Source organism: Pelodiscus sinensis, chromosome 20 (assembly GCF_049634645.1).
Source record: "Pelodiscus sinensis isolate JC-2024 chromosome 20, ASM4963464v1, whole genome shotgun sequence".
In the NCBI taxonomy this organism is placed as follows: domain Eukaryota; kingdom Metazoa; phylum Chordata; order Testudines; family Trionychidae; genus Pelodiscus; species Pelodiscus sinensis.
Genome location: NC_134730.1, coordinates 13,111,430 through 13,228,205, shown reverse-complemented (window position 1 = coordinate 13,228,205; position 116,776 = coordinate 13,111,430). Strand labels below are relative to the sequence as shown.

General features: G+C 47.5%; 2 protein-coding genes across 6 annotated transcripts; one reads left to right on the top strand and one right to left on the bottom strand.

The window, feature by feature from the left end:
- Positions 1-1,933: 1,933 nt before the first annotated feature.
- Positions 1,934-8,567, bottom strand: NAT9 (N-acetyltransferase 9). Of its 2 annotated transcripts, none has more exons than XM_075903710.1 (7): positions 8,459-8,567; positions 7,909-7,997; positions 6,247-6,356; positions 4,280-4,420; positions 3,944-4,003; positions 3,625-3,719; positions 1,934-3,522 (listed from the first exon to the last, which is right to left on the bottom strand). In XM_075903710.1, exons 2-7 carry the CDS (start codon positions 7,983-7,985, stop codon positions 3,376-3,378), a joined length of 630 nt encoding a protein of 209 aa, XP_075759825.1. In that variant the 5' UTR covers positions 7,986-7,997; positions 8,459-8,567; the 3' UTR covers positions 1,934-3,375. The 2 variants fall into 2 exon arrangements, with proteins under 2 accessions (XP_075759825.1, XP_075759826.1); XM_075903711.1 differs by having other exon boundaries at positions 7,909-7,995; positions 8,470-8,488.
- Positions 8,568-8,713: 146 nt separating this feature from the next.
- SLC38A12 (solute carrier family 38 member 12) lies at positions 8,714-91,536 on the top strand. Of its 4 annotated transcripts, none has more exons than XM_075903708.1 (10): positions 8,714-8,888; positions 12,273-12,440; positions 18,113-18,234; positions 23,082-23,163; positions 24,271-24,370; positions 25,046-25,126; positions 32,385-32,484; positions 34,000-34,105; positions 62,328-62,421; positions 87,129-91,536. In XM_075903708.1, exons 2-10 carry the CDS (start codon positions 12,396-12,398, stop codon positions 87,887-87,889), a joined length of 1,491 nt encoding a protein of 496 aa, XP_075759823.1. In that variant the 5' UTR covers positions 8,714-8,888; positions 12,273-12,395; the 3' UTR covers positions 87,890-91,536. The 4 variants fall into 4 exon arrangements, with proteins under 4 accessions (XP_075759823.1, XP_075759822.1, XP_006136458.2 ...); XM_075903707.1 differs by having other exon boundaries at positions 8,715-8,888; positions 33,997-34,105; XM_006136396.4 differs by lacking the exon at positions 8,714-8,888 and adding an exon at positions 9,397-9,630 and having other exon boundaries at positions 33,997-34,105.
- Positions 91,537-116,776: the final 25,240 nt, after the last annotated feature.

The window sequence follows — 116,776 nt, the reverse complement described above, 5'->3', positions numbered from 1 at the left end:
GGACTGAACTCCTCAATCGGCAGGCTTCTTCAGGATCTTGTGAGCAGGAGGGAAGAGTTTCCAGTGAGAGACATTCCAAACTGCAGGCCCTTCTCTCCCTCCTCCTTCCCCTCATCTAGCACCATATCAGGACCAGCTGTAAGGTAACTTTACCCCTGCTTTGGTCCACTATGGAGCCAGTCTAATTTTAATAATGCCCCGGCACAGATCACATGATGGGGAGCAGATGAAATGGCTCCACTGTTTACAGAGTTACGGGTTACTTATTTCCATTAGAATGTAACTAGTTTCAACTAGTTTCCAGCCCTAGTGTACAGGCCTTAACCCACTTTAGCACCACAGTGGCAGAACAAAATTAGTTCCACTCAAACATTTTTCCTACATGCCCTGTAATACATGTAGGACTTTTAGCCCACTGTGTTTCTACAACACTGTCCAGCAGCCCCAGGCCTCTCTTCAGGAAATTGGGAGACTTCTACATAGAAATTTGAAAACACATTCTTTTCCTGACCCACTTCAGTTCATTTGGCTTCAGTGTTGCTGACAGCAATACTATGCCATCGACTTCTCATGGCAGCAGGAACAGGCAGACTGTTCATATGTGCATTTCCAGCCAGCAACTGAGTGCAGACATGTTCATTACTTTGCTGGAGCAGCACCAACCTCCTTTCAATAGCATCATGCTGCGAGCAGTGGCACTTGGTTTAGTGGAAGCAGAGAAAAGCCCATAATGCACCTGGCCAATTGTGCAATATTGTACCACGGAGACAAAATTCAGGCCTGACCCCGGCTGTTGATCAAGCAACATGAGGATTACTAGCCCTTATAACTTTAATCCCAGCTATACATAAAGCTCCTCTTCACTTCATTACTGCACATGGCTTTTGCTATAACAAAATCCACACTAAATACCTACTCCCTGATTAAAATGCCACAATATATTTCTACTGCACTTGATTTTAATATACATCATAAGAATGTGGGCATTTACATGAACTAAAATCAGCATGGAATGCCTTAGGACTAACACAAACAACAGCGGTAAAAATTCCACAAAATGATGATTAAAAATATCCCAGTTTAAACCTGCTACCCTACCCAGCAGCAAAACCAAGCCTGTGAGAGCAAACCGCCTTTTCTAAAGAGGGAATGTTACAGGCACTGTCTGGCTACACCTACCTGACCTTGATGAGCTTAGCTCCCAGTAGCTTCCTAACATCTATTGCTGCTGGGGGGAGATTTGATTGTCCTTCAGAATGGCTCGCTGTATAAACAATTCTATTAGAGAAATCAATCAGGTTTCCCTTACTGAGTTCTAAATCTTGCAGTCAAATAATGTGACTATTAAATGCTCACCCTCAAGGACACCACCTCAAAGTAGGAGGCACTTTTTCCCCATCCATCTTACCCGGAGTGCAGTAATTGAGCTGAGCTGCCTTTGAGAACTGGACTGTTTGTCCAGTATTGCTTGTCCCACTTTGAAAAGCAGTTTTATAAGGGTGAAACCCACCATCACTTCTGATGGGACAAGTGGAGGTGACCAGAAACCATAATTCCCATTGCATAAAAGGCTGAGGCTTCAACATGTGTTGTTCTTCTAATGCAGAAGAAAACTGAGACCTTTCAAAAAAAGTGAATAGAGCATTTACCTGGGATGCTGGAAACCCAAGTTAGAGTCCCTGATCTCATGGGTTCATTCAGGGAGGGTGTCTGTCCTGGATCTGACAAATACACTTATATCAAAACTGAAGTTTCCACAAAAAGTTCTGGTTTATACAAATTGGCATTTTTTAATTAAAAAAACATTTAATTGAAAGATTCCCAACCAACTCTAGTGGTGACTAGTATAGTATCAGGATGCATGTTCTCATTCACCTGACCACAAATCCCATTTTGGAAAGTTAAACAAATGTCAGCACCCATCTTGCAGCAGTCAGTTCCACAAGTTTTATTTATCACTCCCTTAAAGGCTGGGCTCCAGGGTAGCCATTCTCTGGTTGCCTTGTAATGTAGATCATAGAACCATAGAGCTGGAAGACACCTCAGAAAGTCATCAAGTCCAGCCCCCTGCTCTAGACAGGACCAATCCCAACTAAATCAACCTGGCCAGGGCTTTGTCAAGCCGAGACTTAAACACCTCCAGGGATGGAGACTCCACTACTTCCCTAGGTAACCCAACAGTTAGTTATAGATAGTTATACATAAGCAGAGTAGCAGCTCAGCTGCTTTATTCTTTACCTCCTCAGTGTAATTTAATTTCCTCACTACCTTTTTATGGAGATTCTATCACAGCAATGGCCCTTTTGAGTACCTGTACCAAGCAGACCTGGAAGAGGCATTTCTACCCATCAAAAATCATCCTCTGGTGAAGTCTGATGCACAGAGATAACTTAGCACCTCAGATTTTATCCTCTTTGTTGCTGTCTTTACATGCTGGCAGGTTAGCATGTAGTTACTAACCTTTTTAGAAGTGTTATAGTTTACCACTGCAAACTACAACGTGCTCACAACTCAGATTCACTTCAATGGGAGAGAAGGACACTCAACCCCTCTCAGATCTTAACCCCTCTCTCCCATTAAGCTGTGCTCACACTTGGAGCTGCAAGGAGCTATACAACAGGTTCATGTATGTGCAACCAAATGAGGGGCAGGCAGCAGTGATGGAAAGCCAGGACTAAGTGCAAAGGCCATGAGGGGAAAAGCTGGTGCCTGCAATACCTGCAATGATAACAACTTGTGTAGCAGACTCACTGATAGTCCCCACTGGTTATTTTTCTTTAAATCTTGTAGCCACAGCTTTACCTGCCAAGGATGGCAACTGAGCTACTTTTCCTTCCAGATCATGTTAAGATGACATCATTTATGTCAGTTTGCATGTGACAAAGCAGGCCAGAGTCTCCTGGGGCGTCTCCATCTGTGACACTAGGAACTCTGCTGCTAAGGATGGCAGTGGTTTAGCAAGGAACCCAGTCTCCTCTGCTCATCCAGAGACTACTGGCCAATTCACTGATGTTTATAAGTCCTGGAGATGTAGAAAGTCCCTTCCTAAAACAGAGCAGAGGGAGCTTTGTGGCCAAAAGGGCCATTCACGGCCAAGTTGTACTTCTATGCTTATCCTGTTGGCATCTGTTCATCCTAGCCAGCTTCCAGCACGGTTTCAAAGGAATGCCCCTGTAGATGCTGCATTGTGACTGCAGTGGAGGCTCAGCATTTCACAGGTGGCAGACCAGGTGTGGTGCAGTAGCAAAACGATTTAAGTTTGTTTGATCTACTCTTGCTGCCCAGGTGTTTTTCCATACTTGCACTCAGGAATGTTGTATTGTTCCTCCCTGGAGACTTAGCAGGAGTGTGGCCTGCCTGTCTCTGGAAAAGCTGTCAGGTCTCAGAGGCATGAGTCTGTAGGTTCAATGCACTATAATTTTTCTCCTCCACGTGATTAGTTTGCTCCAAGAGCCACTGTCTCTGCTGCTCATTCACATCCAGTCTTAATGTCACCTCCTGGAAGACCCTGTTCACGGCAACCTATGTACAAGGTAAAAGAACAACCCATGAATCTCAAGTTCTAGTTAAATGTTCTTTCAAAAGGAGGGAATTCCATCTCTCCTGAACAGGCTGGTACCTTACCTCCTTAAAATGAAGCTTTTTGAACATGCAGATACTAGTTTCATTTTCTTGTTTAACCTTTGCCTCAAATTTGGTAATTCCAAGTTTTGTTACTCCTACAGAAGAATCCAAAATGAGAAATAAGAACCCACGTCTGTATACACATATCTCCAGAACTCTGCATTCTGTCATAGCTATGGACAGGCAAGATTCCCATGCTCTTTAAATATGTGGGCTGGTACATACCCCCCATCCAGATACACAGAGCAGCTACTGGGAGCATGTGCGCTTGCATCACTCATCACATCACTTCCGTCCTTCCCCATTCAGCCATTCTTACCGTAAAACATCATGATCAGAGTTGTTTCCTTGCCAAGCCCTCGTCCACGGCAGCTGGGTTCTAAAAGGGACAACAGACGTTGGAGTCCATCTATATGTAAGTGGCACACTTTCCTCAGAAGAGGTTAGGGCTGCATTTGCAGAAAAGAAGTGGCAGATGGGTACTTGATTGCACTGGTAGAGCTCTGAGTCAAGTGGCCACTTTCTGATAAGACTAATCAAAAACCTCCTGAAGACATTGGTATGAAGATGCTTTTGTACCCAAGATCTACTGCAGGGCCGAGGGGAGTGTTAGGATGAAAATGGCATTAGCAGCATGGGGCTGTGCGTAAGGTACCTGCAATCATGACTTCAATCTCTCCCAGTGTTGGATCTTCCATATCTGTGAGGAACAGGTTCACGTCCCCCACCATGCAGTCCTCCTCTGTGCCTGCCTGCCCAGACCACCTCTCAGCATCCAGCACAATAAACGTGCATTCTGGGGAAAAAGAGACAGCGGCAGAATTCACAGCACATGTTTAAGAAACATTCACAAATTACTGAAGTACATCAAAAAAGTAAGACATTAAAAAAGGACAATTAGCATGTGCAAAATCCTGCACGTTAGTTGCCTATATGAACTAGTCATCCGGGCACCTGGGACAAACAGGCATGCTTACCACCCTCCACCCCAGAAACACCCCAGGAAAGCTATGCTGCTTTCAGTTCGGCTGGGCCCAGTGCTCATACAGATACTTGTCTGATGCAATATATAAAATTACTGTGGATTAGCTTCCCCCACTTCATCACCTTTTCCAGTAAACTCAGACAAAGAACCTTGTACATAAGAGACTGAAGCAACCTGTTGAGTTATCTACTCTGTTCCTTGTCTTCCCATATCACCAATGACCAAGACAAGAGTTAGTTTCTGATATGTCCCACCCTCCGTGTTTTGTGACTATAAATTTGTAACTGATGTTATGGGCAGTAACTCACTCAACCTTTCATAGAGCCAGGCCAATAATTCAGCCAATGAATCCAAACCTGGTCATTATATATTGTCAAATTCCCCAGGGAAAAATTTCAAACTTCTCCCTCACTTGTTCACAAAGACTGAGCTCTCTGCTCTCTATCAGAATTGATGGGATTACTACTGCTCAGGTAATATTAACAACTTAACATTAATTAACAGCTGTACAAAGCAAAACTTCAGCAGCCCATGCTCCCTCAATCCCTCCAATGGGTGTGTATGTATACACAATCTAAATGTATTCACTGCCCTGAAACATCAGTAAAACTGAGATAAGTTTGATTGGAACTACCTCATACCTCCCAGAATACACAATTGACTGGGCCTCTGATTTAGCTCAGCATTTACTGGTTTTCAGAGGCTCAGGTGACAACAGTAAGACCCATAAATAATTCATGTTCCGTGATTTTAAGAGTTCTATTCTGGAAACCTATTCCTCAAATGACCCCACACTTGAACCATTAACCCCCTTCTACACATCCCTGAGACAGCAATTCTCAAGACAATCTGAGTAAGCGGTGGTTTTAGCATGGGCAACACTTGGGGAGCACAAGCTCCCTCAAATGCCTGGCGCGGAAGGGGAAAGGGACAGCCAGCAGCATGGGGAACCAGTGGGGGAGGGGAGTGGAAGCAGCAACCAAAGCAAGAGTCCACCCCCACCCACACTCACTGGCAGCAGTGGGGAAAGCGAAGCAACACAGCGCCAGCTTGCTCTGGTTCTCCAGCTGCATTGCTCAAGGGAGGGTGGGGATTGCCCAGCACTCACCAGTGAAAAGCATAGTTAGAGCAGCGGAGCAAGCTGGGGCTCCATTGCCCTGCTTTTCCCTCTGCTATCAGGGAGCACGGGGCCTGACCACTGCTGCCAGTGCTGCACTGCCCCTGCCCTCTGCACCACATCCCTCAGGAAAGAGGAGGGATGGGGGAGGGGACAGGCAGAGCAAAGACACGGAGTGGGTGGAGGACAGGAGGGAAGAAGCAGGGTCTGAAGTGGAAGGAGGTTGTCCAGGCCATTCCCTGGTCTGGGAGGGTCTTGTGTCCAGTGGTCCCCTGTTTGGCCCCTCACCAGTCACCCCTGGGTTTTAGATCACTTAAAACAAACCTAGAAGTTAAACAGTCAGCTAGTCCCTTAATGCGAGAGGGGCTACTGCCCCGTTACAATGGCTCTCACTCCTTACAGCACAGGGCTGCAGAATTGCACATGCCAGAAACTCAGAGCTAGCTGTGATTCCTAACAAGGCTTAGGCAGAAGTGCTCCCCACACCTTCCCGCGCAAGGGAAACAGTCAAACGCCTCACTATCTGCATCCTCCTGCCAGCTGCGCTGCATCTCATACTCCTGCTCCAGGCTCAGGGGCTCGGACGCGGTCAGTCGCTGTAACTCCTCCGATTTCATCCACTCATGGTATCTGATGGAGAGTGGCACAAACAGCATGTAGATCTATTTAGAGAGCCACCTGTTGTGTTCCACTGAAACCTTTAAGGGTCAAACTGCCCTTTCCCACATCAAACTTATTCAGGAGACTCCAGGTTACTTGTAAGTGCCCCAATGGCCAGCTGCTGCAAGGTTCACTTAACTTCCTGACACATCATAGGAATCAGTACACAATCTTCCTCCCACAGGCACACAAAATAAGATACTAGTAAAGGTGCATGTGATACCCTACCTGGGGTCTGCTTTTCAGTGAGAGTGCAATCATCGAAGTCTACAGCTACAAATTCACTGGTTAACATATGCATTTTTCAGAAACCAGTATTGTTGATCAGCTAAGGTTTCCCTGTTCACAAGCAATGGGGAAAAGCTAATAGCAAGTACAGAAACAGCAGCATATCCTATGGCTGTTTGGTGGCCATGAAATGAGTTAGAAGTGGGCTGGGCCCACTAACTGGATAAGTGTCTACATTAGATAAACAAAGTTCGCCACTGGCATTTGCTGTCCATCTCTGCAGTAAGGATGTTAAATTGCAGACTACTTGATAGGTACTTCTGCATTCCTCCTTTGAAATGTACAAGAGCCTTTGTTGGGGCTCTTGTACATTTCAAAGGAGGAATGCAGAACTCTGTGTGCAGTCATGCCAGCTGGGACTGCTCCCAGGCGTGCCTGCTTTGAAATGTACAAGAGTCCCCAGCGGGGGCTCTTGTGCATTTCAAAGCCATGGTGCCCAGTGTCAACGGGGGACTCTGAGTCCTCCATTGACCCCTGGCTCCATGCTGCGCTGCATGCTATGCAGAGCCTGGGGTCAGTTGGGGATCCCTGGCTCACCTGTGTGGCACTGCCCCTTTAAAACGCCACCTCTGCATTTCAAAGGGGCAGCACAGTGGAGCCTGGGGTCAGCTGGGGACTCCCCAGCTGATCCCAGACTCCGTGCGGCATTTTAGAGGAACCCGGGATCAGCTGGGAAGTCCCCAGCTGACCCTGGGTTCTAAGCAAATGCCACGTGAACCTGCGGTTAACTGGGAAGTCTCCAGCTGACCCCAGGCTCCATGGCACTTCGGTGTTTGAAAGGGGCAGCGCCGCACAGCTGATCCTTGGCTCAGCTGTGCAATAGCTGCCGCTTTGAAGTACCCCTTCTTCCCCCCCTTTTGCTGCCTCTATCTGATAGAGGCAGCAATGGGGGGAATTGACTAGTCTACTGCCTATCCAATAAGCAGTTGCTTATCGGATAGATAACTAGTCCCTAACATCCTTACTTTGCAGACAGCCTCAACAGAGGAATCACGGACACTCAGTGGCCATTTCACACCTAGAGGCAGCTGCTGTGGAACAGAACCAAGGAACATGGGCAGGCCAACACAGGCAAAGCTACACTGCTGCTGTTACTGTTGTGTCACTCACACGGACAGCAATTTCGCTCCCCAGGCCTGCTAAGCCAGAGCCTTCCATGATTAGTACATTCCCTTAAAAATAAAGCTGATTAAAAAAACCAGAAACAGATGGGACCATGGGTGTCACTGCATACCGAGATACGTGAACCGAGGTGTACGGTACCAGGGTCACCTTCTTCCCCTGTAAGACCGTGTTCTGATTAATCTTCATAGTCTCCAGCCTGAAAGAGAAACAAAAAGTAACTTACCCAAGCCTAGGACAGGGTACATCAGCACGGAGCTATAAGTGCTTTGCTTCCCCACATGTTGAAAAGTAATAGTGAGGTAGCCATGTTAGTCTGATCTTGGTAAAACAAAAGGAAAAATATGTAGCACTTTCAAGACTAACAAGATGGTTTTTAGGTGATGAGCTTTCGTGGGGCAGGCCCACTTCCTCAGATCATATTCTGAAAGTGAATTGGCATGGCCATATACACGTCAATTCACTTTCAGAATATGATCTGAGGAAGTGGGTCTGCCCCACGAAAGCTCATCACCTAAAAACCATCTTGTTAGTCTTTAAAGTGCTGCATATTTTTTCCTTTTGCTTCCCCCTTTAAATAATAGGCCCCCAACCGTTCCTTATCCTTGCACCTCCCCCCCGCGCTGCTTCCCCCTTTAAATAACGGGCCCCCAACCGTTCCTTATCCTTGCACCTCCCCCCCGTGCTGCTTCCCCCAAGGGGCTGATCCCCAGGGCTGCAGCTCGCGACTGCCGGGGCTACAAGGCAACTCCTGTCGGAATGTCAGCGACAGCTACCCCACAACGCGCGCATGCGCAGAAACCTACTCCAGTCCCTCCCTAGGGTCGCGCCCAAGACCTGTGCAGGGCCTAATTCCCCCACGTGATCCAGCGCGTCCAACCGGCGGAGCAGGGGCGAGGTTGCCCTGGTCACGCATGCGGAAGGCTTTGCCGCTGCGTTGTGGGTCCGCGCATGCTCTGTACATAGCCCGGTATGAGGAGGGATAGTGCTGGGCACCCGGGCCAGCCGGCTGGGTCTTTCGGAGCGCGGGTACGGGACGGGCTGCGTGTGCAGAGCGACTGAGCGCTGCGGCTGGAAGGTGGTGGCTCTGGGGTGAGCAGTGGAGCCGCTCTGGTTGGGGGGGGGGGGTTGGGCAGTGGAGGGATTGGAAGTGGGGGGGGGTTGGCAGTGGAGGGATTGGAAGGGGGGGTTGGCAGTTGGGGGAGGGGGGGTTGGGCAGTGGAGGGATTGGAAGTGGGGGGGGGTTGGCAGTTGGGGGGGTGGAGGGATTGGAAGTGGGGGGGTTGGCAGTTGGGGGGGTGGAGGGGTTGGGCAGTGGAGGGATTGGAAGGGGGGGTTGGGCAGTGGAGGGATTGGAAGTGGGGGGGTTTGGCAGTTGGGGGGGTGGAGGGATTGGAAGTGGGGGGGTTGGCAGTTGGGGGGGTGGAGGGATTGGAAGTGGGGGGGTTGGCAGTTGGGGGCGGTGGAGGGATTGGAAGTGGGGGGGGTTGGCAGTTGGGGGGGGTGGAGGGATTGGAAGTAGGGTGGAATGTGGGGGGCTCAGGTGGGATGTGGAGAATGGGGGATGGTCTGCTGGGCAAGTATTTCTCACTTGTTTCTCTCTCCCTCCCCTCCTCCCCCCAGTTTGTACTTTGGGCAAAAGAGTAGGAGGTGTCTCCAAATCAGTCAGTGTCCCATGACCCTGGGTTTGCTCTTTGCTTCCTCTCTTTCCACCTCTAATTTATTGTCACTGACTGCATTTGGGAAGAGTCTGTCTTAGATTTGCACTTTTCTCTGGGGTGAGATGTTTACTAGTGAGATTATTCTGGCCCTGGTGCTACAGCCATCTCACTTGGTTTGTATCTGTTTTAGTGTTTTTAGCATCACTATCATGGAGGGTGGAGGGGGTTTGCTCCACTGAATGGGAGATTAATACTGTAGCTTATATTTGTGAGCTGATTTTAGCTTTTCATCCTCTTCTACTCTGCTGTCGATGGAATGCTTGCTGTTTTGATTGAGTATTCTCTTGTGTGTCAATTAGGAGTAGGTTTCTACTGGTAATTTTTTGCCAGCTAGTGTAGTTGATTGGTAAAACAGGGCCCAAACCTTTGCTCTTATATAGTAGGATATGTTGGATTAAGGTCTTAAGTAACTGGAGTAGTAAAAGCAAAATGCAGGACAATGTAGCACTTTAAAGACTAACAAGATGGTTTATTAGATGATGAGCTTTCCTGGGCCAGATCCACTTCCTCAGATCAAATAGTGGAAGAAAATAGTCACAACCATATATACCAAAGGATACAATTAAAAAAATGAACACCTATGAAAAGGACAAATCACACTTCAGAACAGGAAGGGGATGCGGGGGGGGGGGGGGGAGGAAGGAAGGTAAGTGTCTGTGAATTGATGATATTAGAGGTGGGGAGAGTGGGATGTTTGTGAGCTAATGGTATTAGAGGTGATAATTAGGGAAGCTATCTTGGTAATGGGTAAGATAGTTTGAGTGTTTGTTCATTCCTTCTTGGAGAGTGTCGAATTTTAACATGAATGACAGTTCAGAGGATTCCCTTTCAAGTGCAGATGTAAAAGGTCTTTGTAGCAGAATGCAGGTGGTTAAGTCATTGAGAGAGTGTCCTTTCTGGTTAAAATGGCAAGAAACTGTTTTTTCTTTGTGATCTTGTCTGATATCTGTTTTGTGGGCATTAATCCTTTGGCGAAGTGTCTGAGATGTTTGTCCAATGTACATAGCAGATGGACACTTTTGGCACATGATAGCATAAATTATATTTCTGGATGCGCAGGAATATGTGTTCTTGATCTTATAACTCACTTGGTTAGGTCCAATAATGGTATCAACAGAATGAATATGTGGACAAAGCTGGCAACGGGGTTTGTTGCAAGGGAAGGTACCAGGGTTGGTATTAGTGTGGTATGTCCTGTGGTTGTTGGTAAGAATCATCTTGAGGTTAGGTGGTTGTCTATAGGAGACTATGGGTCTGTCTCCCAGAGCCTCTTGGAGTATGGTATCCTGTTCCAGTATAGGCTGTAGTTTATTGATAATGTGTTGGACAGGTTTAAGTTGGGGGTTGTAGGTGATGACAAGTGGTGTTCTATTGTTGGTTTTCTTGGGTCTGTCTTGAAGTAGATGGTTTCTAGGTATTCGTCTGGCTCTTTCAATTTGCTTTTTTATTTCTCCGGGTGGGTAGTTGAGGTTTATAAATGCTTGGTGGAGATCCTGAAGCTTCTGGTCTCTGTCAGTGGGATTAGAGCAGATGCGGTTGTATCAAAGGGCTTGGCTATAGAAGATGGATCGTGTGGTGTGTTCTGGATGGGAGCTGGAAGCATGTAGGTAACTGTATGAGTCGGTGGGTTTTCTGTAGAGAGTGGTGTCTAATTTTCCATTGTTGATTTGTACTGTGGTGTCCAGGAAGTGGATCTCTCGTGTAGAATGGTCCAGGCTGAGGTTGATGGTGGGGTGTAGGTTGTTGAAATCTCTGTGGAATATCTCCAGTGTTTCTTGGCCATGCGTCCAGATCATAAAGATGTCATCGATGTACCGTAGGTAGAGAAGGGGTGAAAGGGGACGGGAGTTGAGGAAACGTTGTTCTAGGTCAGCCATAAAGATGTTAGCATACTGTGGGGCCATGCGTGTACCCATGGCTGTGCCGCTGATCTGGAGGTATAAGTTGTTCTCAAACTGGAAATAATTGTGGGTGAGAACAAAGTTACATAGGTCTGCTATCAGGTTGGCAGTAGTGTCCTCCAGATCAGCGGCATCTCTTAAATTCTTCAGTTTTTCACTTTTATAGTTTTTCACTGTTATAGTTCCCCAAAAGCTTTTATTTTGGAGGGCTAGGTTTGTATAATTAAATGTATTCTGCTTCTACATTCAGAATGTTGGCTGGTTGTTTTTTGGGAAGTGTATGAGTGGGGAATTGGGATTGTTGGATGTCTTTTAGCAGCTTGCAGAATAACTTGAGTGTTGCAGTATATTTCTAAAAGGTATTAATTCTTACATAGGAGATAATATGGTTTATCATCCTTTTTTAGGATGCTTGTTTTCCTTCTGAGTGGGTTAGTGGAAATCCTAGGTTAGGTAGCTGTTTCAGTAGGGTTGGCACATGCCATAATAGGTCAAACAGATGGTCCATCTTGTCTAGTTGCCTGTCTCCAACAGTTGTCCATATCAGAGCTTCCAATGGGAGTGTACAGAACAGAGAAATTATGGAATAATACTTTCCTGTCTTGCATTGCTGGCTTTATGCAATTGGGAGCTGGTAGAGATCTGATGTGCAGGGAAAAAAGAGTAAGGCAATTGTTTAATATTTGTGCACTTTGCAAAAGCAGTAAAGATTTACTAGGGTGTCAGGACAATGTTGTTGGATGAGTGGGCATGTGAGGTATATTCATATGGCAGGACAGAGGATTTATAGCAATTCTGCAATTCTGTTTACAGTTGGACAATGGGTTGTCCTTTTTTGTCCCTCTGTCTTTCAGTGGCATCCTGAGCTGCTCCTGTGATAAAGATAACCAGGCTTGGACACATTGTCTCTTTAGGCCAGACGTAGCAGAGACAGAAGACGTTCGCTTCTCCATTCCAGGGTCCCTCTATCCTTAGACATGGCAGGTGGCATTACTGACACAGGGGAGCTGTATTCTCCTTACGTGAGTATTACCACGGTTGCACCACTGCTGCTTATTCAGTGCTTTTCTTCCCAACCTGGGTTATGCTCAGGGCATGTTGTTAATTCACTTTGTCGTTCCTAGGAAACAAGGTAATTAATGTTAAAGTTGTAAGGAATGCTAGAAGATATTAAGGTAAGGGCTAGGTATGTTAAGGGCTAGTCAATTCCTCTCCTTTGCTGCCTCTATCAGAGGCAGAAAAGGGGACTAAGAAGTCAGCATTTCAAAGGGGCAACTGCCAAGGAGACCAGGGTCAGCTGGGGACTCTCCAGCTGACCCTAGGTTCCAAGAGACATTTCTCTAGAACCCGGGATCAGCTGGGGACCCATCTGACCCTGGGTTCCACTGCTTCGTGGAGCCCAAGATCAGCTGGAGAGTTCCCAGCTGACCCCAGGCTCCAGGCGCTGCCCTTTTGAAACACCAGATGTGGCGTTTTAAAGGGGCAGCTGCTGCACAGCTAATCTGTGGGACACAGTCAACCTAATATTTAATTGGTTTGAAAAAATGAGTTTAAGGTAGTTTGATAGTACACCTTCCCTGAAGCTCCCTTACCCATTTTTATGGCTTTACTTCCACATTCAAAAAAAAAAAAATTGCCTTCTCTCTCGATTCTGTGTGAAAGACTAGCACAAATAGGTGCAACTGGGTGGGACGCTGAAATTCACTGTTTACAAAGCATTGTCAAATATAAAAAGAAAACAAGACGAAAACTTAAGGGGAAAATCTTTTTCCTCTGATCTGTAGGCTAGGCATTTTTATATACAGGCAGTCCCCGACTTACGCGGATCCGACTTATGTTGGATCCGCAGTTACGAACGGGGCTCCCCCGGAGGACATGGACTGCGGGACCTCGCGGTCCTGCCGCCCGTGTACTCTGGGGCTTTCTCCGCGTCTCCCTGGTCTGCAGACCAGGAAGACGCGGAGCAAAGCCGCGGGGGGGCTCGGGCAGCGAGGCAGCCCAGGCACGCCTGGGCTGCTCCGCTGCTGGCTTCCCCGCGGCTTTGCAAAGCCTCGGGGAAGCCGGCAGCGGAGCAGCCCAGACGCCCAGCGGCTGTCCCGCTGCTGGCGTCCTCAGAGGCTTTGCTCCCCGTCTCCCTGGCAGACCAGGGAGACTGGGAGCAAAGCCGCGGAGGACCCAGGTGGCGGGACTGTGGTGCGTCTCGGTCCGCCGCCCGGGTCTTCCTGGTCTGCTGGGGTGGGGGGGGGGGGCACAGCTAGTAGCCCCCCCCCCCCTCCAAGCAGACTAGGCTTTTCTCCAGACGCCTGTGGCAGAGCAGCTGAGGCGCTGACGGTTGGTCCCGCAGCGCCCTCTGGGCGCTACTGGACCAACCCGGCAGCACCCCAGCTGCTCTGCCCCAGGCATCCTGATTCAGCCGCTGCTGGTCAGTTTCAGCAGCAGCTGAATCAGGACGCCTGGGGCAGAGCAGATGGGGTGCTGCTGGGTTGGTCCAGTAGCGCCGAGGAGCGGCGCTACTGGACCAACCCAGCAGCACCCCAGCTGCTCTGCCCCAGGCGTCCCCAAGTCAGCTTCTGCTGACTGCCCAGCTGCCCAGCTGCTCTGCCCCGGGCTTCCTGGAATCAGCTGCTGATCAGTTTCAGCAGCCGCTGACTTGGGGACGCCTGGGGTTCTTAAGTTGATTCTGTATGTAAGTCAGAACTGGCGGTCAGTTTCAGTAGCGGCTGAATCTGGACGCCAGTTCCGACTTACATACAGATTCAACTTAAGAACAAACCTACAGTCCCTATCTTGTACGTAACCCGGGGACTGCCTGTATTTATTGTAACAATGATAAATAGAATTCAGACAGAAGTGAGTTTTTTGTTTTTTTAATGTGATGTCTGTCCCATACAATCAGTCCTCATATCCTCTATGAGGTAAGTAAGTATGATATCCATTTTACAGATGAGGAAACTAAGGTATTCAAGTAAAATGACAGTAACTTTACCAGTGCTAAAATTTGAACCTCAAGTATTTCTGCCTCATAGCTTTGTGCTCAGAACTCTAGACCTGATCTCTCTTGATCCTTGGCCTTGTAAAGACAAGACAGCTATGCGAGAGGAAGCTAGTCTATTCTTCCTCAAAATTAGCAGTTAAATATGGATTTCTTGGTTTATTATGGTGATATAAATAGCAAAACATAGTTTAGGAGTTTAAAATATTAGTCTAAAGTGTGGGATTTGCTATATTAATTCCTGCGTATTAAAAATGCCTGAATTGTCTGGGAAACTACTGACCATTTTAAGTTCATATATTTCATGAACCCACAATTCTCGCAATTAGTTTTGTATATCTCTGGAAATGCTTGGTTTTATGTCTAATGGGGGTTCACAAAATATTAAATAATAAAATTGTCATTTTTAAAGCAATCATAGTGATCATCTCAAGAGCCTTTCAGTAGAGAACCAACATCTTTCACCACCTGAGAGCCAGGAATCTCTTTTTTTTGAAATGCTAAAAATATTAATCTTAAGTTTAGGAACCCTCAATAGCCAAGGGTAGAATTGGGCAATAAGTATTCATAAGAGTATTGGCAGCTAAAAGAAGGCCAGAACTGAAAACCAAAAGGGGCTGGCCAGGAAAACAGTAAAGCATTTCCTACCTGATAACAGTTTGTGGATCATTTTTGTTGTTTGGGTTTTGCATTGTCTTGTAGTCTTAAGCATTTCCATGTTAAGTTATGTCACATTGGCTTAGTTAAGTGGAAAAAATGTCAGAGAAGATCAAGATATCACTTTTAAAACTTGAACTACAAATGATATTCATAGTGTGAGCAGCTCAGATCCTGCTACAATCAGGAATTGAGGTATCTTTTGAGGGGGTTTTCTTGAAACTATTGACACTTTTTCATCGTAAACGTTAAAAAAAAATCACTAATAAAGTAGATGTCACGCTCACTTTCTAGGTCTAGTAGTTTGTGATTTATCGAGCAGAAACACTTTGGTGAACAAGTATCAAAGCTTTCAGGACTAATAAACTTTTAAAGACAGTGCTCCTGAATCTGTTGAGAAGGAAATCTGTTCTCTTGGTGGGTTTTGATTTCCTCATCTAAAGTTAATTTTCAGTACTAGCATTCAAAATCATCTTTTGTCTAGTAAGCCAAGCCAACTTCATCTTTGCCATTGGGGGGGGATATGGAATCCTGGTATGTTGTTTGCAGTTGCTTTTTGTGACAACACACATAATTCAACTGTTAGTGTTGCAGAAAGCTCCTGGAGTCTGAGCTCTAGGGAACTGTAGCAGTCTCATTTCCTCTGAGGATGTAAGGGTATCTCTACCCCAGAGTCCAAGTACAGTAACATGATGCCAATCTTGGCATCTGTTCAGCCAAAGCCAGGAAAAATGACTTGGGTTTCTGTCCATAAGTCCTTCATAACAGTGAGAGCCATGCCTCTGGGCACTCAGGAAAGGAGGGGATGTATGCAAGAAATGACAGCCTGCCAACGGAGTGAAAAGAGCCTTTCTGCAAACCGGGAAGGCTGTATTTTAGTCCTTTGGGAGGCTGGCTGATGTTCATGCTTGAACAGCAAAAAGGTGTAGTGTCTCCTGCTGAGCTTAACAAAAAAGACTTTGTGATGTGTTTTGTATAATGTTTCCAAGCTTGGTTCCTGTTATCTCTGGCCACCCCAAGCACTACTTATGGGTTTCTCCCTTATTTACACACAAATTCCCATATTGTGTTCTAAGGAAGCAGGGAGGACTCTCAGGATGCGTCCTGTGCCATGTTTGCATTAAGAATGGAATGATAGAATCTCTTTCCTCAGTCTTCAACTTCCTCCTTCTGCACAGCGAGAGGTAGGGTTGCCAGGTGTCCGGTATTTTCACCTCCTGTCCGGTTTAAAAAAAAAAACCTGAGATGTCTGGTATTTTCTGAATTTTTCCCCAGCCAGGAGGTGAAAATGCCGGGCACCTGGCAACCCTACAAACACTCAGCACCTGGCCTCTCCCTGCCCTCCAACACCTCCAGCCCCCCAACCTCAGCCCCCATGCTTACCTGGTTCCCCAAGGCTGCTGGTACAGTATGGCTGCTGGCCAAAAGACCTCGGGGAAGCAATGACTTCCCTGGGTCTTAGTGCTCGACCGCTCCCCTGTTCCTATCCTTGCACTCACTCTTAAAGGAGACATGCTGTTTTAATGTTTTTGTTTTGTTTTTTTTCTCTCGCAGCAATTTTGGTCTCTTCCCCCCCCCCCCCCTTTTTTTTCCCCTTCAACAGAATTTTTTCCCTGGTGGGGTTTTTTTGGGGGGGGGGGGGGGGGGAATGTTCGGCATTTTTGTTTCAACTATCTGGCAACCCTAGCAGGAGGTGGGGTCTTCATTGCCACTGCATTGTGGAGACTCTAAGCACTATGCCTGACTGAAGTGGGAACTATTCAGAACAGAAATAGTGAAACAGGAAGTGAGAGTAAATTGTGGAGGAACCCACCCACTGTTTCTACAATCCCCGCTCAGTGCTTGAGGAAAAAGAAAGCCTCAGTCATGTATCATGGAGGAAAATTGTTTCCTAGCCTCCAATCCATCAATTACTTTTGCCAGTTTACAACTCTCAGGGCTTGTCTATATTAAACCCCTGTGTGAACACCCTTAGGTTGATTAAAAACCCTTGTTATTTTTTTATTGCAAAGCGACCCTCACCCCCTGCCCTCCCCCCCCCCCCCCCCCCACTCCCCACACCATTCTGGGCTTCCTAGTACAAAGATGTTGAGTAAGAGATTTATGTGTACTAAGCTGAGGGCTTCCAACCACAAGTATTGTTCAACAGCATAAGTCACATGATGCTTGGAGACCAGTCTCCCCTGGTAAGCAGATCTGTTTTTGCTGGCTCAGCCATACTTTACTAAGAATAGTAATAGGACAGTGTAATTTGAAAGTGTCTGAAGCTTCAGGCCATTTCAGCTCCAGACCTTTGGTTGCAGTTTTAAACATTAACCTCACTATTGCAGCCTGTGTATGTGGATGGTGCCTCTTGCATTCATACTAGTCAACAAAGATGTAATCCCTGGAGTCTACAAGACTTGCACATAACCCCATAGTCTCATTGCCTGACTGTCCAGGGTGGTTGGAAAGTGCCTTCTCTCACTAGCTGTTGATTTACTGGCTAGCCAGTAAATCCCTATTATTTCCCTTAATTAGAAAAATATAATTAAATAACTTTAATGCTTCATGAAAAGCAGATTGGATGATTCTGGCCACGACCAGGCATAGTGCAAGGAGGCAGGAGTGCAGGCTTCTACCATAACGTCCATGTATCCCATTCCTTATCTGCAGAAACCCTTGCTCATATGGACCTGGGGCCACCCTTAAAAACGGTTGTGGTACTAAACTGTTGTATGGGGAATGACTGTGGTATAGTCAAATGTATATTAATGATATTGTTTTTTTTTTTCTTAAACGTTCCATACATTGCAAATTGAATAAATGTGGGGGAACATCAATCCCCACTAGTGCCATGTTGTGCTAGTGGACTAATTCACTGCACAACATTTCTGATTATCAGTGTTTCCCTTCACCCATATTTACTTTTAGCTAGTGATTATCCTTACTAGACATACACATGGATTACATTCGCTGCACACAACCAGCCACATCAGTGAGTTATCTTAATTGATCCCCAGGGCTGCTGCAGACTCTTAACGCTGATTATCTGGATGATTGCAGGTCGGTCTGGTGTACATGTTCAACCTTATTGTTGGGACGGGAGCCCTAACCATGCCGAAGGCCTTTGCCACTGCTGGCTGGCTCGTCAGCCTCATTCTTATATTGTTCCTGGGCTTCATGAGGTACGATTTTGGTGTCTGTTCTTTGCCTGTCTTCAGCATGCTGGGAGTGTGGTTTGGTTTTTTTAACAAGAGCTACATGTAAGAGATTGGGGGCAGCATGCTGGTGAGAAGCCCAGCCCCTCTGCTACCCAACTACTGTCAACTTCTAGCTAATGGCTATCTACAATGTGGAGCTACATCCCGTCTGGGCTGTGGAAGGGAAAGGACTTGTCTCCACTGCCCATTCTAGAGACTTCTGGCTGCTGCATGTCAGAGTTTAAGGCCAGAAGGGATCACCAGATCCTTTATTCTGATCTTCTGTATATCAATGGCCTTTGATACCTTCCAGCAACTTAAATCAGACCAACATATTACAGCGCACAGGAGACTAGTCTATTATGTGCCATAGGGATGTCGATTATACAATTAACCAATAAGCCTAGGCTATTTCTCCCACCCTTGCTGCCTCTGTATCAGAGGCATTTTCCCCACTCTTACTGCCTTCACCCCATAGCGTTGCTGCCTCTATCAGAGATAGCAGCACCGAGGGTGGGGCGGGGTGGAAGGCGAGGCTGCAGTGAAGCAGCCTCTGTCCACAGCAGGCCGAGCTCCCTTCAGAAAGAGGCTGCTCCTCCTCCCATCAAGCAGCCTCTGTCAGTGGTGGACCCCGGTTTGCCATGGACAGAGGCTGCTCAAACACCCTGCAGACAGGGGCTGCTGCCAAACCAGCCTCTGTCTGTGGCTAGCCTGGGCTGCCACAGGCAGAGATTGCTTTGTGACTGCTTTCTCCACCCCTGCAGCAGCCTCTGTCCATGGGGAGCATCAACCCCCTCCAGACAGGGGTTGTTGTCACCCCGCACTGCTGCCTCTGTATCAGAGGCAGCAGCGTGGGGCAGCAGCCAGCTAGTCTGTGCAGGAAGCTGGTTTTTTAAACTGGCTCTTCTTGCATACTGGCTTCCACCTGGCCGATAGAGAGGCAGCAGTGCAGGGTGTCGGGGGTTCCCTAGGAGTGGAGCCAGAGTTCACTGGCTCCGGGCCCTGCCCCTGGGGATTATAGAATAGCCAAGTAACGGACAAGAATTCCTGCAGTTACTCAACTATTCAGTTACCCGATATCCAACATCCCTAATGTGCCATAAGCAGAGACTAGGATGAATTGAAGATCACCACTAGTTCCCAAGGCTGCCCCCAAAGGCAGAGAGTAACAATAATCCTGGCAAGTGACTTGCATCAACACAGCCCCCCAAAACCCTCTACTCATTGCCAGTCTGACATGGGGAAAAATTACTTCAAACCCCCACGTGGTTAGATGTGAGCAGGAATCAGCCAGTCAAACACTTGAGATAGAGAGAGCAAATGCTTTGTGCCAACTCAGAGCCTTGGCCTGCTGTACCCAATGCCCCATCTCTAGCCAGGGCCATACCTCAGGTTTCTAGAATATATCGGGCATGGAGATCCCTGCTGGTAGCCAGTAGAAGCCCTGTAACATGAGCTTCACTTCTCAAGCCTTGCCACAACTTCTGTCTTCCTTCTCTCCCAGGGATAATGCCAGTGCTTATCTCTTTGCTAGTGAGATCTTTCTCAATCACCAGAAGCATCGCAAAGTTGATGTGATTCCTGACAAATTCACTTCTGCTGACTGCATTTTGAATGGTGGCTGTGAACCTGATCTGTCGTGTCAGTTCACTCTGGTTCCTGGTAGGGTTCTGAGCAAGGGGAACTGGAGCTCCCTCTGCCTACAGACTCTCCGAGGCCACACTGCACTGACTTACATTTGGAAAAAAAGGAGGACCCTCAGATTAAGAAGGAAGAGCGATTTAAAAAAAAAAAAAATTTAACTGTAAATTGTAGTGCTGGTGCTAATGAGGCTAATTGAGTAGGCTGAAAGTGTCCCATACTTCGCTTTTGATGTTGATAGGATGTTAAATGTATGGAAGGCTGGTGTTATAATATATTAACCAATTCAAGTGTTTGTTCAGGTCAAGAAAGGCGGTGTAAAATTTGCATGTGAAGGTTAAGTCTGCATTCTCTCTCTGTATTTGGCTTGTGAAATTCCTTTGTAGAAGAATGATTACTTTTAAGTCCATTTATGAGTGTCCAGGCAGGTTAAATTGTTCCTTTAGGGTATGTCTACACTAGCCCCCTAGTTCGAACTACGGAGGCTAATGTAGGCATTCGAAGTTGCAAATCAAGCCCGGGATTTAAATATCCTGCGCTTGATTTGCATCTTCCCGGCCGGTCGCCACTTTTTGAAATTTACAAGTCCAGACTAACTGCCCGCGTCTACACGTGGCAGGGACCCGGTATTTCGAATTAAAGCCCCTAAATCAAACTACCTGTTATTCCTCCTGCAAGGAGGTTTGATTTGCAACTTCGAATGCCTACATTAGCCTCCCTACTTCGAACTAGGGGGCTAGTGTAGACATACCCTTACACGTTTCTGTGTGTTACCATTCCTGATATATGACTTATGTCCGTTTATCCTTAGTTATCTTCATGGTCTTTGGCACCCATGCCCAACAGAGAAGGCAACTTACTCCCCAGGAACCAATAGAATTTTCAGATTTTTCTCCAAGTCTGCAGAATCAGCATACTCTAGCTCTAGAACTCAACTAAATCTTGATTGGATTGACTCAGATTATAAATTCTATATTTGTCAATAGCTTCTGTTTATGGACCATAATCTTTTAGGAATCTCGCACTGAGAAGATATTAAAATAATCAAAAGATCAGCTGTGTCCTTGAAATACATTTGCCCAGTGGCTGGTGACAGAAGCAATGTAAGCAGATGCCTGGATAGAGCTGCAAGGGAGTGCAGTTCTATACTGATTCAGTATCTTGGAGATAGTTTAATCTCCCATCTACTCCCAGAAATACAAGAGGAACTAACTTTCTATAAAACTATGCCTCCCTCAGTCCTCCCCTTCACCAGTCTTGAAAACTCTGAGGCTAACTTGAAGCTGACCAGTGGTTTTCTCTGCACTGATCCAGCAGTTGCAGCACAGAAGGTGAAGCTAAAGGTGGTTGGGTATAGTTGTGTGATCTATACATTTAACCAAGAGACTCCAGTATTGATGGTGATATTTCTATGATGAGATGCAAAGCCCTGTCTGGATCACTGGTGCTCAATAAAAGATCTCTCTCTTTTGTAAGAGTATTTGGGGTATTAATCCTGATGTCCTAGTCATATTCTGTTATGGGTAACTCTATTTGCTAATCTAAATTCCTCTGTAGTTTTGATTGGATGCAACTTTGTCGTTTGGCTTCCATGTTTCATTCAAGATGAAATGGTATTTCAGTGGTGAATGAAATTATCTTTGTAAACCCCAGGCTGTTTGTGTTGAGGCTTTATTTGTAAACTGCAACAAAGCTGAGGAAGAAAGGTGCTGTTATTTACAGTTGACAGACATAAATCCTGAAAGGACAGCAAACTGATTGATTCAGATGCAATCTGTTTTTAAAAACCTCATTTCCAAAGTATGAAGCCTATGTACAGAGCTCCCTACTATCTGCTCTGATTCTTTCTCAGTTTATATCTTGGTGCCATTCGAGGCTGCAAATTTTGATGCCTCATCTGTGATTCTCTTGTGCCAACCTGGAAATGTTGCACATTGGTGCTAAGTGCTTTGTGAGCCTCTTTGCCCTGTTGCTTTCTTCCCTGCATTGGTACTTTTGGCTCCCTAATAACCCCTCTACAGAACCTTTTGTGTAACGAAAGTCTACATGAGCAGCTATTACGTGGGCTCCAGGAAGTGGCTGCTGCACATTCATTATAGCAAAACTAATTTCTCATTTGAATTTGATAAATGAATTCAGTTAGTGAACCAGTAAGGGACTGGTTTTGAGCCTTAAATAAGATTGATTTTAGTTTTACTTAAAAGTAGTGGAGGGGAGGGAAAGAAGCTTTAAAATGGTCATGTAGCTGGGACAATGACCATCCATTCCTGAAAGTGTCAAAGCAGATTGTAATAGTGAATTGAGACCTAGGATGGCTAGTGATTCTAATCATCTACTAGGCATTGGTTTAAAAATGTGTTCGGTGTTTTTATAGCCATTAAAAGATTAAGCCTCACAACAGTACTGTGAGGAAAGTGTGTGTGTTATTTCCACTTTACGGATGGGGAAACTGACTCAGGCTTACAAACCGTATTATATGGTGCTCCCTCTTCAGCTAAGAAGCCAGCCCCCACTGTAGCGGGGTAGCATGTAATCTGTGGACTATATCTGTACTGGAGATATAGACGGACACCTGTTCAATTTATGCAAATTAGTTGCAGACTTCAGGCACTCCAGCCCTGGCTACCTCCCACCCAACTGACTTTTCTGTGGGTCAGCAGTCCCCTACCCAGAAAAGGTTCCCCACCCCTGACCTAAGGAATCCAAAAATTCTAAACTTTGATGCTTAAACCTCTGTGCCATTGTTTCAATTACTGTGTGAGAACTTCAAGGTTGAGATTTGAGTTGTTAAACTCTCTCTCATTCTAGCAAAACAGCATCCCAATTGAAACCCCATTAGAATCCCAGGACTGAATGAGCCACACACTCTTGTCTCTAAATATGTTTCCAAGTACTAGGAGGATAATGCAAAATCTTGCTTTGCCACTGTCTGCATTGTACTGTTCCCAGAGCTGCCAATCCAGCATCTCACCAATCCGAATTTTGCATGAGAAATGTAAGAATCCCCCAAATCCTAGAAAATCTGCTGTGCACTTCTTCATTCTGTACTGAGCAGCAGCTTGGAGGCTGCAGCACCTACCAGAGCTATGGAGAGCCTGTCTCCCTCAAAGCCCAGTCAGAGTAATTTGCAGTGATCTATTCTGCTGTCCTTGCTAGCCATTAGTAATTGCTAAATTTAATTTCTCTTCTAGCTACATGACTACAACATTTGTGATGGAGGCCATGGCTGCTGCTAATGCCCAGCTGCGTTGGAAGAGAATGGAAAAGCACAAGGTTTATGTTGTGGCTTTTTATTTTCCAATCTCTATCACTCTTTAGTCCCTAAAGGCTCTTCTTAGATTACTGCGCTGGCTCTGTCTCGCCTCATTAGTAAGTCTAATAAAGGAATAAATTTCCACTGTATTTAACATCTACATATAAAATATAGTGGTTCTCTGTGGTATTGCTCATAAAACCCAGGATTTTCTTTTCTTGCCTTAAAAATCCCTGCTCATGCCCATATGTTTCCCAGTTACATGCTACTGGCCTTGGCCTGGGATTCACCTTAGAGGAGTTGGGGAGAACAATCCACCATTCAAGGTGGGTTAGGGTCCCTGCATTGTGTGAGATGCAGTTACTGCAGGGCACCATTCCTCCAGCTGCAGTGATCTTGTCATTGGGATTGTATTCCAGGGACTCCTGCTGGGCATTTTCTCTGGCCTCTGTCCTGACTATAGAATTTGCTTCTTCTCTTAGTTTGTCATCTCCTCAGGTTAATGGTCTTCCTGAAGTAGTAAAAGGCATATTTTTGGTCCGACTTTAATCATGATTAGTAGGAAGGTTGGGGGGGGGGAAGGAGAGGGGAGTTGGCAGAGCAGGAAAGCCCAGTCCCCTATTAAAAAAAAAAAGAGGAAAAAACATGGCTAGACCTGAGACTGTTCTGCCTCAGAGAAATGCAAATGTTTGGGCTTTAAAAAAAAAAAAAAAAGCTAGCTAGTGCCCACACTGAGAATCTGAACACCAAATCTACAAACTCCTAGCATCAGGTTTGCTAGTGCCTTTATGAATGCACTTAATGGACATTCTGCCCTTATGTATATGACCTGCTTGGAAAGAGAATAGCTCACTTTGTCTTTCACCTCATAATATCTTGCCAGTGTCGTCGTCCTTCCCCAGAGTGCCTGCTCCACAATCCAAGACCAGGAATATGTTTCCCTAACATCTTATCATATGTTCACTTGTCTCCCTCCCAGTCCCCCTCGCTTTATCTATGAGCATGTGGACTGAGGTTGTTGCATTGTGTTCTTTCTACCTGCTTGTACTGTTGCCACAAGCTGTGCCTCAGGTAATAGAAATCACTGACAGTTCTTTGGCAGTTGCACTCAGTTGCCTTCCTTCTAGGAAGACGACGATGAAGATTCTTCCTCTGGGGTCTCTGATAGTGATGTTCTTCTCCAAGATGGCTATGAACGATCAGAGACACGGCCTATCCTGTCAGTTCGTAAGTATCTAGCTTTTGTTACCACTTGCTCACTAATAGGGAATGAAAGGCCTGCTCCCGCTTCTGTGGGAGCCAGACTCTTTGCAATTACCCTCTTCTAAGGAGAGTAAGACTCCTCTCTTCTGCCTTTTACCCTGAGGGCTTGTCTACATTTGAAAGTTAATTTGGAACAAGACATGGTGTGAATATAAACTGCTATAGCCTTTCCTGAATAGCTCCATGAAAATGGAGTAAGCTAAAAAGGAGCAAGAAATTCATATTCTAGAATGAGAGTATCCATTCACTGAGTTATTCAAGAATAGTTATTTTGGAAGAGATAAGCCATTAGTGACAAACGAATTCCACGAGCTCTCTTTTAGTTCATGCCATTATGGCTTTTACGATGAACTAATGGGTGAAGCTAGTTTTACTCTGTTGCTTCCAAACAGAAGCTTTTTCTTTCCCCTTTTACCTAGAACAATTCCAACTGGTCACCAAGGCATAAATGTCTTGCTTTGGAAATCTATAAATTGTTACTTCCAGGAGTCATATGCATGGCAGCTGGCAGCACAGAAGTGGTGTGTGTGTATCTTGGATGGTGTTACCAAAATAGATGGGATGTCCCCAGCCGGTGCCTGTCCCTCTTTTGGGCTCATCAAGAAGAGTGAGTGGAATTTTCTTGTTTCCAACTTGCAGAGAGACGTGGCTCACTCAACATCTTTGAAATCACTGAGAGGGTGGAGATGGGCCAGATGGCCTCTATGTTCTTCAATAAAGGTAACTACTGCCCTTTTTCAAGGTTTCCCAAAGATTTTCTTGCATGGGGTAGTAGGTGGTGTTGGTCCTTAAACCAGAGCACTCGTAATCTGATAGTGGAAACAGCCACTCCTGTGAATTCTGGGGTCCCTCTTCACCTCCTGATTCTGAGGGCTTCACAGTTCAAGTCAAACACGCCCCTCATTCCCAAACACCTTCTTGTAGGAATTTTTTTTCCTGACTGTTCTCCGCTGTAGTTCTAGAAAATGTGGTTATGAACTTATTTCCAACCTAGACCAGGTAACTATATCAGAGTCTACATAAGGGAGTGCAGAGAAGTTGAAACAGGTTTAGCATAATGTCAGATTCTCCCTCTGAAAGGAGAGTGTAAAGATTGTAGAAATAACAGTTGCTTCTGCCCAGTTGTGACCTAACCCTCCACATATTAAGTGCTCACTTCCTGTCTCTGTATCCTTAGCAAAGGCTTTTTCACAGCAGCAAAGCCAGCACTTAGGCTACGTCCACACTGCGGAGCTATTTCGGAATACCTTCGCTATCCTGAAATAGCTATCCCATGTCTTAACAGCGCACCTGTTATTTCAAAATATAACAGGCTCTCTATTCCGACATCCCTATAAACCAAAGTATAGACAGCGCCAAATTCCGAAATAAGCTATTTCGAAATTGACTCGAAATAAACTACGCAATTTGCGTTGCTCAAATTGCATAGCTTATTTCCAACTATGGGTGTAGTGTAGATGTAACCTTGGTTTGCTGCTCTCGTCCTGCTGACATGGTTGAGATGCAGCAAATCAAACATTTCCCCACTCACTTAGCTTCAGTCTGAAGAAAGGTCAGAGAGGAGAATTTCTGAGAGCACTTGACTTGCCTGGGTCAGTCTCTAGGGGAACAGCTTCTATGATTCTGAGCTTCAGTTCAAATGGGCCCCTGGGCACACTTGATGAATGCAAACATTTTGTCTTTGTATTACATGTTTTTTTGTTGTAGGATGGAAAACAAACCTATTAATAGAAGGAGATAAGAAAACCATGCAAAGGTAGCTGCAACACAAAGCTATATTCATCGCACACTGTAGAGATACAAGCCATAGAAAATGAGATGGCCCTGAGAGTATAGTGTACTAGTGAAGAAATACCATGCGGAGCCAGAAAACCATCACATTGATGCTATGGTGTAGTCGTCCTCTCTTTCAGCCAAATGTCTTGTGAATGGCATGTTCCTTTGTTCACCAGTAGTTTTGTTAGCACACAAGAGGCCGCCTTTCCGCCTGTATTACATCAGTTTTATGCTAATATAATTCCATTGACTTCAACGAAGAATCCGGATCAGGGCAGCAGGGCATTTTCAAAAGTACTGGAGTCATTTGTGAGCACAAGTTCCACTCCCAGTGATTCCAATTCCACTGATGAAGTGGGTTTTACCCACAAAAGCTTATGATTCTATATATTTTGGTTAGTCTCTGAGGTGCCACAGGACTTCTCGTTGTTTTTAAAGTTACAGACTAATACGACTACCCCTTTGAGATTTTTCCAAGTGCATAGGAATCCTTTTAATGGGTCTTGTGCTACTAGCTTACTTAGATATTTTGAAATTGCTATCTTAGCTCTCTATATGGCCCCATTCTAACGGTGGAGGAGGAGCAGTGTGGTCTGGGCCTGGAACATCTAATCCCAGCTCTGACACTGATTTGCTACACTTTCGGGCAAGTCTCTTCACTTGCGCCTGTTTCCCCATCTTATGCTTACCCCCTCCACAGTGGTGGTCTGGGGATTAATATTTGTAAAGGACTTTGAAGATGGAGAGCTCAGTGTATGTGCTACTTAGCAGTATTGTTTTGAATCCTTGTCTATATCAGCAGGTATAGCTCGGTAGACTAAAGGGATACTGCAGAAAGGGGGCAACCGATCAGCCAATGCATACGCAAATTTTAGATCGCTAGTTAAACCTCTTCAAATGCATTGGAGAGAATGATGGTATCTACAATATTTAGTATTGAAGAATAGTGGTTATAAGGGAGGCTATGTTCTAGGAGGCTGCAGCTGGTCTCAAGCTCTAATAATTGATGTAAGAGACAATGTTTCCCAGTAGAGGGTGCTGGGAGTACATATATTTCTAACCCAAGTAAGAAAAGCTACATGTAAATTTCCCAGCAGTGCCATATCTCTTGCTTAATACTTTACATTTAATCCCCCTTCTTAGTTTTATTTTTAGTTTGAGTTATCAGTGTTAGATGCTAGATATCTATGATTATATGTTAGGGATTCCCCTTCAAAAATATTTAGGGTCCCGATGATGATGGGATGAGAGCTCTTTCAGGACGTCAGGTGGTGCTGCCATAGACCACAGCATGAAAACACTGTGACTTCCACATAAGTCGACCTAGTTAACTGTTTGGAAGGGAAAGGTGTGACTCATTTGCTGCTTTCCCTCCCTGGTCAGAAATAATAGCCTGGTCCTGTGTTATTGCTCAGCCCTGTTCAAAGATGCCCCACGCTTGTGTTAGAAAAGCTCAAACCTAAATGATCAGAGAAGAGCCAAGTTAAACATGCCTCTCTGCAGACTGTCATAGCAGACTAGTCATTTGAAAGGCTCCACAGAGATCAAACGGCTCTGAATGAGGGGGTTGTGCAGTGATCTGTTGGATATTGGTTAGGGAATGTGAAATCTAGGCTGTCAGAAGCTGGAGTTTGAAAATACTAGCTCAAAGCATTGGCCTCTGCATTTGTATCATTAGCAGCTGTCTCATGTTTAGATGCAGGCGCTGTGTAGCACAGGCAGAGATGAGGTGTCAGGGGGGCTCTGTGGCCATTGTGGGGCAGAGAGGGGCTTTGTCACAAATTCCTACCAATAAGACTTATTGGCTCATTAAAAGTGGTGGGGGGGAACCCTATGTTTAGGGTTGCTACTAATGAGTTCTCTGTTCATTTCTCTTGACTGGCTTAACAATCTTGACAGCATGTGAATCTGTAAACCTCAGAGTTAAGCAGGGGATAAATCTTCCACCTCTGATTCTCCATCTGTTTTCTGAAGGGTGCTGACTTACATTTGGACTGCAAGGAAAAATAAACAGCCCCACCAATTTCCTTTTAAAGAAATCTGCCCTGAAACATGTCTCTCTCTCTCTGGTCACAATGCTGGGCTCTCTCTACCAGGGATCTGGGAGTCATTTATCATCATAATGGATTCTGTGCACATTCATCATTCTCCGTCCTCACAGGAAGTCATTGATCTTACCGTTTTGTGTCCAGTAATGAAAGTATCGATCAGGGAGGATCGGCGGCAGTTTATAAACGGAACCGACACTGAAGTCCGCCTGCAGTCAGAGAAGATGGGGGAACCTCTTGCAGTTGCATCCCAGAGATCAGCAAATCAGACTTGTAAAGATCTGGGGTTTTAGATTTACCAAATTATTAACTCTTCTTAAGTTTCTTCAACTAAGTTCAAAGACTGCATAAAAGCTACTGTGTGAGCAGTCATCCGAAGAAGCAGGAGTTGAAGCTTCTTCCACTAGTACAGTTACACTGGATGGAAACTGAATGGGGATGAGGATTACTAGGAAAATCAAGATTTTTTTTTTTTCAGCCCTTACCTTCTCTTTACATTTTAAAGACTAGTTTCAACACGCAGGTCTGGAAATTGATGTTTAAAAACAGACATCTTTGAATGGCTGCTCTGATTAAAAAGGTTAACATTTTAAACTGTCCTGTACCCCACTCTCGGAGTCTGATCATTTTCAAAGTTGCACAGTGAATATCCCTATGTGACTATCTTAAAAATAGCCTAAAGGCACTAGTTCTCATTGAAGATAAGTTTTTAAAGGGAGTTTCACGTCCCAACAAATTGAGACTTTTTTTTTTCAGAGGGGTGGAACACCTGCAGTTCTCCTTTATTAAATGTAAGATTTAAAAAAAAAAATGTTTTGGACAGAAGGGTCTCATTTTTCAAACTTTGCTTTTAAAAAATAACCCTAACCTCCTGTGGCTAGAGAATATGTACGAGAAACAGCTTTTTAAGGAAGTTGGAAGAGGAGAGGAGGTTAGGATCATGTTTACAGTGAAAACCTGGTTGCAGTCTTAACTGTGATGATTGAATCTGTGGCTTTGTAATAATGACATCTCATCCTCAATGTGTTTCAAGCATCAAGATGCACATTCCCCCCACTTTATTTCAGTCCCCTCCCTCCTGTTCCTCCATATAACTTGAGAGAGTCTGACATTCTCCTATGGCTGTCACCTCAGCTCTGAGAGAGGAGCATCCAGTGATATGAGGGGGGAATTTTTACATTTAAGGAGGGGATGCTAGTACTGTAATGATGATCATATATTGATTTCTTTTGGTAAAGAAGGTGCTTTGCTACCTTCTAAATGGGAGATCATTAATCAAAGTGAGCCACAAGATCTAGAATATTTGGTTGAGAGGGAGAAAGATAAACAATGCACAGATTGTAGTAGCCAGATACCAATGATGATGAGCATAGTAAAATTACCTAATTATATGGTAGAGCTTCTAAAGTACAAAGCCTCCTTCCTGCAAGGTAGTCCGTGGTGCTAGACTCGTTTTACAGCTATTGTACATGAGACAGCAAAGTAAAGTGACTTGCCCAAGCCATGGGGAGTTAGCAACCTTGGGGACTTGAATTCGAGTTCATTATTCCCAGTCCTGCGCACAGACCTGTCAAAACATTGCATTCTCATGCTCTTCTTTTTTCCTGCTAAAGTGAAACGCTCATATGCTTTTTCATGGCTCGTTTTCCTCTGAACTAAAATCTATTTAGGTTTACTTTGCATTGTTTAGACTGAGGCGTTTGCTTCCATTTCTTCAAAGTTGGTGTAATTTGGCACCTCTTTATTTTCATTGATTTCCGCTCATAAGAGCAGAGTTTCTTGTTTATGCCCTGATCAGGTCTTTTGTGCATAAATCTAGCTTTATGGCAGTGGCTTTCTTTTCGTCTTTCTCCTTCCAGCTGAATGCAGGACAGGTAAAACCTGGTTTTGATCAACAGCTTTGCGGACAGGGGAGAATGAGTGAAACTTCTGGAAAACTCAGATTTAGTACAGGTTGGACCTTTCTTATCCAGCACCCTTGGGACCTGACCAGTCCCAGATAAAGGAATTTGCCAGACAATGGGAAGTCCCCTGACACCAGCCTCTTAGCCTACTGCCCCTCCCTGCTGCCAGCTCCTTCAGCTTGGCTGGGTAGTTTGCGGGCCAGGCCCGGGTCTGCTGCCGGGCAGCTCCAGCCCCAATGCCAAATGGCACATTGCCCAATCAGGCTGCCGCAGCCCCAATCCCACTGCCAGACGGCACATGGCCACACTGATTCTGCCAGGCTGCCACGGCTAGCTTCACCTCTTTGGCTGTTGTGGCCATAGCCCCAGTCCTCCTGCAGAGTGGTAGGCAGCCCCAATCATGCTGCCCCTGCCACCTGGGCTGCTTCAGCCCCACTGCCTTCCAGACTGACACTGCCTAGCCAGGCTTCCCCTCTTGGGCTTCTGTGGTCCCAGGCCACTTCTGGGCAGCAGACAGTCCTGATTGCACTCTGCCCAGGCTGCTGCAGCCCCGCTGCTAGCAGACTTGCGGGGCTGCACCAGGCTCCCAGGTGCTGGCCCTTCTGCCCTGGGGCGCTCTCATCCAGACCACAGACATTGCCAGATGAGAGAATCCTAGGTTTGGGAGGTGCAAGCTGTATCATCAAAAGTGCAGCAGAATTGAAATTTGAAGCTCCACAAGGTGAAACTAAGCCCAAAATGTATAAATTCTGCAGAGTCTTTCAAAGAAGCTTAGCTTCAGGCCTGCAGAACTTGGGAGCTCTGTGTGACTAAAACCTCCTGGCTAAGCTCTTGAGGTGTTCAGGAGTTTTGTAGGTAAAGAACTTCAAGACAGTGCAATGAGCAGGTGTTCAGAATATTCAGTGTCTTCTGTTTTCTTTAAGCTACCTCTGATGCTGGGTTGCATCTCAGAGGTTTGACTCTTAATGCATTGCAATTGCACCAGTCCCTAAGCACATCTTGTTTCAAGCCAGAGGATTTCTACACAGGAATTGTGCCACTGGTTGCTAGTGAATGTTTATTTAGAGAATGGGTGTGAATGAAGAGAGAACTGGATGGGATATGAATAGGACACGTTTTACCTTTAGCTTGCTGGCTTATGTCTCTGCCGTGTCAGAGGGTCTTCCCCACCTGGTGTGTGGCTTATGACGGATGATTTCATAGAACACTAGAACTGGAAGGGACCTCAAGAGATTGAGTCTAGTTCCCTACTCTCACGGCAGGACCAAGCACTGTCTAGATCATCTCTGACAGGTGTCTGTCTAACCTGTTCTTAAATATCTCCAGTGATGGAGATTCCACAACCCCCCTAGGCAATTTATTCCAGTGTTTAACCACCCTGACAGGCAGGAAGTTTATCCTGATGACCAACATAAACCCCCCTTGCTGCAATTTAAGCCCACTGCTGCTTGTCCTATCCTCAGAGGCCAAGGAGAACAATTTTTCTCCCACGTCCTTATGACACCCTTCTAAATACTTGAAAATCGCTATTATGTCCCTTCTCAATCTTCTCTTTTCTAACTAAACAAGCCCAGTTCTTTCAGTCTTCCCTCGTAGGTCGTTTTCTAGACCTTTAATCATTTTTGTTGCTCTTCTTTCGATCTTCTCCAATTTCTCCACATCTTCCTTGAAATGTGGTGCCTAGAACTGGACACAATACTCCAATCAAAGCCTAATCAGCTCAGAGTGGAGCAGAAGAATGACTTCTCGTGTCTTGCTCACAACACTCCTATTAATTCATCCCAGAATCATATTTGCTTTTTTTTGCAACAGTGTCACACTATTGACTCATGTTTAACTTGTCCACTGTGATCCCTAGATCCCTTTCAGCAGTTCTCCTTCCCAGATGCTTTGGTTGCACTCAGCCCACTTTCCAGCAGATGGGTGTCCACAGCATCAAAGCTATCATCACAATTGTGAATAGTCTTCCTTGTGGGTCATCTTATTAGAGAGGCCAGGGATTTATTGGGCTAGAGGTTTTGGGAGGCAGCTTGCATTGCTTCCGCCTATGCTGTACATCACCTGTGGACAAAAGATCCTCTGATACAGCTAGCTTGGTACCTCTAACCCGCATGAAATTTATCACTAAACTACACAAACCGATGGTGAAAATAAACCCCCTTGCAAGGAGGTGACATGAACAGGTGGCTCCTTTAGGAGCTGAGTTCAAGGACCCCAGCCCTCTTATTAATGCATTTCCTTTTCTTACAGTGGGGGTCAACTTGTTTTATTTCTGTATAATCATCTACCTCTATGGGGACCTGGCGATCTACGCAGCTGCAGTGCCAGTCTCGCTCATGCAGGTGACCTGGTGAGTGTGCTCATTTTCTTCGTAAGCCCAGGGATCTAATCCAATAACATAGGAGAGAACAGATCCGTTTCCATTTGGGTTCCTCTGCGACACAGAGCTAGTGACTGTTCAGTGGATGTGGGTTTGCCCTTGGCTGGGAGATGACGCAAGAACATGTCATGAATGTTCAGGATAGTGAAGTTGGAAGCAGTGTTTCCTCTAAGCTGAGCACTTGGGCAGTCACTCAGGAGAGATTCAGGTGCCACCAAGCTGATTAACAGAGTGCCTACAGCCAGTAATGTATGTTTTTATTGGTGGTGCACATCTGCATCTGTCTTGGTGCACTTAACATAATTTGTTCAGCACATGGATTAAAAAAATTAGAGGAACACAGGTTGGGAGCCTCCCTCTTTATTGGGTACAGATAAGATGGTATCAACTGGCTGAAGAGTCACATGCCCTGACTTACATTCAACTTTGTGTTAGACCAACTGAGTAAACAGGACATTGGTCTAATATAACTCAGGCTGCAGTAGTGTGAAGTAGGGATATCCATGTGTATTGCTTACATGATTAACTGACAAACCTGTCTTATTCTTGTTAATTACATGCACTCCCCCGCACGCCCCCCCTTGCTTCCTCTGTATCAGAGGCAGCAAGTGGGAGAGGCTGGCTCTGCAGAGCCATCTGTCTCCCCTTGCTGCCTCCCACAGAGGCAGCGGGGGAGGGCAGGCAGGAGCTGGTACACGCAGGAAGTGGCTTGTAAGTTGGCTTGCCCCACATATTGGCTGCCACGGAGCTGCTTCCTCCTCCCCTGTCCTGCTGTGTCTTTATCAGAGGCAGTGGCGGTGGCGCGAGGATGGGGCAAGAGCCAGTTAAGCCAGCTCCCCACGAGCACTGGCACTGGCACTCCCCCCCCCCCCCCCCCCAAACATAACATTTCTTGTGGTTATTCATTTACCCAAATACCTGATAGTTAAAATCCCTAGTGTGAATGGTGCTGACCACACCCATGTATTTCCTTGCTATTTGATGGACCATTCCCAGGTGTGAAGCTTTTAATAAGTTCTTGAGCTGTCAGCCTGATTCACCACCTCAACTGTGTTTCCTTTGGTGATATGGATAGGTGTCTATTAGGAATTAGACTGAGTCCAAATCCTTCCTTCTAACCAACAACTATCAAAGAAGCATGATGTTTTTTCAAGTTCACTCTTGGCTCAAGTTGAAATAGTATCCTAGAGGTGTAAGTCTCTGTATCCCATTATTAGTAACATCAACCATCTAGTCCTATGACCTGCATCTTTAAATAACCACAAGGAGCCCAAAAATTTATCTACAGGTACATAATTTGGAGTCATTTCTATTTCTTGGGGTTATGATAAAGCAGCAAGATCAGGGGAATGTCTGTGCATGTGTCTCTCTCCACTATGCCCCATTCTTTTTGACTGGAGAGGAAGACGCATTAGTATATTCACAGGGACGTTAATTACTGTTTTGCTTATGTTTTCCCCTCTTCCCTCACCCCATTCTCAGCAGCATAACTGGCAATCACTCCTGCGGTGTTGGAGACGGCACTAAGTATAATGATACCGATAAGTGCTGGGGGCCAATCAGGCGGATTGATGCTTACAGACTCTATCTGGTGAGTGCTTAGAATGGGATGACTAGTGCTGTTTCTCTCACTCCCCATCACATTTGATGTGAAATGGTATACGCAAGTTTCTATGGCATAATGCATTCAGCTGAACAGCCAAGGTCAGGAGTTCTGACTTTATCCTAGTCTGATTTGCTGAATGCCTCCTCTGCCAGCTTGATAGCCTAACTACGTTGTGCTAAGGAAAATTTCCCGTGCGTTCTCTTTAGTGTACAGTATTCTGCACTTTCTGTTTTGCATGTCGTTTCTGTGTTCTATTTCAACAGCTCTTGTGTTGCAACCCAGAAGTGCCTGCACTTTAGTGCTTGGTGACTTTATATAGAGGTCTTAAAGTTTACTGCGTGTGTTAGGATTCTTTTGGATGCAAAGCAGTATGTGCGTATTAGATCTATTCCTGTATTGCACAAACTTTGGTGCATCTTTAAATTCTTCTGTGAGAGAAATATTGTAGTTTTATACAAACCTCTGCTTTTTGAGGGGGAACATAGAAATAGAACAAAGTCTGGTGACGACATGTACCATTTCAGTAGCATGGCTGGCTAGCTTAGGGTTTCCTAGCCCATCACCAAGGTATCAAAAAATTGTGACTCTGTTGCATGGCAGAACCAAACTCCCTTTGACTTCAGTAAGAGTTACACACCAGGACAGAAATCCTTGTTTGGAGTGAGAAGTGAAGGGTGGGGAAGTGAAGAGCTTTGATAGCCTGTTTTTACTTTCCAGGCTATAACTTTCAGCCTGTTGGAACTTTAGCTGGGGGTTTAAATAGAAAGCGGAGTGAAAGAGAGGAAGATTGCCTTATATCATCAGTGCAAACAGGTAAACCCAAGGGCAGGAGTAAATGTAAGCAGTACTTTCAGTTAACCTACTAAGGGGAGTATGGTGGTTGGATAACATGCCTGAGAATGCTTTGCTGTTGCAGTAATAACTCTGGGATAGGAGGTAGGCCTCAGGAATATTAGCAAATGTCACAGCCTGGTTAATTATTTAAAAGAAATATTACTGCTTTATTAAATTGCCTCTTTGTCTATCTCTTTGAAACCTACATGATGGAGGATTTCCTCTCTGAATTTCAATAACTCTTTGGCCGAACAGAAGGAACTCATCAGGAACGGCAGAAATGCATTAATTACTAACTGTGTCTTCCAGATATTACACCTATAACTCATAAAGATAATTGTCATTAGCGCTTGAAAATTTTTAAAAAGAAAGCTAAACAAACAAAAAGCCTTACTTGCTGCTGTGTCTTTGTGAGCACCTTTCATGAATTTTATTCCTTCTGCTTGTCTTCGTTCAGGTTTGAAGGTCAGTTTATCCTCTGTCTGTGACGGGTTAACCCTTTCTCTATTGAGTAATCAAGAAAAAGGTTTCAGGGCTTTTATCCACCTGCTTCCAGCAGGAACAAGGCTGCGTGGTGCTATGAGATGTGGTTCGGTAATCAGTGGAATTGCTCCAGCGATGGGCTGAACATACAGAAAAGCTCCAAACTGTCAATGCAACCTCAGAGCTCGGTTACATTTTTGCTAACATGTCTAATGTTTCCCACTAAATACACATATAGGTAACATTGTTGTTTTAGGACAAATCAGGATTCCTCTTCGCAACTCTGGAGTCCACTTGTTGCTTGACCCTAAGCAAGTCACCTAACTTCAGTCTTAATTTACTGCTCTGTAAAATGAGAATATTGTGAGGGAGCTCCAAGAATGTTGAGCTTTAGTTGTCTGTGAAGCACATTGAGATCCACTGTGTAAAATGGTGGTATCATCAAGGTCAGGAGAACTATTCTTGATATGGCCCACCTCTGAAGGGAGCTTTAAAAATGAAGCTGACTTTGGTTCTGGGGAATCTTTTTCACTGGTTTGTTATAACTTGCAGACAACAGGTGACAGATGAGTAGGTCTGTATTGTATTTGTCCATAGAAAAACAATGTCTCCCCATGTTACAAAGTGACATATTTTATGGAGTATTATTCAATTATAGCAATGTGCATTTTAACAGCCCAGTGTCAATCAGATATTATGTTGTAAAGAGCTAGCAATGTTCAAGTACAGTTTTCTTCTGCCTTTTTAGCTTTGTTGGAATCTCACTTTATCCTTTCATCCTTGGGATTTTTCATATTCAAAACCATGTCAGCCTTCAAAAAAGTTTGAAATTTGTGCTATAGGAAAGTAGGCTTTGTGGCCAAACAATAATGCAGATTTTGAGTGACCTGTTCTCAGATGCAAATGCTTCCACCAAATGACAAAGGGCTGCTGTTCTTGTCTCTTGTTGCATTGTTTCAAAGTCTTTCCTAGCCATTTATTTTTCTATGGAACATGTTGCAGTGCAATCAGGCTTTCTTCTTAACACATGGAAGTGCTTTGTGATCACTATTGCATAATTTGCTTTAAAACTTAATTGGAATGTTTCATGTTGTACAAAACTTGACATCAGCAGTCACGTGAAATGTTTTGTACTGCAGAGATCAAAATTTGGCAGAGATTTCCTTATTCAGAATCCATATGTCTGTGTCTACCATAATACAAGTTGAACCTCTCTAGTACAGCACCCTTGGGACCTGACCGGTGCTGAACCAGAGAATTTGCTGAATCATGGGAGGTCAATATTGTCTACAGCATTACCAACACTTTTACTGCTCACTGGGCTTTAGAGGATATTTAGGGGTAAATTAGAGCTAAAATAACAGCACAGAACACTAAGAGCCAGGACTGGTGACTGTAAACAAAATTTATTGGACCACAGGGAATTTAGACACACCCATGCTGGACTAAAGAGGTTCAACCTGTACTACCTCCAACATGGAATAACTGTCAGCTTAAATTGTCAAGTTTCTGTCCAGAAGCGGATCCTCTAGAGCAGTGTTTCCCAATTTTATTTGGCCACAGAACCCCTAGGCTTTCCTTTAAAAAAAAAAAAAACTGCTGCCACAGTTCCTGCCGCAGCTCTGTCTCTCTTTAAGAGGGGACGGGGAAGTTCCGGCTCTTCGCAGAATTAGAGCCAGCAGGATAACCAGATCCTGGTCACACGTAGGGGGAAGCAAGCCATTAGAAGTGAAGAAGGGAAATAAACTTCAGAAGAACATAAGCAAATGGGACCTTCTTCTCCCAGCATGTGAAATGTCCCTAGAGTCAGGGGCCCCTTTTGATCTAGAGTCTTAACCTCTTTGAATGGGTTCGAATCAGGCAGCTGAAGTAGGGAGCTGCAGGCTCAACTCTTAAGGCACCTAAAAGCTGGGCAGTCCAATGCAGTCAAGATCCCTACTTAGCCAGCACTCTGCTCCCTACCCTCAGTAGGAATGAATCCCCTTCATCTCCCATCTCTTTGTGTGTGTACATAGACAGCAAATTACTGGCAACATCTTCCTTGTTTTTCAGCCCAAATGGTCTGTTTAATGTGTTCTGAGGAACCTGTGGCAACTGCAAGAATCATACCAATTGGGCTTTTTTCACCTCTGATGCCACCTGTCAGCAGAAGGTCAGTCCTGCCTCCTTTCCAAGGACTCTGTATTTCCTATCCCTTGTTTTTTTTCCAGTTGCAGTAATAACTGTTTCAAGCATCTAATCTTTAGGCTGGGGAAAGGGAGGAAGGAATGATTGACATAAAATCATATTTCATGATTTAATGTCCAAAATGTCTTCCGGAAATGGGCTCCATTCCTGCTTTTTGAGAGTGGTTGTTGAGCATGATGTACATAATGAGACTGTTTAGACTGATTAAGTCCCTCTCTAGAGATTTGCCTTCCTGTGCAGCATTTTTATTATTGCTACAGAATGTAGCATACTTATCTGTGGCTGCAGGGACTGCACAGTCTGTGTGGGATGAAGGTTAATGTGGGCCCAGCAAACTGAGTTTTATTGCATTAGTCGTAAATGGCATTTCAAAATACAGGAGGCTTGTGATATAAACAGGTTGTGGGAAATGTTGGTTTTGTTCAGTTGTGCACCCTCCTTCCTGTCCTGTTGTTTGATGCTTTCATTTGTCTCCTTGAGTTGGACATTTGGAAGGTTGAAAATGGGTTTGGAGGCTGAGGTTATGAAAGGAACAGTGTGAGTGTGCTTGGTGCAGTGCGCTGGGTGAATTGGCTGGTAAACGAGACACAGGCTGCAAAGCCTGTAGATGGCAAATGCTGATGGCAGTTGAAGCAAATTGGTAACTTTTGCTCTACCCTTCAAATCAGTTAATCACAACACAATGATGTCCTCTGCAGTCAGTGACTTCTGGGTCATTTTGGCTGTTTCATACCCATTTTTAAGGGCAGCCTGGAATGAGCTATAGCTGTGAAGAGTGGTAATCAAAGTCTCCATGTGTGTTTCTTAGTGCAGTTAGCCTATAGATTTAGTCATCGATCCTGCTGCAATTCCTTTTATAACACTTCCCATAAGGCCTGCCAGATGTCTTCTTTGTAGACTGAAGGAAGGGACAAGCCCTCCCTGCAATGAATTTCTACCTATTGTTACAATAGTGCTCTTACCCTTCCTTAGTGATATGGTGAAATAGTGATTTTTGTTGCCAGAGAAAAGTTGACTGAGTAATGCTCATGAAAGAAATAAGGGGATAAATTGTGGAAATCACCAGCTATCTGGAGAGTCTCCTATAACATGCAAATATGATGGTGGCAAATGTTGCCTCAGTTCTGCACTGAGGCAGGCAGAAATGCTTTAGCTTCCTCTCTTAATCAGCCTTCCTTTCTGGGAACTCAGGGACCCAAAGTCTTCCCATAAAAGACTGAAACCCCCGTGGAAGAGTGGGGAGCAATGCCATTCTGGAGGAAGGCCCTGCAAAAGATAAAGGTACTCTTCCTCACTCTGGCATTGTGGTTTTTAAGGATATTGGGTGGATCAGTTCCATGGAAAGATGATCTGGTTTTTAGCTGATTGGGAAAGGTGCATAGCATCCACTTTTACAGGTTCACAGATGCTGCAGGATCGCAGGCAGCCCAGCAGGTGTGGGCTGAGTGAAGATGGGAGCACAGATGGTTTAATGGAGATTATCCCAGTTGGAAACATGCTTGTGCGGTGAATAAAATGAGCGGGCTTGCAGGCACTCACCATCTCCCTTCAGGAAGGGACAATGTCACCCCAGCCTGATGTTCTGATTAGAATAATGAGCAACCAGAGCTGGGTCTGTCTGCAGCTGAGAGGGTCTGCAGCAGAAGGGTGGGGAGGTAACTGAGAGGCGCAAAGATTTTTCTCATTAGATGCAGAATTTAACCTGAAAGGGCTAAGGCTGAATTAATATATTTTAAGTAGATGCATTTTCCTTTCTTCTCTTGTCTCAACACGGTACTTCCTGGTTGGACACTCTTTGATTGCATCTGTAGGGCTATTTTTTCTCATCTCTTCATTTCCCTGTTCCCCCTTCTCTCGCTCTAGAGCTGCCCCCAGCTCTTCCTCTTCTCTCCCCCACCCTCCAGGAGAGTCTGGCACAGCTCTATTCCCCCTCCTCCCACCCTGGCTCTTTCTGGTCCCTTCTTACCCACCTGGCTTCTGGGGAGGGCCCAGGGCCAAGTCTGCCCTGGCCCCAGTTTCCCCTCCCTCCCCTGCCACTGGGATGTAGCACAACCTAGGGGATGTGCGATGTGGCTGGAGTGCAGGGAGGGCCTCAGAGCTTTTGCCTCTTCTGCGGGGGGCACATCACATGGCTTCCTCCCTCTCCAGAGCACTGGGGATGGGGTGGGAGGGAGGCAGTGCAGCTCATGAGGCTGCACTGTAGCTCATGGCTTCCAGTCCCCCCTGGAGCAACGGGGATGGGAGAGGCTGTGTGGTAGCTTGCAGCTTCCGCCTCCCCCAGCCAGAGCACAGGGGAGGGAACCTGGGGCAACGTGCAGCTCCTGCCTTCCCCAGGCCAGTCAAAGCATGGAGGAGGGGAGCTGGGGCAACACGCCGCCCCAGCCTCACACTTACTTGGAGGGCCATAGGGAGGGGCAGTCACATCCTTCGCACTCCCCCTGCATATGGGCTTGGAGGGGCCACATCCAGTAGGGCTGTGGGCAAAGAGGCCGGTCAGCAGGGAAGCCTGCCAGCGGAGCTGGTAGCATGGCGAGAGGTTGGGGAGCATGTTCTGGGCTTGGAGTTGGGGCTGTGGCGACAGTGACATGATGACATCGCTCTGTCGTTCCACAGGGGGAAAAAAATTATATCTAGGGAGAGAAATATGTAGCCTTCCTGGTTTTAGAGTATTGGTGAATGGCATCTCCCATTAAGCCAAAGCTGTCCCACATGCAAGCACCTGAGTCCTCAGCCTGGCTTCCTCACATGTTAATGCTAGTTGGGGTGGCCTTTCATAGAATCATAGAATCATAGATTCATAGGACTGGAAGGGACCTTGAGGAGTCATCGAGTCCAGCCCCCCGCCCTCAAGGCAGGACCGAGCTCCACCTACACCATCCCTGACAGATGTCTATCTAACCTGTTCTTAAATATCTCCAGAGAGGGAGATTCCACCACCTCCCTTGGCAATTTATTCCAATATTTGACCACCCTGACAGTTAGGAATTTTTTCCTAATGTCCAATCTAAACCTCCCCTGCTGCACTTTAAGCCCATTACTCCTTGTCCTGTCCTCAGAAACCAAGAGGAACAAATTTTCTCCTTCCTCCTTGTGACACCCTTTTAGATATTTGAAAACCGCTATCATGTCCCCCCTTAATCTTCTTTTTTCCAAACTAAACAAGCCCAGTTCATGAAGCCTGGCTTCATAGGTCATGTTCTCTAGACCTTTAATCATTCTTGTCGCTCTTCTCTGTACCCTTTCCAATTTCTCCACATCTTTCTTGAAATGTGGCGCCCAGAACTGGACACAGTACTCCAGCTGAGGCCTAACTAGTGCAGAGTAGAGAGGCAGAATGACTTCACGAGTTTTGCTTACAACACACCTGTTGATACAACCTAGAATCATATTTGCTTTTTTTGCAACAGCATCACACTGTTGACTCATATTCAACTTGTGGTCCACTATGACCCCTAGATCCCTTTCCGCCATGCTCCTTCCTAGACAGTCGCTTCCCATCTTGTATGTATGGAACTGATTGTTCCTTCCTAAGTGGAGCACTTTGCATTTCTCTTTATTAAACCTCATCCTGTTTACCTCTGACCATTTCTCTAACTTGCTAAGGTCATTTTGAATTATGTCCCTATCCTCCAAAGAAGTCGCAACCCCACCCAGTTTGGTATCATCCGCAAACTTAATAAGCGTACTCTCTATCCCAATATCTACATCATTGATGAAGATATTGAACAGTACGGGTCCCAAAACAGACACTTGAGGAACTCCACTTGTTATCCCTTTCCAGCAGGATTTAGAACCGTTAACAACAACTCTCTGACTACGGTTATCCAGCCAATTATGCACCCACCTTATCGTGGCCCTATCTAAGTTATATTTGCCTAGTTTATCAATAAGAATATCATGCGAAACCGTATCAAATGCCTTACTAAAGTCTAGGTATATGACATCCACCGCTTCTCCCTTATCCACAAGGCTCGTTATCTTATCAAAGAAAGCTATCAGATTAGTTTGGCATGACTTGTTCTTCACAAACCCATGCTGGTTTGTTACCTTTATTGTTCACTTTATTACCTTCCAAGTATTTGCATAGGATTTCCTTCATTACCTGCTCCATTATCTTCCCTGGGACAGACGTTAAACTGACCGGTCTATAGTTTCCTGGGTTGTTCTTATTCCCCTTTTTATAGATGGGCACAATATTTGCCCTTTTCCAGTCTTCTGGAATCTCCCCTGTCTGCCATGATTTTTCAAAGATCATAGCTAAAGGCTCAGATACCTCCTCTATCAGCTCCTTGAGTATCCTGGGATGCATTTCATCAGGACCTGGTGACTTGCTGACATCTAACTTTCCTAAGTGACTTTTAACTTGTTCTTTGTGTATCCTATCTTCTAAACCTACCCTCACTCTACTTGTATTCACTACGTTAGGCACACCTCCAGACTTCTCGGTGAAGACCGAAACAAAGAAGTCATTGAGCATCTCCGCCATTTCCAAGTTTCCTGTTACTGCTTCTCCCTCCTCACTAAGCAGTGGGCCTACCCTGTCCTTGGTCTTCCTCTTGCTTTTAATGTATTTATAAAAAGTCTTCTTGTTTCCCTTTATGCCTGTAGCTAGTTTGATCTCATTTTGTGCCTTTGCCTTTCTAATCTTGCCCCTGCATTCCCGTGTTGCTTGCCTATATTCATCCTTTGTTAGTTGTCCTAGTTTCCATTTTTTATATGACTCCTTTTTTATTTTGAGATCGTGCAAGATCTCCTTGTTAAGCCAAGCTGGTCTTTTGCCATATTTTCTATCTTTCCTACACAGCAGAATTGTTTGCTTTTGGGCCCTTAACAATGTCCCTTTGAAATACTTCCAACTCTCCTCAGTTGTTTTTCCCTTCAGTCTTGCTTCCCATGGGACCTTACCTACAAGTTCTCTGAGCTTATCAAAATCTGCCTTCCTGAAATCCATTACCTCAATTGTGCTGGTCTCCCTTCTACCTTTCCTTAAGATCATGAACTCTATTATTTCGTGATCACTGTCCCCTATACTGTCTTCCACTTTCAAGTTCTCAACTAGTTCCTCCCTATTTGTTAAAACCAAATCCAGAACAGCTTCTCCTCTGGTAGCTTTTTCAACCTTCTGAAACAGAAAGTTGTCTCCAATGCAGTCCAGAAACTTATTGGATAGCCTGTGCCTCGCTGTGTTAGTTTCCCAACAAATGTCTGGATAGTTGACATCTGACATTTGCCATCATTTAACCCAAATGATCCCTATGCTGAATGCAACCTGGATGGATGAAGCCTTTCTGGAGAGGTTTTCAGAGCTGCAGCCCCAGCTGGCTCTCAAGAAATGTACACTTAACACAAACCCTTTTGAGCTGAAAGGATCTCAGATTGCCTTATACAAGCTCTATATAAAGGATCACTTCACCACGCGATGGAGCTGAAGTGCAGCCAGTTGTGCAACAGAAAGTGTCAGCTGTTCGGTAGCGCACACAATTCAACACACATTCAGGACAGGCAAAAAAAGTGAAGTTTTCTAGAGGGAGAAAGGAGCATGGGAGTCCAACCTTGTTGGAGGTGTCCCATGTACAGCTCTTACTCGCCTTATATAAATGGTTATTGGCAATGCTGTCCCAGCATGAGCAGCTGAGCTAACTCTTTTCCATAAGCCTGTTGGTGCTGGGAACAGTCCTTGAGTTGAGACATGGGTCTTTGAACTGAATGCATCTTTGAGGAGACATCTGTCCTTGCTCTGAGTGTTCCCTTCTGCAGCTGAGGACCCTTTCCCTATGTTCTGCCACCTTCCATAGCCACAGCTGTGCTCTGCAAAAATCACGTCCAGCAACCAGTAGATCATAGCTGCTGTCTTTTAGGTATCTACTCTTGATGGTCTCCCTGCTAAGCATGGCCTAAGCGATTTTCAGAACCAGCAAGTGGGAAACAGGTGTCCGGGGAGGATGACTTTGAAAGTTATCAATTGGAAAGCAGCACTGCTGTGAAGGCATTATGGCTGTGTCTACACAGCAAAGTTATTTTGGAATAACAACCATTATTCCAAAATAACGATGCAAACTTCTACACAACAAATCCATTATTTTGAAATAATTTTGAAATAACAGACTGCTTATTTTGGCTTCTGTAACCCTCATTCTGTGAAGAATAACGCTTATTCCAATATAGCTATTTCGAAATAAGGCATGTGTAGATGCTCCACTTCTGCTATTTCCACGTCTACATTAGGGAAGCCTGCCTCAGACTAATTTTGAGGCTTCTCTGCAGTGTAGACGTGCTACTTTGAAATAAGCTATTTCAGAATAACTATTCCGGAATAGCTTATTTCGAGATAGCCGTGCAGTGTAGACGTAGCCTCTGAATCTGCTGCTAAGTGTGCTAACGTTAAGCCTGCAGAGGGGGATCATGAGGAAAGCTGGAGGCAAGGGGAAGTTTATTTTGCTGATGTGAAACCAACATGCTTACAAAAATCACCTAGAAAACAATGAGGAGTCCTGTGGCACCTTCGAGACTTTTTTCTTCTGGAATACTGCAGTGTATGTATAGTTTTCTAGTCTCAGAGGGGTCACCATGTTAGTCTGTATCTGCAAAAATGAGGAGTCTCTAAGGTTCCACAGGACTAACAGACTCATTGTTGTTTTTGCAGATACAGACTAACATGGTGACCCCTCTGAGACTAGAAAACTATAGAGCCGTGCTATGTAATAACCCTTCTGTGAGAAGCAGAAGAATTGAAGTCCACCTTGTGTAACTGATCAGCCTAACCCTAACGTTAGCAACAGATGCTTCGATTATACAGCACAGTTTGACTAAAACCTGTCCGAGGGGCTGATTTCTGGGTCTCTTTCCTGTCTCCATTTCATCACATATTTAAAGAGCAAAGTCAGTTTACCCTGAAGGTGCTTCAAAAACTGGGAGGCAGGGAGGCAAATTCCACTAAATGTGGGAGATGAAAGTAGTTCTTCATTATTTTTTCTGGAGCTAATAATGTGGAAATCAACTCACATTTCTTGGCCATTCTTCTCTCCATCTTGTCATTAAGTTCAGTCTTTGTTGTGGTCTGTTGCTTGCTTGTCATGTGTCCTTGACAGATAACCTGGCAGTTTCAAAGACTTTTTTCCCCTCAACGTTTTCCAGACCCAGAAAAAGGTAACTTTAGTTAATGACTAGCCTCTGTGAATGAGGTTTTATAATTGATTTGGCTCATGCAGTGGCAGAGTTGTGCACAGGGTTTCACATGCAATGTGTAGACTTGTCATGTCAGTATCTTTTGCGCTAAAGTTCAGCTTTTGGTATTTGATTTGTTAGCTTCCTTTGCAGCCTCCCTTCCCTTAGGACAAGAGGAATATCAGATGGAAGGCAAATGTACCCTAATGTCAGTGCTCGGAGAAAGAGACTGATCCTTTGGTACACAGTGGAAGAACTCCAAGAAACTGTAAGGACGTGGATTGAAGCAACTGGCTTTAAAGGATTAGCTTGTCTCTTTTTACAGTGAAATCGATAGTGCCGGGGACCGGAATGTGGTTTTTTTTCACAGAGCTGTCTGTTCGCTTCACAATGAGAAGTGTTTTTTCTTTTTAAATGAAGCCTGGATTACACTGTCACTCATCCTGGCACTGAGGTTTTCTGGAGCGCGCCTAACAAAGGGCCTTAATAATGAGTCCCCTGGCCACCTCCTGCCAATCAGCAAGGGCAGTGTGGGGGAGGCACATACCCTCCAGTTACTGACCAAAGACAGCCAAACCACTTCCTATCTGGATTAGGCAGATATGACTAGTGGGGATATCATTAGGTTTTAGACAAACTTGAACCACAGTGTTGCTGCTCTTCTCTTGCTTTGGCAGCTCTAACTGTCCTACTTGAGGATAGTTTGGAGTCTCTGTTGGGAATCTAGGATTTGCCAGGTGCCACTGCTCCATGTCCAGTGGCTTGCCCAAGGAGAGGTAGATCTTTCAGATGAAGGTGAATACTTTTGATCCCCATAAAACAAAAAATGGGCGTGGGGGGGGGGGTCACCTTTCTTCCTCTCCAAGCACTTCTCTGAACTCTTTAAACTCTGTGATTCTCCCCTGTGTCTTTCTATACTGCTACTGACAATGCAATCTTCATATTGGCATTTGTATAGTGTCTAGCACAATAGGGCCCAAGTGCATGTCTAGGTCTTAGGAGCTATGGTAATATAAATAATTAAAGCTAGTGCAGGTATACCTATCCAAACTGCAGTCACACTTCTGTGTTCAGTGTAGATGTGCATAGTAAGTGCGTCCTTGCAACAAGCCAAAAGGAAAACAGGTCTTTCTCTAAATAAAGCCCTATGTTGGCACAGGGTTCATTCAGACAGTGAGACCCCCCAAATGGGATACCCTTCCCTCTTTGTGTTTGAGGCCTGTCTTTTTTTGAACAGGGCGGTTGTCAGAACTGATTTCTAGTTGCAATTGCCAATTTACTACATACATCAGAAATGTTTCAAAAGGGCCTTTAAGGCTTTTCCCAGCCAATCCATTTGCAAGAGTCCCCGCTGATCTGTTGCTCATTGAAATGTTTTATGGAATGTAAGTTGTAAATGTTCTTGCTACATTAAGGGTTTAGTTTCATATTGTTGTAGTGACAGCATCATAGAAACTGAAGCTAGAAGAGACTTGGTAGGTTGGCTAAGCTGTCTACTGGGTGGGTTGGCACAAGCCTTCCTAAACAGCATATTTTCCCACTGATTTTAAAAATAGAAATAACAAAGCAAAATCGTAATCTGATTGGAAATGCTTGTATGTAGCTAGCCAAACCATTATGTAATACAGTGACCTGGAAATTTTCTTCTTTCCCTAGAAAATTGCTGGAAAGGGTAATCGGCCTTAGGGCAATCTTACCATAAAATTGCAAGGAAGTGTTGCTCTGTGAGCCTTGCCATGATAGCAGACCAGGGCCATGGCTTTGAGATGGGTAACACCTGTCTATTCAGCCCCTTGGTAACCCCCTTGAGGGAGATGCTCTGAAAAAATTTGATTTCTGAGCAGCCTCCCTGCCTCAATGCTGCGACTGGGCTAGCTGGTCTCTTCCAGCCCCAAAATTCTATGATCCTGTGAACTGCTGCTTTTGTTTGCTTGAAATATTTGGTGATATTTTGACCAAAGCTGTGACCAGACTAGCTGCTACTGATGACAAAACTACCATAAATACAGAAGACCCAAGACTGTCCAGATTTGGCTTGTAGTGAATTGTGATTTGTGTCCCCTCTCTTGGCAGAAATTATCTCTGAAGTGATCATCCATTTAGTATGCACTAGACAAGGTAGGGGAGGAGGAAGGCTCAGAATGAGCAAATTCCACAGGTGACTCCTAGCACTGCTGCTTTACTTAACTGCCACACAAAAGCAGTAGTTGTAATTATGATGCATGGAGCACCCTTAGAGTGCCTCCAGGCAACTGCCCTATGACCTACCAAACAGTGAGTTGGGATGAGACTCCCTTATTGCCTGAAGGGCTTCATTTCAGAGGCCAGAAGGAAAGTAGGAAGCAAAGAGTACAGCTCAGTGATGAAGCACAGAAGGGGGTGGGGTGGGGAATTATTGATGGCAGGTCCCCAGGGATCTCACATCCCAGGGACATCCTAACCCTGGAAGCTCATGAAGAGGCATGCTTATGGATCTGCCATGCCTGTATGCCACACAGCCAGTCTTTCTCCCCACCTTAACATTATCTAAACTGACGGAGTTTTGTGTTTAATATAAATATTGTGTTAGCTGCCAACACTGCTATATGCATAGATGTTAGACGTGTCTGTTGGGGGGATAGTAATGAATATTCTCTTGCACTTTATTAGATGAAGCTCATTAATCTGTATATTCTACAGCTCACTAATGTTGCAAAAATCTTCAAGGTTACTCAGTGTCAGTAAGAGTCCTGTTCTATTTTGTATCCATTTTTTAGTTCAGTCTGTGGAGTTTGCAGCTGGACCCAGCTCTGCAACTTCATTGTGGGGGGGCTGCCATGTATCACGATTCTGACATCCGCTTTTTTACTCTCCCGTCTCACTCTATTCCGATGCAATTAGAAGATGCAGAGTAGAGAAGGTCTGGGGTCAAGGAGGCACAAAAATAACAAGACACTGCAGATGCTTGTACCATAAATACCCCATCGATGAGGAATTAGATGGCGGTCACCTCAGGAGATTGCGGGTCTCCATCTTTCTCTAGCTCATGAAAAATGACTATGGAAGCATATTTACCCCCAGAGAATGCAAGCTTGCTGCTGGCTCCAATCCTGGGTGTGTGCGCCAGGGACTGCAATCTTTGCTTAGGATGACTTTTTGAAAACACTTTGCCATGTTCAGATTAATTTAGGAAGGGAGGGAGCGGAGTGGTTGGTTTGGTTTTTTTTTTTCCTTGGAGTGGGAGGGGGGAAAAAAACCTTAGCATTCATGAACTGTGCTATCCACATCAGAGGTACAGCCAGGATAGCACCATGAAAGCTTCACCACACTGCCCATGCAGTAAAATGTAGACTTGAAGGTGACGGGGAGGGGAGGCAAAGCTAGGAACCACAGGGAAGTTCATTCTTTCTGGGCCATTCGCTCCTTAGTCTCTCTGACCTCAAGTTCAAGATCCGTGGTTTTTGTGGGCTGGGCACTTGGCCACTTGGAAATGGATTTAAACAAGCAGATGCATTTAATGGTGGCCACCAAATAGCTGTCAAGCAGTAATGCCACCACTCAATGTATTCCTCAAGGGGTTACCGCCTCAGCTGGCATTACAGACATAGTTCCCCTTGCTTCCATGCAGCTATTCCATCTTTCACCTGGTGAAGTTCTGGCTCTAGAAAAATATCCAGCCTCTAATGGCTAAGAGTCTAACCCAGGGCTGAGCAAAATACAGCCCATGGCTCTGATCCAGTTTAAAACCCAATCCCTGCTGCTCTTTTCTTCTGTGCGATCTCCGCACCTCCAGCCCAATCCTCAGCTCTTATTGGCTAGAAACAACTGGCCAATAAGAACTGACCTCAGCCAAGCACTCAGCTCCTATTGGCTGGAAACAGCCAGCCAATTGGAGCTGAGAGATTGACCTGGGAGACTGGGGCCATGCAAGCCATATTTTCAAGTGGGCTGGGGCTGTAACAGGTGGGGAGTCCAGCCTGTCTTGGAGATGCGGCAGCCTGCTGACCAGGAGACACTTAGGTAAACTCTTCCTAGCCAGTGCCTGCCTCTGGCTCCCCAACTCCCTCCCCCAGATCACCATCCAAACCCCCTGCCCCAGGTGACCACTCCCTCCCTGACCCTGTACCCCCTCTTACACCCCCTCCCCCAGGCCAGAACCCTCTTCTGCACCCACACTCCCTCCCTGACCCTACACCCCAGCCCTCTGACCCAGCTCACAACCCCCTCTTCTACCCAAACACCCTTTCAGACCCCACATCGTCTCCTTCACCCCAGTCCCTTACCCCGTGTGCCCTTCTGCACCCAACCTCCAACGTAGATCCCGCACCCCCTCTACAGAAAAGTGCGGCCCTTGACCACTTACCAAAATCTTGCCCACCCCTGGTCTACCCCAACCATGCTGTGTAGACCCTGCATATCTAAGGAGAGTGCCAGCTGCAAAGATTGCTCTTTGTACAGGCAATGTGTTCCCTATGAATTATGACTGTAAACCCCATGATGTATCCTGAGAGCTGCCTGTTAATTACCAGCAATGCTTTGGTGGCAGATGTCTGTGACAAAGTAGCTCTTTTTTACTCTGGGGAGGAGAAATGAGGCCAGTTCACGTTATCCATAAGTATTACTCAGTGTCTAATGGAAGCAGCTTTATTCCATGGAACTTTGTTACTACCAGAGGATGGGGGGAAGCAGAGGCTAAAACTCCTGTCAGCTTCTTTGAGAAATCCCATTTCTGTGGCTGGGTTATCATTTTAACAAATTTAAATAACAATTAATAATTACCTGCCTGCTGATAACTTCTGGCCTATCAGCACAGCAGCAGCCACGATCCGCCCGTCAATTGCTGGGAGCTTTGTATCTTCATCTGTCATATATAAGCTTTTATAAAGGGTCTGGAGGGAACCTTGTACGAACAATCTGTCTCCTTCCTCATAGACTTTATATCTTACCATAGAGGGTGAAGGATGAAGCTTGGAATGCAGCCCTAAGTAACATGCCATCTGGCTCTTTAGCTGGAGAGCTGCAATCAAGCAGGAGAGATGAGTGTGTCCACTGTCATGGGGGGGAGGGGGGACAGAGGAGGCGTGGAAGGAAGTCTGAGAGAGGGACACTGCAAGGAGGCCCCACAAAGCTTCTGTACTTGAAATCTGTGACAAATTGGTCCTTAAAAGTGTAGCAGCCCACGGTGTGACTGGCTGAAGCTTCTGGTGTGTGGGGGATAGGGTAGTGGGTGCCACAGTTAAAGTACTAGAGCTGTGTTCGTTACATAGGCAGCAAATGGGTTTGTCACTAATGGGAACATTTTAAGTGGCTAAACCCTCTTTCAACTGTTTTAGTCTCAATTTGACAATGGACATAAACAATACATTGTGGGGAGCCTAAAACTTGGTAAGGTCTTTCAGGTGGCAGCATGGTTTGAACCATTTTGACTGGCTCCACAATTGTCCTTACACTCACGGAAGGCCTGATTTGAAAGCATCCTGAAAGCAGTGAAAAGACTCCTCCTGTAGACTTAGTCTTTGGATCAAGCCTCGAACCAGGAGATGAGATTTAACATTGACAGACAGAAATTTGTGATTTTTTTTTTTGCCCGTGTCATCAGTGTTAAATCTCAAGTTCCTTTCCCCCCATTATTCTCTAAATGTCATCTGTTGGGGAGACCCTGATGCAGGCATGGGCCAGATCAGGGGTTCTTATACCGTCCTGTGTCCTGTCTCCCTGGCTTCGGAGTAGGCCAGATGCCACAGAGCTGATCAGATATTTCTGTAGGCCAGTTGTCTGTCGTTAGCCATGGCGCATTTGTCTCCATCGCTTTCAGCATTCATCTAAGAGGTAGCTTGATGAGCTCAGTGACATCTTTCACAGGCAAAGCTGGCATTAGAATTACTGACACCTGCTATGAAGTGACTGCTTTTTTGCTCTGTTCAAGGAGAATCTTTGCTTCTGCTTCTAAATGACTAATCTTAACTTTTCTCTCAGACGTGTCAGCTCAGGTAGACTTGTGTCTAACATCTGCGCTGCTGTGGGAATGTTCCACACCCATAGCCTTGCCTCAACTGAAGGAATGCAGTTTATCAAAAAGTGATCCAGTTGATCTAAATCTCCAGTCCTTATGCTTGTAAATATCAGATTTCTCCATTTTTAGAGTAAATATGTACCCCCTCACTCTTTTCAGTGTGAATGTCAGGGGTGCAAGCCCCCCACTGTGCCTCAGTGCCCCCTGACTGTCCTCATATAGCCCCTCTCAGGGCAAGTTACAGTCTGTATGGGTTGCTCGTCATTGGCATCTGTTGCAATGGCTCGGCTTACCTAGTCGGCCTCAAGATAGGCCCGCAAACTAGAGGCTTTGTCTCCAGCTCCTAGCCAAGGGGAGTCTTGGCTGGCCCGCTTCCAGCCTTTGCTGGCTATCCCCAGCTTGTCTCCCTCCAAGGAGCTCCTGCTTCCTCTGCAGTCAGCCCTCCACTGGCTTCCCCTCTAAGCAAACTGTGCTTCTCTATGTACACCTGCCAGCTGGGCTCACACTCGCCCTCATGGTTTCAGCTGGCTTCTACAAGCCAATTGTGCTGCCCTAGATAGTTGCCAGCTGGGCTCTATGTTTCTAGCCCCGGCTCAGGGCCTGAGTCCTGGTCTTAAAGGGCCAGTGCAGGGCAGGCGCCCTGTCACAGTGAAGAAAATGGATCCTCAGGACTTGTGTGCAGTCACCAGTGTCTGAAATGCTGTGTGGAGATTACCATGCACGTGAGATGTCTGAACTCCTGCCATCAGTCAGAACCACGAGCCTAAGAGGAAAGATTTGATTTGGAATTGGCTGTTGCTTGGGATCTAGTTTTAGCTGAAATCGCGGGGTTAGTTTTCATAGTAAGTAAGCATTCCTCAGAATTTGGGGATATTAGAGACTCTGGAGTACCCCTCAAAAAGATACCATAGTCACTCTGGCCAAGTCTACACTGGCACTTTACAGTGTTGTAACTTGCTGGCTCAGAGGTGTGAAAAAACACTCCCCCCCCCCCCCCCCCCCCCAACACAGCAAGTTAGAGCGCAAGTAAAGCACTACTGGGAGGCAGGCCACAGTGCTCCCAGTGCTGTTAGCTACTCCCCTTGTGGAGGTGAGGTGGTTTGCAAAGAGTGCTGGGAGTGCTTTCCCAGCGCTCATGTCATGGCCATGCTTTCAATTTAAAGCCCTGCAACAAAACCGTTAAGTGTAGACAGAACCTCAGTTTAGTTTCATTCTCAGTAAATACTAAACATTGCGAATGCTTTTTCTGCAGATTAGGTTTTGAAAGCAACTAAGCAAGTTCTAATGGTAGTTGTGAATGAAACTTGTTTTCAGCCATGTCCCTAGGCACACGTGCATTTACACTCTCAGCACATACACATTTACTTGTGGAGTCTGCGTGCTAGTTCTAGTTCCTGAGATCTCTTGCTTTCTAAAAAGCTGTGAGAGAACAGCCAAACATATTCAATAAAATGTGGTCTGCTTATTCTGAGTACTGAGGACTTAAGCAATGATGATGTACGCGCCCTCCAGATCCAATAAAGAGTCTGTTTGGCCAACATTAGCCTTTGATACTGATACTGATTCAGTTACTGATCAATATGTCTAAGACGTGAAAATATTCTCTTGATGCATCCCAGCTGGTCATTACAAGTGGGTATTGAATGAGCCACTATTGCCACCCAGTTTATATAACCACATTAGTGTTTACAAAGAAAGGTCACAAGAAGGTGCAGATCTGCATAACCTTATATTAAATAGCTTGTCTCCTTCTCACTTGGCATGCAAATTTCAATACACAGGCTAATTCTTTGTAAATGTGTGTGTGTTTCTAGTGATAATGGCAAATCCCACCTTGGTCTTTGCAGCAAGAAGACTCCAAGTCAACAGGCCTGTCTTTCTTTTTGAAGTATTAAGAGCTGGCAGAAGCAGGAATCCCACTGACAGATGGCTTTCTGATTGTTTGTTTTGTGTAACCCCAACATTTTGGCAGTGTAATAGGCAAGGGGGAAAAAATGGAGGAGGTGGGGGTTTCCTAGAGTTTCACAAACTGCCCTTCTATTGAGTTTTGCTGGCCTTCGGCACACAGCTCACACCAGACGGCTGGGTAGAGCATAATTCAGAGAGACATGCTGTTGTCTTCTCTTCTGTGCTGGCAAGCTTCTAATTTTCTTTGACTGGAAACATAATCTTCAGTAAAAGCCACAAATATATTACCATCTAGTTATGTACTAGATCATGCTGGCTTCAAAACAGACGTGTGCAAGGAAAAGAGACTTTCTTTTCCATGTGCATGACTTCCTGTAACAGACCTTGTGATGGATAAGAGGGGTACTACCCTTTTCTAGACATCCCAGACATTCAGTTAAGTAAATTGCCTGTAAGAGATTAAACCCAAAGACAGTGAGTCCCTGAGAATCTCCGGGAAGTGTGGGCAGGAAGCCAGGAGAGCCAATGGGAAGATAGTGTGTGATTTGAATTGAAACAGGTTCTGCCTGCTTCAGTCTCTTGTGTGAGTAGAGCAAGAGCTGGGAGAGATGAGTTAACCAGGGTCAAGGCATAGATTTTTCCAATGAGATGCATACCTAAGAAAAGGACTGGACCTTGAAACAACAGATATGTAAGTGATCAGGGAATATTTAGTTAGATACAGTCAGGTTATTTTCTTTAATTTTGGGATTGGTTTAGCTCCTCTGTGCTGATTTATGTACTTCTCCCATACACTGTAACTTTTAAACTGAATCCCAGGGAAGCAATTCTGTGTGCTTTTAACCTGTCTCTTTTCAGTTGCACTGTAACACCTAGCAATCAAGGGTGCTTTACCAAATATATCTTTGTTTTGTTAATACATTCACCTTTTTAAGACTATGATCTGAATCCTGTGTCTTAAAAGGCAGCAGGTTCTATGTGCATGTACCTGAAACTTAAGGAGAGAAATTAAGAAATTAGTTTTTCAAGCTCTTTCCTGAGGAAGGGTTAAAGAGCTCGGGGCACCCTAGAGGAAGACATTCCCAAAAGCATCTTCCTGGTTTCTGAAAGGGGCTTTTGCATGTGGGTGGTGGCAGCATACCACCCAAGGTCAGGTTATCTGTGGCCTTGGGGAGTTTTAAGCAAAAGCCTTTAGAGACAAAGTATTTTTTTAAAGTATCTTGTAGGCTCCCATCTTCTACTCTCAATGTGCCAAAATGGGGGACTGCCTTGACAGGCCTACACATATTTGGCCTACAACGAGGAGTCTAATCTAATGGAAGTGGCCCATTCACAGCAGTTAATATAGAAATGTGGATATCAAGAGAAAGGAAATTGCCTATAAATTGCCGTGAAGGAAAGATAGAAAATATGGCAAAAAACCACCTTGGATCAACCAGGAGATCTTGCATGATCTAAAAATAAAAAAGGAGTCGTATAAAAAATGGAAACTAGGACAAATGACACAGGATGAATATAGGCAAACCATACAGGAATGCAGGAGCAAGATTAGAAAGGCAAAGGCACAAAACGAGCTCAAAGGAGCTACAGGCATAAAGGGAAACAAGACGATATTCTTTAAATATATTAGAAGCAAGAGGAAGACCAGGGACAGGGTAGGCCCATTGCTCAGTGACAACAGGGAAACAGTAACAGGAAACTTGGAAATGGCAGAGATGCTTAATGACTTCTTTGTTTTGGTTTTCACCAGGAAGTTTGATGAAGGAATGCCTGACATAGTGAATGCTAGTGAGAAGGGAGTAGGTTTAGAAGATAAAATTAAAAAAAAGAACAAGTTAAAAATAACTTAGAAAAATTAGATGTCTGCAAGTCACCAGGGCCTGATGAAATGCATCCTAGAATACTCAAGGAGCTGATAGAGGTATCTGAGCCTTTAGCTAGCCTCTTTGGAAAATCATGGAAGACAGGAGAGATTCCAGAAGATTGGAAAAGGGCAAATATAGTGCCCATCTATAAAAAGGGAAATAAAAACAACCCAGGAAACTACAGACCACTCAGTTTAACTTCTGTGCCTGGAAAAATAATGGAGCAAGTAATTAAGGAAATCATCTCCAAACACTTGGAAGATAATAAGGTGATAGGGAACAGCCAGCATGGATTTGTAAAGAACAAATCATGTCAAGCCAATCTGATAGCTTTCTTTGATAGGATAACAAGTCTTGTGGATAATGGAGAAGCGGTGAACGTGGTATACCTAGACTTTAGTAAGGCATTTGATATGGTCTCGCATGATATTCTTATCAATAAACTAGGCAAATGCAACTTAGATGGGGCTGCTATAAGGTGGGTGCATAACTACCTGGATAACCGTTCCCAGAGTAGTTAACAGTTTACAATCCTGCTGGAAAAGAGTAACAAGTGGGGTTCCGCAGAGGTCTGTTTTGGGACTGGTTCTGTTCAATATCTTCAACTATGTAGATATCGGCATAGAGAGTACGCTTATTAAGTTTGCAGATAATACCAAACTTAGAGGTGTTGCAACTTCTTTGGAGGATAGGGTCATAATTCAAAATGATCTGGACAAACTGGAGAACTGGTCTGAGGTAAACAGGATGAAGTTTAAAGGACAAATGCAAAGTGCTCCACTTAGGAAGGAACAATCAGTTTCGCACATATAGAATGGGAAGCGACTGTCTAGGAAGGAGTACAGCAGAAAGGGATCTAGGGGTTATAGTGGACTACAAGCTAAATATGAGTCAGCATTGTGACACTGTTGCAAAAAAAGCCAACATGATTCTAGCATGCTTTAACAGGAGTGTTGTGAGCAAGACACGAGAAGTCATTCTTCCACTCTACTCTGCGCTGATTAGGCCTCAGTTGGAGTATTGTGTCCAGTTCTGGGCAGCACATTTCAAGAAAGATGTGGAGAAATTGGAGTAGGTTCAGAGAAGAGCAACAAGAATGTTTAAAGGTCTAGAGAACATGACCTGTGAAGGAAGAGTGTAAGAATTGGGCTTGTTTAGTTTGGAAAAGAGAAGATTGAGAGAGGACATGATAGTGGTTTTCAGGTATCTAAAAGGGTATCACAAGGAGGAGGGAGAAAACTTGTTCTTTCGGCCTCTGAGGATAAAACAAGAAGCAGTGGGCTTAAACTGCAGCATGGGAGGTTTAGGTTGGACATTAGGAAAAAGTTCCAAACTGTCAGGGTGGTTAAACACTGGAATAAATTGCCGAGGATGGTTGTAGAATCTCCATCTCTGGAGATATTTAAGAGTAGGTTAGAGAAATGTCTATCAGGGATGGTCTAGACCGTTCTGGGTCCTGACATGAAGGCAGGGGACTGTACTTGATGACCTTTCGAGGTCCCTTCCAGTCTTAGTATTCTATGATTCTGTGCCTTTGTATAGTGTTAACCAGTTAAAGAGTCTTCTTCAATCCAAAGTTGATCTTGATCGTACTGAATTCACAAATGAACTCCAAGTCAGCTGTCTCCCTTTGTAATTGGGTTTTGAAATTCTTTTGTAGAAGAATGGCTACATCAACTGCTATGAATGAGCCATTTCCAGCCTGACTTGATTAGCCTCATTTACACAAGTACCCCTTTTCTTTTGTTCTTATGTATACCCATGCCTCTGTAAACTCCTCTCCAGTTCATCTGATGGAAGTGGGTTTTATTCCTGAAAGCATATGCTTTAATAAATCTGTTAGTCTCTAATGTGCCACAGGACTCTGTTGTTTTTACAGATACAGACTAACACGGTTATCTTTCTGAGACTTTTCACCTGTGTACAGTAATCCACTTCAGTTAGACTTGTCTGTTCCTTCTGCCTCTGGTTATTTTGCCAAAACTTAGTATCAAAGATGATAAAGGCCTTAGCTATTTTTAAGATAGAAAGCAGGGGAATTGAACTGGAAAATGCAGAAACTGTTCCTTGTTGTGTAACAACTTCCAGTGCCATTTGAATTCCATGAGAAGCAGTTTTTCTGTACAGACTTAGACTTTGTTGCCTGTCACTTGTAATGCATCAGGGCTTGTATAACAGCTCCCTTTAGAGAAAGAGCTGACCATAGAAAATGTTAGTGGCAGATGGAGATGGTTTGTGTCCTGGATGGCAGTATGGGCTCACCTTTTCTTTAGGAAGAGGGTAATGGGATAATGGCAGTAATGGGATAGTTAACTTCTTGGGAAGGAAAAACTGTATCAGTGTGAACTTGGCAGCTTGTGATGAAGACCGGCATCTGGAGAGTCCATTGACTGAAAATATGGCTTACCAATAAAACATTGCTGATTTTTCCCATCTGTGAGAAAAATACCACTGTCTACTTATTTAGGTACCTAGATCTTTTTGTGATGAGAGGGGACGACAGAGTGCTTATTTATAAACGCCCATTTTTAAAATCTTGGCCTACATGTTCATATTTGTCATTGCCTCTGCGCGCGCACACACACACACCTCTTTCCAAGAGGTTGCAGGTCCTTGTATTTGAAACGGCTGGTCTGTGTCTTTAGCTCTCCAATTCAGAGCTAGTCAGGGTGGGCTCAGTCTCTGGACTAATGCTGATCTTTTGGTCCTCTTCTACTGGTTAAATGGAAGAGCTTCTGGTTTGGAACTGATGGCCATTACCTGTCTGGTTCCAAATCTCACTAAGCTTGGCACAGTTTTATTTTGGGGTTTTTTTTTTTCTGTATAAGGCCATCCACTGCTCTCTACTTCTCATTTAAAGGCAGTTCAGTATGTAGCACTGATTGCTCTATAAACAGGGTCTGCTCTCAAATCTGTGCAACCTAATTCATCTCAGGTAAAGCCGTTTTATTGTTCTTATTGATCCTTGGAAGTCCAGTGTGGTTCATTGATGGGAGTTGGATGGGGAAGAGAAGGTAATATTTATACTGCTCTTGAACTCGTCTTGCATCTAATGCCTTCAAACCAGGATTTTTTTAATTAATAACATAGTTTGTTATAAAAGAGGTGAGGGGAAATCCATACCTTCAGGCACAATGACTTGTGTTCATCTCACTCCTAATAAGCTGAGGAGTAGAGCCCTGCAGAGTTTGAAGCTGTTCTCTGAAGTTTACTGGTGAGTTTAATAGATCGAGATTGTTTGGAAACTGACAAATTTATAATCACGCAGAAGTTAGAGGGGAAACCCCAATGGACTTTTTATCTTCTTAGCTACAACGATTACAAAATTCAGTTCCCTGCCTCTTCTCCAGTTTCATCTTACAAGTGTGTCTAGAGATGGACACCTCAGTTAGGCCCTGCATCCTCTACTTAAGCAACAAAGCTACAGTTGTGCTCAGAGACAGATACAGACTTCCACCCCTGCCTCTTTGCGACCTAGGGACCCTTTGTCTGTCCTTGCATTGGGCTGAAGTGCTGTTTCACCAGTTCGTTCTGGTGTTCTCTAATTTTCAGAGGACACCTGTTCCTTAATTATCACCATCCCTCGTCTGTCTCTTTGTTTCAGCTCTTAGTGATGCATGAGCTAATCATCTCTTTTGAAGGGGGATTATGTTAACAGTTTGAGCATGTTTCTCAGAGAGGCTAGTTGGACATGAATCTGTAATTTCAGGAATGGTAGATTTGGCTTCTGCTTCGTTGGTGCTAGTCCATGTCTTAAACCTGTATTCTCCACACGTTCATTGGGCTGCATCTGTACCTTTAATTATCTTATTAACCCCACCTTTCTCACCCTGGGAGTTTGCCATTCAATCCTAACACAGAATGTAATCAGTAGAAAGGAGACTGCTGGCAGAGTGGGGATGGGGGAATTTAGAAAGCATAAAACAAGAGACCAAAGGAGAAAGGCGGTGGGGAGGGGGGATGTTTATAAGACTTTTAATTCAATTGATTAGAACTGAAAAGTCCTTTCTATTTGTTTTTGCTGCCTATCGTGTGCTTCCTAGGTGTAGCTGTGAAAAGAGCACACACAGAATGTCAAATGGCTTGAAAGAGTTCTGAGCATGAACTAATATGGTATTTCAGAGAGGTAGCTTCTGTTGAGAGTGCTAGGGGAGGAGGAAGGGAGTGATACTGGAAAGGAGCTTTGCCGTCCTTTGTTTTTTGTGGCATTGGGCTATGTGATAACCAATCAAGGATTGACTCAGACTCAGTGGTAAAAAGTTCAAGCAGTATGATACAGGATAAAGGCCCAGAAGATACCACACCAGCTATGTCTATTTGCATGGCAATTAGTCATATTTTTAAAATAGCAATAAATATGCAGAATTTATATAGCTCTGTTCATCCATACATCTCCTAGCACTTCACAAAAGAAGGTAGCACCCCACCTTACAGAAAGGGGGAACTGAATCCTAAAGAGGCTGTATGAATTGCTTGCGGTCCCACAATGAGGCCATGGCAGAGCTGGAATAAAACCCAAGTCATTTAAAGATGCACAGCTCCAGGAAACTTTTCTTAACCTATTCCAGAAAATACATAATGCAACTGGAATAATTTCACAACACAGATATTCACACAATTCAGTCAACCTGTGGGATTCCTTGCCAGGGGATGTTGTGAAGGCCAGGACTTTAACAGAGTTCAGAAAGGAGCTAGACAAATTCATGGAGGAGTTTCCCATCAATGGCTATTAGCTAGGACGGGTAGGAATGCTGTCCTTAGCCTCTGTTTGTCAGAAGCTGGGAATGGGCAACAGGGATCAGATCACTTGATTATTACCTGTTCTATTCATTCACTCTGCAGGCACCTGACATTGGCCACTGTTGGCAGACAAGATACTGGGCTAGATGGATCTTTGGTCTGACCCAGTATGACCGTTCTTATGTCAGGTGGCCAAAATAAACTCAAGGAGGTGGTAGGACTTTGGGGTTTTATTCCCAGTTTCGTCAATGATTTGCTGCAACACCTGGGCAAACCACTTACCCTCTTTGTGCCTTGATTTCCCTGTTTGCAAAACAAGAATGTGGGTGAGGGTTAAGTTTTAAGAAATGCCTCAAGCTCCTGTTTTTAATGCTCTGTTATGAAAGTGTGAAAATGTAGCACATCAGGGACTAGTTTAGCTGAACCTGGTTCATTATAGTCAGTTGGCAGGTTCCACTGTATTTCAAAATAGCACACCTCAAGGCAGGCACATCAATGTTAATTCAACCAGACTGGTCACAGCTACAGCTATCAACGCCTAAATTGAGCATATACCCAAACAAAGAGATTTTAATATTGAATGTTCTACAAAGTTACACTGAGAGCTTGTACTAAAATTTGTCAGTAACAGAGTGCTTACATGTGATAGCAAACGTCTGAAAGCGAAGAGGATCTTGAGCTCTCTTCTAATTGAAGCATATAATCTGACATCAGGAAATTAGTTTGTCCCCTCCTGGTGTCTTAGCCAATCCTGCTTTAAAACTAACTAGTGATGAAATTTTGGTGTTGAACTAGGGATGTCAACATGGAGTGGTCTATATAAGGGTGAACCCATTCTGGGTGAAGAGCGAAGATATCAGTGGAGCCAGCACGAAGGCAAAGTTATTGAGCGCCTCCCCCTCCCCCCCAAAAAGCGCTGCCCCTTTAAAAAACGCATTTAGAGGTTTTTTGGCCATATCAGGCTCCCGCTGGCTGACACCATCTTTAATTCTCCATCTTAAATGGCTGCGCCAGATGGCTCCCCTGCACAGGTAGGGTTGCCAGGTTTCTGGTTTTGTACCGGACCGTCCAGTATTTGAGCTTTCTGTTTGGGAAACAAATTGGGAAAATATAAATGTCCGGTATTTTCTAAATAAGATGTAATTAGGGTTGCCAGATGGTTTAACCAAAAATACCGAACACTCCCCCCCCCCCCCCCCCCCAAAAAACACCAGGGGAAAAAACCTGTTGGGGGGGGGGGGGGGACCAAAGTTGTTGAGCAAAAGAAAAAGGACCCAGAGAGTTGTTAAACAAATTTAAAAAAAAAAAACCAGCATGGCCCCTTTAAGAAATGCTTTTGAGGCATTTCTAACAGGCTGCCGGTGGACATCTGCCATCTTTTGTTTTCCTGCTCCAGTCCAGACAGCTCCCCTGCAGAACCAAGTAAGCACCCGGGATTTTCACCTCTTGGCTGGGGAAGAAATCAGAAAATACTGGACATTTTAGGTGTCTGGTATTTTCTGAATTTTTTTTGCCAGACAGGAGGTGAAAATACCGGAGTGTCCGGATCAATACCGGGCACCTGGCAACACTGCATGTAATGTAGATTGTGATGTAATGTCAAGCGTGTCTGGTATTTTTGTTGAAACGATCTGGCAACCCTAAGCACGGGGAGCCGGGAGGAGAGGGCTGTTTTTGGAGGTGTAGGGGCGGCTTTACGAGCCACAGGAGGGGGGGGCTTTGCGAGCTGCACCCAGGGGGGGGGGGGGGGAGAGAGTCACATGCAGCTCACGAGCTGTGGGTTGGCCATGGCTGGTCTACATGATTAACTGATGAGCCTGGGCTTATCAGTTAATTTTGTTGACTATACAAACTCTTCCCCTCCCCTCTCCCCGCTGCCTCTGTAACAGGCATCAACAGTGGGGGGGAAAAGGGGGAGTGGGAGCCAATGCCCATTAGGAGCTGGCTTTAAGTAGGCTCCCCATGAGCACCGGATCCATCTCCACCCCACTCTGCTGCCTTTGAGAGAGAGGCAGCAGCGCAGAGGATGATGCAGGGCGGGGCAGGCTGGAACTGATATGTGAAGGGAGTCAGCTTTCAAACTAGCTCCCTGCTCCTATCTGTTCCCATGGACCTGCCTGCCCCTCCTTTTGCTGCCTCCTACAGAAGCAGCAAGGGGGGGGGACAGGCAGGAGCCAGTGATGGGAGGAGCTGCCTTAAAAACTGGTCCCCCCCGCCCAAACACCAGCTCTGTATTGCCACCACCGCCTCTGCTACACACGCTGCTGCCTCTATCAGCAAAGCAGCAGCCCTTGTCCACAGAGGGCCAGAGTAGCCCTCTGTCCATGGGGAACTTGGACTCCCCACAGACGGGCTGCTACCACACCACACTTCTGGGAGCTGGTTTTTAAACTGGCTTCCCTCGTGGACCAGCTCCTGCCTGCCATCCTGCGCAGGATGGCTAGGAGCTCCCCGGGAGAAAGTTGGGAGTGCACTAGCTGCTGGCCTTGCCCCCAGGGGCTATCGAATAGTTGTGTAACCAGTAAGATTTCATGTGGTTACACAACTGTTCAATTACATGATATCTAATGTCCCTATGTTGAATAGAAGTTGTCTGAGCTGAACTTTCCAGAGGATCAAGTCTCCATGCATCTGATGAAGTGTGTTTTACCCACAAAAGCTGATGCTCAAATAAATCTGTTAGTCCAGTGTTTCTCAAACTGTGCTCCGTAGAGCCTCAGGGCTCCGCGAGACATCTCCAGAGGCTCCGCGAAGTTGAGAAACTGGAAAGCCTTCAAAAGCAGAATTGAGAATCGCCTCGAACTGACGCAATTAACACACACTGCTGGGGCTCTGCATAAATTTTTATGCATGGAAAGGGCTCTGGAGCCCAAAAAGTTTGAGAACCACTGTGTTAGTCATTAAGGAGCCACAGGACGACTCATTGTTTTTACAGAGGAAGTTCATTTCACTTGTTTTGTTTGTTTCTTGCCTTGTTAGCAAAATTCTGATTTCTTTTAGCCTGATTCCTGTTTGTTTGTTTTTATCTTTCCAGGCAGCGTTTACTCTACTACTGGGTCCTTTCACCTTTTTTAATGTCCAGAAGACAAAGTATCTGCAGATCATGACATCCCTGATGAGATGGATAGGTGAGTCTGTAAACTTCTTCAGTTTTAGCAAGTTTCCATCCCGGTCATTACTGATGGAAACTGACTCTGAGGTATTGTAGATTGCTGTTGGAGTAACTCTCATGACCTACATAGTCTGCCCTCTAAAAGACCTGAGTTAACCATAGAATGTCTAGGAAGGAGTACTGCAGAAAGGAATCTAGGGGTCATAGTGAACCACAAGTTAAAAATGAGTCAATAGTGTGGCGCTGCTGTAAAAAAAGCAAACATGATTCCAAGATGCATTAATAGGAGTGTTGTGAGAGAGACACAAGAAGTCATTCATCCGCTCCACTCTGTACTGATTGGTCCTCAGTTGGAGTATTGTGTCCAGTTCTGGGCACCACATTTCAAGAAAGATGTGGAGAAATTGGAGAAGGTCCAGAGAAGAACACAAAAATGATTAAAGGTCTAGAGAACATAAAATTAAATTAATGGAGATTGCCTATCTCCTAGAACTGGAAGGGACCTTGAAAGGTCATTGAGTCCAGTCCCCTGCCTACACAGCAGGACCAAGTACCATCCCTGATGAATTTTTGCCCCAAATCCATAAATGGCCTCCACAAGGATTGAACTCTCACCCTGCGTTTAGCAGGCCAATGCTCAAACCACTGAGCTATCCCTCCCCCCAACATGACCCATCATAGAATACTAGGACTGGAAGGGACCTCGAAAGGTCATTGAGTCCAGTCTCATGCCCTCATGGCAGGACCAAATACTGTCTAGACCATACCTGATAGACATTTATCTAACCTACTCTTAAATATCTCCACAGATGGAGATTCCACAACCTTCTTGGGCAATTTATTCCAGTGTTTGACTACCCTGACAGTTAGGAACTTTTTCCTAATGTCCAACCTAAACCTCCCTTGCTGCAGTTTAAGCCCATTGCTTTTTGCTCTATCATGCCAAGATGAACAAATTTCTCCCTCCTCCTCATGACACCCTTTTAGATATCTGAAAACTGCTATCATGTCCCCCCTCAATCTTCTCTTTTCTAAACTAAACAAACCTAATTCCTTCAGCCTTCCCTCATAGATCATGTTCTCTAGACCTTTAATCATTCTCGTTACTCTTCTCTGGACCCTCTCCAATTTCTCCATCTTTCTTGAAACGCGGTGCCCAGAACTGAACACAATACTCCACTTGAAGCCTAACCAGCGCAGAGTAGAGTGGAAGAATGACTTCTCGTGTCTTGCTCACAACACACCTGTTAATGCATCCCAGAATCATGTTTGCTTTCTTTGTAACGGCATCACACTGCTGACTCATATTCAACTTGTGGTCCACTATAACCCCTAGATCCCTTTCTCCCTTTCTTCTATGAGGGAAGCCTGAAGGAATTGGGCTTGTTTAGTTTGGAAAAGAGAAGACCGAGAGGGGACATGATAGTAGTTTTCAACTATCTAAAAGGTTGTCACTGGGAGGAGGGGGGAAATCGTTCTACTTGGCCTCTGATAATAGGACAAGAAGCAATGGGCTTAAACTGCAGCAAGGGAGGTTTAGGTTGGACATTAAGAAAAAGTTCCTAACTGTCAGGGTGGTTAAACAGTGGAATAAGTTGCCTAGGGGAGTTGTGGAATCTCCATCTCTGGAGATATTTAAGAGCAGGTTAGACAGACATCTCTCAGGGATGATCTAGACCAGGGGTGGGCAATAAATTTTGAAGGGGGGGGTACTTCACAAATTTCGGAAGTGGCCACAGGCCAACCCTGAAGGGGTGGGGCCTCTGGCGGAAGGGGCAGGGCATGTGCTGTAAAAAGACACCACTATGTTTTTTACACAACAGAGTAATTAAATTTTAATAATAATTAACTGCATGCAACAATATTCAGAGATTATTGTAGAGCAGGGGTGGGCAAAAGCCTTTCAGCGGGCTGCAAGGCAGTTCCAGGCCCTGCCCCCTAGCGCGTTGCCTCAGAGCGGGAGAGGGGCACTAGCCCTTCTAACTGCTTCTGTTTAAAGAGCTCATGCCTTCCCCCCACCTTGCTTAGCAGCTGCAAGGAAAGCGCAAGCCCTTTAAATAGAAACAGTTGAAAAGGTTCGTGTATCTGGCTCCCTAGCAATGCTAGAGGCGCGGGGAGCTGGGAGCTCTTTTAAGCACTTCTACTTAAAGGGCTGGTGCCTTCCCTTCTCTGTTAGGTAAGGTTGCCTAGCAGCCACAGGGAACATGAGAGCTCTTTAAAAAGAAACAGCTGAAGGGGCTCACAGCTCTGGGTGTCTTTAGCGCCACCAGGGAGTGGGGCCTGGAACTGCCTCGCAGGCTGAATCTAGCCTGCTGAGAGCCTTTGGCCCACCCCTGATCTAGACGGTGTGCTTGGTCCTGCGTGGGGGCAGGAGACTGGACTTGATCTCTCAAGTTCCCTTCTAGTACTAGGATTCTATGTTTTTTTTTTTTTTTTTTTTTAAGCCAGGATCACCTTCCTTTTAGATGTGAGGTTTCAAATGTGTATTTGCTAAAATGGTGACTGGTTCCAAGTGTATTGCTGATGGTGCATGGTATGCTGCTTCAGAAACCATACCATGCACCAACAGCAATACACTTGGAACCAGTCACCATTTTAGCAAATACACATTTAAAACCTCACATCTAAAAGGAAGGTGACCCTGGCAAAAAAAAAAAAAAAAAAAAAAAATTAAATTAAAAAATAAGAAACTTCTTCACTAGCACAAACTGTTTTCAAGAGGCACTCTGCCTTTTTTCCTAAGCCCCAGTGTGACTCTTATGGTATTTCACTTAAAGCAAAGCTCAAAAGGGATTTTTTTTGAAGGAGCATGTGGAAATTCGGTTTCTTGTGATCAGAGTACTATCCATGTTGGTCCACCTCTCCATCTCACAACTGGAATACCAAGACTTGAATTTTCCAGTGTCAAGGCAGGGGACGATGGGCATTATTCTCATTGATCAGGCTTTTGGATTTTGTGTCTTGGTGTAATTGTTTTCCCAGTGGACCCTCCTGATCAAAGGGTCAGTTTCTTTAGGATCCAGGACTTGGAAATAAATGGGACGAATCTATTCCATCAGGATAGAGTACATTGTGGCAGGAGGTGATCACTTTAGTTTGCTCTTTTGAGCACTGATGATTTTAATAGAGAACCCACCCTGAATCTTGTCAATCATCCAAAGACTTAATTGCAGTTAATCTTGGCCATGTACATACGTTTCAGGAAGAGGCTGCATACATCACATTCTGTTTTGTCCAGATTTCTGAATGTTTATCTCAATCTACTGCATCCCCAGATGAGGTAACTGATACCTATCATTAGTCTGTGTCAGGAGGGAAAATTGACTTTGCCTAATTCAGCCTGTCAGGCTTTTCCACCTGTTCACTGTCACTTATGTAAGCAATAAAGGCTAGTTTCTGTTAACCAAGTTCAAAGGCCTGTGATCCTTATCTGAACCCCCTCCCCGCCACCCCCCCAGCACATTATTCTAGGGGAGCTGGATGCCAATATTTGAGTGAGGTTTGTCAGGAGTCAGACTTAGGGAAATGAATCTCTCTCAGTAGATAATGGAGATTAAGATGCAGAACCTGAAATGTTGAGCAGTTTGAAATAATGAACACTGACCCAGCATGGAAATGTCAGTCTTTCGCCTTTGTTGTCTGAGCACATGAAAACTTTGAAAGTCCCTTGCTCCCCAATCGGAGAAGTTATCTCATTAAGGATTATTAAAGGTAATAAAAAATATAATCCTTTCCCAGCTCACTGGCCAACTTCCAATCACCTGGTTTCCTTCACCCCTGCCGGATGCATTAGTCAAATCTCCCGCCTGCGTGACAACCTGGCACCTGGCTGACCTGCCATTGGGTTGTCTCTAGCCATCTGCCTCCAGAGTAGGGAAAGTGATCTTTAAACCTTGGCCGGAAGGTGTTCTTTCCTTAACAGGCATAGTGTTTGGAAAGGTATAGGGGAAATTCATGCTTTAGCCTGATAGATTCCTTTGTCAGGCCATTCAGGGGCTGTCTGCCCCAGATAATGATGCTTAATGGCCCTGGTAGTACCTTAGTGGCTACTTATTGCAATGGATCCCATAAGTAGTAGATTTATAGTAAAAGATTCTTAAAATGAAGGTGAGATTAAACAGTAAATAACAACGGTCCAGCTGCAGGGCTTTGGTTTGGTCTGCCACAGAGTTTGGGGAGAGAATGAATCCACACATTTGGCTTGGGGTCATACTCGTCTTGCAGAGCTTGCAGGATGGCGGGAACTGGACCATACACTTGGCAATCCTGAACAGTGTTCTCTCTAAGGGTATGTCTAGACTACATGCCTCTGCCGACAGAGGCATGTAAATTAGACATACTGACATAGTCAATGAAGCGGGGATTTAAATATCCCCCGCTTCATTAAAATAAAAATGGCCGCTGCGCTGTGCCGGCTCAGCTGATCGTCGTCACAGCACGGCAGTCAAGATGCGGATCGGTTGACAGGGAACGCCTTTGTTGGCCGCTCCTGTAAACCTCGTTTCACAAGGCATAAGGGAGCAGTCGACAAAGGAGTTCCCTGTTGACCGATCCGCGTCTTGACTGCCGCGCTGTGCCGACGATCAGCTGAGCCGGCACAGCGCGGCGGCCATTTTTATTTTAATGAAGCGGGGGATATTTAAATCCCCGTTTCATTGACTATGTCGGTATGTCTAATTTACATGCCTCTGTCGGCAGAGGCATGTAGTCTAGACATACCCTAAGATTTTCCATCCATCAGCGGAGTGAGTTTTGTCTTGTGCACCAATGTTGAGGTCATGTGTGCTTGTTCGGATGTGTGCCACCGTTGCACCCAAGTTATAAACCTCTCACTTTTCCCCTCTGCTGCCATGTCGCCCAATCTGTTCTCCTGGTGCCTGCCGCTGCCCCCCACCCCTCACCACCTTCTGCTGTCCTGGCTCCTGCCCTTCTCACTCCCCTCAGCCCTCCTGGGACCTGCCCCCATCCCCATCCTCTCTGACCCCTGCACTTGCCTTTCCTTTCCCTCCTCTAGCCCCGCTCCCCATCTCCTCTCCTAACACCTCCCTCTACTCACCTGCCCTGCCTTTCTCCTCTGCCCTCTAGTGCCCATCCCTCCCCTCCCCATGTCTGCCTTCTACTTCCCCAATTCCCCTGGCTCCGGCACCTTCCCTTACCCACGGCACCAGGAGGGTGCCCCCCCTTCCCTCACTGCTTCTGCCTTCCCGACACCTGCCACCCTTGCCCTCTTCCTCCCTGGTGCTTACCCCCTCACCACCGTCAGCCCCAGTTTCCATGCCCCTCTGTGTGCCCTTACACATGACTTGCTCCATCCCCTACCTTCCTCATGCCCATCCCTCCTTTCAACCCCTCTTCTCCCGGCACCCACTTCTCCCCTCTCCTCTTCCTTCCTCTTGCCCCCATTGTCCTTCCCCCTTCTCTCCTAGTATCATCCTGTCCTCTCCCATCTCCACTGACACCTTCCCGTCCGCCTACTCCTCCTATCCTTTCCCCTCATTGTCTCCTCTTGGCCCCCTTTCATTTCTCTCATCGTCCTTTACCCTTTCTTTTCCTGCCTTGGCCTCTCCTCTCCCCTCAGCACAAGCTCCTTCCTCTCCTCACTCCCACCTTCCTTTTAGTTATCCCCCTGCCCCTTCCCTCACCTTCTGCCTTCCTGACACCCTTTTTTCTACTGGAGCTAGGGCCACGGTGCTTTTTTTTTAGTACCACAGCCCAGTTCCAGTCCAGGCATACGGGGCAGCTGCCCACCATGCAGCCCCACTCCAGGAGCAGCTGGGGCTAGGACCATGATATTAAAAATAGCACTGCGGCCCCAGCTCCAGTGCTGGCACACAGGGCAGTACGCCCCATATGCCGGTACTCGAGCCGGGGATACGATGCTACTTTTAGTACTGTGGTCCCGACCCTAGCTGCTCCTGGAGGCTGGGCTCTATGGTGAGCAATGGCCCCATGTGCTGGGTCTGGAGACAGGGCTGCAGTGCTATTTTTAATACTACGGATTAGGCTCCAGCTTCAGCAGCTGCCACATGGCCCTTTCCCTGGGAGTAGCTGGGGCCACAGCTGCCAGCTGTGCTGAAGGGGTGGGCAGGACTAAAATTCTTGGTGCATGCCCAGGAACCCTGATCCTGAACCAGAGCTTGAGGAAGAATTGAGCCCTTAGGCTTGGTTTGGCATTCTTGGTGTATTGATTGTCTCCTCCTGCCATATTAAGGCCAGGCTCCACTTGCTGCCCTTCCTGGCCTGTTCTAGCAGAGTGGTGTTGAAGTTGTTTCTAGAACCTGTCCTGAGCACCAGAGCCAAACTCTGCAGCTCTACCAGGCTGGCTTTTATGCTGTTAAGAAGACTTATCTGTTTCTCCTCTTCAAAAAGTGCCATCTACACTTCACCTCCCCTTTCAGATACTAACCAAGCCAGCCCCTGTGGACAAGTGTATGGACTTGCACTGTCCTCTGCTTTGTGGGCAGCCAGTCCTCTACATAGCGAACCTGTCTCTATGTTCTGTCCTTAGAGGTTAATATTGACTTCTAATGTGTCTGCTGCAGGAAGTACACTGCGCCCATTTCCCCCCAATCACTGAAAGTCTGTGGCTTTCCCAGCCGCAGTGGCTGGCATCAGTCTGCACTGCCCCAGGTGTACTGAAGATTAAGATGACAATAGTGGAAAGGATAACTCTTGGCAGCGGAGAGAGAGAGCTGCATGTGAAGGTCATCTCTACGTGTGTTTGTAACGGTGTCATCCTTGCCTTTGAAAGTTGTTTCCTCTTTCTCCCTCTGATCTGAGTGATAATCAAATGTCACTCGCCTCTTTGCAAGGCCCCTACGCTCTTCAGAAGCAATACTTCAATTAACAAAGCCTACAGCAGTCATTTTTCTCCAGGAGATGTAAAGACTTCATCTCTTTATGAAAAATAAGATATCTTGAGAACGCTAGCACCTGCATCACAAAGAAAAATTGGTCCAGGTCAGAGAATTCAGAGGAACAACCATGCCTGGGGCTCAGCTTCTCTGGCAGGGCTGTTGCATCCAGCTGTGTGGCATTCTTTTTTTCTTTTAACGATGATGTGGAAGCTCTTTGTGGGCAACTGAAGCACCCAGAAGACTAAGGGGTGTGGAGAAGCCTTGACATAATCTGAGGCTTGAAAGGATAAAGTGCAACAACACTTAGTGATACCAGACAGGTGGGAAACTGTTACTTGAGCCTGTTGGGAAAATGAAGACTAGCATGGAGAAGCATCTTACTGTGTTAAGTTAAGAGCAAGGAAGGCACAAGTACATTTCATCGGGTAGAGTAGAACACGCAGTGGATAAAGGCTCTGGTTGTGTGAAACCTGAAGCCATGCTAGCCCCTCTCAAGAGCCATGTCCTAAACACAGCCCGTTACAAAGTTATAAGTGTTGGTTCAGATCACTGTATTGGGCTTCTGAATATGAATAAAATAGTTAACCCTTATTTACGCTCCTTAAGGTAATTTCAGAAATTTTCCTAGAATTGGTCTAATACCAGTGTTAGCCATGGTAGGAGCAGTAGCACAAACCAAGCTAAGCTGTTTTTTCCAGCTGTCTAGTCCTACTTTGAACAGGTTAAATAATGCAGTGGTTAAAAATGCTTTAGCCCAGTTTATATTAGTGTTCTCCTTATTAAACCAGTGAGTTGCACTGATTCTAGACCAGCTCTCAGAGAACTTCAGAATTTGCTCTGCATAGATTCAGTCTCTAATAGACTGAGTAGGAAGCTAGTAAGCTGTAACATAATTATGTAAAAAAATTCCTAAAGAGGCTTAGCTGTGCTATTGATATAGAGGTGGAATAACATGGCTCCTTTTTGCCAGAATATACAGAAAAATGCATTTCTGTTCCCTGTCCAGACCATTGGAAAGCTGGGGGAGCATCCAGAAGGAGCCAGCTGAGACAATCCTTCCATGGAACCCTGCTCTGAGGGACAGGGACTTAATTAGCCTTGGCAACAGAGAGGATGTGCAAAAAGTGGCCCATTTTGAAGGCCAAGACTATAACAGGATCCAAAAAAGAACTAGATAAATTCATACAGGATAGGTCCATTAGTGGCTATTGTCCAGCATGGGCAGGGATGATGTCTCTAGCTTCTGTTTGCCAGAAGCTGGGAATGCGCAACAGGATCACTTGATTCCCTGTTCTGTTCGTTCCCTCTGGGGCACCTGGCATTGGCCACTGTCAGACAAGATACTGGGCTAGAGGGACCTTTGATCTGGTTATTCATATGTTCTTAAAATAGGGATCAATGTTCCCTCTAATCGTTTCCATCCTTGTGCAGAATAAATTTTATGTGCACCAAGGCATATGTGAATGTAGCAACAAAAAACCTGGCTGTGGGCACTCTGCTTAGTCATTTGGTTGGCATTTGAATCTTTCCTGAGTGGTCGCAGAAGCGCATAGTTTATGGGGAACAGTGATAGGGCTAGCAGTGCCTTAATTTATGCCAAAGTGACAGCCGAGAGTGCAGGAAGGATCAAGTCCTTTTTTATAGTGTATTAGCCGAGGTCTTGAATTGAGCTAAGCTTAAAACTTTATTTTCAAAGCTGGCTGTAGAATAATGCCTGCTGGCAAGATGAAATAGTATTCTAATATTTGAGCCATAGCTCTCTTCTGATATTGTTACTTGTATAGAGTACAACTGCAGGTCAAAACTTTGCTAGCTAGAACATTGAACAATGTTTGTTGTAATAGGGTGCTAGTACCAATTCTTGCATCAATTTGGCCTATGGTTCTTTACAGGGAATTGTGCTGTAGCATCATTTCCCCTTCCCAAAATAATATAAAACTGTTTTAAAATTGTCTGAACAGTACAAGAAGACTGTTCCCTAGCCTGGTTAAAGCACTGTTGGTGTCATTCCTTTATTGCAGTTTGGCTAGCCCATTCTCGGAATAATATCACTTTTACACTCTAGTCAAAGAAACAGCCATGAGAGATTTGATTTGTATCTGAAATGCCTAAAATACCTCAAAGAAAGACTCTGCTCTTCATTCAGTCCATTTTCCTCCTCCTCTCTGTTGATAGAGGACAAAGGCAGGAACCAATGATTTAAGTTGATTTCAGTATCCTGACTCTGTCACCCAAAATTATGTCCAAGTAGAATTCCTCTTGTTCTGTTTCTAGAGCTGACCTGTTCCATGTGGCATTCTCTTAGGGGTAGGTGATAGAGTAGTCTCACCTGCACTTGTACTTACCAATGATCTATTTAGTGCTCCACACCATTATTTACACTGGAGCCTATAAGGAGGCCATGTTCACAGAGCCACACTTGTGCCTTATCTCCACCTTCTTCAGCGCTATCCCACGTCTTCCCCTTGGTACTGGTAATTGTCTGCACATTGCAGTGCACAGCTCAGAATCTGGCAAAATCAGAAGGAAAAATCTTAGGGTCCAAAACCTCACAGGTGAATGCAAGGTGGGAGTTATGGGGCATTCCAGTGCTTTGCCTTTCTGGATGAAGAGTGTGTCCATCAGCATCATTATGAAAGATAACAAAAGAACAGTGTTTGATGGGCAGGTGCTTAATGTCTTACTACTACTGTGTATTAAGCACCTAAGCCAATTTAATAGCAACTGCGGTAGCCTGAACTTCCAGCTTTATGAGCGGAGATCTCTGGCTTTAAAGATGTGGTGGCACGAGTATTGCCACAGTTATTGAATTATCGCTGGCAAACGTTCCCAGGCAGCTTTCACTCAGGGCGCTCGCTGCATGCTCTGCGCCAGATGCTCCATTTGTAGTTATTAGGAAGTATTGCATGTTCATTGAGATCCATTTGGGGAAGGAATAAACTTCCTTCCATTTTGGCTGTTGCTGGCTTGCTCTTTTTTCTGCCCCTCCCCCACCTTCCCACTATGCTCAGCAGTGTTTTCAGATCAGACAATTAGCACATCTGTCCTCCTCACTACACTTCTCAAAGTGGGTCAGTCACAATCCTAGCCCAATTCTGCAGATAACCTGGGACCATTAATTAAATCTCTCCCCTTTTCTGTCTGCTGCCACCTCCTTCACCTATTCCACCTTGCACAGACACTTCATATCCAGCAGTGCCAAGTTTCCACTTTCAGGCTCAGTGATAGAGATCCTTTGCTGATTTTTTTTTTCTGTTCTTAGGCATGTGATTGGTGCCTTTAAAATACCTTTAGCTAAAGGATCTCAAACCACTTTAGGAACTCTGAGTAATGACTCCTCCAACACCACTGTGGGATAGGTATGGTATGAAAACTGAGGTCTAAAATCCCACAGCGCATAAGTGGCAGAACCAAGAATGAACCCAAAATTCTAATCCCTAGATGCTATTTTTCCATTGTTCCCATCCCAAATGCCAGGCCATTATTGTAGGGAACAATTTTCCATTGAGTTGAGGGCATACGTGAAGATCTTGTAGGTTCTTTTAATCTTTCATGTCTGTCATTTATATTATTTTCTCATTGGCAGACTTGCCTTCTAAATTTGACCTGCCAATAGAAAGGTGCAGTCTCAATGATACCCAGTCTCCTTCCACTTGATTGCAATGAAGTAACTTTTCATACCGCTTTACATGGCTGTAAGTAATTAAACAATAACACAAGGAGTCATTTGACCAGAATGTAATTTCTTACTGCCACCATCCTTTCCCCTCTCAAAGACCCAGGCTTCTCATTAGCTCCATAATAGAGTTAAAACCATGCTGTGGCAGGGCTGTAGTACTATTTCACTGGCCAGTTTGGTTAGGGAGGTGGTGGTTTCTGAGAAGTCTGCTAGTCAAACAGTACTGGAAACTAGCACAACTGTTAGAAGAGGGAAGCCACAGTTTATTGTATGTAGAATCTACTGATCTTAAATAGCTTAAGCTTTCTGTTTCAGAACCAGTACCTGTTGCTTTGGCCTTCAGTGTCTGTTAAGGAACTGTCCACGTTGACCTCTTGGCCATCTAAAAATTCTCTTTCCAGTCTTTGGGAGCCATGGAATTTAGTAGCTTGTTTAGGGGTGGTTGTTGGGGATTGATCTTTTTTTTTTTTTATAATTTATCTAGGCAGCAAAGAATAAACTCTCCAAAAGGGTAAGTCATTTTCCATACCAATTCAATCCTGTGGCATTTTCACTTTATCCAAGGGTGAAACGGTTGTGGTGGAGGCTTTTGTAGTGGACGTTTGACTGCTGAGAATTAGTCCAAGATCGTGGTCCATAGACCATTGAACAGAAGTTGTGGTGACTTTTGGTCGCTGCTATCCTGATTCAGGTTTAAACTGGCTATGCTCGAGGTCATCCACCCTAAAATCCTTGGGCCAGTTGGCTATTTTTAACACTCGTTACAGCAGATGGGGAAGAAGGGAGACTGCAAGATTTAGAGCCAGGGCTAGTGCAGGAATAGTGACAATATCTTGCGTTTTGTTTTTTCCATCTCCTGCAAGGAGATTAGTTTGCCACTGGACAGTCCTATAGGCATCTGCTCTTCTGGTAATTACAGAGCTTGCTGTGACAGCTTAAGGGAAGAACCAGTTAGACCTCTGCCCTCTTAGTCTCTTCTTTACACCCTCCATTGGGAGGGGGAAGTTGGGACTTGAACTATAAATCAGGACATTATATTGCATTTTTGATTGCCTTAAAGACACTGACTGATGTCATACTTTTGCCAAGTCCTCCTGCTTTTTTTGGTCCCTTTTGGAAAGGAGAAAGCTGTCTTAGGAGCCCTATGGGATAAATAATTCACTAAGAGGAGAATATATTTATGAAGAGTTAGTTAAAAGACCGTGCTTCTCTGCTGCATCTGCTTTTAGACACATCTGAGGAGCTTGTTTCAGTGGTGTCTGTAGAGTGGGGTGGGATGAAATGGTGCCGGCTTTGAGTGAAAGCTTCCTTTTAGCTTCAGATGTAAATTAAGTGTGACACACAGTGCTGGCTGGGACTGCTAAGATCCTGCCAGAAGGGTTAATGTTCCTGAAAAGAACGTCATCTCCAGTCAGGAAGAGATGTACCCCTGGCTGCCTGTGCCGGGGTGCAGAGCCTGTTGGGAAAGGCCTGGGGAGAGTTGAGCACGCTGGAGTGAACAGGTCACGACCACTTCCACATTCTGTGATGACATCCAGAACGAGGATGCCAGTGCAGATTTTGGGATGGAGGGAGTGTACAGCAGCAGTGAGGATAATGGTGCATTCCCCCAAATCTATAAGTATGCTTAATATAGCACCGTATTCAGCAAGAGATGCCAAATCACTGGCAAGTGGAGTGACAGTTCATTGAATGGGAGCTCAAATAAACCAGAGCGGGTGTTGGCCATTGAGCTTCAAGACAGATTCACTGGCCTCAGACATGCTGCACCTCCTTAGCACTTCTGAGCACTGTGCAAATGTTAAACCTCAAAATGACCCCATGAATGGTAAACTGAGGCACAGAGCAATAAAGATGATGGTCCAAGGACACATTGCAAGTCAGTAGCAGAGCAGGGACTTGCTACCGGGTGTCGTGACTTGAGGATCCTCTGCCATAGGATCCAAGGAGAGTTGGCAGAAAATGACTCTGCATGTGGTCTCCAGCAGATGGGAACAAACGTCCCTAACCAGGTTTCCTCTCCCATATGTACGGATGAAGGAGCAATAGCAACACATAAGTACAAAACAGGTAATCTCCCCCCTGCTCCGAGGTGCCGAGGATTCAGCATGTGTGCAGCGGGACAGCTCATAGGGATCAGAGAGGGAATGGTTCAACAGTTAATGGCAGGAGTTATGATTAGAGGAGGAGACTATAAGTCTGCTTGGTTAGCTTGCAGCAAACACTGCTATGAGCAGGGAAAGGAGAAGCAGAAAGTTGGTGTCTTCCAGCAGTAAAACGCTATCCTAGCGCTCATGTCATCTAAGACTTGGTTTATTTTTTTTTTAAATTGTCTTTGTTAGTGAAACCCTCTGATCTGGCCTAGAGCCAGCGCAAAAGTAATCTCTGGCAGGGTGGCAAAGGGCATTAGTGAAGGCTGACAGCATGAATAGAATGTCAGGCTGATTGGTGTTGCCAATGAGAGATACACTAAATGCATGGTTTCTACTCCACTGACCTCCTTGTTGTGCCTTTCTCCACAAGTCACACTCCACATTGTTTGATCATGGGAAGGTCAGCATGTGTCCTTGCACTTTTACTGCCTGTGTGAGCTATGGTTCCATGCCATATAGACTCAGCCTGAGACTTCAGACCAGTGAAATAACTGCCCACTAGCCAAAGCCCTGCTTTACTTTGTATGAACTGTCTATGCTAAGGCCCTGAGCCCTTCTTATTGCTTTCCTAGAGGACAAAAACACTTTCTTCCTCCCCACCCCCTCCTGTCTGAGATCAGTAAAACAGTCACCCAGAGATGCTACCTTCCCCCAGTGGTTCTGACTTATTTTCCTCACAGGGCATAGGTACCCATCTGTATCCCTTATAAGCCCCTACTTCTCTCACACAGACCTCTAGCTCCCACTTCGAGGCAGATCCACTTGTTGCCACTGCACCTAGGCGACTATGATTCCACCTTGCATTGCTTTTGTCATCCTCTCTTATCTGGAATCATTCACTAGTGAAGCGCAGCTTGTCCATTTCAGCTCCAAGAGGCCTGGGGCTCGTGAGCTCTGACTGGTGCGATAATATAGTTTCTGGGGAGGCCATGCGGGTTAATTCAGAGTCACTTAATATAGGAGTCAGATCAGGCCTTATTCCAGAAGCCTCTAATTTCAGAGATTTGTTTTACCAGCATGACTGGTGATAGTGAGCTGTCTGAACAGCTTACATGTACAGTGCAACTCTAGCACCTTCTCATCCCAAAGGAACTCAGTGGATTTAATTACATAGAGCACTGCTCAAAGGCAGCCGCCATTGCCTTAGGTCAAAGGAATAGCAAGGTGGCTAGTGCCTGCTGTAGTAATGGGTAAGCGACAATATTGGGTAAGGACCAATGTTCCCTCTAATTTTTTCCATCAGTGTGCTCAGTAAATTTTGTTATGTACACTGAGGCATGTGTGAATGTGCACCACCAGCAGAAACATATGCTGCCAGCTATGGGGCACTCTGCTAATCATAGAGCTGGAAGAGACCTCAGGAGGTCATCAAATCCAGCCTCCTGCCCAAGTCAGGAACAATCCCAACTAAATCAACCCGGCCAGGACTTTGTCAAACTGGGACTTAAACACCTCGAGGGATGGAGATTCCATCACCTCCCTAGGTAACCCATCCCAGTGCTTCACTACCCTCCTAGTGAAATAGTTTTTCCTAATATCCAACCTAGACCTCTCCCTCTGTAACTTGAGACGATTTCTCCTTGTTCTGCCATCCATCACTACTTAGAACAGCCTCTCTCCATCCTCCTTGGAACCTCCCTTCAGGAAGTTGAAGGCTGCTATCAAATCCCCCCTCACTTTTCTCTTCTGCAGACTAAACAAACCCAAATCCCTCAGTCTCTCCTCATAGGTCATACACTCCAGCTCCCCCATCATTTTGGTTGCCCTCCGCTGGACCCTCTTCAATGTGTCCACGTCCTTTTTATAGTGGGGGGCCCAGAAGTGGACACAATACTCCTGATGTGGCCTCACCAGTTGGACGGCACCTGAATCTCTCCTGGGCTCAAGTGCTCAGCTTGCAGGGACACTGTTAAGGACCCCCCCCCCCCCCCCCAAGGCAAATCTTTGCCCTTCCAAAAAGTGCCTTTGGGATGTTTAATGTCCACGGAGCAGGCCAGGCCTCCAGTTTTTAAGAGCTCCTCCAAAAGTTCCACACCGTAAGCTGTAACTCAACCACTTTGCTTGGGATGAAGTGACTTGAGCCCTGTCTTGCTAGTGTGTCTAAGTATTTCAGAACTGAGCCTCAGCCAGCTTAGCCATCCTCTGCTTTTGTTCAGTTTACTTACTTTCATTTCTGAGTCGGAATGCGATAGAACTCCTCCAAATTCCAGTGCTTGTCTGCTACCACCAAGTCCCTTCGGACAACTTGGCTACCCTGAGACTTTCCGGATACTGTGTTCTCATACTGCATAGAATGATGTTTGGTTTGGCAAGGGTCCAGGAGATCACTGCGGTAGATGAATTACAAAAAAGAGGTGGTTTCTTCTTCCAGAATCCTGTCCAAAGGGAGCTGGCCCAGAGAGGCTATGCATGCTCCCTTCCTCTTCCTCTTTTGGCGCCATCTCCCTCTCAGAATCCATCACGCTGCCTCACGTATGAGATGGGCAGCAAGTGGTGTGCATTGTGAGGGGAGTGATTCATTATCATTATCCCCTGGCATATTGATTCTCTGCTTCGAGAGGAAAGCTCTGTCACGCCATCCGCCAGCACTGATGGATGGCTCTGCTGCAAATGTGTCAAAGCTGTAACAGGGCGCCCGCTTAAACAAACTGTTCTAAATGGGCGGATGGGGGCAATGAGGCATAGGGCGCCTCCATTTATAGCAAGACGACATGGAAGCATTTCGCATCCATCGCTGCTCCGGTTCATTAGAAGGGATGACATGTAGAGCAAGATATCTGCGTAATTTGGTGATGCTCGTTTAGTGTTCATCATGGTTTCCAGGCTGAGGGAATGGATGTGGTTGAAGAGGGCACAACTCATGAGCTGCAGCAAATGTGTGTAGTTATCTACATCTCTTACTGTTTGCAGTCTGTCTTCCACAAAGGGGATAATGTCAGCTGAAAATAATTTCCAAAGCAACCTTGGTTTTTATCTGCTGCGCTGGAGCCAGCTGCCCTATGAGAGCAGTTCCCCAAGATCATTAAGACATTCCTGCTTGAAAGTGCCTGTGGAAGGCACAATGTTTAGAGTCAGAGTTCAGCACAAAGCCTGGCCACCTCACTCATGCTTGGCTACTGTCCATGCATTACAGGAGGACCGGTCTAAGCTGAGAGTCTCTAGCACGGCACCTTTCAGATTGTCACTGGAGAGACTGGTTGACTGGGAGAGCAAACTCCTCTCTACTCAGGAAATGTTCCCTGTCACATAGCACCAGTGTGGCTTAACTTTGCAACATGGAGTAAGATAAGCTCTATCTGAACAGCGACTGACAGTATATCTCCCTCCATTTCTTCCTCTCTCCCAGTCACATCTTGACTTGGGACCTTCCTGTTTCCTTCTGCGTAAGGCTGAGCTGGAGCCAGGGTTGCAACTTCTCTACCTTCCAGGCATAACTTTCTCTTAAAAACTCTTATAAAAATAGTGCATCTGCTGCATCGGTCCTGCCAAGTGGAGCTGCTCTAGTGAGCTAAAAGGAAAGGAAAGAAGTCAGAAAATCATGGTGAAGCATAGTATCAGGACAGCAGCTCTAGGGAAGCAGATTTAGTGGTAAAGGGCAGATATTGGGGAGGGGAGGGCTATCAAGGTGGCTTTTCAGGCTTGACAGAGTTTCTGTTGCCTTATGAAAGCACCAGTGAAATTGGATTCTTGTGAGGATTCTCAGCAGGTCCAACCTGTGATTTGTATTTTTTATTATGGATGCTGAAAGCCTTCCAGGATAACTAAATAAAATTAAAAGGCTCCAACCATCAAGTATTCATAATGAGTTTCATGGCAAAATGGAGACATTGTTTTTTCTGACTTTCCTAAATTCTGTCTCCTAACATCTGTAAATATAAATATCCAGGATTTGGAGAGGCCTAGATCCTGTCCCTGGGGAAAGCTGCTAGCTGCTTCACATCAGCGATGTGGCAGGGACAGAGGAAAAGAAAATGGTGAATGTTTGTTTTCACACCTGCTCCTTGTGGAAGGTGAAAAGCAAACCGGTGGTGGTGGAGAGGGTGGCCCAAGACTGCTATGTTGGCTACTTCACTTCATGGAGAGGGACAGAGTATGAACATGGCAGGGGAGGGGCTGTGTTCAGGACCACCGTACAGCTACCGAGATCCAGGTCCCAGACTTGCTGCTAGCACGGAGAGGAATGGAAAACTGCATTTCTGTCCTTTCTGTCTGCCCTGAGAGGATGGTGTCTGACCCTGCCACACTCTCACCCCTCTGCCTTGAAGGAGAATGAGAAGGAACTTCTCCAGCACCTGGGACAAGGAGACTGCTTACCTTCAGCCCTTGCCTCTAGCAGATGAATGGTGACAAACTTCTTGGTGCTTCCAGCTCCCCATCTGTGGTAGGCCTGACGCTTCCCGATTCCCTGCCCTCCTGCCAGTGCTAGGGAAGGATGATTGAGATCAACCTGGCCCTCCACTCCTTCCCCTGTGGAGAAATGCAGGTCAAGCAAGAGGCTGCAGGAGGGATCCCAGTCAGACTCTGAGGAAGTGATAAGCTCTGAAAAACTAATTTAACTTTCTCACATCTGTATACGACTTTGCAATATCTATCCACTAGAACCAGCACCGATGGAATGTTAAATATCCCTATATTCCCAGATTTTGCCTCGGTGCTGATTTTCAGATAGAGGCTCATATGGTTTTCATCCCTTATCTGGACACATGAACCAACATCTCTCCGGTCAAGAGAGACGAGAAGCCTTAGCCTGCCTCTCAGAGGCCTTTGCCCTCCAGGGTAGAAATCTGGTGTCCTTCCCTCATGAACAACAGAAAATCTCAGTAAGATGTGGCAATTAAAAATCCATAGAATCATATAATCATAGAATAATAGGACTGGAAGGGACCTCGAGAGGTCATCGAGTCCAGCCCCCCGCCCTCAAGGCAGGATCAAGCTCCGTCTACACCATCCCTGACAGATGTCTATCTAACCTGTTCTTAAATATCTCCAGAGAGGGAGATTCCACCACCTCCCTTGGCAATTTATTCCAATATTTGACCACCCTGACAGTTAGGAATTTTTTCCTAATGTCCAATCTAAACCTCCCCTGCTGCACTTTAAGCCCATTACTCCTTGTCCTGTCCTCAGAAACCAAGAGGAACAAATTTTCGCCTTCCTCCTTGTGACACCCTTTTAGATATTTGAAAACCGCTATCATGTCCCCCCTTAATCTTCTTTTTTCCAAACTAAACAAGCCCAGTTCATGAAGCCTGGCTTCATAGGTCATGTTCTCTAGACCTTTAATCATTCTTGTCGCTCTTCTCTGTACCCTTTCCAATTTCTCCACATCTTTCTTGAAATGTGGCGCCCAGAACTGGACACAGTACTCCAGCTGAGGCCTAACTAGTGCAGAATAGAGCGGCAGAATGACTTCACGAGTTTTGCTTACAACACACCTGTTGATACAACCTAGAATCATATTTGCTTTTTTTGCAACAGCATCACACTGTTGACCCATGCTCTGGGTCTCCCCTTTTCTGTCCTTCACCAAAAAGGATGTACTCTCGAGAGGTGGGACAGGGCCAGCCTGAGCCATTCGCGCGCCCCGGGAGCGCGGCACCGCCCCTGGGAGTGCGACACATGCACAGCCCCACCCCCAGGCACCCAGTGCATGCGTGGCCCCGCCCCTGCCCGGCCCAGCAGCCCCGCATGGGCGCCCCGAGAAGTAGCCCGGCTGGCCCCTACCTTGGGCCGGCTCTGAGGTGGGATGTGGAAATGTCCCTCCCAGAACCACTTATCTTTGGCTACGTCTACACTGTGGAGAAGAGGAAATGCAAATGGAGCGTTCGTTTGCATATTCTCAAAAAATTAGGTTTACAGGATCTTGCGCAAAACAGGGTTTTTCTGACACATGGTCCCGTCTACACAGGGCTTTTTATCACAAAAACCTTCTGCAAAAAGGATTGGAAGAGAATATGCAAATGAGAGTGCAAGATTTGCAAATGAGTGCTCCATTTGCATTTCCTCTTCCGAAAAACTGCCACAGTGTAGACGTAGCCAGATCTGTGTGGAAAATGAACTGTCTGGAGTCTGCGTGACTTAATCTCATACACTGTTTTGTATAGGGGTTCATTTTATTTATATCTAAACACCCCAATGAGTTTAAAGTGCAAAGGGTAATTGTAACCTGTCTAAACCATGTAATCTGCCTCTCTGCTGACCAGCATAACTGCCTCCATCAGCCATAAAGTCTAGTTTACCCAGCACTCTTTTCCAAAGAAGCTGCAGTTCACATGGGTGTCAGGAGAGGGGGTGAGAGGAAGCAGAGGCAGGGCACTGTAGCATATTAGCACCACTTTACAGTTGCATTTTATTTGTATAGTGTCTTGTGATCTTTCAGCCTTCCCTCCTTGCTTCTTCCCCTTCCCCTTCTGTAGGTGGTATACACAGTTCTCATCACACAGTGTAGAGGGGACATTCTTCATCACCTTTCATTCTCTTATCTATTTACTAAGGTTGCGTCTACATAGCACCCTAAACGCGAAATAAGACCCACAATTTGCACTATGCAAATTGCATATCTTATTTCAAATCTATTTCAAAATAGCTTCTTTTGAAATTTGGTGCATCCACACAGCGCCAAATTTTGAAATAACGCGCTATTTTGAGCCATCCATTATCCCTCATGCAACAAGGTTTACCAGGATCCCGAAATAGTTGTGCAGCATAGACCTGCCCTTTGGGATGTTTTCATAGACACACCCTACTCCCTACCTCACCACCACTACTTTTTATTCCCACTGCTTATGTCTCAAAATGTTTCATGATGGAGACCACCAGGAGTGTTCCATGAAACACAACTGGAAAAGTAATGATGTACAGACATCTTATGTATGTCTTTGACATTTATGAGGCCTGTCTCCAACTGTGAAAGTATCTGATCCTCTTGCTTTTCTCTCTTACCTTCCCTGGAGAGATGGTTGTCGTCTTGACGTTGTCTTTGCAACAACTGAAAATCATGCTGTGGCAATCAGCTTTCTAAACAAGGTTCTAACATAGTTTCCTGGACCAGGATAAAAAAGGTTCTGCTTGGCCTAGAACCAAGCTGTGCTCTACGCTGGGGTAAGTGTGGATGCTATAAGCCAGGCGTGGGCAATAATTTTTGACTGGGGGCCACTTCAGACATTTTAAGTGCTTCTAAGTGCTGTGCACTCCTTGCAGGGCAGGAAGAGACTGAGCGCTTTCCCCCTGCCTCCAGACCCTGATTGGCTTGGGGATGGGGGGATCAACCCACTAGGAGGGCTGGATTTGGCCTGTGGAGGTCCTTTTGCCCACTCCTGTTATAAGCTAGAACGTGGCTTGATAAGAGCAGTTCTCAGAAAAATAAACCCAGTCTGTGCTGATTGGAGAAGCTGTACTAGATTTCTGTTAACAACCATTTTGTTTCTTTGATTACTGCTAACTATGTAACTATATTTCTCTGGCTCTTGTCTTTCTGAAATGGTGTTTGAAGGTCTCTTCCATCCCTGCTTCATATTTCAGTCCCTCCTGCCCAAACCTATTCCTTACACATGAGCAATTTTCACACATTTTCTGTCTGCTAACCACCTGGTGTAGGAGCATTATGGAAATGTTAGTGCTGGAGCTGTAGGCTACTTTAATGGAATAGTTTGGCTTTGCTTTCACCCCTCTTCTTATCAACTCGAGGTGAGGCTGCTTGTCAGTCAGAAGCTGTCATCCTCTTTTCAGCTTGATTTATCATTGAGCATAACTACTTTCAGAGTGTTTCATTTGGGTCTTGCTTCCTCCCAGGGACAGGTAGATAAATCTAGGATATGAAATTCCAGCAGGTAGGACCAGAGATTCTGGGTGGATACTGTTCCACCCATAGACAGAGAAAATACAGCTGCTGGGGGAGGCATTGCTACAGAGATCTATCCGTGGTCGGGACTTCAGTAGAGGAGTCTTCCAATTCACCCAGCCATCCCAATCCCCTCAAAGGACGTGAGATGAGCACTCTGCACTACTGGAAAGGATAGCAAAGGATGGCACTCCTGCATGTCACCAGTACTAAGATAGGGGAACATTCCGTTGGAGAGCTTCTTGCAGAGCAGTAGCATTGCTGGTTTGACACGCTGTTGCTATAATTTGAACCTGTCTTGTTAGACTTGCTTCACTGGGAAGCTCATGTCAGGAAGAAAATTCATTCTGGCAATACAGATTTTCTATAGACCATAATAGCTTGCTCTTCTCTGCAGTCTTCTACCTGAGAGCCTCAGAATCCTTTAGAATTGTCGCACCAGTAGTTCTAGCATATTCTGCAGCCTCTACTGTGGGAGGCCTTGTGCTGGGAAACCACATCATTCTCCATTAGGGGCCTGATCCCAAAGCCCATTGAAGTCAGTGGAGGGCTCTTTCATTGGCTGTGTTTTAGATCAGGCCCTAGTCTTCCCTGCATAGCAAAGCATGGCTTCCTTATAAAGGAATTCACCAGTTTCTCCTGGTCATGCCAAGAACTGTGGGTTGAACAGTAGAATCGCTGGAGCAGGCTGACATGCAGAACATGAGTGGGGCCTGTACACTAGACCCTAAAAAAGTGGGGAATCAACTCACGTTCTGCCTCAAGCAGTGTTTATTCTAATCCAAAAAATCTTAATGCTCTAGAAGCAAGATGGAAAGTGGGTTTTTTTTTTTCTCTGAATTGGAAGCAGCCTTCCAGCCTCCTTCCACAGCTCAGTCACCTGTGTAGAAAGCTGTGCCAGGACTCATGTGGTCCCATCTGCGTAACAGGCATGCAGTGTGGCGGGGGGACATTGACTCTGACAGGTTGTGAAATGGAAATATGATCCTGCACTGTTCTCCTGTGTAAGGGCGTGAGCTGGAAACAGAAGGTAGCCTGCAAGGCTCTTCTTCTGGAGTTCTGTGTGAATAAAGCCCCTGGTGCTTCCATCCTCGCAGAGCAGCTGACTAGGGCTGCCATTCTGCCGTACAAAGACTCTGAAAAGGGGTGCACACTGGGAGGCTCACTAAGGAGTTCAGCTAATCCCACTGTGCAGTGTTGAATGAGAGCTGATAGGTCAGCCCTTGACTGAGCAGAGATGGAAGAGATTCTCTCTCTTCAGCAGGGAGAGAGGGGCAGGACCCTTACAGTTAAAAATAGTTAAGATCTGACAAAGATACAAGACTGGGCTTCATGAGTCTAACACGTCTCCCCAAAGAGAGAAATAAATGTCTACTTGCATTTCCCAAGCAGTGTGACCGATCTTGCTCATTTGTTCTCTAGCATTGTCTCTTCCTCTCCTGTGTTGCTTTTCTTTTCCTGTTCCTGTCAGCCTGTCCATGCTCACAGCCCTGATGAGTACATGCAGTGTCCGACACAGGCTCTGGGTAACACGAAGGGCTTTCTGCTTTTGCTAGAAAGCAGACTTTCTGGCAGTGCTGATTTGGGGAGCGGGAATGTGTTGCCAGAGACCTAGAAAGTCACTTCCTGTGATGATTGCCTTTGGGTTTGAATGCACCTCTTTCCATGGCTCAGATTAGAGTGGAAGAAAGTGAGTAAATACCCAGAGAAGAGGAGCTGTCTGAATCCTCCCAGCTGACTCCACTGTGTCCAGTGTCAGGGATGTGCCTGATATTATTCCAGTGTGGCCTTGCTCTAGTAATACCTCTGTATAATAGGTCTGGTGTAATGGTCAGTTTATATTCTAAATGGCTTGCAAAATGATCAGCCACTGTTGTGCTCTTTCACTAGGGAATGGGAAACCTGAAGGAGATTGCAGTGAGCATTTTATTGGTCACATGAGCTGAGGGGCCAATTGAAATGTCATGGAGTCTGCTGGAGGGCAATTCAAAGGGAACACTGAGCATGAAAGGGAGTGTGCTGTAAGCTCATAGGTGGAGTTGGTGGGCAAAAGGTTAGGGGGATGAGTGTGGGCAGCTGCTTACGCTGTGGGCTGTAGTGGATAATGTGCACCCAATGAGGTTAGGAGTCATCGTCATCTGTTGCATGAGGCTCTGTGCAGTAGGGTGTGTGTCAGAGTGAAATGGGTAAAAGGATGTTTTGGGGTGTTGGGCCCGGTTACTGGCACACTTAGTGCCAAGGCAGTGTTGCATGCTGGGAAGTACAATTGCCCCTGGCTTAAGAGGAAAGACCTTGCACATCTGTATCAGTGGAAGCTTTGGATGAAATTTGTCTGGTCTCTTCTAGGCACTGGATGAAGCAGAGTGCTTAATTGTAACTTAATTGTAACTTAATTCCGTAAATATCACCTATTTCCTTAGGGTACACTCCCACCAAAGGGTCACTATCACTCTCCAGGTATAGGAGGGTTACAATTGCTGACAAATGAGCATCTCTGTTCCCCTACAGCAGGCACCCAGATGGCCTGTCTGCTATGGGATGCTCCGCATGGAGACTTGCTGCTGATGTTTGTCTGCTGGGTTATGTGAGACATTCAAAACTGTCTAATAGGAATGTCAGCATTTTATTTTAGATTTTTATTACCTGGGAACTCATTCCTGTGCTTGGGCCTCTCAACCAACACAGGAGACAGCTGTACAAGAGCCAGGGCAATCCAGTCTTCCCAGTCGTTCCCCATTTCAGATTGTAAATACTGTCGTTCCCTGTCAAGCAGGCAGAGTTTTTCACCCTTCCATAAGCCAGCCAGTGACCAGCTTTCCCAGGCCTGCCATGACTGCCATAATGTGGATGTGGTTCTTACTGTGCCTATTGCCAGGCTGCTATTCCTTGTGGGTGGCTAACTGCTTCTGGCCTGGGTTCTCCTACTAAAATGTGATTTTTGGCTTCATTTCCTGCCTTGATTTTAACCCATCCATTCATATTTCTTCTTTTCCAGAGCAAGTACTTTGTTTTGACAAGCCAGTAAAATATTGTTAGTTGGGTTTTTCCCATTACCAGGGTAAAGGGCAGGCAGGTGGATTTAATGCCTCGAACAGATGAATTTTAATAGCATTTTTTCAGTGCTGCTTTCTACACAGCTTTAGTTTCTCTCCCCCCTCTGGGATTAGCAGGAGACAGCCTGTTCTTCCTGCCCAAGAAATAGCCAGTGCTGGCTGTTGTTCCATCCACCTACCTATGTGATAGGATAACACACAGTTGCTATCCCCAACATACCCCGTAAGCGGGGGTGGGGAACTTAAGACCCTGGGGCCAGATATGGCCCCTGGCTTGCCTGGAGCTAGCCCCCAAGGTTCAGGGGTCCCCACCTTAGAATTGGGGAGCCCGCGCTTGTGGTCAAGCCCCCTGTCACCCTACTGCAGGGCTGGAGCACACAAAATCTACTAGCCTGGGCCCCACTAGGCTCTGGTGTGCGATGGGAATGTGGGGAGTGTCTTTCTCCTCATTTGCGGGCCATGTTATCGATCTTTCCTTTTTTCTCTCTCCCTCACTCTCCCACCGCCTCCTCCCCCCCCCCCCCCCCCCCCGATTGGTTTTTCTGTGGGTATGCAGTCCCTGCCCCAAAAAAGGTTCCCCTTGCCGTAGGCTAATGCTTCAGGGTCCTCAACTAGCAAGTCACGTGTGGCATCCTGTCTGTGGCTAGGGTTAGGGTCTTGCCTTCTGCACAAAGTAATCTCTTTCCAATACCCTTTAGGCTAACTCCATAGGTGGGGGTGTTTGGAAGGTGTCGCATCCCTTGGCAAGGCGGATAGGAAGAGACCCTGAAGTGAATGACAGCAGTGTTAGACATTGCAGAGTGCAGAGTTCCCATTTCCTGAGAGGGAGCCCTGGGAGAGGGTGACGGTTAGATACACTTGCTAAAGACCAAGTCACAAGGCTGTTCCCATCTGAATTCTCTCTGATGTACGCCTCATGCTGAAAGCCAATAAAGTGATAACTCCCTTGTACATTCCTCCTTGATATGCAGTGTGTCATTCTCCATAGGGAAGTGGTTTTCCTTATCTATTGAGCTGTAGACATGTGGTGAGATCTAATGCAGAGATTGTGCTGCTAGGAGAGAGGAAAGCCGTGTTTGGGAGTCTGTATGCTGGTATGACTTGTCTTATTCTCTCGCTCTCTCTCTCACTTGTTTTACAGCTTTTGTCATCATGATTATTTTGGCCCTTATCCGCATTGGCAAGGGCGAAGGGGAAGGTCACCCACCTCTGGCACAGCTGTCGGGGATCCGCAACCTCTTTGGGGTGTGTGTCTACTCCTTCATGTGCCAGCACTCGCTGCCCTCCCTCATTACTCCAATCTCCAAGAAGCAGCATGTGAACAAGCTGGTATTGCTGGATTACATCTTAATATTGGGTTTCTACAGCCTCCTGTCCTTCACAGCCATCTACTGCTTCCGCAACGAGACCCTCATGGACATGTACACGCTCAATTTCACCAACTGTGATATCATTAATGTCGCCTTCATTCGCTACTTCCTGGGCCTGTTTCCTGTCTTTACGATCAGCACCAACTTCCCGATCATCGCTGTCACCTTGCGAAACAACTGGAAGACCCTCTTCCACCGGGAAGGAGGAACATACCCATGGGTGGTGGATAGGATTGTCTTTCCAGCGATCACTTTGATTCCCCCTGTGCTGGTGGCTGTCTGCACCCACGATTTGGAGTCCCTGGTGGGCATCACAGGAGCCTATGCTGGCAATGGGATCCAATACATCATCCCAGCTTTCTTGGCCTACTGTAGTCGGAAGGACAGTCAGCTGGTCTTCGGCAGTGGCACAGTCAATAAACACCTGTCCCCTTTCCGGCACACCTTCTGGATCTGGTTTGTGCTGTTCTGGGGTCTTTCCTGCTTTGTGTTTGTGACTGCAAATATCATCCTGAGTGAAACAAAACTCTGATAATGTGGCAGCAGCCCTCTTCCTGCAGGGCTCTGGGAGAGATTCCAGGGTTACAACTCCTGTTTCAGACTCTTAGTAAAAACAAAAAAACCCAACAACCTGCTCTTTGCAGGTTTGATCTGGATGTGAGGACTTTTTAATCCCCTCCTCACCTTGGGTGCTGATGTAACTTGCTCAACTCCCTTTTGACTCTGGTTCTCAGACTTCTCATGCAAAGCCAGGGTTGTGAGCTCTCAGAAGGTCTCCATGGTTATTCAGTGTCTGACCATTTCTGCCTTGAAGTGGAGGAGCTCTGTAACAGAGCGTTGTCTTCTCTGTCAGGAGCAGCTTCTTAACAGTGCTGCGGGGTTCAGCACGTGGAAGGCTGTTCTGGCCTGCATCCGTGCCCCATGAGAGCTGGACAAACATCTCTGCCAGAGACAGGGAACTGTTACAGCTGCTAACACAATCGAACAGCAGTTTTCTGGAGTGATCCCTTATCCCTCACCAAGGACTCTTTTTTCTTTTGGTTATGTTTAAAAAAATTTCAGGTGCACGGTGAGGAAGCTGGTTAACTAGATATGACAACTGGTGGCATCTCTGGAGGATGGGTCAAGGGACTGTAGAAAGTAATGGATATGTTTGTGGTTACTAGGATTGGTCCTGTTACAAAGCTTTCTCACAGTTTCTCCATTTCTGTTACTACCGTTTTAGAAAACATTGGTCTTTGTTTTATTTGTAGTGTGGCCTATGGGGTAGAACATATGGACTCAGTGGGTCTGAATTAGCTCATTTGCCTGTTTGATGAGTACACCAGCCCTTGGTCCTGGAGTTCTGCTTCTATCCCATTTTTCTAATTGTCTCAGCTCTCCTCCCAAGACAAATCCATTCTATATGGCTCTGGATCCCTGTTGCTTCCTCACTTTGTTAGCTGTTTGGCGCTACTAAGCGGCCTCAACTGTCAGAGCAGATCTCTGTTTCACACAAGTCCTGGTGCACCAGGGCAGACTGATCTCAGCGGTCAGGATTCTTGTGTCCTTGTTGGGAGGTGCTAATTACCTGTCACTGACATGCCTTAAACCCTCAGGAGTGCTTGCTGGGCATACTGATATGCTTCCAGTCTCTTGCTCTGAGTAATTAGGCTTGAAACAAGCTGGGTGTTAACTTGGGGGAATGTAGTGCCAGAGAACTCAGCACTACCCCACTCACTGTGCTTGTCTCACTTCAGAAATGGAGCTCAGAAGTCCAAGCAGAGAGTAAAAACACAGGGGAAACTCTGGAAATGGTCCGTAAACCCTATTAAGCTGCTTCTGACTTCTTCTGCCTAGGGTTAAGAATTTTTCTTGTCTCTCCTGTTCATGACAGAGTTTCAGAATCATCCTCCAAAAATTCCCCTTAGCACAGCTTTACCCCAGCTGACAGTCTGGCAAACATTTCCCTTCTCGTGTGAGAACTGTCCATTTTACTGGACACTGATGGTCTTTGATTAAAATTTGTGCTGTAGAGGCTGCTAACTCTGTTACTGCAAAGTGACACATTTATTACTCAAGCAACCTGAGGACCCGGGGTCAAAGGTCATAAAATAAGGCTTAATACCTGGAGGCAGAACTTCACTGCTTACATTTTTAACTTGAATATTTTTAAACATTTTCCCTCCTGTGATTAAGCCCCGTTCAAAGACAGCTGCCAATCTCTGGCATTATATACCCTGCTCCCTGTGCTAAGGCTATATTAAATGTCACTTTTCACCAATGGTCAGTTTGAGCAGGCAGTCTCTCTTAAATCAAGCCTTTCTTTTTAATACAAGTTTCAGGTTTCTACGCGATGTGAAGCACTTCCTGCCCTGGAAGCATTCAGGTGGCTGGGGCTGTGCAAAAGCAGCTTTCTTTACAAAGCAGGGGGAAGAACCTCACCACCTTAAGCAATGTGAAGATGTGCTTGAACAGTGAGTAAACCAAGCTGTGCAGTTGGGTGGAGAGGAGTAGGTTCCAGCACAATACACCCGACCTCCCCCCTCCTCCCAATCACAAACACTATTTGGCAGCCTTTATTGTTGCCTCTCTCCGCTGCCTGCACAGCCCCAAGTGCTACCTTGGGTGCCATCTTACTGAGTGGGCTGCGAGTGAATTGCGAAGCCCAATGCTCTGTTGTGGGTTAGGGAAAACGAAAGCTCAGATGCCGTTTGGGAGGGCAAATCCATAGGACAGCTGAGCTGGAAGCCCCCTGCTGAGACTAGCACTGGAGTTTTCTCCTGTTGCTCATTGTGACTGTTACGTCTGACAGCCAGGATTGGGACAGATTGGAGATGCCAGGACAGAGCACCCTGGGTTCTTGGACAGCACAGGAGCAGGCAATGCTGGCGATAGGCTTGCATATTTGCAGCAAAGAACTGATCCAGTGAAAGACCTTAGAATGAATGAAAATGCTACATGACACCAGGCTCCTTTTGGTAACAGAGACTTCACGGGTCTCTCACTCCCTCCCACTCCTTCAGAACACTGAGCTTATTGTCTTGCCTTGTATCCCACGGGCAGCACCAGACCACGTCCCGAAGTGGCCAGGAGCTAACAGGCAACTTTAATCAGCCCTTTATTCCTTCTCTGCTCCTTCCCTTGCCCTTCCTTGGCCAGGCCAGGGAGCAGAGCAGCTAGAAGACCTTGGCTCTGAGGGTAAGCCTCTCTCTAGAAAGGGCTCTGCTTGGTAAACAAATATCAAGCTCCATGTAATGTGCAGAAGCTGCTGGCCCAGCGCCTGGGAACTGGGACTGAGACAGCATTGCTAGGTTCATGACCTCATGGCAAGCACAATCTGTGACTGCAGCGACCCTCCCGACACCAGGAAATTTCACCTTCCAGCCCCAAAAGATCTGATTGTGGTGTCTGCCAAAGCACAATTGCAGGGGATCCTCTTTGTACTACCAGCCACAGTACTGCCTCCCTTTCGCCCGCTAACCCTTCCTCGTATGGACACCTGAGATTCCCCGGCTGCCTGCCTTCCGACAGGCAGAATCATTTTTAACGGACTTCTGTTACAATGTGCCTTTTCTTCTCTGGCTTAGGTTAACGCCCCTCTGGATGAACTTCCTTTTAAATGTGTTCTAGGGTGCTTTCTGAGAGCCCCCTCTGTAAACAGGTACAAACCAGCCGTGATTTGAGATGTAGCTCAATAGGGAGGGATGTCTGGCTCATTACAGAAGGGGCACATTGCCTGGCACCCCACCCAGGAGTGCTTTCCTTCCTACTCTTAAAGAGCGATGTCAGAGACTGTCCATAAAACCTGCCCTTCTTGCTTGGTGAACAAATCAGCTCGTCATGGGAGAAACGACTAGTGGGGAGGGGGAGGGAGGACTTTTTTCATGTAAAACATGAAACAAGAAATGCCTCCCAAGTTGAAGGAAAACGGGGGGTGGGATGGATCACGCTAGAGCAAATAGCTAGGTCCCTGCCCAACTCATTGGAAGCAAAGCCAGCGGCGGGCAGTGAGGGTCGTTGTTTTGCTGGCTTGGTGTGGCATGATAACTTGTCTCCTGTCTGTTTTAAGAATAAGATTATATTTTGAAATGGCTATTATGACGGGGTTATTTGGAGCCTCACCGTGCGCAGCTTATCCCAGAGTGTAATTATTTCTCCAAAAGGCATACAAATAAATAAATGCACATTCTACATCTCTCTTGGTTTTGGCCTCTTCCTGTGTGTGTAAGGAATGGTTTCTCCTGGTGGAGCCTCCACTATCTAATCAGTCTGTGGTAACAGAAGACGATGAGTAGGTGGGTGGCAGACAAAGAGGGCAGGGGTGGTTGTGACAGCCCAGGGAATAACAGAGGCTCTCGTCCGTCCCTCTGTATAAGCCTCCTGCATTTCTAGATGTTCTTTGAAAACTCAATTAAAGCATCTGTACTTTACCCTTCTCAATTACATTCCCTTACGCTTAAAACTAAACAAATTGAATCATTCCACCGCCTCTGGCAGCAAATGAAGTTTCTGCTGGCAAATTTATTAGCATCATAAAACCCAGCTTGATTTATATGAAAATATTAGAGCACATTTTTACAAAGGAAATAAACACTTCCCCTCCTGCGATTCTCTCTGAGGACGTCACAGACAGTGGCTGATTTTTTTGGCTGGACTGTAAATCTGAAATCAAAGTGGCCCTGGGGATGGGTTCAGTCTTCTGTCATGCTTCAAAGAGCAACAAGAGCCAGGGCGGGAGGGCGGAGCGGAAGTGGGGGAGGGGGAGACAAGCCAGGCTGAAGTATCAGGGAACAGGCTTGGGGAAATAATACCTTTTTAAGCAAATGTAATGCTGGTGAACAGTGAGGGGCACGTGGACAGCCCTGGAGTGGGAAGACCTCTTTCCACCATAGAGGTATGGCCTGGGATTCAGCAGCAGTGCAAGCGTCATTCTTGTGAGGCATGGAATCGGGTCTCCATAGCCATTTCACCTCTGGCTCGTGTTGGAAATGCCAGTTGAGGCAGTGTTAGGGATGCGTCTGCTTCTCCCAGCATGAGACCAACCCATTTCACATACGTAGGCTGCTGAACAGATGCTCCATACCACTGACTCACAGCTGCTACTAACCAGGATTAGATTAGACCCAGCATCCTAGAGGTAATAAGCTTCATTTCCCATGACTCCACCATGCAGACACACACACTTCATTTTAGCAGGTCTGATTGTATCTCCTTCCTTTGGCTGTAAACCCCTATGGTATAACCCTACTCCCAGACGCGTGCGTTCAGTAGAGTTGGTGATGAACTGTGAGCATCTCTTTTGTTGGTGCAGTATTTAATGCCAGTCACAAATACACGGCTGCTTGCACCCTCACCTCTGTTCCCACTTGTGGCTCAGGTACTGCTGCTCCTCTTTTAGCCCAACTGCTCACAAGCCAGTTGTCGCTCAAGGAGCCTTTGTTGTTTTTCACGCAGAGCCCCAGAGTGTGTTTCTTTTGATGCATTTTGTTACAAAAGCAGAATTGTTTTAATTTCCAAGCTACAGGGAGTGTTCCTAATAGTCGGTGAATGGTCCAAAGAGATGGATTGTTGGCTGGAAGCCAGCCAAGTTGGACTCTGCATGTATTCCCTGTGGTATTGGCCATTGTCCTGTCCAAGGTAAGACCTGAGCAGTTGGGTAAATCCAGAGGATATAAAGGGGGAAAATGTGACAGCTATTCTGCAATGCCTGAAAAATGCCAGAGTGCTACTTCCTAGCAGAATTGTATCTTTTGAAAGGCCTTGTCACAGAAACCAATTTTCTTTGGTTTGCACCAGCATAGCAGGCTGTTAGGAACCGTCTCCAGTAGAGCTCTTGTTCCCTATGAATAACAAAAATGTGCTGTCTCCCACCAATGCCAGGAGGAGGGATAAAAGTTAAGCAGCTGGGGTAGGCGAAGATGGAAGGTAGCTGACCGCTTATGCCAGGTGGTTAAAGGTAGCACCATGCCAGGACTCTCCCCTTTCAAAATTCCACTTCCATAGAGCAGTAATTGTAAGATTAAATGAAAAGCAGAGGGCCAGGGAGGGTGGTGATTTCAGGACTCGGCACTTGTCCTTGTTGAACCTCCTCAGATTTCTTTTGGCCCAATCCTCCAATTTGTCTAGGTCACTCTGGACCCTATCCCTGCCCTCCAATGTATCTACCTCTTCTCTTAGCTCAGTATCATCCACAAACTTGCTAAAGGTGCAATCCATCCCCTCAACCAGGTCGTTAATAAAGATGTGGCACAAAACCAGCCCTAGAACCGATCCTTGGGACACTCCACTGGAAACCGACTACCAACCTGACATCGAGCCATTGATCACAACCCGGTGAGCCCGACAATCTACCCAGCTTTTCAGCCACCTTAAAGTCCATTAATCCAATCCATACTTGCTTAACTTGCTGGCAAGAATATTGTGGGAGACCGTTATCTCAAGCTTTGCTAAAGTCAAGATATATCACATCCACCGACTTCTCCGTGTCCACAGAGCCAGTTACCTCATTGTAGAAGTTGGAATCGGGTTGGTATCCCTTTCAGACGGTTTTCTTTCTATGTCCTGCCTTTTGAGCCTCAGCAGGTTTCTATTTCTGTGGCATGGCTACTTATCACCCGCCCGCTGCTTTTTTACTGCATAGAAAGCTGGAATCTGTGTCACCCCTGTCCTCCATGCCACTGCTTTGCTTTGTTTCTTACCGCCAGGCTTTCCCAACCTATGGGTCGGGACCCAAATATGGGTCACCATTACATTTCAAAAGGGTCGCCAGGTGTCTCCCCAGGTGGCTTACGGAGCCATTCACACATTTTTTGCATTGCCCTGGGTCACCAAGTCTTCCTGAATAGTCAAAATGGGTCCCCATCTGGAAAAGGTTGGGAACCGCTGCACAGCTGAGTCTGAAGCAATGAGGAGATGAAGCCTCCAGCTCCATCCTGGCATTGTTATCCCTGGCTGGAGAGCGAACATGTTAAAGCTATGCGTGATGGCAACTCTTGACTTGCCCCCTCCGCCATTGTGCTAGGCTTGGTCCAAACAACAAAAAGCTGGCCCTGCCCTAAAGTGTTTACAACAGCAATGGGCAACCTAGGCCAATGAATGAGCCACATGAGTGGCCCTCCTTCGCCTCAGGGGGCTGCAAGAAGATTGTCATAACCAAGATGGCTTCCCAGGAGAGGGTAGTGTTGCCAGCTGCACTTGAATGCCTAGAATTTGCAGCTGTGACAACTGAAACATAGCAGGGCTTTGATTGGATGCGGAGGGAGCGCATGGCTCTCTGTCCCTGTTGTGTGCACTCAACACGCACCTCACATTCGTAATACTGGTAGGGAAAAAAGACACAGAAGGAAACCTGTAGCATCTGGCCACTCTGTGTGTGAGCAAGGGTAAATTCATCTCCAGGCCACACACACAACCCCAATGGGCTGCTGTTGCCCACCACTGGTTTACAGCCTAGAGAGCAGCCCAGGTTCCAGCATCGGAGATTAACCAAGGCTTCTCAGCAAAGCAATGGCAGAGCTGTGACAACTATAGAATAGCAATGTGCAGTGATACACAAATAATGCCCATTTCCTCCTCCGTCCCAAGAGACTTTAGGCTTCTACTGTGGTTTAGCTCTTCACCGCGACGCCTCCCTCAATATCTGCCCCTGAAACATACATACATTTCAGTGTAACGCGCAGATCCCTTAGTCCCAGGGTTCGTAGGAGAAGGATGTTGTCACAGTCCTTTTTTTGGAAACAATGCTGACCCGCTGGAGCTCTCCCAGGGTCTCTGTGATAATGGGTGGTCTAACATGAGCTCATTCTAAGAGCTGCTCAAAGGCCTACGGTCCCCAGTGCTTGTGAAAGTACAGCAGTGTCAACCTGCCTTTGGCTCAAATGGCATCTATATGCAGGGATCGGGAGCCTGACTTTTCCCAGCAGCGCTTTAATTAGATTTTTTTTTTTTTTGCATGCAAATAATCCCTTAGATCACTCAAGCAGCATACTTGATAGAAATTTCAGTATTTGTCCAAGGTCAGCTGAGGCCTTTGGACTTATCCAGTGAGTTTGAATTGAAACACACCCCCTTTCATTTTCTCTCCTTAAATGTCTTGCATTACTTAGTATAAAGGGTTTCAGTCCAAGATGCTATAGCTGTGGACCATGGTTGGTCTGGATTTTTGACTCTAGACAAATAGGATATAGAAAATGTTAATTAAAGGGTATTGCCTTTACTGCTTAACATATCAAAACTAGGAGGGAAGTGTTCTCCCATGATTACAAGACAGGACTGGGATGCTAGGGACTCCTGGATTCTGTTCCTGTCTCTGCCACTGACCAGCTGTCACCGTTTGCTGCTCTCTGCCTCAGCTCGAACTGGCATCTGATTGTGTCTACACTGGGGGGAAGTGGGGGAGAAGTGGGTTCTTATCTCAGGTTAAAATAACCGAGAAGATGAGGTTGACTCTGGTTAGCAGCTCTATTTCAACTGCAACCTCAAGCTATTAACTCCAGTTAAAAGCTGGATTGTGGTGTCTTTGCTTTTTTTTTTAACCTGAATTAAATAACTTGCATTAAGAACACATTTTCCCCCCCTGTGTAGATATGTCCAGCCAATTAACAGAGCACCTACAGCTGGCTGCATGTGTTTCTAATGGTACGGCACATCTACATGTGCCTTTGGGCACATAACATTTATTCTGCACATGGATGGAAAAAAATAGAGGGAATACTTGGATATACTTTGCGTGACCAAAAGCATCATGGTTACCTGCTGCAGCTGGGTTTGTTAGCTCTGTGGCTGGTGTTGGCCTGTGTGTTTCTTGAACGAAAAGGTTCCAAGGCATCTAACTCAGCAAACCTCGCCAAGGCTGTAAATGTCAGTACCTCCAGGGAGCAAAAGGTTTCAGTACCTAGACAGCCTCCCCCACCCCTTCTGTACCGTGTGGTGGCACTGAGACCACTTACAGAGAGCGAGAGAAGAATTTCCTCTACAGCCGTTGCTGAGCCAGCTGGCTTCACAGCTCAAGCTGTAGAGGCTCTTGCACTCAGCTCTAGTGCAAGGGTTGGCAACCTTTTCAAACCTAAGAGCCAAACCACATCAAAACTCAGAACAAGGGGTCAACCAAGAGCCCATTTGCACGACTGAAAATATACAACGTAATGTTCTTGATAATTGACATGATGGCATAAATGAACCATTGTACTCACACCCTTTATGTAATGGGACTTCGGCTGCTGCTGTTTGTGGATGTGGGGGTGCAGGAGTCAGGATTGGGGTGCATGAGGGGCTCGGCAGTGGATTGGGGTGTATGGGAGGTGCAGGAGACAGGGTAGAGTGCTGAGGGGTGGGAAATAGATTATGTGGGGGGGGGCTGGGGCCAGATTATCTTATTTGCCCAGAGTTGGGCTTCTGCACCCAGGCAGCAGTGGCTGGATGAGGGGCTGGGCCAGAGTGCCACAGCTGGATTGTGGCCTCCCCTCCCACCCATGCTGCAGCAGGAGGGGGGCCACCACCTGCTGGGGGGGACATGAGGCTGGAGCACCAGTGTTGGCGTCCCTCGGTGTGGGAGGAAGCCCCGAGCCTCCCCACTGGATTTGGCTCATGAGGAAGAAGTGGAGCCAGAAGTGGTGCTGCATGCTGCCGCTCCCCCTCCCCCAGGTGTGCTGCCTGGAAACTTTCCCCGCTGCTCCTTTGGCCGGAGTTGCAGCCAACGGGAGCATCAAGAGGCTGTGCCTGAGACACAGTGCCTGGGAGCGACATGGTGTGCAAAAGCAAGTAAGTGCCCCACTTCCCACTCATGCCTGGACCCTGGACCCCCATTCTGCTCCTGCATTGCCCCCTCTGACATCTCGCACCTGCAGCCCACTTCTGTACCCTCTCCCCCGGCCAGACATCCTACCCCCAGCCTGCTCCTGCACTCTACCTCCCACCCAGATCTCGCACTCACCCCCTCCTGCACCAAAAAATGTTCCCCACCCTGCCATTGATAAAGAAAACATTGAAACCTTTTGAGTTGGACAATTAGTATTTTACTTTATTTTATATGAAGTTTGATAAACTAGCATGAGAAAGTTAAAGCGCTTGATCTGTTTAATAATGTAGTAGTTCCTTTCTTATTGGTTAAATTAAACCGTTCTCCCTAGCTGCAGCACTAGCAAAATGGCTCGGGCATGATAATGTAATTAATGGCAAGTTTCCATTCGCAACTGGTGGTCCATGGAAAGGTTTGCATTGACCCGGGGAGCCACAGGCCAAAAAGTTTGCCGTATATGGCTGAATATAGAGCCCTGCTGATCACAGTCATCACTTGGACACAAACTCACATAAGAACAACATGAGGCAGCATCCCTGTGTTTAGCAACCACTTCCCTGGAGCTGACAGGACAAAAGGTTCCATGCAAAAAGGCTCCATGGAGTCTTTACAAAGCTGCCCAGGGAGAGTGTGTAGCTCCTCTTGCCTTGTGGTGCTCTGTAGCCCTGGATTTCCTTGTCTAATACTTCCTGCACCACCATTCATTGCTACTGGGCATGAACGTGTTAAACTACAACTGGGATTTGACTAATGAGGATCAGTGATGATGGATGTAGAGCAACATTCTTCTCCCCGGGGAATGAGCTTCTCAGGAGTCAGAGGGCACCCGCAGCCCATTTAACTTAAAAAAAAAATGCACTACAGTGTAGGCCAATCAGACAGCATCCAGCACCACAGGCACACGCCCGGGCCGGCTGCTGCCTCGATGGACCGAAATGTGGCACCATTCTGTTCCACGGGAGCATGCGCTCAAGCCAGCAAAGTTTGCACCAGCCAAGCCGGACCTCTGATTTTGCTGTCTCTCTGAATCGCTCCAAAAGAGTGTGGCTGAGAGCTATTGTTTGGCCAGGGGAGGCTGGCTGGGTGATCTTACCATTGGACAGGAAGCGGCAATTGTGGTTTTACTCGTTGGCTAAGGAAGAAAGAAAAAGCTCACGGAAGGTCCGCAGGGCGAAGGGTCTGCACTTGGCTGCTGCCGTTCGTCGGGGAATTCCCCCGCTGGGGAAGGGTGCCCGTCGCTCTCCTGGGGAATCTCCATGTGGCAATGAACTGTCACAGCTCTCCTAGAGACCTGGCTCACTCCTGCCTGGAGCCACATGGCTCCCACAGCTCTGTGCTGGCCCTCACTGGCTTTTAAAAGCCTGATGGGAAGGGAGGGTAAGGGGCGAGTCCCATTTTTCTCCTCTCATCTGGTCAAGCAGCTGGCTGTGTAGCCGGGGGACCCCTGGTCCATTGGGCTTTGACTGATTTGAGGAACGAGGGCAGTTAACTTAGTTTCTATATTAGCCCCTTTCTGAGGGAGCCAGGAGCCGTTTTGCCTGCTAGCCATGGGACAGGTCTGCTTACGGCGCAGAGGGCCCCATGGAGTAAGCGCTGCAGGGAAAGCGTGTGGCCCATGATATCAGCTCCCTTGCTCTAGGCAGTCGCTGGACTCCCCTCAGGAGGGTTGAGGAGGCTGGAGGTGTTGGATTAGGGCCGGGTTTCCCGACCTATGAGACGGGCCCCAGATATGGGTCACCAAGTGTCGCCCCAGGTGGCTCTGCCCTCTTTTTGAATTGCCTTGGGTCACCAAGACTTCCTGAATTGTCAAAATGGGTCCCCACCTGGAAAAGGTTGGGAACCGCTGGGTTAGGGCTTGAAGTTAGAGTGTGGAACAGCCTGCAACTGTTGGCTGGCTGTCCTTGTGCAGAAGGGTCTGGTCTGGTCTGGTAAAGCAGGCACAAGTGTTTGCTGTAGCAAATCAGACTGTAGCCTATGGAGTCACCTATGCTCCTATAGCGCAGGGGTAGGCAAAAGGGCCTCTGTGGGCTGGATCCGGCTGGCAGAGGCCCTGCTGCTCGCCCACCCCCAGGCCAATCGGGGCCTAGGGACCGGGGAGCACGTGGCGCTTAGTCAACTCTGGTGGTTGACTCTAAGCAGCATGTGCCCGAGGGCAGGGAGTGAGAGACTTGGCATGCTCCCTGTGACGGGGTGAACCCATCCCCTCTCACGGGCCAGAGCACACCTGAGGTTCCAAGCCCAGGGATAGACCGGTGAGCCCCCCCGGCGGTGCTGCGCATGCACCCTGAGCCACGCACTGTGTTCAAAAGCGGCGCCGGCTCAGCTGGCCAGGGCAGAAGCCGCCGAGGACACCAGGGCCAGAGCAGGAGACGCCGGAGACACCAGGGCCGGGGCGGAAGCTGCCGGGGACGCCTGGGCTGGAGCGGAAGAGGCCGGGGCCGGAGCGGAAGCCGACGGAGATGCCAGAACCAGCTGGGAAACAGCCGGGGACACCGGAGCCAGGGCAGAAGCCGCCGGGAGCACTGGGGCAGACGCTAAAGTGGACGGAGACGCCGAGGCCAGGACGACAACAGCCAGTGCAGCCAAGACCGGGATCCAGGCTCCAGGGCAGGAACAGCACCCACGAGTGCCGGAACGGACTCTTCCAACCCTTGTGGGGAACACCCGGCGGAGGAGCATCTGAAAGACGTAGGAAGCAGTCCCAGGACGGGGGCACCGACACGGACGGCAAACAATACCCCGTGATTCGCGTACAACTCACCATTCGGGTGAGGTTGGTGTGGCCTCACCCTAGGGTCCTGGGGCTGGAACTCGGGAGCGGGGGAGGGCCCAAGTTCCCCTACCCCACCTAAACTAAATACCACAAAGACGGTGAAGACAGTTCTTCGGGAGGGATTTTCTTCCTATTGAAGTCTTGTGAGTGACGGAGGAGGGGGGAGAGATGCCCCAAAGTGGGTGTGGACAATACCCCGTCACCTATAGCCGCTGTGAGGGGAAAGTCGGCTTGCGGTGGTAGTAGGCTACCCTACTTGGGGCTCGCCCCTTTTATACGGGCACGCCTATCCCCTAGGACTTCCGAGCCCAGATTAAACCAAGGATCGGGGCCTCTGTGCCGTTAACGTGGGTGCCCCGATCCCACATACCCAGGGGGTAGGGATGGGAGCATGACACTCCCCCCATCCCCAATCAGGGCTTGGGGGTGAAGAAGGCGCCTGAATTCTCCTCCTGCCCTGGAAGGGGTGGGGCGCTTCTAAGCACCGTGCGCTTGGGAGCAGAATGGAAGAGACTTCAAATGCTTCTCCCCCACCCCCAAGCCCTGATTGATTGGCCAGGGGGAGGAGGGGAGCGTGTGAGGTCTCCTTCCTCTGCCAGGGGCACAGGCACTTCTGCCTGAGGCCCCACCCCTTCTGGGGCAGCCCAAAGTGGCCCCCGGTCAGAAATCGTTGCCCACCCCTGCTCTAGCGCCAGTCCTGAACTCATGTCAGCACGTTGGCGGTTCTGGCTGTAGCCAATGAGCCCACGTGAGAAACACGGGAAGTCAGTTCTCCCTGTAACTCGTGTGAGTGACAGAAATGCAGATTTTCCCTGTTGCTGGATTAGACACTGGCGGGTAAATTGTAACACCTGATCTGTCTGGGCTGTAGGAGCATCTCAGGACAGCCATGGTTATAAACTGGCCTGTCATGGGGGCGGGAGGGGGAGAATATTTGACGAATGAAACGGGGGCCGATGCATTCATTCATCACAGTCAAATTAAAGGACTGAGGCACTGAAAACAGCCATGCGCCTGCCGCCAAAGAGGCACCGATTTAACACTCTGAATCCGTGTTTCTGTTTAAGGTGGAGGGGGGAGGAGCAGCTCGGCGCAGCAAAATCCTCCAGGGCACAAGACAGCAGACTGGGACATGTCCCTCTGTCGCTTACACCCAGCTGCGCCCTAGGCTGAGATTTCTGTCCCTGCGGGGGAGGCTTAACCCCATGTGCCAGGCAGCCTCGTTACTTGTGCAGCCGCTCAGGAGAGATTCCAGTGCCGCCCAGCTGATCAGCAGAGCACCCACAGCGAGGTTTGTGTTGCACGTTCACACATGCCTCGGCGCACATAAAATTATTCCGCACGTGGACAGAACCAAATCCACACACGGATGGAAAAGATCAGAGGGAACATTGCAGCCCATGAACATCACCCTCCAGCAGTTGGCCAACCTAACCCTTCACACACCCCTGGTCTGCTATGATGTGTGCTGCAATAATTAGCCCACGCGGAAGTCCTCCACAGCTCCTTTGAGGAGCTTGCTTTCCTCCAAAAGCTCCCCCCTCCCCCATTGCAAGGGGGCTGTCTCCCACCACTCCCCACTGCCCTACGCTTGGAGAAACAGCTGTCAGGGCTGCTCTAGGAATTGTTGGTCCTGCCTCAGAGTGTGAGCTGGACAGGATGCCTTCTCTAGATCCCCCCCAATGCTACTTTTCTCTGATTTCTGTCCTGAAAAGGGGCTGGTGCACTCCTGTAGCCTTTTCCTTCTGGACCCATGTTCAGTCATTAATATTCATGTTTATGCCGCCTGTGCCTTTGGCCTGCCCAGGGAGCACGGGAATGTCCTGGGAGCCATCAGCTCGTCTGCGAATATTTGTGCCTGAGCCCAGCGCCCTCGAACCAGGTAACCTTTGGTGGCTGGTGCTCACACCTCTCTTCTTCTGAGTCCTGAGGAGTAAACCAGGACTGAGCATCTCCTGTGGGTTCCCCCCCATGCCCACATTAGGCTTGGACAGCTAGAGACGCTCTGCGTGCTTATAGTCTAAGGCAAAAGTTCCCAAGTGATACAGCTGCGTTTGCTGAAAATGGTTCATTGTAACATGGTGGTCTCGGTCCTTTCAGTGTTAGTGGAGCGTGGGCTGACCAATTCACGTTCCTTGGCAATGGGCCCTAACAGGCTAGTTGGGCATTGGGGACCAGGTGCTAATCAGGTTGCTCCCTCAGGAACTGAGACAACTCCACGGTTGGGTGGCTCAAGAGAAGAGGGTGACGGGGGAGCAGCAAGAGAGGAAAGCGGCTCCCTGGGACAGAAAGGGAAGGGAAGAAATGGTGGGCGGAGGTGGCCTGGCCCCACACAGGAAAGGCTGAAATCCTTTAACCAAGAGGAAGGATCAGCCCAGGGAATCCTGCTGGAGAAAGCTCTCCGGAGGAGCCAGGGGCTGCAGAGGGTCTCGCAGGCTCCCTGGCTTGGAGGGGACGGGGGATCTGAAGACTTGGACCAAGGGTGATTTGGCGCCGAAGCTGCCCTGTGCCCAGTTAAACCCCCTGTTCACACCCAAGCCGCTCTTGTGTCTCTGCCCCTCCCCTCTGAGTGCTCCCTGCCCTTTTATGTTCGCTGTGCCCTAGTCCCCCGACAGCCCCTGCTCTCAGTCCAGGCTCGTTGTACCCAGTGGTTTCCCCATTGCACAGTTATTTTCTGGAAAAAAAAGAGGAACCCCCCCAAAAAAAAACAATGTTCCCTCTAATCTTTTCCATCCATGTGCGGAATAAGTGTTTGTGTTTATTGGGCCATGTGCATGTGCACCACCACTAGAAACAAAAAGCCTAGTTCTGGCCACTCAGCAGGGCCTTGCTGGAATCTCTCCTGAGTGGCCGCACAAGAGCCTAGCTTATAGGGGACATTGTGCCCCAACAAGCAGTACAGCCAACCCTGCTCTGAGCCAGGAAGACCAGAGACTTGAACCGGAGTGTCTCTCACAGCGGCAGGCCCTGCTCACCAGGCTATTCTGGCTGGGCCTGACTGGAAATCCCAGGCTGGGCCTAATGGCCCCTCCTTGAGACGAGGGGAGTTCGTTTGTGCCTCTCAGTGCTGATGGCTCAGGCTCAGGCTCACTTGCCAGTCACACGCCGTCACATTTTCAGGCTTTTCTTTCCTACCATGATGGGTGGACACTTATTATTGCATGGCAGCTGTGAGCCTCATCTCCTCATATGACTGCAGCATCTGGACCCTTTGGCTACATCTACACTGGCATGATTTTCCAGAAATGCTTAAAACGGAACAGTTTTCTGTTATAAGTTCCGGAAAAAGCGCGTCTACATTGGCAGGATGCTTTTCCGGAAAAGCACTTTTTCCGGAAAAGCGTTCGTGCCAATGTAGACGCGCTTTTCCGCAAAAAAGCCCTGATCGTCATTTTCCCGATCGGGGCTTTTTTGCGGAAAAGAAATCTGTGCTGTCTATACTGGCCCTGTTCCGGAACAGTTTTCCGGAAAAGGACTTTTGCCCAAACGGGAGCAGCGTAGTTTTTCCGGAAAAGCATCGATGATTTTACAGTAGATCGTCAGTGCTTTTCCGGAAATTCAAGGGGCCAGTGTAGACAGCTGGCAAGTTATTCCGGAAAAGCAGCTGATTTTCTGGAATAAATGACCAGTGTAGACACAGCCTTTGTGCCTTCCTCCAGCCCCTGGCCTGATAGCGGATGTGACCCATACACACAGCACAGCTGAGCCGGTATCTTACTATCCCTGCTTCGCAGATGGGGAACTGAGAGCCAGAAAGCTGAAGTGACTTGCCCAGGGTCACACAGGGAGCCTGTAGCAGAGAAGGGACCTGAACTCAGGGCTCTGAAGTCCCATTCCAGCACCTTGCCCAGCTACCTTCAAGCTGAATGAACGAGGCAGGGGTTTCTTGGGGCCGAGGTAGCTCATGCTCCCCATTGAATTCCCATGTGCAGTAGGCACTGCGAGCAGCCGTCTCCTTGTCCAGTGTGCGTAGCAGCTCCTTGGTAGCCTGGTGAGCCATTAATTGAAGTAAAACGCATTAAGGGATGAAGGGGGATTAAGAAAACTGCCTGTCGCTGGTCTCCCAGGAAGCAAGCGGGGACCAGAGCAGCTCACGCTCATCCATTCCCGTCCTTGCCCAGATGAAGTTAATTATCAGACACTCACAAGGACTGGAGCACTTGGAAACAAGCTGCTCTTCCAGGCCCAATTAGCATATAAATAAGATATGCAAATGACACCAGCATTGCTCCAGTCCAAGTCTTTTGTTACTATTCTGTCACCACCCCAACAAGCTGGCTGCCTGGCCACCCGGTGACGGGGACGCTGCAGCCAAGTCGGCCATGCTGGCAGCCAGCAGCTGCGAGGGCCATGTGTAGGCTCCACCCACGGCCGTCTGGGCGCTGGGGCTTGGGGCCAATGCGCCTTTCTGCTGATCTTCAAGGTGGTTCTCGCCCTGGAAAGAAAAAGTCTCCCCTGGCAGATTTGCAAGAGCCAGATGAGCTCACCCTCGCCCCAGCAAACCTGGCATTAGCCGATGGAGAGGCACAGCGGGGCTCTGGACTCACCCCGTGGCACAGCCAGCAGGGTTTGGCCGTGGCTGCCATGGGCTGAGCCCCAGAGCAACGTCTGCTTAATAAAATACGCTGCAAATCCGTTTGGCTGAGGTGTGAACTGTAAGAAAAGTGCAAATCATTAATTAAAAGGTTTCGCTTTGAAGATCATAGAATCATAGAGCTGGAAGAGACTTTAGAAGGCCATCAAGGACCAGTCCCAACTAAATCAACCCAGCCAGGGCTTTGTCAAGCCGGGACTTAAACACCTCTAGGGATGGAGACTCCACCACCTCCCTAGGTAACCCATTCCAGTGCTTCACCACCCTCCTAGTGAAATAGTTTTTCCTAATATCCAACCTGGACCTCTCCCACCTCAACTTGAGACCATTGCTCCTTGTTCTGCCATCTGTCACTACTGAGAACAGCCTTTCTCCAGCCTCTTTGGAACCTCCCTTCAGGAAGCTGAAGGCTGCTATCAAATCCCCCCTCACTCTTCTCTTCTGTAGACTAAATAGACCCAACTCCCTCAGCCTCTCCTCATAGGTCATATGCTCCAGCCCCCTAATCATATTGGTTGCCTTCTGCTGGACCCTCTCCAATGCATCCACACCCCTCCTGAAATTGGGGGCCCAGAAATGGACACAATACTTCAGATGTGGCCTCACCAGAGCCGAGTAAAGAGGAATAATGACATCTCTGGATCGACTGGCAATGCTCCTCTTAATGCAACTTAGTATGCCATTAGCCTTCTTGGCTACAAGGGCACACTGTTGACTTATATCCAGCTTCCCATCCACAGTAATCCCCAGGTCCTGTTCTACAGAACTGCTACTTAGCCAGTTGGTCCCCAGTCTATAACACTGCTTGGGATTCTTCCGTTCCAAGTGCAGGACTCTGCACTTGTCCTTGTTGGACCTCATCAGATTTCTTGTAGCCCAATCCTCCAATTTGTCTAAGTCATCCTGGACTCTATCCCTTCCCTCCAGTGTATCTACCTCTCCCCCTAGCTTAGTGTCATCTGCAAACTTGCTGAGGGTGCAATCCCTCCCCTCATCCAGGTCATTAATAAAGATGTTGAACAAAACTGGACCTAGAATTGAACCTTGGAGCACTCCACTAGAAACCAACAACCATCCTGACATCGAGCCATTGATCACTACCCGCTGGGCCTGACCTTCCAGCCAGCTTTCTATCCATCTTACAGTCCATTTATCCAATCCACATTCCCTTAACTTGTTAGCAAGAAGGTTGTGGGAGACCGTATCAAAAGCCTTGCTAAAGTCAAGGTATATCACATCCACTGACTTCCCCATATCCACAGAGCCAGTTACCTCATCATAGAAGCTAATCAGATTGGTCATGCACAACTTGCCCTTCATGAAACCATGCTGACTATTCCTGATCACCTTCCCTTCTTCCAAGTGCTTCAAAATGGATTCCTTGAGGATCCCCTGCATGATTTTTCCAGGGACTGAGGTAAGACTGACCAGCCTATAGTTCTCTGGATCGTCCTTCTTCCCTTTCTTAAAGATGGGCACTGCATTTGCCTTTTTCCAATCATCCGGGATCTTTCCTGATCTCCACGACTTTTCAAAGATAATGGCCAAAGGCTCCTCAATGACATTTGCCAAGTCCCTCAGTACCCTCAGATGTATTAAGTCCAGACCCATGGACTTATATATGTTTAACTTTTCTAAATAGTTCCTAACCTGTTCTTTCCCCACCAAGGGCTGTCTGCCTTCATCCCATATTGTGTCACTTAGCGCATTAGTTTGGGAACTAAGATGGGGCGGGGGGGTGAGAAGGATCATGGAGGAAACTTCTGCAACTGTAGCACTAAACTTCTGTCTAGGGCCCGGCTCCAAACCCACGGAAGTCTAGCGAGAGATTCTGTTGCAGGCTTTGAATCTGGCAGAAAGACCCTTACTGAGGAGGCGTGCTGCATCCGCTGACAAATCAGCTACTGGCTACCACTAGTGAGTGATAGGAAATCTATTTAGTAGCACCTTGAGACCCGCCATGTGCCCCTGGGAGGAGAGACCCTAGACCAGTGTTTCCCAGTTGGTGCTCTGCAGAACCCGGGTGTCCCATGAAGCGAAAGTAGGGGTTCCTCCTCTGCCCCCTCTTAAAGAGACAGAGTCTATTTTGTGGCCTTTTTCTTTTGCTCGACCCTGGCAATCCTAGGAATTCTTTTAAGCTGAAAAGGGTTCCATGGCCAAATAAAATTGGGAAACACTGCCTTAGACTGTGGCTCAGCAAGGCACCAAATGGGGAGGGGGCGTGCCTTTAAGCAGGTGCGTAGTTCTGCGGGGATTTAAGCAAACCTTGAAAGGGGGATTAGTCTCCCGCATCCTGTTAAAAAGGTGCTCAAGTGCTTGGCTGAATTGATGCCTTAGGTAGTTAGCTGATGCTAAACGTGTTCGTAATGGTGTGAGCTGGATGGGCCAATGGCCTGACCCAGCCCAACAGCCCATGTGCCCCTCTGTGTTTTAAAATAATAACGCGGCTTCGTGTGTATTCCCTGCCTGGCATTAGCCTGCTCCGGCCTCCCTCACAGACTTGCTTGGGGTGGTGACATAGAAGAAGTAGGAGCTTTGCAGAGCAGTAGCAGAGAAGTAACAGCCGCATTAACTACCAGGAGCTGGCACAAACCGGCCCAGTGAGGCTGTGGGGGCCGGCCAGTCAGGATTCTGGGGTGATGGTAAGGGTGGGTGTTACTTGGTTTTAGCCCTGAGGCTTGCTGCAATTGGAGAGAGGGGAGCTGCTTAGCCACCCATTTCCTCCTGGGATTGTAAACTTCAATTTCCTAGTCTGACCCATCTCTGACACAGGGCACCCCGAAATATCAAGTCCCTGCTGCCCCCTATACATTTGTAAGACCTTTGGTTCTACAGCCAAAGACCAGGTTGTGGGCCCACATCTAGTTGTTAGCACTAGGATTGCCAGATAGTTTCACAAAAAATACCGAACATGATGGGGGAAAAAAAATTGGTTGAGCAAAAAACAAAAAAACAACCACACACAAAAAAAGAGTCACAGCGTCTTCAAATCCCCACTCTCCCTCCGCCCCTCACCAGAGGCGGCAGAGGAAGAATGTCCCAAGCGGCCTTCCGTCCGAGAAAAACAGAAAATAAAATGTCCGGTATTTTCTGTTGTTTTTTTACTGGACAGAAGCTGCAAATACTGGACTGTCCAGGCCAATACGGGACACCTGGCAACCCTGAGCACCCTGTCGTTTGCCTTAGCCTCTTGGCATCTCGCCCACCCCTCTGGTCCACTCCCATTTGAGAAAGCTGGTGTGTTTTTTTCTCCCTTTGTTTGTGGTGAAATCTGCTCATCTTTGGACTGGGTCTCAGGCAGGATGCCAGAAGGCATCTGTGCCTCTTCCCTCACACACGGTGAGCCAGCCTGCTGCAGCACGCCCCTCGTGCCTTTATGGAGCCACCTGGCCCTCAACGGTTGCCCAGGCTGGACAGCTTGAAAGGTGAGTGCCTGCATTAGTTAACCTTTTGTGCCAAGCCATGGACGAGGGGAACCCATCGGGGGGAAAGGGGCCCAGGGTATTGTTATGAGGTTCTCTCAGGCAGAATGATGGATGGTAACAAATGAAAAATAAAGTCTCTATTTCGCCTCCCAAGGTCGCCTCCCACCAGAATGATTTCATTTCCAGCTTTGAGGCACATGCCACTCAATAGCGTCTGTTTAGATCACGATAAAAAGTGACATGAGGGGAGGGGAGCTGAAGAACGGCAAAATTGTTTGCTTGTTTTGTTTTGACACTTAGAAATAGCAGGACTGCTAAGTCCCAGCTTCCCTGTTTTGCTGGAGGTTTCCTTGGAGGACTGAGGGTGAAAAATGTGTTTTCTTAGATGGAACCAGTCGTGTCAGCGCTGCTGAGTGATTTACTAAAGCTGCCAGGGGGGTGAGCAGGAGAGTAGATTGCTTAGGTCACACACATGCTCAAAGTGAACATGCCAGCTTAGGCTCGGATCCCGTCTGCTCCCATGAGCATTGAGCTGGGGGAGTACGGTCGATCCAGCTGCTGGAGCCAACGGTGCTGCCGATTCACCTCTTTCTTGTTCCTCAGTCTGCCAGAGCCAAGTGTCCAGACTAGTCGCCTGCTGGAGGAGAAGATGAGCCTCAAGCTGGAGGGTCCAACCATATGTGGTCACCGCCGTGCTGATGACAATTTGTAAGAGGAGTGTTGACTCCAGTGACCTGAACTCCAATACAGAGGAGTCCATCCTGCCTTCAGCGCCGCTCTCTGTCGCCTCCTGCTGGGCGTAGTATGTGTCACAGCCTGTCCGAGAGTGGGGCACGGCACTCTGTATTTCAGTGGTAGCTTGCGTGTTCCCGTATCGATGTACAAGGCCACTTGCTCCGTCTCAGGCTGGAAACGTAAGATCAGGGCCGAGCGGTTTGTTCTCAGAGTCGGTCTTTAAAATTAGAGCAGTTTGGCGTGCGCCGTCCCTGATGCGTTTCCTTGCCAGTGTAAAATGGAAACCGCTGACTCCCTCAGAAAGCTTCCCCTCCCCTTCCCAAAGAGCTCAGAAATGTCCTCTCCCGAGCCCACACATGTCATCTGCCCCATCATTTCCCCCAGGGCGGCTGCTGCTTCATTCCTCTTCTCAGTTTATGACTTCTGGTGCCACCTGGGAGCCAGCACTTACTTACTCTCTTGGATTTACAGCCCGGCAGGCTGGCTGGGGCTGAGTGTTCATCATCATTTCCGAAAGAAGCGTGCGTGTCCCCCAGCTAGAGTCCCCCCCTCCCCCCCCCCCCCCCGAGCTCCTGCCGTCTCTAAAACTCAGGGGAAGGTTCATAGCGTTCCGCTCAGCCCCCCCACCCGCCGTTCCAGCTCCGCAGCCGCTTTTGTGGCCTTCACCACCTGGATAATATTATTGCAGCATAATTACAGACAGAAAACGTACTGCCCCAGCCTTGGCTGCTGCTGCATCCACGGGGCGCGCGCACAGATCAGGCTGCTGACAGCAAACTGATGCGCTGTGCACGCTGCCCAGCCTGAGGTGAAACCTCCTGGATGCAGCTGCAGAGATGGACTCAGCAGGCCTTGATCTCCCTCTGGCAAGGGCTGTCGTCACCTGCTGTTCACTCCACTGCACAAGCACCTTCCCTAGTTGTCAGCGCACGTTGGGCTCAAATGTCCAGTCCAGGGCTGGGATTTCCAGAGGATGCCTCAACCTAGCCTTGAGGTCGGTCTGAAATAGAAACCATGGCCTGAAGTAGGGATGTAATTGTGTAGTCGATTAACCGGTAAGCAAAAGCATTACTGCTATAGACGACACGCATTTCCCTCTCCCCCCACCAATACATTTTTTAGCACACTGGTCAACAGCCTGGTTCACTCCTGGCTTGCCACGGGTCTGGGACCTATCCCCCTGTGGCGCTGCATTTAAAGTATATTAGGAGCCGCACGGGCAGGCAACCCAGCTCAGCTCCGGCTCACGCCAGGTCCGGGAGCTCAGACGTCCCCCAGATGGGGGCTGCTGCCACCCTGTGCCACTGCATCTTTATAAGAGGCTGCAGCATTGGGTGACAGGCAGCCAGTCCACAAAGGGAGCTGGTTTTTAAACTGGCTCCTCTTGTGGACCAGCTCCCATCTGGCACCCCACTCTGCTGCCTCTGATACAGAGGCAGCAGCGTAGAGTGCAGAGGGCTCCTTGGGCATGGGGCTGGAACTAGCTGCTGGCCCCACGTCAGGGCCTATAAAATATTCGAGTAACTGATAAGAATTCATGAGGTTACTCGCCTATTCAATTAACCTCTATTTAACCTCCCCAGCCTGAAGGAGAGGCCCTGAGATACCCCCGGGGGAATACACCCATTTCTCTAACCAGATGCAGCTGAGCCCTCTTTGACTAGGAATCAGGGTGTGGACTCTGTTCCTGGTGTTCCCGCAGGGACAGTGCGCCGGGGAGAGGCTGGGCTAGCTGTTGAAAGGCAGGAGCGCGCAATGGGGGGAGCAAGGACATCTGTGGGACTCAGGAAATACACTGGGATGCTCGGCAAAATGATCGTGCTGTTCCTCGCATCCGGCTGCTTCGCCCTTCGCCCCCCCCGGCCCTAGCGTCCCCTGTACTTCCGTGGCACTGACACGTCTCTGAGGCTGATCCTGGCTCCTCGTCTAACTGAAGGACTAGCTGGATCGTGCCAGTGGAGGAGGAAGGTGCTATGCTCCCATGGAGAGAGGAATAACCCACTATATCAGCTCTGATGGATCATCCCAGGCGCCCTGGCAGGTAGGACCCGTCTGCTTCCTGGTCGTTATGAAGCTGCTCCCCCGACGTGCTGCCAGAGCCAATGGTCCGTGCGCTATGAGGTGGCTGCCCGGGGCTGCGTGATGGCGCAGGAAGCAAAGTGAGCCATGGCTTAGCCTTGCCTAGGAGGAGGCCTGTGAAAAGGGGCTGGTGGGCATCGCACATGGGCAGGCGAGGGCAAACGCGCAAAGGAAGGAGCACACGCGGCGGGGGCCTGCGAGAGCACCCGGCCGTGTGAAGCGGTAGGAATAAGGCGGCGTGAAGGGACCCCTAGTGCACATGCGGCGCAGGATGGAGACTAAGCCTCCCCCAGCCAGGCCCGGCCGGGAGTGGGCAGGCTGTGGTGGATTTCTAGGTCCTGGGAAAATCCCGCCCCCCCGCGGTGGCCTGCAGGCGCTGGGAGGGCAGAGCTTTTCCAGTCTCAGGGCTGCAGCCAGGGCAGCGGACAGAGGAACGAGTGAGCTGGGAGCAGGGCCTCGTGGGAAGAGGCAGCCTGGGGCTGGAATAGGGCAGTGCTATGGGCAAAATGGGCTGGGGGAGGGGAGGCTTCAGCCAGCGCTGAGAGCTATGCTGAGGCTGATAGCTTGACCCCACACGCAGCTTGGCTCCCAGTCCCCCTCACTCAGCCCTGCCCAGGGCCATGGGACCGGGGGGGGGGCTGAGCGAAATGAGCAGGGGATGGGGGCTCTGCTGGAAAAGATGGGGCAGGGGCCTTAGCCGCCCAAGGGGCTGCCTCACCTGCCACCCGTGAGCAGGGCCAGCTCGAGCCATTCCTGCGCCCTGGACAGTGGGTGCACGACGCATGCATGGCTCCACCCCCGGCCGCATGGCACATGGACACGTGGCACCCCTTACAGCTGCCATCAGGCACCCCCCCCCATAGGTTGACGCCCTGGGCAGCTGCCCAGCTAGCCCCACCCTTAATCTGGCCCTGCCCATGAGCCTGAAGCATCACAGCCCTGACCATTAACAAAACCCAATCTAACGTAGCCCCTGGGCGAACCGTTCCCAACAGGGCAGGGCACTGGGCTCATGGACTATACCGTGGGCTGTGGCGTGGGGAGTCCCACCAGCTACCTAAGGGAGATGCCATTCAACGCCCCGGCCCAGGGCAGCGCTGCACACCCGAAAACCCATCGCTGGTCGGGGGGGCCACGCCTAGCGCGCGAATCTGTGGGGAGAAAGGCTCACATCAGTGTCCGGGAGCTGCCTGGGGAGTGGCAGAGAGGAGAGGAGACCCAAGTCACCCAAGCACGGTCCAGAACATTCCTGAGGAACAGCTCGGGGTAAGCTCGAACGCTCGTCTCTTGCACCAACTCACGGTCCAGTGAAAGCTGTTGCCTCGCCCAGCCTACGCCCGATAGGGCTGCCACACGGCACCTTTGCCAGCTCTGGGAGCCAGGCAGAGCAAGCCCCCGGGGCGGTACAAGAAGTGTATGAATGATAAATAAGCTTCAGAGCATTATCAACTCCCCCAGGGATTTAGGTATTTGAATTCAAGGGGGGAGGGGGGGGGGAGCTTGTTCTTTAAATACCTTGAGGCTCTGGACCTTAGTGTGTAGAAGAAAATGAGCACTATGCTAGCATAGAGAGTGCAAGGGAGTTGAACCTGTGTCCCCGCCCCCCAGTCTACCCCGCCCCGAGCTCCTCTCCCTGTCCCCAGAGACCTGACCTCCTCCCTGCTCCAAGGCCTGGAAGCCCCTCCCTCCTCGCCCCAGCCACAAGGCTGATCCCAGGGCCACAGCTCGGCCAACGTGCACACTGGGCTAGTCAGAGCAGCCGCTGGCCGGCCTGACTCCCCCCCCCCCGGGGCTGCTGGCCTGATCCCCAGATGTCCCAGTCTACCAACAGGCCTGAACACAGGCCCACCCTCCGCTCACACTGTGGGGCTGAAGGGGCTGCCTGCAGAGGGGGTGGCAGTGGCTGGGTGTGCCCGGTTTAAGGAGGTGAGGGGAGAGGGTGTTTGTTGGTACAGGGACCAGCACAGAACTCAGGATCCCAGCCAGTGGCCTGAGGAACAGAGTCCAGCTTGGCCAGTGGGAAGACGATGGGCTGTGGAGAGGGTCCCAGTGGCCTGGAGGACAAAGGAGGGAGGAGAAGCAGAGAAGAGAGGGGCCCAGGTGACCCTGTTTACCTGCACAGAAGACAAAGGACAGAGGCAGAGCTGCTGGGGCGGGATATGGAGGCTCAGCTGGAAGGAGGGGTCTTCTGGGCTGGGCAGAGGGAGCCAGCAGAGCCCACCTGGAGGCAGGGGAGACTCAGCCGTGTTGTGCTGAGGGGGACCAGCCCTACAGGCCCTGAGAGTTGCTGTGTTCAGATGCTCTATAAGCCCTGCTGCTTTATGCTGGCCAAGAGTCGCTCAGGGCTAGCGAACAGGGTTCGATTATTCCCTCTGGGTATGGAGGCCCTGGGGTTCCAGAGCGAGTGGAGGGCCCGAGGGAGGCCCATGGTGAGAGACAGGCATGTTGGAGGTGCAATCCCAGGAGACAGAGGGGGGTTAACCCCCCAGAGAAAGGGCATCCCCTGAGAAGGGCTGTTGCACAGTCCCTTGGGGGGGGGGCTATGTGTGGACCCAACCTGCGAGCCCATGACATCAGGTTGCTCTCCTCCTCTTGGGCCCAGGGGGCCTGAGTGAACAATGATGCCAGCTTTCTGCAGGCTTGGCCTCATGCATGGGCCAGCGTGTGTTTCTGTGTCCAGCTCACCATGGCCGTGCTGCACACGCAGTCCCCAGCACCCCGCTTGCTGAAAGGACATGGAAGGGCACGAGGGATGTTCAGCCTTTTGGGCTCAGGCCTGCTACCTCGACTCACGTGAGTAGCCAAGTGCCGTCAAGAGCCCCACTCAGTTTGGTAAGGCCGGGCAGCATCAGGGCCTTTCCCTGCCGAGCTGCCCTGCGTCAGCCCGGCACAAAGCAATTACTGTAATCGGCCCAGGCTGGCCCCTTATTTGGCTGGCTGCTGACGACGCTGCCACAGCCACCCTTGTGACCACGATTTGATTATGGGAATTCCCGCCGGGCCGGTCCTCCAGCAGCATCTGGCGCGTAGGAGCAGCTTCTTCAGGCGGCTGGTCCACAGGCCGCCTCCCCAGCTGCTTTACGCTGGCTGCCGTGAGTGCCCCCAAGGGGCTGTAAGGTGTGTCGCCGGTGTGGGACTGCGGGGAGGGTATAGCCAGTCTTGAGCCTCCGCTGTCACTCCCATGCCCACGTGGCCACAGCTCCAAGGGCCAGACTGTGCCATGGCTCCGGGGGGGTGGGTTATGAGAGGGGGCTAAAGCAAAAATGAAAATCAGGGCCACCGCTGAGGGAAGGGGGCAAAGGGGCAGTTTCCCCAGGGCCTGGCACTTTAAAGGGGCCAGAACTCCCGGCCACTGCCACGACTATTGCAGCAGTGGTGGCGGCTAGAGTCCTGGCCTTTTAAATCACCGCGGGAGCACTGCTGCACATGCTCCACGCAGCTCTAAGGTGAGGGAGAGGGGGAAAGGACCAGTGCCGTGGTCCAGGCAGCACTGAGGGCTGGCTGGCCCCAGCCCTCCCCCTTCCACCTGAGGCCTCGCGCCTTTCAGGGGCATGGAGCCACCCTCCCCACGCTTGCCCGAGGGCCGAGAAAGCTGTCCGCCCCCCGCGCCCCCAGGAGCATAGCTAGGGGGATGTTCCCTCAGAGCAGGTGAGCAGCCCGTGGGCAGCGCCGAGGGGAGTTCTGCAGAAGGGGAATGGAACGGCAGGGAGTGAGGCCATTCTGCTCCTCTGAGGCAGGAACAGGAGACAAGCATCTTTGAGAGACCTTGGCTCACCCTGGACCCTGTGACCAGGCCCTCACAAGCTGCTCTCGCTTACTCAGCTTCCCAGGGCCCCAGGTAGATGACAGGAGCAGCTATATTCTTAGGGGTGCCAGGTGTCTGGCTTTTGCCCTGACAGTCCTGTATTTGCATCTTCTGCTCAGTAAAAAAAAAACAGAAAATACCCGACACACAAAATGTCCGGTATTTTCTGTTTCGGATGGAAGGCTGGCAGGGACATTTTTCCCCTGCTGCAAGGGAGCATGGGAATTTAAAGGTGCAGTATTTTTTTTTTCCCCCTCAACCAGTTTTTTTCCTCGCTATGTTCGGGATTTTTTTGTGACGGTATCTGGCAACCCTATATATTCTGGCCATGCTCCTGCCCAGCTTCCTGCACCAGGGGCTGGCAGAGGCATCTGGCCCTGCCCAAGGCGATTCTCCAGCAGTCAGACACCTCTTCTAGGGCCCAGGGCAGCAGCGTGGCTCAGAACGGGCCCGCAGACAGCAAGGGTCTAACGTCTCTCCGGCACCCACAAACACAAAATCTGAAGCCTGAGAGAAATGTGGAGTTAGTGGGGTTGGCTCAGGCGCTTCAGTAGGGCCAGAGTTTCCCCCAGGTGCTGCCCTTTCTCCGTCCGCCTTGCCGGAGCAGCTCTGCACACCGGTGTCCTTGCCCAGGCAAAGAACCTTGAGTGGCAACCACTGCAGCTGGCTGCAACCCCAGCACGATTGATTTGTAACTGAAGAAACGAAGCGTCGGCAGTTTTAGGTCAGAAGCCTCCGGCGGTTGCTCCTAGGAGGATGGTGGGGAGATCTGGCAGGAGGACAACAGCCCTGCTTGGGAACCTAGCAAACAATACCAACCAGAACATCTCCCTCTTGGCTTGTGTGTGTGCAGACCTTCCCACGGCACAGCAGCTGTTGCCAAGGACAGTTAATTAAGTGCTATGTGCTCCTGTTTCAGCAGAGAGGACAGTCCATGCAGGATGCCCAGAGCAGGCAGAGAGCTCAGACCCCCTGTCCTCCTGCCCTGTGTTCCCTGTCAGCTGGGCACCCAGGCGGCCACTCAAGAGAGATTCAAATGCCACCCAGCTGATTAGCGGGGTACCCACAGCCAGCAGCCTGCATTTCTACTCGTGGTGCACATCCACACATGCCTCAGTGCACATAACAGAATTTATTCCGCACATGGATGGAAAATATTAGAGGGAACATTATTTCTGCCCCCAGCCAAAGTTAGATTTCCAGTGACAAGGTGGGGCCTTGTGTCTGAGGGGACTGGAAAGAGGCTGCATTGAATTTCACATCCCTTAAGTCCTAGAGGCTCCTATCAATCCTGTATTTTTCCTTCACAGCATTTGATTGTATCTTTGTTTGCACATTAGCTCCCTGAGCTAGTTTCGTTGTATTGTATTTAAGCAGATAGTAGCCACAGCTAGAAAAACAAGTACGGGCCCAAATGGTCTGAGCCACTACCCTTAATTAGAAAATACTGGACATTTGTTTGTTTACCGGACATAAAGTCTAAATATCAGACTGTCTAGTTCAATACTGGACACCTGGCAACCCTACTTACAGCCCTTTAGCTGACAGGCAGATCAGCAAGTGAAGAATAAACTGGGGAGATCCTGAATGTGCCCCAAGTTTTTTAAACCAGCTGCAGCTCACCACAGGGGTGAGAGCTCGGACTCCTGGGTTCGATTCCCGCCTCTGCCAGTGACACCTCCCCTCTCTGTCTAGGAAAGGGCCCCACAGACCTACTGCTGAAGAGGTCGCAATACAAGCTGCATTTATTATGTACAAAGAGTTTGTTTCCTAGCACAGCAAGCGCCCAAGGAGCCTATGGGCCCTCTTCTATCTGTGTGCTGATTTTTTTCCATACATGAGCAGAATACATTTTTTTCTGTGCACCGAGGCATGAGCAAATGTGCACCACCAGTAGAAACAGAAAACCTAGCAGGGGGCACTCTGCTCATCTGCTGGGTGGCATTTGAATCGCTCCTGTGCAGCTGCCTAAGTGCACAGCTTACAGGGCACACAGCGAGGAACCCTCCCTGTTAGTCCCATGACGTTAGTGCGAGAACCACACAGGCGGGGACCAGACGACGCCTGAAGCATCCTCTCCAGCAGCAGCCTTGGGGAAGAGCAGCAGCTGTGATCTCTTTCCACACAAACACCTCTCTGGTCGTTTGCCAGGGCCAGAGCGGGGGGTTCTGTGCTCCCGCAGCCCATAGGAATGGGAGAGGTTGCAGCCCAGCAAGAGGAGGCAAATGAG

Coding starts and splice junctions, on each gene's coding strand:
- SLC38A12 (XM_075903707.1), top strand. CDS start 12,396: ATGGCAGGTGGCATTACTGACACAGGGGAGCTGTATTCTCCTTAC. Junction 24,371..25,045: donor ACGGCCTATCCTGTCAGTTC/GTAAGTATCTAG, acceptor TCCAACTTGCAG/AGAGACGTGGCTCACTCAAC. Junction 62,422..87,128: donor ATCCCTGATGAGATGGATAG/GTGAGTCTGTAA, acceptor CTTGTTTTACAG/CTTTTGTCATCATGATTATT.
- NAT9 (XM_075903710.1), bottom strand. CDS start 7,985: ATGAAGATTAATCAGAACACGGTCTTACAGGGGAAGAAGGTGACCCTG. Junction 3,720..3,943: donor TCTGATCATGATGTTTTACG/GTAAGAATGGCT, acceptor ATTCTTCTGTAG/GAGTAACAAAACTTGGAATT. Junction 3,523..3,624: donor AAAAGCTTCATTTTAAGGAG/GTAAGGTACCAG, acceptor CCTTGTACATAG/GTTGCCGTGAACAGGGTCTT.